The sequence below is a fragment of the Grampus griseus genome, assembly GCF_964374135.1.
Source record: "Grampus griseus genome assembly, chromosome: 11".
Classification (NCBI taxonomy): Eukaryota; Metazoa; Chordata; class Mammalia; order Artiodactyla; family Delphinidae; genus Grampus; species Grampus griseus.
The window spans coordinates 44,384,982-44,520,497 of record NC_139005.1 but is presented as its reverse complement, the minus strand read 5'-3'; the positions used below and the strand labels follow the sequence as shown (position 1 = coordinate 44,520,497).

General features: G+C 48.9%; 9 protein-coding genes and 1 long non-coding RNA gene across 29 annotated transcripts; 5 read left to right on the top strand and 5 right to left on the bottom strand.

Annotated features, from left to right (window-relative positions):
• Positions 1-837: 837 nt before the first annotated feature.
• Positions 838-29,847, top strand: CS (citrate synthase). Its single transcript, XM_082665621.1, has 11 exons — positions 838-1,055; positions 16,616-16,666; positions 17,279-17,386; positions 18,125-18,190; positions 19,089-19,220; positions 19,611-19,799; positions 26,292-26,491; positions 27,182-27,311; positions 27,436-27,537; positions 27,735-27,944; positions 28,256-29,847. Exons 1-11 carry the CDS (start codon positions 1,014-1,016, stop codon positions 28,424-28,426), a joined length of 1,401 nt encoding a protein of 466 aa, XP_082521747.1. The 5' UTR covers positions 838-1,013; the 3' UTR covers positions 28,427-29,847.
• A 733-nt stretch (positions 29,848-30,580) lies between these two features.
• Positions 30,581-34,102, bottom strand: COQ10A (coenzyme Q10A). Its single transcript, XM_082665622.1, has 5 exons — positions 33,777-34,102; positions 33,083-33,229; positions 32,127-32,319; positions 31,788-31,889; positions 30,581-31,522 (listed from the first exon to the last, which is right to left on the bottom strand). Exons 1-5 carry the CDS (start codon positions 33,896-33,898, stop codon positions 31,355-31,357), a joined length of 732 nt encoding a protein of 243 aa, XP_082521748.1. The 5' UTR covers positions 33,899-34,102; the 3' UTR covers positions 30,581-31,354.
• A 3,063-nt stretch (positions 34,103-37,165) lies between these two features.
• Positions 37,166-38,753, top strand: LOC309829611. Its single transcript, XR_014297420.1, has 3 exons — positions 37,166-38,007; positions 38,115-38,189; positions 38,677-38,753. It is a non-coding gene; the product is annotated as an uncharacterized lncRNA (long non-coding RNA).
• Positions 38,754-39,209: 456 nt separating this feature from the next.
• On the top strand, positions 39,210-56,252 carry ANKRD52 (ankyrin repeat domain 52). Of its 2 annotated transcripts, XM_082666316.1 has the most exons (29): positions 39,210-39,322; positions 39,631-39,714; positions 40,176-40,254; positions 40,454-40,524; positions 41,558-41,758; positions 42,285-42,372; positions 42,487-42,629; positions 42,933-43,145; positions 43,412-43,490; positions 43,802-43,916; positions 44,043-44,125; positions 44,235-44,352; positions 44,574-44,642; positions 44,829-44,969; positions 45,049-45,129; positions 46,488-46,599; positions 46,808-46,879; positions 47,130-47,331; positions 47,589-47,676; positions 47,753-47,870; positions 48,418-48,637; positions 48,838-48,925; positions 49,033-49,116; positions 49,226-49,371; positions 49,588-49,670; positions 49,861-49,943; positions 50,137-50,228; positions 50,680-50,834; positions 56,129-56,252. In XM_082666316.1, the coding sequence occupies exons 1-29, from the start codon at positions 39,296-39,298 to the stop codon at positions 56,237-56,239; spliced, it is 3,246 nt and encodes a 1,081-aa protein (XP_082522442.1). In that variant the 5' UTR covers positions 39,210-39,295; the 3' UTR covers positions 56,240-56,252. The 2 variants fall into 2 exon arrangements, with proteins under 2 accessions (XP_082522442.1, XP_082522443.1); XM_082666317.1 differs by lacking the exon at positions 56,129-56,252 and having other exon boundaries at positions 50,680-50,935.
• An 18-nt stretch (positions 56,253-56,270) lies between these two features.
• Positions 56,271-61,819, bottom strand: SLC39A5 (solute carrier family 39 member 5). The gene is made up of 12 exons (XM_082666318.1): positions 61,774-61,819; positions 61,011-61,080; positions 60,355-60,709; positions 59,966-60,149; positions 58,776-58,938; positions 58,448-58,617; positions 58,079-58,219; positions 57,603-57,699; positions 57,345-57,515; positions 57,062-57,142; positions 56,734-56,924; positions 56,271-56,507 (listed from the first exon to the last, which is right to left on the bottom strand). Exons 3-12 carry the CDS (start codon positions 60,636-60,638, stop codon positions 56,364-56,366), a joined length of 1,626 nt encoding a protein of 541 aa, XP_082522444.1. The 5' UTR covers positions 60,639-60,709; positions 61,011-61,080; positions 61,774-61,819; the 3' UTR covers positions 56,271-56,363.
• Positions 61,820-62,030: 211 nt separating this feature from the next.
• Positions 62,031-68,028, bottom strand: NABP2 (nucleic acid binding protein 2). 7 transcript variants are annotated; one of them, XM_082664986.1, is made up of 7 exons: positions 67,992-68,028; positions 65,853-65,954; positions 65,309-65,447; positions 65,131-65,202; positions 64,873-64,954; positions 64,715-64,778; positions 62,031-62,564 (listed from the first exon to the last, which is right to left on the bottom strand). In XM_082664986.1, the coding sequence occupies exons 2-7, from the start codon at positions 65,929-65,931 to the stop codon at positions 62,365-62,367; spliced, it is 636 nt and encodes a 211-aa protein (XP_082521112.1). In that variant the 5' UTR covers positions 65,932-65,954; positions 67,992-68,028; the 3' UTR covers positions 62,031-62,364. The 7 variants fall into 7 exon arrangements, with proteins under 7 accessions (XP_082521112.1, XP_082521109.1, XP_082521113.1 ...); XM_082664983.1 differs by lacking the exon at positions 67,992-68,028 and adding an exon at positions 67,711-67,963; XM_082664987.1 differs by lacking the exon at positions 67,992-68,028 and adding an exon at positions 67,363-67,512.
• A 67-nt stretch (positions 68,029-68,095) lies between these two features.
• On the top strand, positions 68,096-94,993 carry RNF41 (ring finger protein 41). Of its 4 annotated transcripts, none has more exons than XM_082666940.1 (7): positions 68,096-68,265; positions 70,701-70,884; positions 85,469-85,581; positions 89,311-89,582; positions 90,281-90,416; positions 90,840-90,943; positions 91,745-94,993. In XM_082666940.1, the coding sequence occupies exons 3-7, from the start codon at positions 85,492-85,494 to the stop codon at positions 92,094-92,096; spliced, it is 954 nt and encodes a 317-aa protein (XP_082523066.1). In that variant the 5' UTR covers positions 68,096-68,265; positions 70,701-70,884; positions 85,469-85,491; the 3' UTR covers positions 92,097-94,993. The 4 variants fall into 4 exon arrangements, with proteins under 4 accessions (XP_082523066.1, XP_082523067.1, XP_082523068.1 ...); XM_082666941.1 differs by having other exon boundaries at positions 68,112-68,235; XM_082666942.1 differs by lacking the exons at positions 68,096-68,265; positions 70,701-70,884 and adding an exon at positions 83,984-84,032.
• An 8,404-nt stretch (positions 94,994-103,397) lies between these two features.
• Positions 103,398-122,488, top strand: SMARCC2 (SWI/SNF related BAF chromatin remodeling complex subunit C2). 5 transcript variants are annotated; one of them, XM_082664960.1, is made up of 29 exons: positions 103,398-103,540; positions 105,613-105,732; positions 106,353-106,438; positions 106,891-106,972; positions 107,068-107,160; positions 107,758-107,827; positions 108,058-108,127; positions 108,808-108,883; positions 109,053-109,184; positions 109,287-109,402; positions 110,075-110,199; positions 111,204-111,263; positions 111,420-111,457; positions 111,726-111,856; positions 112,141-112,212; positions 113,957-114,070; positions 114,509-114,662; positions 115,344-115,436; positions 115,670-115,789; positions 115,881-115,943; positions 116,276-116,534; positions 116,773-116,934; positions 117,207-117,271; positions 117,463-117,598; positions 117,675-117,841; positions 118,240-118,374; positions 119,374-119,755; positions 120,082-120,165; positions 121,062-122,488. In XM_082664960.1, the coding sequence occupies exons 1-29, from the start codon at positions 103,430-103,432 to the stop codon at positions 121,136-121,138; spliced, it is 3,393 nt and encodes a 1,130-aa protein (XP_082521086.1). In that variant the 5' UTR covers positions 103,398-103,429; the 3' UTR covers positions 121,139-122,488. The 5 variants fall into 5 exon arrangements, with proteins under 5 accessions (XP_082521086.1, XP_082521084.1, XP_082521088.1 ...); XM_082664958.1 differs by having other exon boundaries at positions 120,082-120,504; XM_082664962.1 differs by lacking the exon at positions 115,344-115,436.
• Positions 122,489-123,214: 726 nt separating this feature from the next.
• Positions 123,215-126,419, bottom strand: MYL6 (myosin light chain 6). Of its 4 annotated transcripts, XM_082666314.1 has the most exons (7): positions 126,315-126,419; positions 126,017-126,044; positions 125,019-125,162; positions 124,640-124,813; positions 124,465-124,542; positions 124,110-124,154; positions 123,215-123,406 (listed from the first exon to the last, which is right to left on the bottom strand). In XM_082666314.1, the coding sequence occupies exons 1-6, from the start codon at positions 126,315-126,317 to the stop codon at positions 124,126-124,128; spliced, it is 456 nt and encodes a 151-aa protein (XP_082522440.1). In that variant the 5' UTR covers positions 126,318-126,419; the 3' UTR covers positions 123,215-123,406; positions 124,110-124,125. The 4 variants fall into 4 exon arrangements, with proteins under 4 accessions (XP_082522440.1, XP_082522439.1, XP_082522438.1 ...); XM_082666313.1 differs by lacking the exon at positions 124,110-124,154 and having other exon boundaries at positions 126,315-126,418; XM_082666312.1 differs by lacking the exons at positions 124,110-124,154; positions 126,315-126,419 and having other exon boundaries at positions 126,017-126,089.
• Positions 126,420-126,690: 271 nt separating this feature from the next.
• On the bottom strand, positions 126,691-129,469 carry MYL6B (myosin light chain 6B). Of its 3 annotated transcripts, XM_082666309.1 has the most exons (7): positions 129,234-129,468; positions 128,492-128,519; positions 128,136-128,279; positions 127,733-127,906; positions 127,126-127,203; positions 126,934-126,971; positions 126,691-126,796 (listed from the first exon to the last, which is right to left on the bottom strand). In XM_082666309.1, exons 1-6 carry the CDS (start codon positions 129,420-129,422, stop codon positions 126,943-126,945), a joined length of 642 nt encoding a protein of 213 aa, XP_082522435.1. In that variant the 5' UTR covers positions 129,423-129,468; the 3' UTR covers positions 126,691-126,796; positions 126,934-126,942. The 3 variants fall into 3 exon arrangements, with proteins under 3 accessions (XP_082522435.1, XP_082522436.1, XP_082522437.1); XM_082666310.1 differs by lacking the exon at positions 126,934-126,971 and having other exon boundaries at positions 129,234-129,469; XM_082666311.1 differs by lacking the exons at positions 126,934-126,971; positions 127,733-127,906.
• Positions 129,470-135,516: the final 6,047 nt, after the last annotated feature.

Genomic DNA, 135,516 nt, shown 5'->3' with positions numbered 1-135,516 from the left:
ATATAGCCAAGCAGGTATAAAGGTCCAGAGGCCCTATGGGAGTGACAGGAGTGATGTGACAAAAAGGGAGGTGATTTTGGATGAGGGGTTGGTCTGCAGCTCCTGATATTTTGGCTAGATGTGGGGTGGACCGTTTGTGTGGGGCTATGTGACTGGAGTGGCAGTGAGACTAATACCCAGGACCCAGAGGCTCTGGACTGCACTGGAAAGCTTCATATTAAGGGGGCGTTTGTGAGACGGGTTTCCTGGCATTAGTCACAGAACTGACAGCTGGCAAAGACCACTGGATATTCAGGCTCCTGCCTTTGCTTTCCTTCTCCACATTCTGGGTCTGTTGGTATCTATAATACCATGGCTTACCTCAAATGATTTCCACCAAGTAGCTAACTCGGGCATCATAGCCTGTGTCCACATGATGTCACCTCTATGGCCATTAAGTCATTGACCAAAGACGTTCAAGAAAGCACACCAAGGGATTAGGATCAGTTGTCGTGATAGTGTATTAAGGGGTTGGCTTCCGAGGACCTTCAAAGGTCGAAGTCCTTGGGGCTTTTTCTCTGATAGCCACCTCACAATTAACCTCAAAGGTGTTAAGGATAAGGGGAAAAGCCTAAGTAAGTTAACTGAGTTCTCAGGCACATACTTAACCACCTACACGCTTCCCCCGCCCATCCACCGTTAATTAGCTTACCCCGGACGGTCCAATCCTCCCAGCCACAACTGCTGTCAACGTCTTAGGGCCCGCCCCCCCATGCACACTGGACCAATGGCTGAGCCCGGGGCGAATCCCTTGAGAGGGGGCGGGAGCGGGTTCCGGGCGGTAGGCGGAGCCTCACTGAGGACCCCGGGCTGGGCGCCGCCGCCGGCTCGTTTACCCTTTCCCTCAGCCGCCTCCTTTCAACCTTTTTCCCCTCGTCGGCGCGGCCTCTGGTGCGGCGGCGGCGGCGGCTCCCGTTCCTACCGCAGTTCTCTTCCCTCCTTCCCTCCCCGTCAGATCCCCGAGTTCGCCCACCATGGCTTTACTCACTGCGGCCGCCCGGCTCTTCGGAGCTAAGGTGAGCAACTAGGAGAGAGCGCGCTGTCCCAGGGTGGGGCTGAGGCGACTGCAGGCCCACTAGCGCCGGGGTCTCCCTCCCCTACCCAGGCGCACCCCAGCGCATCTTAAAGGGGCCTTGCGCTTGGCTGGCCGCCTGCCCTGCGTGGCGCTCACAGGGTCACGTGCTTCACTGCCTCTCGGCCCCTGGGGGTGTTGAGCTCTGCACGCCCCGGCCTGCGTTCTTGGGCCGGTGGGAAGGCCGGACCCAGCTGTCACCCTGCCTGTCTGGGGTGGAAGAGGCGGGGATGCTTGGCCTTGGAAAAAGAAGGAGTGGAGAACACAGGTGTTGTGTTCCGTTGGAGTTAGGGAAAGAGCCTGTTTGGAGGAAGGGGCGGGGTAAGAGAAGTGGCAGGGGTGAGCAGGTGTGCTTACTCTACCCCTGGGCCAGAGCTGGAGCCTTGGCTAATTTCGGCTTCTGCTTTGTAGAGAGGGCCTTGTCAGTTTTTGAACTTCCTGCTTCCATTTCCATTTCTCCAACCCAGTTATTTAAGCCTTTAGTGACCAAGCATAGCAGTTCCTGCTAGAGGAATGCTACTCGGGTCCTCTTTGTCCTTGGGACTGTTGCACTTACTCTTTATATAGGAGGAGCTTGGGTTGGGTGGAGCGCTTGTGTGAAAGCTTCTGCATGATTATCACATATGATTGGAGAAAAAAACAGAAAGGTTTTTCCCCCAAACTGCAGGCTGGCAAGTGAAGATATTGGGCAGGAAATAGTAATTCCAAGGTTACATGACCGGTCCTACTACTTGCTCACTCAGGTTTTGCTGTTGCTCTTAAGTCTGCTCTACCCAGGAAAGATTCCTCTTATTCTTTGGGGCCCCTTACTTGACTTTTGTTGCCGTTGGAATCAGGAATATTGTTGCAGGTAATGGTGCTTTCAATTTCATATTGCCAAAATTACTTTTGTCTCTGGGCAACTTGGCTCTTTAAACAGAGAAACTGGTGTGCTGAGGGAGTCCCAGCCTTCTAATCCAAGCAGGGACAGTCCCACAAGTGACCTTGACTCCTGCAAAGAACTTATACTTTCTCTTCTGCAGACAGATTAAAGTTGCCAGCACCTGAGGGGAGGAAGGGAAACCTTAGAATTGTTTTGGCTTACTGTGTTATCTTGCATGGTTGGTGATAAGGTGAAGCATGTAGGATTTACAGGTTCTTCCAGGTACTCAGCAGCAAGGTGGAGGCTGATCATTTGGGAGATACTTGTCTTACCTGACGGTAGTTTCTTCCACTGCCAGAGACCAGGGTAAGGAAGCCTCTTGGGAAATGAAGCAAGTTCTAGATAGTGTTTTGGCAGAATAGGGGACACTATAATTAGCTCATTCCAGAGCTGCTAACCCAGACCAGATAATCTAACCCTACAGTTTGAAAAAGCCTTTAGAATTTACGTTCGAATTTATTTTGCCTCTTAAACCTCTGAGGAAACTCAGAAAGCTTTTGGGTTGGGCTTCCCTGGTGGCGCAGTGGTTGAGAGTCCGCCTGCCGATGTAGGGGACACGGGTTCGTGCCCCGGTCTGGGAAGATCCCACATGCTGCGGAGCGGCTGCGCCCGTGAGCCATGGCCACAGAGCCTGCAGGCTCCGCAACGGGAGAGGCCACAACAGTGAGAGGCCCGCGTACCGCAAAAAAAAAAAAAGAAAAGAAAAGAAAAGAAAGCTTTTGGGTTGACAGGGCTACCTAACTGTAGTGATCATTACTGTTTTGTTTACTTTCCTGTTAGAGACAGACCTGAGGATCCCAAAAACCTGTATATTGGAAGCCATTAGAAGGCTTTTGACCCTTAAAACTAATAAAGCCTATCAGATTGAGGAGTAGAAACTTTCTGAGATCTAAGCAGTTAACAGCTAGGATACCAAAAAGCCTTTCAGTTTGTCAGCATTGCTAGCACCTGCCTGAGCTTTCCAGATTAGTCTGCAGTACTCAATTTTACTTTTGCTAGTAAGGTAGGCTTTAGAAGGCAAAAATAGTCTTCTAGCCTGCTACTGTGATTCTCAAGGTCAGGTGTAGTTCGCTTTTCTGAGAAATTTTTTTGACCTTGCCAAGAGACACAAATACTAGTCATTGTTCTGTTGTTCCACTGTTGTTCCTTCCCACTGTCAGGTAATTTTTTTTTTTTTAATGATTTTTTTTTTTTAATGTTGAGCCTTCTTTTTAATTTATTTATTTTTATTTTTGGCTGTGTTGGCTTTCTCTGGTTGTGGCAAGCGGGGGCCGCTCTTCATCACGGTGCGCGGGCCTCTCACTGTCGTGGCCTCGCTTGTTGCGGAGCACAGGCTCCAGACGCGCAGGCTCAGTAGTTGTGGCTCACAGGCCTAGTCGCTCCGCGGCATGTGGGATCTTCCCAGACCAGGGCTCGAACCCATGTCCCCTGCATTAGCAGGCAGATTCTCAACCTCTGCGCCACCAGGGAAGCCCCACTGTCAGGTAATTTAATGAACACCTGAGTTGGAGAGACCACCTGTTTCAGAGCCTTGAGATTATTTTGACTTCTTGTTTACCTGAATGAATTTCTACTAAGCAATGGTATTAGCTGTGGGTGCCTTAGCTTTGTGCTGTAAATACTGTCTTTTCATAGGTGATCTGGGTTGGGAATTAGAGTAGGGCCACCAGTTAACTTTTGGATTCATGCCAAAGTGACTTAACCAACCCTAGTTGCTTCTTGTGTCATTGAGAATTGCTCCTCCAAGCTAGGATGTTTGATAACTTTGCGTAAATCAATCCAGAAATGTTTCTAGATTATTCCTAGACTTTCTCAAGACTCTTAATACCTGTGATTCCTCTACAGCAGACGTACACCACTGCACATCTCTTGTATAAATCCTAGTCTGAAATTGGGTTCTACAAAACTGAGTCAGTTTTGTCCTGTGAAATGTTAGTTAGGCTTAAAGCCCCAAACTTCTAAGGGCAAGCACTCAAATCTCTTTGCCTTCATTTTGATTATCAGCCTACCCAAAGTAATGGCAATTCCTTGACGCTTACTAGATGGACCAAAGATGAAAAATGGAGAATAAATCCTCATCATGTGCTAATGGTGGTATGATTGCATTTGTTCTTCCTAGTGGTCTTTAGATTGGTAGCAGGTGAATGCATGGGTGTGGGGAGGCATTGAGGTGAGCCGTGGTGAAGTGGATAATCAGAGAAGGGAAGGCTGGCATTCCTAGTTCTTAGAGTGCAAGTGGGCAGAAGGCAGGAAACCAGACTTGGTGGATCTCCCTAAAGCCACAGAGTAATTCCTTCTGCCCTCTTTTCAGTGCCCTATGTGATAGAGTTGAATAGGATTTGAGTGAAATTAAAAACAGTAGTGAGGCAGCTTTAGCAATGGCTCTTAGGATCTGACTGTCTTTCAGTTCTCCCTCAACTTGCCTAAGTTCCTATATTTCTTTTAACATGTTATCATTTTTTTTAATTAATTTTATTTATTTATTTTTGGCTGCATTGCGTCTTCGTTGCTGCACGTGGGCTTTCTCTAGTTGCAGCAGGAGGGGGCTACTCTTTGTTGTGGTGTGTGGGCTTCTCTTGTTGCAGAGCATGGCCTCTAGGTATGCGGGCTTTAGTAGTTGCAGCACATGGGCTCAGTAGTTGTGGCACACGGGCTGAGTTGCTCTACAACATGTGGGATCTTCCTGGACCAGGGCTCGAACCTGTGTCTCCTGCATTGGCAGGCAGATTCTCAACCACTGCGCCCCAGGGAAGTCCTTAACATGTTATCATTTAAAAAGCTACGGGCTTCCCTGGTGGCACAGTGGTTGAGAGTCTGCCTGCCGATGCAGGGGACACAGGTTCGTGCCCTGGTCCGGGAAGAGCCCACATGCCGCGGAGCGTCTGGGCCCGTGACATGGCCACTGAGGCTGTGCGTCCGGAGCCTGTGCTCCGCAACAGGAGAGGCCGCAGCAGTGAGAGGCCCACGTACCGCAAAAAAAAAAAAAAAAAAAAGCTCCGTAAGTAAGTTCACAGTGGGCGTCATCACCTGAGGTGCTTCTTCACATTGCACATTCATGAATCCTATCTTCAGATTCTGATTCAGCAAAGGTGGGATGGATCTGGAAACTTGTATTTTTTCAAGTGTCTCATTTGACTGCTTGGTGATCCCCTCCAGTTGGGCCAACTGTGTTTAATGTATATATGAAGCTTTGAGTGTTTTGACTTTTTTTTTTTTTTAGTGATTATTTTAAATGACTTCAGAAATAACTATTCTAAGAAATAGTCTGATTTAGACTATTTCTCTGGGTTTGTCTTCCTAGGCCTTTTTTTCAAATGCCTTAGGAAAAGTTTCTTGTAAATCCCTGAAACAAAGCATTGTAAGAACTAGTAGAAGTGAGGGAACAGTTTCTAGTTCCTGAAAAAGTAGTACAGTGACAGATCCTATATACTTTATTCAGTAGTGTATGCTTAGTGTGCACATAATAAGTAGATGTTCAGCAACTATTTGTTAAAGAACAGTAAGAATTTCTCTGAAAGGAAAATTAGGACTCGATTCTTTTCTGAGTCTGAATTGGTGTCCTTTCCCGTCTTCTTCACTGAATAATCAGCGAACCTTTAGCAAAGGGTCTGTTAGACAATGAGAGTTCGGCAGAATTATTAAGGAAACTCTTGTGAGTATGAAGGGCATCACAGTATGAAATCTGAAGATTGCTCAGGCTATTAAGTGGCCTGACCAAGTAGTGCAGGCAGACTTCCAATATCACCATTGTGAAACACAGATGTTAAATGGCTTTAGTTCTCTGACCTGGTTCTGGGGAGAGAGGAGCCTTTGTCCTATGTGTGTTCTTTTTCACTTAATGCAAGTTGTTTCTTCTGCATTGGAAGCCTTTGTAGCACAAGATTTTTCCTACAGTTATTAGTGAATTATATTTGCTTCATCAACTAAGCCAGTTCTGGCTTGGCAAGCTCTGATCTTTTATTGATGAAGGACAAGGCTCTAATAAAATCAGGAGCATCTCTCACAAGTTTTTTTTTTTTGTTTGTTTGTTTTGTTTTGTTTTGGCAGTACGCGGGCCTCTCACTGTTGTGGCCTCTCCCGTTGCGGAGCACAGGCTCCGGACGCCCGGGCTCAGCGGCCATGGCTCACGGGCCCAGCCGCTCCGCGGCATGTGGGATCTTCCCGGACCGGGGCACAAACCCGCGTCCCCTGCATTGGCAGGCGGACTCTCAACCACTGCACCACCAGGGAAGCCCTCACAAGTTTTTTTTTTTAATTTTTAAATTGAGGTATAGTTGATTTACAATATTATATTAGTTTCAGGTATACAACATAGTGATTCAACATTTTTTAGATTATACTCCATTTATAGCTATTATAATGTATTGGCTATATTCCCTGTGCTGTACAATATATCCTTGTAGCCTATTAATTTTATACACAGTAGTTTGTAATCTCACAAGTTTGTTGGAGCTCCTGGATATGTGGCAGGATATGTTCTGAATGTGCCTAGGATAGGGAATCAAAGGAAATGCTTTTCCCATGTAGAGTAAGGGTCCTAGATGTGGATCGATGATGATAATAGGCTAGGAGGAATAAGAGAAATAACCACATTATTGAGTAAGTGCTTATCCAAATGGTATTCTACTGTTCCCAGAATTTGGGGGAGAAGGGAGTAGTTTGTTTTTGTTTTTGTTTTTTTTGGCTGCGCTGGGTCTTCCTTGCAGCGCTTGGGCTTCTCTATGGGCTCCACAGTGCGTAGGCTCAGTAGTTGCGGTGCGTGGGCTTCTCTCTAGTTTGGCTCTCTAGTTGGGGTGCGCAGGCTCCAGAGCACACGGGCTCAGTAGTTGCAGCACAAGGGTTTAGTTGCCCTGTGGCATGTGGGATCTTAGTTCCCCGACCAGGGATTGAACCCGCGTCCCCTGCTTTGGAAGGCAGATTCTTAACTACTGGACCACCAGGGAAGTCCCGAGAAGGGAGTAGTTTTAATTGATTTTTGTTAAGTGATTTCGCCAATACCCTATTCCAGAAATACCCTAAGTATTATAAGCAAGTCTTTGGCAGAATTTCCTGCATGTATTATTTGTCCTTTTCCTCCCTTGGCCCTTTAAGATAGAGGTTCCTTTAATTATATTTTTCCATCCTAGCATAGCACATTTGAGAGCTACAGCCCATTTCTATCAATAATAGCCAGCTCACTAAAAGAGTTATTGCAAGGGGTGGCAGCATATGAGGTTTGAAAATCCTTTTAGTGATTGCGATACCCCCATCCTGTAGAGAATCCTGGCTGTCAGACATTGTGAGCCAGGCCCTTATCTTCGGAAGTAGCGCTCTCCATTTCTCCCCATGAAGGAGCTGACCTATTGAGTGAGGTGACTCCCTGATTCACCTGACAGGTGCTGTTCCAGTAGGATGACTTTACACGTGGCATGCAACCAGAAGCCAAAAGCCCCGCTGCCACACCTCCAGAACTGGGGGAGGAGCTGGGAGGTGAAAGTTCAGGGATGACTCAGAGATTTGTAATCTGCCTGTTGCATCTGTGAGTATAGCTTGGATGTACTATACAAAGCCATTTAGCAGCTTTCCTTGGCAGCCAGGAGTAGATGAAATGAGGTATGTAGCCTAGGGTATGACAGTCCTCTAACATCTCCTGTCTAGATTTGCTTGCTGGTGGGGATTATGGTTAGTTAAATTTGTTTCCTCTCCTTGAGACTCTTCTCTTGGTCAGGAGGCCCTTAGGAAATTGGGGCTTTATTTCCTGTTCTACAGCTAGAGGGAATTATCCATTCACCCCTTCCTCAGGCTTGACTGCCTCTTTCCTGGAATCCAACTCCACGAGAAAATTGTGACATGAGTTGGTAGGTAATAGGCCAACACATTTCTAAGAAACAGATATTTATTGATCTCAGCTATACAGAAGGCACTGTTCCAGATGCCTTCATGCAAATGATTTCATATAGTCTACTTGTCTACCCTGCAGTTGGCTTTGTTGTTACCAGTTTAGAGGTGTGAAAATTGAAACTAGAAGTTAGGTCATACAGCCATGGTAGCACAGCAGGATAGTGGCAGAACCTGGATTTAGGACTTGACCCTTGATAACACCATATCCCAGGCTCTTTATATTCTACCCTTCTGCTTCCTTGCTTAATGCTTTAAACCATGGATGTTTCTTAAACTTTATTGTTCATAGGAATCACTTAGTGAGTTTGTTAAACTGGAGATTTGGATTCAGTAGGTCTGAGGTGAGGCCCAAGATTCTGCATGTCTGACAAGCTCCAAGTAATGCTTGTATTGCAGGCTAGGCATTCATATTTTAAATAGCAAGGCTTTTGAGTACCTTTACATATATGTCCTTGTTGGAGCCTTAGAATCAGACTTTGAGCTAAGTAGCTTGAGTGTTATCCTAAATGTGGAGAGGAAAAGGGAAACAGTAGTTAGTTGTTTGCTTTGGATGTCTCAGTTATTTAGTAATGGAGCTGGGACTAGAACCCAAATTTCCTTTCCTAATTCCAAGGCATGTGCTTTGTGCTCTGTCTTCTACATCATTAGATAAAGTTGTCCTAACTTGAATTTTTCCTATTGTAGCCTTTTGGGTGGTCATATCAATGAATTGCTGCTTTTAAAATCCTTCATATTTCTTTAGTTTTTTCCCTAGGTTGCAGGGTGAGCTAAAATATGACTAAATTTGACATTGAAGGATGCTAGAAAGTGGCCATACTATTTAATTTTCTACATTTATTATATAATAAATACAGAGCACTTGCTGTGTGTCAGGCATGGTTTTAAGTAAATATTGATCTAATTAATTCTCATAGCAGGTACTCATAGCAGGTACTATTACTGTTCCCATTTTACAAATATTTTCTCAGGTCCTTTCTCCCCCCCTCTCCCCCTCTCCCCCTCTCCCCCTCTCCCCCTCTCCCCCTCTCCCCCTCTCTCTCTCTCTCCCTCTCTCCTTCTCCTTCTCCTTCTCCTTCTGGGACCCATATAATGCGAATGTTGGTGCGTTTAATGTTGTCCCAGAGGTCTCTGAGACTGTCCTCATTTCTTTTCATTCTTTTTTCTTTATTCTGTTCTGCGGCAGTGATTTCCACCATTTTGTCTTCCAGCTTGCTTATCCGTTCTTCTGTCTCACTTATTCTGCTACTGATTCCTTCTAGTGCATTTTTTATTTCAGTTATTGTATTGTTTATTTGTTCTTTAGTTTTTCTAGGTCTTTGTTAAACATTTCTTGTGTCTTCTTGATCTGTGCCTCTATTCTTTTTCCAAGATCTTGGATCATCTTTACTATCATTACTCTGAATTCTTTTGGGGTAGATTGTTCTCATTTTACAGATAAGGAAATTGAAGCACAGAAAGATTAAATGACTTGGCTAGGGTCACACAGCCAGAAATGTAGTAGGAACACAATATACTAGCTTTATTCTATAGCTACATAGCCACGCTCTCCACAAACTAGCATTGCTTTGCAAATTGGAGATCTGGCAAAGAAGTGTTGCTGATGGAGGTTAGGGACAGTTGAGATCAGCTCTCCTTAAATTACTTTTGAGGTGCCTCATTAAATGGCAAAGACACTCTCTACAAAGGAAATTAAGACTTTGCTGGTGGTGGAAGTGGGGTGATAGTTTAGTTGCAAGTTCCTCTTCCCCAACCATTCCTTTAAAGTAGCATTCATATAAAAAGATCTGAGAATTGACTATAACTAAGCAGCAGTCATGACCTATCTGACACCTTTAAATGATGTTTCATTCTTACAGCCTTGTTAGGTGACCTTCCACCCTTTTCTTTCTGATTTCTTTTTTTCTTTTTTTTACCTTAAATGAAGTAAAAGGAGAAGGAAGCTCGTTGATTCTAGTAGTTCTCTCTCACAAGGGGAAAAAACTGTTTTTGTCTGGCTCTCATTCTGTCTGCTGAGCTTGGATAGATTTTTTTTCTTTTGCCTAAGATTTAACTTTAAACTATTCTTCTTATAATCCTTCCTTTTGCCAATGAAGCAGCCAGCCATTACAGAAACTTCAGCATGGTTTAGAAGTGGAAAAATTATCATTATGGAGAGATTTCAACTTCTTTTTTCTCTATGATGGTATGTTTCCCTATAGCCTCTTTAAAAACAAAACAGAACCACAACAACAAACTACCCACAATTAAAAGGTCTGTTGAGTGCTGATGTGGTCTCTGGGAGATAGGGCCTCTATTATAGGGAATCTGTGGGACCATGGAGCATGGAATAGCTTGAACATGGTTAGCACTGTAGAACAATAGTTTGAACTTATTCACAGGTTTTCCCTTGTTCACTTTTTGGTGACTAGTAAGAAAAAGCAAAGTTCTTTTTTTTTTTTAAATTAATTTATTTGGCTGCCTTGGATCTTCGTTGCAGCACGCAGGATCTTCGTTGAGGCATGCGGGATCTTTAGTTGTGGCATGCAGACTCTTTTAGTTGCGGCATATGGGATCTAGTTCCCTGACCAGCGATTGAACCCAAGCCCCCGACATTGGGAGCGCGGAGTCTTAGCCACTGGACCACCAGGGAAGTCCCCAGGAACGTTATTTCTTAAGTGCTGCGTCTGGTTCCCACGCGCCCTGTGTAAGATGAACAGGCTAAAGGGCTGTTTGTGCTGCGTGCTTTCTGCCCAAATGGTCCTCAGTGAGCTAGAGGAGATGGTTTAGGAAGTTAATGAAAGGAGTTGCAGGCAGCCCTGGTAAACAAGTTGAGGTGTTCCCCCTTTGTTTTAGGGCCATATTCGCTTGTTTTCTGCTCTCTGAATTTAGCTTTGGATTGATTCTTTTTAAAATAACATTTTCTGAAGCGTCTCTTCCCTTTTCATTTCTCCCTCCTGCCCCAACAGAAAGAGGGGTACTAACTTCTAAAAAGCCTCAGGCCCTACTAACTCTCACCTTAGGCATGTAGTGTTTTGGAATTTATACAGTAACACTAGTTCAAATGATTTTCAGCACGACCAGACAGCAATGCAATACAGTCGGCTCTTTGTGGGTTCTGCATCTGTGGGTTCTGCATCCACAGGTTCTGCGTCTGTGGGTACAACCAACTGTAGATCAAAAATATTTTAAAAAAAAATTCCAGAGAGGTTTCCCTGGTGGCGCAGTGGTTAAGAATCCACCTGCCAATGCAGGTGACACGGGTTTGAGCCCTGGTCCGGGAAGATCCCACATGCCATGGAGCAACTAAGCCCGTGCACCACAGCTACTGAGCCTGCGCTCTAGAGCCCACGTGTCACAACTACTGAAGCCCACATTCCTAGAGCCCATGCTCCACAACAAGAGAAGCCACTGCAATGAGAAGCCCGCGCACTGCAACAAAGAGTAGCCCCTGCTCGCCACAACTAGGGAAAGCCTGCGTGCAGCAACAAAGACCCAATGAAGTCAAAAATAAATAAATTAAATAAATTAAAAATTCCAGAAAGTTCCAAAAAGTAAAACTTGAATTTGCCACATGCGTGCTGACAACGATTTGCATAACATTTACTTTGTATTTACAACTATATAGCATTTATAGTGCATTAGGTATTGTAAGTAATTTAGAGGTGATTTTAAAGTATATGGAAGAGGGGCTTCCCTGGTGGCTCACTGGTTAAGAATCCGCCTGCCAATTCAGGGGACACGGGTTCAAGCCCTGGTCTGGAAAGATCCCACATGCTGCGGAGCAAAGAAGCCCGTGTGCCACAACTACTGAGCTTGCCCTCTAGAGCCCGTGAGCCACAGCTACTGAAGCCCGCGTGCCTAGAGCCCGTGCTCTACAACAAGAGAAGCCACCGCAATGAGAAGCCCATGCACCGCAACAACAAGTAGCCCCTGCTTGCTGCAAATAGAGAAAGCACGCACGCAGCAAGGAAGACCCAACACAGCCAAAAATTAAATAAATAAATAAATTTAAAAAAAAAAAGTATATGGAAGGGGACTTCCCTGGTGGTACAGTGGTTGAGAATCTGCCTGTCAATGCAGTGGACACGGGTTTGAGCCCTGGTCTGGGAAGATCCCACATGCTGCAGAGCAACTGGGCCCGTGAGCCACAATTACTGAGCCTGCGCGTCTGGAGCCTGTGCTCCTCAACAAGAGAGGCCGCGATAGTGAGAGGCCCACACACCGTGATGAAGAGTGGCCCTCGCTTGCCACAACTAGAGAAAGCCCTCGCACAGAAACGAAGACCCAACACAGCCATAAATTAATTAATTAATTTTAAAATAATAATAAAATAAATAAATTTTTTAAAAAAGAAAAAGTATATGGAAGGCGACTTCCCTGGTGGTGCAGTGGTTAAGAATCCGCCTGCCACAAGAATATACCATGGAGAAAAGACAGCCTCTTCAATAAGTGGTGCTGGGAAAACTGGATAGCTACATGTAAAAGAATGAAATTAGAACACTCCCTAACACCGTACACACACAAAAAAAACTCAAAATGGATTAAAGACCTACATGTAAGGCCAGACACTATAAAACTCTTAGAGGAAAACAGGCAGAACACTCTGACATAAATCACAGCAAGATCCTTTTTGACCCACCTTCTAGAGAAATGGAAATAATAACAAAAATAAACAAATGGGACCTGATGAAACTTAAAAGCTTTTGCGCAGCAAAGGAAACCATAAACAAGATGAAAAGACAAACCTCAGAATGGGAGAAAATATTTGCAAATGAAGCAACTGACCAAGGATTAATCTCCAAAATTTACAAGCAGCTCATGCAGTTCAATATCAAAACAACAGACAACCCAATCCAAAAATGGGCAGAAGACCTAAATAGTCATTTCTCCAAAGAAGATATACAGATTGCCAACAAACACACGAAAGGATGCTCAACATCACTAATCATTAGAGAAATGCAAATCAAAACTACAATGAGGTATCACCTCACGCCAGTCAGAATGGTCATCATCAAAAAATCTACAAACAACAAATGGTGGAGAGGGTGTGGAAAAAAGGGAACCCTCTTGCACTGTTAGTGGGAATGTAAATTGATACAGCCACTATGGAGAACAGCATGGAGGTTCCTTAAAAAATTAAAAATGGAACTACCATATGACCCAGCAATCCCACTACTGGGCATATACCCTGAGAAAACCATAATTCAAAAAGAGTCATGTACTACAAGGTTCGTTGCAGCTCCATTTACAATAGCCAGGACATGGGAGCAACCTGGTTCATTGCAGCTCCATTTACAATAGCCAGGACATGGGAGCAACTTAAGTGTCCATCGACAGATAAATGGATAAAGAAGATGAGGCATATGTATACAATGGAATATTACTCGGCCATAAAAAGAAACGAAATTGAGTTATTTGTAGTGAGGTGGATGGACCTAGAGTCTGTCATACAGAGTGGGGTAAGTCAGAAAGAGAAAAACAAATCCTGTATGCTAACACATATATATGGAATCTTAAAAAAAAAAAAATGGTTCTGAAGAACCTAGGGGCAGGACAGGAATAAAGACGCAGATGTAGAGAATGGACTTGAGGACACGGGGAGGGGGAGGGGTAAGCTGGGACGAAGTGAGAGAGTGGCATGGACTTATATATACTGCCAAATGTAAAATAGCTAGTGGTAAGCAGCCACAGGGAGATCAGCTCAGTGCTTTGTGACCACCTAGAGGGGTGGGATAAGGAGGGTGGGAAGGAGACGCAAGAGGGAAGAGATATGGGGATATATGTATATGTATAGCTGACTCACTTTGTTATAAAGCAGAAACTAACATGCCATTGTAAAGCAATTATACTCCAATAAAGATGTTTAAAAAAAAAAAAAAAAGAATCCGCCTGCCAGTGTGGGGGACACAGGTTCAAGCCCTGCTCCGGAAGGATCCCACATGCTGCGGAGCAACTAAGCCCATGTGCCACAACTACTGAGCCTGCGCTCTAGAGCCCACGTGCCACAACTACTGAGCCTGCGTGCCACAACTACTGAAGCCCATGCGCCTAGAGCCCTGCTGTGCAACAAGAGAAGCCATCACAATTAGAAACCTGCGCACCGCAACGAAGAGTAGCCCCCACTCACCCGCCACTAGAGAAAGCCCGTGCGCAGCAACAAAGTATATGGAAGGATGTGCTTATTAGGTTATATGCAAATACTACAACATTTTATATAAAGAACTTGAGCTTCCTCGGATTTTGGCTATCTGTTGGGGGTAGGGGGTCCTGGAACCAATCCCCCCTTGAATACTGAGGGATGACTGTAGTTACTAGAAAAGGTGTCTCTGACCTTTTGGTGAAAGGAGGAGAAATGTAGACTTTCTCCACAGTTTGTGTGTGTGTGTGTGTAATCTTTAGTTTGCATGGTGCTTCCACATCCATTGTAATTTAATCGTCACAAGGCAACCCTGTGAGATGTGTGGTAGTTATCAGCACCATTTTATAGATGAGGACACTGGGGCTTATTTTGACAATATCATTTTATCTTCAAAATAATCTTGTGGGGACTTCCCTGGTGGTCCAGTGCTTAAGACTCCATGCTCTAATGCAGGGGGCACAGGTTCGATCCCTGGTCCAGGAACTAAGATCCCACGTGCTGCGCACAGCCAAAAAATAAAAAAGAGAGAAAAAAATCTTGTGAAGAAAAGTCAACCTCCTTGCCTCAGTCCTTACAACTTGGTAGTAGTATAACTGGTTGTCTTTCTTTTTTTTTAAACACTACAAGTTAGGTATTATTTTTATTTTTGTTTATTTATTTGGCAGTGCTCGGTCTTCATTACGGTGTGCAGGCTTCTCTAGTTGCGGTACATGGGCTCAGTAGTTGTGGTGTGCAGGCTCTCTAGTTGTGGCCTGAGGTCTTAGTTGCCCTGCAGCATGTGGGATCTTAGTTCCCCAACCAGGGATCGAACCTGTGTCCCCTGCATTGGAAGGTGGATTCTGGACCACCAGGGAAGTCCCTGGTTGTCTTTTTCAAAGGCAGTGTTGAACTTTCTGTTGCAACTCAGCAATCTTCATAGAAAGTTGTTTTTCTTGGGGGGAGAAATCTATCTCTAAACATAGCCTAGCTACACTATTTATATTTACAATTGCCAAGATATGGAAGCCACTTAAGTGTCCATCAAGAGATGAATGGATAAAGAAGCAGTGTTATATATATACAATGGAATACTACTCAACCATAAAAAAGAGTGAAATTTTGCCATTTGCAGCAATATGGATGGAGTTGGAGTATATTATGTGAGTGAAATAAGTCAGAGAAAGACAGATACTGATCACTTATATGTGGAATCTAAAAAAGAAAACTAGTGACTATAACAAAAAAGAAAAAGACACTGATATAGAGAATAAACTATAGTGGTACAGTGTGGGGAGGGGAAAGATGGGGTAGGGGGTTAAGAGATCCAAACTAAGTATAAAATAAACTATAAGGATATATTGTACAGCACAGGGAATATAGCCAGTATTGTATAATAACTATAAATGGAATATAACCTTTAAAAATTAATCAAAAAAAAAATTGTGAATCAGGGCACTTCCCTGGTGGTCAGTGGTAAAGAATCCACCTCCAATGCAGGGGACGTGGGTTCGATCCCTGGTCAGGGAACTAAGATCCCACATGCTGTGGGGCAACTATGCCCGCGTGCCACAACTACTGAGCTCCTGTGCCACAACTACTGAGCTCGCACGCCTCAACTAGAGCCCATGTGCCTCAAACTACAGAGCCCACGCACCTCAAACTGCAGAGCCCACGCACCCTGGAGTCTATGTGCCACAACTAGAGAAGAGAAAACCCGCAGGCCACAGCTAGAGAGAAGCCCGCGCACCACAACGAAGAGCTCTCACGCTACAACGGAAGATCCTGGGTGCCGCCTCTAAGACCCAGTGCAGCCAAAAATAAATAATAAATCTTTTTTAAAAAAAACTGTGAATCACTATGTTGTATACCTGAAACTTATATAATACAGTACGTCAACTATACCTCAATTTAAAAGAAAAAATTCCTTTGGTACAGGTGTGTAGGTGATAAACTCTCAGGTTTTGTTTACCTGAAATGTCTTTATTTCACCCCCTTTAAGATTTCTTCCTCACCTGGGTACACAACTCTAGCTTAGTAATTATTTTCTCTCAATATTTTAAAGATAATTTACCATTTTTCTAGTTTCCATTGCAGTTGAGCAGTCTGTTGGTTGTTGCTTTGTAGATATTCTGTTTTCTCTGTGCTTTTTCCAGGAGCATATCAGGTAGTGTTGTAAAAGGCTGCTTCCACCTGTGGGCTCTCTCCTAGACTGGAGAGGTTGAAGTGTTGCCAAAAGGCTAGGTGCTGAAGAAACCTTACCAGCTGGGTTAAGTAATTGATCAGTTTTCTCATTTGCTTTTCTCAGAGCTACTGTCGACTAGAGTGGGATGGACTGGGTACTTTAACAACTGCCTCTCTGACATTTCTTCTGTGCCTAGCAAACCCAGCCGTAGAACCCAGGTGATGGGAGAGTCTCTTCAGGGAATGCTAATGAAGCTGTTGCTTCCAGACTGGTAACTCTTTCCAGGTTGCTCGAGGCCTTTTATAGCTTTCTTATGTCAGACTGTCCTTAGAGGCTAAAATGAAGAGAGGTTGAGTCACTGTAACTCCTTTTTAATACATAGGAGGGAGGACAATTGCATAAGGTTTTGTGTTTTCTTTGCAGAATGCATCCTGTCTTGTTCTTGCTGCCCGGCATGCCAGTGCTTCTTCCACGGTAAGGTTTGGAAAAGAGGACTGAGAATCATTGAGGCAGCTTGACCCTGGGATGGGGAGGGGTGGTGGGCTACTACTCAGCCTCTCATTATTATCCTGAGTATCTCCTGGAGGTTTCCAGTTGTTATTATTGTTACAAGTATTATCACTACTACTACTTTAAGATAGCTGAAGCACTGTGGACATGATATGGACTGTGGGGTTTTGGCTGGGAAAAGTAGCTCTGTAATGTACTTCAACAAAAGTACCATTCTCTTCAGTGACTATCTGTCCCATACAAGGAAATGTTGGCGCTTATGCTATTGGTTAGAAATTAGACTATTCTTAAGTTTATAATTTAATGGCAGTAAGTAATTCACATTTTTGGGCAACCATCATCACTATTCATGGCCAAAACTTTTTCATCTTCCCGAATTGAAACTGTACCCATTAAACAACTCCCCATTCCCTTCTTGCTGTGCCTAATTTTACCCTCATCTGTATAGAGAAGTTGACCAGACTTCCCTGGCAGGTAGAGAAAGTCAAATTCTAAAAAGCAGTCTTAACATACCTACTTTGCAGAAATCTAATCAATATTTTGATCATCACTTAGCCTCTCTACTTCTCGTTTTAGAATTTGAAAGACATATTGGCTGATCTGATACCTAAGGAGCAGGCCAGAATTAAGACCTTCAAGCAGCAACATGGCAAGACGGTGGTGGGCCAAATTACTGTGGACATGGTAAGGGTTGTAGCGTTTTGCCTGCAAAAAGTAGCTCTGTAATATGCTTCAACAAAAGTACCATCCTCTTCACTGATTGTTCAAAGCAGTCTGTCCCACATAAGGAAATGTTGAAGCTTATGGCGTTTGTTAGAAATTAGCCTATTCTTTTCTATAAATTTAATAGTTGAGGCTAACCTAATTCATGTATAGGAGGGATAAATGAAGTTTTTATTCCTCTTCCCAACCCCTTAGCTTTTGGGCCCAAGGCTCTCTGTCTTTGAGTTGATGCTGTGCTGATCATCCAGTTAAACCACAGCTCTAGCAGGCCTTCTAGAACAGCTTTAGGATCGTTTCTTCTTCAGTCCTAAGAGTCTAAGCAGCTCAGATGATAATTTCACAACAGTGTTTAGCCATTGGTCTCCATCTCCTTTCCCTACAGTCAATCCCATTCTTTTTACTTCGGTCGGTGGGAATGAGGGGATAAAAGTGGGCAGGAGAAAAAACAATAAGAAAAGGGAGCAGAGGCAAAAATACTAACTAAAGGTAGTGATTTCTCAACTTAAAAAAATCATTTCCAGCGTTAGCAGTCTTCCTTTTAAAGTTCCATTCTATAGTAAGTTAACTCCTCAGAAATCTTCCCCCAAATGAAGTCTTGCAAGTCAGAGAATAAATTTCCTCTCCCAGGTCCCATGAAGCACTAACAAGCTCTAGCCTGAATTATTCAGACAACTGGTTACATCCTCTTCTTTTCTTTAGATGTATGGTGGCATGAGAGGCATGAAGGGATTGGTATATGAAACATCAGTTCTTGATCCTGATGAGGTAAGAGATCCTCATATCAATCACTAATAACCACTGATTTTACTGACCATTGTGCACACCATGGATTAGACCAGCAGTCCCCAACCTTTTTTTGCACCAGGGACCAGTTTTTTGGAAGACAGTTTTTCTGTGGATGGGTCAGGGGTGATGGTTTCTGGATGATTCAAGGGCATTACATTTATTGTGCACTTTAATTCTATTAGTATTACATTGTAATATATAATGAAATAATTATTCAACTCACCATAATGCTGACAGGAGGCGGAGCTCAGGCAGTAATGCCAGTGATGGGGAGTGGCTGTAAATACAGGTGAAGCTTCACTCGCTCGCCTGCCGCTCACCCCCTGCTGTGCAGCCTGGTTCCTAACAGGCCGTGGACCAGCACCAGGGTTCTGGGGACCTCTGGCTTAGACCACTAAGGGTGCGGAGAACAAAATAAAGCACCTACCTGTATATCTTGGAAGGTGAAAATAGGTATATATGGAATAACTGAAGAGCGAGTTTACCTTTCTAATATATCAACTAGTAAAACTAAAAGTACAAAGCAGGAGTAAGTTACCTAAAGATTTGCTCTTTAAAAGTTCTAACTTGGGCTTCCCTGATGGCGCAGTAGTTGAGAGTCCGCCTGCCGATGCAGGGGACACGGGTTCGTGCCCCGGTCCAGGGGGACCCCACATGCCGCGGAGCGGCTGGGCCTGTGAGCCATGGCCGCTGAGCCTGCGCGTCCAGAGCCTGTGCTTCGCAACGGGAGAGGCCACAACAGTGAGAGGCCCGCGTACCGCAAAAAAAAAAAAAAGTTCTAACTTGTTGACAGGTCTGATGAAAGTGGGATCAGTCAATTATGTGACTTTGAAGCTAACAAACTTAAGATTTGTAATCCTTACTCTTCTCCCTCAAGGGCATCCGTTTTCGAGGCTACAGTATCCCTGAATGCCAGAAAGTGCTGCCCAAGGCTAAGGGTGGGGAAGAACCCCTGCCAGAGGGATTATTTTGGCTGCTGGTAACTGGACAAATCCCAACAGAGGAACAGGTAAGCAGAAGGACACTAGCGCTTCTCATTCACCTCCTTCTTTGCCTTTCTCTAATCTCAGACACTGAATCCTGATCTGGTTATGGGTGGTAGTTTATAGAGGGGAAGGAATCAGAGTAGAGTTCTGCTGTATAAGTGGACTGTATTGAATTCTCTTGGATTTTCTTTACTTAGAGGTCACTGTCTTTTTATTTTATTTTTTTATTTTTAATTTTGGCTGCACAGCACAGCTTGCAAGATCTTATTTCCCCGGAATTGAACCTGGGCCCCCAGCAGTGAGAGTGCCGAGTCGTAACCACTAGACCGCCAGGGAATTCCCATTGTTTTTTAATTTCTCTTCTTTTTCTTTTTTCCTTGCTTAGTGTTTTGAACAATGTCTCCCTTTCACAGGTATCTTGGCTCTCAGAAGAGTGGGCAAAGAGGGCAGCTCTGCCTTCCCATGTGGTCACCATGCTGGACAACTTTCCCACTAATCTACACCCCATGTCTCAGCTCAGTGCAGCCATTACAGCTCTCAACAGTGAAAGCAACTTTGCCCGAGCATATGCAGAGGGTATCAACCGAACCAAGTACTGGGAGGTAGGAAACTTTACTGTGATGATTGATGTTTGATGGAGATCCAAAGGACTTGAGTGTGAAGGAAGAAAAAGGAATGTAGAATCCTTCGGAAAATTACTACCCTGAGTTATGCCAGAAACTCATTTAAAAGAATTTTACTGTAGGCTTGCTTTTTATCCGTCTTTGGAATTACAAAGATAAATGAAGCATGCTTTCTATCACCAAGGTTATTGATTTAATTAGGGTGATATACACATAAAAAAGAAACTATGGGCTTCCCTGGTGGCACAGCGGTTGAGAATCCGCCTGCCAATGCAAGGGACATGGGTTCGAGCCCTGGTCCAGGAGGATCTCACATGCCACGGAGCAACTGGGCCTGTGTGCCACAACTACTGAGTTGCGCACCACAGCTGCTGAGCCTGCATGTCACAACTACCGAGGCCCATGTGCCTAGAGCCCGTGCTCCACAACGAGAGAGGCTGCCGCAGAGAAGCCTGCACACCACAATGAAGAGTAGCCCCCGCTCGCCGCAGCTAGAGAGAGCCCGCGCACAGCAGTGAAGACCCAGTGCAGCCAAAAATAAATATAAATAAAATAAATCAATTTATTAAAAAAAAAAAAAGAAACTACAATTCAGTAATCTTGCTGGAATAGAGGTGTGTACACTGTGCTGTTGGAACATTGAAAAAGATGTGACTTAACTGCAGAGCCCCCGAGGAAGGTTTTGCAGAGTAGTCTCACTCTGGCCCCAAAGGGTCCCTTCTCCTTCTCTTCAAATAAGGAGAACCATTCATTCATTCATTCATTCATTCATTTCTGCGTTGGGTCTTTGTTGCTGTGCACGGGGTTTCTCTAGTTGCAGTGAGCAGGGGCTACTCTTTGTTGTGGTGCACAGGCTTCTCATTGTGATGGCTTCTTGTTGCGGAGCATGGGCTCTAGGCGCTCGGGCTTCAGTACTTGTGGCACGCAGGCTCAGCAGTTGTGGCACGTGGGCTTAGTTGCTCCACAGCATGTGGGATCTTCCCAGACCAGGGCTCACACCCGTGTCCCCTGCATTGGCAGGTGGATTCTTAACCACTGTGCCACCAGGGAAGTCCCCAGATAAGGAGAACCCTGAGAATTTGGAAGAATGGCAGCTAAGGCAACTCTGGAGGCTAGGAGGACTAATGCCAGTCAGCCACAGTTTGGACTAACCCACTCAAGATACCTGTCAGGAGTGGAAGGGTGGTTAGTATCCTGGAAGTAGGATCCAAAAAGCAAATGAACTTTATTCTCTGAAAATGAAATGTGATCTTAATAGTTCGAACTCTGTGGTTAGAGTATGAGAAGATTGTTGGGCCTTGTCCTAGTGCATAGGACATAATTCCTTCCATCCTCTTTCCAATACCCCACATACTCACAAACACTGGGTAAAGTACAATTTATCTGGCTAAGTTTACAGAAGGACATCTCATTTTCTTTTGTTTCTTATTTAGAGACAGGTAGTATAGGAAGAGAAAAGTTCCTTTCTGCAAAGCAGATACACTAAAGGATTTTTAACCAGGAGAAGGTCCCCAAAGAGTTCACTATGAGGCAAGGCACAGAGTAGCATGGCCCACTGGTCTGATGAAATCTCCTTGGGGTTTTGGCAAATCCCACTTCATTGGATTGATCAGTATTTATTCAGTGCCAACTGTGTATAGAGAATTGTGTTTGCTGTTGGGGGAAAGAGGAAAAGTTTGCAATTGATACTAGTCTGGTTGGCTTTGAGGAGGAAGGTATAGGAATGATGCAAACTAAACCTATTCACAAGCATTTATAAAGTCACACATCAGCAGGTTCAGAAGGTTGTATAAACTGAATATGTTGCTTTTCATTTTCTTTTTAAAATACTGTTCAAGTAATTGTTATCTGTGTGGGTCACCATAACAGAAAAGGTTAAATCAAGGCCAACAGTTCTTCTATTTTAAAACTTGTCTTTTAGAAATTGACCACTGAGAAGTGCCTGTTACTTCTTACAGTGCTGTTGTGTTGCCTGTTGTAGAGTTCTTCATACTTTGCAATAAATACCTATAAGATATTTCCCAGGTATCCAAACATGCTGCATTGCTTCACACTGTCCTTTATTGAGTCAGGAAAATGAATCTTGTTCTTCTCTGCTTGCTATTGCCTCCATTTCAGTGTACAGCCATTGATTGGTTGTCCTGCCACCTCTTTGTGAGATATCATCTGAGGGTGGCTGTCTTGAGGTGAACATTGTATTTCAGGACTTTGCCAACCTGGAGAGTGTTTCTAAGCAATACTGATATATCTGTCAGCCTCAGGATGTGCATCTAATAAGTTCACACTGAACAAAAATTAGCACCATGAACTGCTTTAGTGGAGCTTGGTGCTCTTTTGCGGCCATATCCTATCTCTCTCAAAGATCAGACATGCTATTTGAGTTTAGTTCTCTGTCTTGGTTAATTTAACCATGCTACTTTAGTAGAATTACATGACAGCATTCAGCTGGTTATTTCTGTTTAAAAATTTATGTTAAGGAGTATATGTGATCTAATTCTCTACTAGAATCATCAGTTCATGCTGTTTTTCACATACACCTCAAGAGGATGATCTTCCTACAACTTTCCTTCCATAACAGTTTACATGACTTCAGATAAATAGGGTAATCTATTGAGGTGAAAAAGTTACATCTATTACTAATTTACTAATTGACTTAACTTCACTCGTGACTAGGAGATTACTCTGATGCACCAGCTGTTTAATTATGAAGTAGCCTTAAGATATTGTTGAATTGGGTAAAATCTGCAAAGTAGCTGACAGATGAGGTTTTTCTAGTAAGGCATATGAACAGTATATGTAGGTTTTGAAGCTGTTTAGTCTATAATAAAATCATCATCCCAACACCTAACAACTCTTGAAAGCATGCCAAATATTAGCTTAAATGTTTTATATTCATTATCTGATTTAATCATCGGAACAGCCCCATGAGGTAGATGTCACTGATGTCATTTTACTGAATGGGAAAGCTGAAGATTAGAGAAAATAAGTAGCTTGCCTAGGGTCATGCAGCTAGTAACTGGTAGACAGCAGATTGAGACTTGAGTTTGCTTCACTCTAGGGTCTCTTCACCATTAATACTGGATCTCCTCTTTTTCTGTGTCTTCTTTATAATGACTGATAGCTAACACAACATTGTAAGTCAACTATACTCCAATAAAGTTTTTTTTTAAATGACTGATAGCTAAATACTTGGTCAGAATTTCTCTAGCACCGGAGATGCTGGCTCACAATGATGATTATGGTCAGTTTTGTTACCTTTATTCCAGGCAGTTGTGATGGTGGCGTGATTTGTCTTTTTTTCTGAGGGTTTAAAGATGAAGAATGAGTTAGTACCAGTAGCTAAATAGCACCTCAGTCTTAGTTTATTAAAGAAGAAATAAGGGGGCTTCCCTGGTGGCGCAGTGGTTGAGAGTCCGCCTGCCGATGCAGGGGACACGGGTTCATGCCCTGATCCCGGAAGATCCCACATGCCGCGGAGCGGCTGGGCCCGTGAGCCGTGGCCACTGAGCCTGTGCGTCCGGAGCCTGTGCTCCGCGACGGGAGAGGCCACAACAGTGAGAGGCCCGGATACCGCAAAAAAAAAAAAAAAAAAAAGAAGAAGAAGAAATAAGGAGGCGTTCTCTGTCAGTGGGTTTGTTTCTTTATTTAACCACTTGACTGTACAGCTTTACCACTACAAAAAGCAGGGTAAAGATTCCACACTGTCATACCTGGTCTGATACTTGCTGCTTTATAAACTTCATCCTCAGTGGTAGAAGTTGAAACAGTCCTCTTTTTGTAGTTTCTTTATGTTGTGGTCATTCATACTCTACAAATGATTTTAAAAGTTAGTACATACTCCACAGATAACAGTTTGCCTAGCCCAGGATCTTGTTCTTGGCATTCTGCTAATGAATCCAGGTCCCTTAGAACTGCATATCCTTGATGCAGGCTTCTGGAAATAACCTACTTCCTTGGGGGATGTGAATCTGCAAGAAGGTATGGTTAATAGTATGATTATCATGTAAATAATCTCCTGAGAACTTGCAAGTGTTAGCTAAGTACTTCTTGCTTCAAGTAGCTTTTTAATTTTGGCAGTATTCTCATTGAATCTTGGTGGCATTGACAAAATTCGCTGAGTGCTTGAGTAATAGATGACTTCACAGAGATTATCTCATTTAGGCTAGTTATTATAGATTTTGTTCTTTGTTCCAACAAAACTACCAAAACCTGATGACTTCTTACAGGAACATTTAGCCAGTTAGCTTGATAGGACAGCACAATGTAATGTCATTCAGCAAGTATTTTCTCCACGCTTTCAATGTACTGTGACTGAAAGTAGAAATTTTTATTGTTTCGTTTTGTGTTTTTTTTTTTGGCCGCATCTCATGGCTTGCAGGATCTTTCCCAACCAGGAATTGAACCCAGGCCCTGGCAGTGAAAGCACCGAGTCCTAACCACTGGACCGCCAGGGAATTCCTGAATTTTTTGTTATTAAAAGAAAAAACTTGGGGGCTTCCCTGGTGGCGCAGTGGTTGAGAGTCCACCTGCCGATGCAGGGGACACAGGTTCGTGCTCTGGTCTGGGAAGATCACACATGCCGCGGAGCGGCTAGGCCCGTGAGCCATGGCCGCTGAGCCTGTGCGTCCGGAACCTGTGCTCCACAGCGGGAGAGGCCACAACAGTGAGAGGCCCGGATACCGCAAAAAAAAAAAAAAGAAGAAGAAAAAGAAAAAACTTGGGAATTCCATGGCGGTCCACTGGTTAGCACTCCATGCTTCCCTTCCACTGCAGGGGGCATGAGTTCGATCCCTGGTCTGGGAACTAAGATCGCACAAGCCTCACAGCGTGGCCAAGAAAACCCAAAAACTACTCAAACCCTGTCGCCCTCCCTAAAAGAAAATCCCTATGAGAAGATAAAATTGAGACGTAAAAGTTGAGCACGCTATTAACATCACAAAAAGACAACCAGATATTATATGTTTCTCTTAATAAATGAACACAGCACTATTCATCAAAAAGTCTTGCTGGGCTTCCCTGGTTGGCGCAGTGGTTGAGAGTCCGCCTGCCGATGCAGGGGACACGGGTTCGTGCCCCAGTCCGGGAAGATCCCACATGCCGCGGAGGGGCTAGGCCCGTGAGCCATGGCCGCTGAGCCTGCGCGTCCAGAGTCTGTGCTCCGCAACGGGAGAGGCCACAACAGTGAGAGGCCCGCGTACCGCAAAAAAAAAAAAAAAAAAGTCTTGCTAAAGAAATTGAACATGAATCTACTCAAACCTCTAGCTCTATCAGTCTGTCGGAAATACAGTGGATAGAGGGACATGTTAAATGACATCACAGGTATATAACTAGCAAAATCTAAACTGTGGGAAATTCTACAGGACAAATGATCTGATTTTCCACAAATAAACTGCAGAGTAAAAAAAGGACAGCATAAGAGGGAACTTAAATTAATTAAAAAGACTTCAAAAAAAATAAAAAAAAATAAAAAAAATAAAAAAAGACTTCAGAGACATGTCATACAATTGCAATGTGGGCTATTTTCAGTGAAACAGACAAATGAGGGGGAGCTTTATAATAAATGAATGAGGTGGGGGGGAGACTTGAATACTGAGCAGATAGTTAATGATATTGAAGAATTGTTAAATTCTTTTCAGTAGGATAATGGTTTTGTGATTTCGATTATGAAGGACCTTTATCTTTTAGAGATACATGCTTAAATACTTACATGTTATATATGATATCTGGGGTTCACTCAAAATAATTTGGGAGATGAGAGGGGAAAGTAAGGGTATGGATGAAACAAGCATGGCCATGAGTTAATAATTATTTAAGCTAGATGATGCTTATTAGCCGAGTGGGTAACCTTGTGCCCCAGTTTTTACAAATGAAGGCTATGTTACCTTACAGGACTATTGTAAGAAAAGAAAAAAATGAAAATAATATATCTAGCACAGTACCTGTTATATAGTAAGTGCTTAAAAAATGGAAGCCTTTGTTCATAACTAACAATTGAATGCCACTGTTTGACCCTTGGCATATATGGTGAATTTTCCTTGAAAGATGGAACATAGAATTATTAAAAACCTAGTGTCATAGCACATTCTTTGAATGCAATGTCATGTAGTGGAAAAGATCATGGTTAAACATATAAGGGTTCAAAATCTGACTTTGGCATTTAACTGAATGCTCTGAGCCTCAGTTCACCTTTTAAAATGGAGGTCATTATATACTTTGTAGAATGGGAAAAAATTGGGAATAATGTTTTAATACACATGAGATAGTTTGTATAAATCCCTTAATGCGGTGCCTGGGTCATAACAGTTATTCAGTTAAATGGCCATTGTTGTTATACTCCATTTATAATCACCCAGCATAGAATCATCAATCCAAATAGCCCAGTCCATAGAGAACAAACACCATCCCTGCCTAATTCTTCCTTGTTGATAATTCCTCTTCTTTTTTTCTCCATTTTCCTCTTCTCCCCATCAGTTGATTTATGAAGACTGTATGGATCTGATTGCAAAGCTACCTTGTGTTGCAGCAAAGATCTACCGGAATCTCTATCGAGAGGGCAGCAGTATTGGGGCCATTGATTCTAAGCTGGACTGGTCCCACAATTTCACCAACATGTTAGGCTATACTGACGCTCAGTTCACGGAGCTCATGCGCTTGTACCTCACCATCCACAGGTGAGGGAGACCCAGCAACCATAGCCACCAGGTGCCTGGATTGGTGGTGAATATTAAGGAAAACTCCTTGGGACTTCCCTGGCAGTAGTAGCTAAGTAGTTAAGACTCTGCGCTTCCACTGCAGGGGGGCGTGGGTTCCATCCCTGGTCGGGGAATTAAGATCCTGTATGTCATGCAGCATGCCAAAAAAACCCAAACTCCTTAACAGGTGGTAGGCAGCAAGGAGATGGAAACACAGCGTATGGGATGGTACAAGGCAAGATCGGGGTCTGGTAAAGAAGGTCAGGAGGTCTAGAAAAATTACCATAACCACGCTAAGGGTAAGATAGTGCTTCTGGCTAGGAAAAGGTACTAGCTGCTCACATTAGACAGGTCCTTTGGCTTTCCAGGAGCTCCCTCTTCTGGCCATTGCTGTTAAAGCTGCAGTGAGAGTCAGGGAGCTTGGCACGCAGGCCAGGCATCATCAAGCAGTAACCTCTCCAGCCCTGTGGATTAGTGAACAAAGGCTGATGATAAGATTGGGACATCTCTTACAAGAGCTTATGTATAAGTGACTAGCTATAGGCTGGTGTGAATCCATAGCTAGGCTAGTATGTGACAATAAGAGAACAGCAAGGACTGTGTTTCAATAATCTGCCCCTTTTTTCTCCTTTCTCTTGGCCTTGATTCTCCTTTCTTACTTCCCCACAGTGACCATGAGGGTGGCAATGTAAGTGCCCATACCAGCCACTTGGTGGGCAGTGCCCTTTCAGACCCCTACTTGTCCTTCGCAGCAGCCATGAATGGGCTGGCAGGGCCCCTGCATGGACTGGCAAATCAGGTAAGACTGTTCTTTTTCTTCTCCTGCTCCGTGTTTTTCTTACTCCCATGCTTTGTTTCTGATCCTGGCGTTCTCTCCTGGCATATGCATTGACACTCTTTTATTCTCCAAACCTTACCCACAGGAAGTACTTGTCTGGCTGACACAACTACAGAAGGAAGTTGGCAAAGATGTGTCAGATGAGAAGTTACGAGACTATATCTGGAACACACTCAACTCAGGACGGGTAAGCAGAGATGCTTAGCAACTAGGAAAGAAGCCAAGACTCAAGTTCTATAATTTGGAAGAATGAAGGAGAAAAGAATGAGATAACTCCCTAAATTAGAGGAGATTTTTTTTCCATTTGTCTACCCTAAAGAATGCAGAAAAGACAAAAATTTCTACCTGAGAATACAACTGGTTTTCCCCCCCTATCCTTTGCAGGTTGTCCCAGGCTATGGCCATGCAGTACTAAGGAAGACTGATCCACGATATACCTGTCAACGAGAGTTTGCTCTGAAACACCTGCCTCAGGACCCCATGTTTAAGCTGGTTGCTCAGCTGTACAAGATTGTGCCCAATGTCCTCCTAGAGCAGGGCAAGGCCAAGAATCCTTGGCCCAATGTAGATGCTCATAGTGGGGTACTGCTCCAGGTGAGTCCTCCTTTCCCTGCTTTCCTCTAATTTATACCAAACCTTACTATTCTCTGCCATGCACAAAATCAACTCCCTAGTCAGAGCAAGGACTCTCACACCTCTTTCCTTACGCTTTTGTTAAAGTTGCCTATGGTGGGGGAGGTGTGGGCTGGAGGAAAGGGGTGCTTTCCTTTCAGAATCCAGTTGCTATACTTTTCCCAGTCATTTCTATTTAAGGCTAACTGGGTTAAGGCTTTTAATCAATCTGGACTTGTACATGCCACTACCTGTGGGCCTTTAACAAAACTTTTTTCTCTTTTACCTTACAGTACTATGGCATGACGGAGATGAATTACTACACAGTCCTGTTTGGGGTATCACGGGCACTGGGTGTATTAGCACAGCTCATCTGGAGCCGAGCCCTAGGCTTCCCTCTAGAGAGGCCCAAGTCCATGAGCACAGACGGTCTGATGAAGTTTGTGGACTCTAAGTCAGGGTGAAACTGAAGACTGGGAGGAAACTAGCTACCAGAAAGTGAGGGATATTAAAGAAAAAAAAAAGTATAATTTTGTTTCAGGGGGCTTCTAAAGACTTAAGATTAAATTGTATCTGAGGCACTGATGATAAGTTTGAGGTTAAGATATTAACTAAGATTTTAAAAGATGAAAAGTAACCCCTTTTTCCCTAACCAGCTCTTTTCCCCGGCCTGGTATGAGTTGCCCATCAACTATAGGATGACCAGGACTAATGCATGTGGTACGGGTTAGGTTTACCCGTGCCCCCACCCAATCTCCAGAGTAAGATCTTTCCCTAGGTCAAAGCTGGTTGCAGAGAATCTGCAGTCACTTCAGCAGAGCTTTTGGTTCTACTCTGCCCACCCCTTAATAGGCCAGCAAACCAGGACCCTGCCCCTTCTGTTTCCATAGGAATCATGTTGGATTGTCACCTGTACCAAGCCCCTTTAACCTCTCCCATGCACACAGACACTTCCTAGCAAGACCGATTGGTTATGCTTTGGCTTTTTTTGTTTGTTTTTAATGATACCAGGTGATCATAAAGGCCATGGTATTTGTTGTGACTGGCACCCAGTGTTTGATTTTTATTTCTCTTTTTTAAATTATCCCATTGAAATTAAGATCTGGGAGTGTTCTATTCCCTGTTACTTGAATACTCACCTCTTTCCAGATTTTCTATACCTGCTGCACCTCAAGCCAAGGTTGCTCTGGACCTTCCTCTCTTGGTCCCTACTAGAGACCTCTTTCAGCAGGTTGTATACAGCACTGTATGATATTGTGGTCTTTCCCATTATTTGGCTTTATCAGGGCTTAATATCAACCAAGCTTTTTACTTCCCTGGAACACAAGCCACTACCCTCTGACCTTTTTTCTTTCCCCTTTAATATGCTGTGGGCTGTAGAACAGGGACTTGGGAATTACCAGCATGATATCTTCATGGCCTGATCCCAGGGGTACTAGCACCTCTTTCTGAACAGGGAAATGAGATTGGACATGGTCTCCTTTGAATATGAGGTACTGGGGCTGAGGGCATTAAAAATAGTAAACCTCCCTCCTCATCCCCTGCCACAAGCAAATATCCTTTTATTTATCAGGGTTCTTATCCTGCCCCTTCCCCAAGAGCTCACAGTACAGTGTTTGTTTTAGAAGCCCCATATGCACAGGTTTCCAGTGACTCAGAATGCTCTACTGCCTTTTCTTTTCAAGAAAGGATTAAAAATACACTCCTGCTGTGCCCCCTTCCTCCCTCGCAACTCCTGCCTGTGTTTGTGTGGATCCCAAATCCCCAGAACCACGCTGTTGAGATGGATAATACTGTCTGTAAACCCCTGGGTAACTGTCAAGTCATGACGCAGACTTCAGGTTGTTCTGTATAAAATGCAAAATAAATGTTTTTATTAACAATGCTTGAGCCTAGTAAATAAGGCCTGGGACAATCTCTATTATGAGGTAAGGATTCTGGCTAGCAAGATCCTGGACTTGGTGGGTTATGTTATCCTGTGCATCTTTTTTATCTTGAGGTAGGTTTGGCATTCATTTACGCTAATCAGAAGACAGGTTCCCTATGAGATTTCCAAAGGAGATTGCTGTCTGTCTTCATGGTTAGAAGTCCTTGATCTTTAGCCCCTATCCTTCCTAAATTTGTCGTAAGGTAGAACACTCAAGGACTGTAGCTGAGACGTCACAACTGCTTATGTGACTAATCCAAGGAAGCTGGTCCAGCCCATTGGGTGAAAGGAACAAACTATACCAAGGGCAGTTAAGGTAGAACTACTGACTCAGGATCTGAGCCTCTAGAGGACTCTGGTACTTCGTGAAATGCCAGTTCTTTGCAGCTTCCCTTAAGGATCCCCCAGAATAAGAGGTGGTCTGGAGGGCATCAGTTATATGGGAGGTCTGAGACCAGATTACTCTGTCCTGAGACTCCTGCTGCAACTGACCTTCTGAAAAAGTCTATAAATAGGCAAGGGAGTGGGTACTAGGTCCTGGCTTGTAGAATGTGCTACTATAGTTAGCAGGGACACTGTGTCCAAGAGGACTTCTTGCACCTTCACTCCCCTAGGGAAGGAAGCCATGACTTTCTACTACTCTACTATAGCTACATTATTCCCGAGAAGCAATATATAAAAGTCAAATTCATACTGTCACAATTAATTTATTGAAATTTTATAAAAACTCAGGAGTGGAAGAATAAGGTACAACCCAAGAGTATAACTGTTCAGTGCTCTTTTGCTCCTTTCCCCCTGTGGCAATGATGGGGAGAAAGCCCCTTGCTCTCCACTAGCCAGGCAGCATGGAACTATTCTTAAAGTGAGGTCATACAGATTTCAAGCTGGGGCCAGATCTCAGGCATCTCCTGAGGGGCTGAGGGCATTAAAAATAGTAAACCTCCCTCCTCATCCCCTGCCACAAGCAAATATCCCTTTATTTATCAGGGTTCTTATCCTGCCCCTTCACCAAGAGCAGGCAAAGTTACTGACTACCCAGTAGCTCTGTGTCAGAGAAAGGAATTCAGTTTATTCAGTCCTAAGAAAAGTTGCTGTCTTCCCCTGGTCAGACACTAAGGCACCTTGACAAGAGCTCAGAGACAACCATACAGTCCTGATTATAATTCAGTGTGAGAAGGTTGCAGGCATCAGGCATATGGGCTCTCAAGATGAGCCTGACCCTTTCCTAAGCATACTTTCCTTTCCATACTTCCATACTACTTTCCATACTAAGCATTCCTTTCCATACTTCCCTGCCTTTTCTTTCCCCCAGCATTTCCAGCCAGCTTAGAGCCCAGTTTGAGTGGAAGAACAGTATTATGAACATAGACTCTTCTCTCAGATTGGAGCAGGAGCTAAATGAAATAAATAAGAGAATTGGGTGAGGAGGGAGAGGAGAGGTGAGGCTAGGGAACAATCCTTTGCCTCAAGTTTGGTGCACCTCATGGAACATCAGTTCACGGGGGATGGCTGTTTCTGGACCAAACTTGGTTGCTGCCCGGCGCTCAAAGGCAGTGACATTCCGTTTGACAACCTCATCAAAAAACATGGTGGCCAGCTGGGAGTGCAGCAGAGAACGAAATTCAAAGGAAATCTGGGAATGGGTAAGAAACAGAAACTCTTCAAGACCATGTTGGATAGTCCCTGGCCAAATGCAAGGATACTATTCAGTGCCTTTTCCTCCCGCTCCAGTTCATTAGATCCCCTCAAAGGCCCTGGGACTGAGTATAAAGTACAAGTTTGATACAAGCTCAGACCTGTGAAGAGTGTCATTGACTTGTGAAATAACTGTCACAGTACCTCAGCTCAGCCCCCCACAACCCAGTTGTAGCCCTGTGCTATACAGCCTCCTGACTCACCCAGAAGTCCACAGTGCAAGTTCGGGGATAGGCAGGAATACCAGGACTGAACCGCCAAATGGTCTCTAAGTGGTTGAAGAGCTTGCCGTCGGTGCAAACAGCCTAGAATAGGACCATCAGGTAGTTAAACAATATTATGATGGAATTAAACCTGTATCAGGTATAGGAGGCTATAAGAAGGAATTGAAAGCCATTTTCCTCTCCTAATATTTTATTAGGGAAATATTTGGCACGTGGAGATAAAAATTCATTACAAGGAAAGCCACAATAGCCTTTAAACGTAAAAATGCCAGAGAACACAAAAAACTTCCTGATCAATCCCTCCCAGACAGGCCTCACCTTGACCATGTGAGGTTTGACCATGGAAACAGCAGAAGTATAACGTTCCATAACAGGTGGAAAGCCAACCTCCAACTGGGCCTTCAGGTGACCTTTGCGGCTGGATACCACCAAAGACTTCTTACACCAGGGCACAAACTCACGATACTCCTGGACATTGGCTACCACCTCGTACATCTCCTGCATTGAGTACCTAGGGGAAGGAATCAGAGAGAGGCCAAGGAACTGCCAGATGGGTGACGTTCCTCCTTGCTCTAGGCACCCTCCCCCCCATGCCCACTAATCATGCACCTTCAGGAACTAGAGATGCCAAATAAGCCTGGATAAATGACTTTGCAAAAGCAAATGTGCAAATCTCCATGACATTAGTGTTACCTTAAGTTTTGCAGTTTACAGAGTGCTTTTGCATTTACTATTTTGATGCTAAGACCATCTAGGGAGAACAGAGGTCGATTTTACTGATGATTCACAAAAGGACTCAAATCCCAGCTCTATGACAGTGTGGCCCTAAGTAAATTATTACTGTCTCCGTATCTCCTCTGTGAATCATAGGTAATAGTAATTGATTCGTAAGTTTGTTGAAAGGATCAAATGAGAAAATCTATGGTAAAACACCTAAGCAGCCTGCTAGCAGTAGTAAGTGCTCAGTAAAGTGTTAACTCATATTGTGCTCAGAGTACCTAAAGTCAGGTCAGCAGAGAAATAATATCCTGTTGTCTTATGTTATTGTCCAATTGTAGTCATGTTTCACAATGCACAGGCACAGCAACCAGGAAGGGGGGAATTAAGGTTGGAAGGCTGGCAGAGGAGGATAAAGGATCAGTAATATAGCTGGGAAGCATGGGACGGCCAGGGATCTTGCCCACTATGGCTACTCTTACGTTCCAGCCTGTACATGCTTTTTGTTTGGCGAGAAAGTGAATGTGGAGGGCTGCTGGACAGGAGAGGATGCTCACCCCATGATCCTACGCTCGGAGTAAGTCTTTCGCTTGTTGGTGAAGGGGGCAGCAAAGCCCATGAAGGAACGGCTGGGAGGTAAGCCAGCCTCAGCCGCCAAGACCTGGGCAGCCCGGGGCAAGAAGAGGCTGCAGGAGATCAGAAATCTAAGGCCAAAAGGAAAGGAGAGACACGTTACGATTCTTTCCTTGTGTTCCTCAACCATTCCCAGGTGAAGGGGAAGAGGGGCGCATCCCAGAGGAAGGTCGTCCAAACAAGCTTTTCGCCTAGCACCTGCTGCAGCCCGCCAGGCTCCCTTGGCCAAGCAGTCACGAGTGCGAAAGGTCGAGGGCGGCGGAGGACAGTGCCGGGGGAGGAGTTGGGGAAAAGCGGGATGCATGTGATGTGCCAGGTGCCTTTGACTGGAGGCTACCCTACTGCTGAAAGCGAGGATTCTCAGGAAGCATCACAGTCCCCGGGACTTCGCCAAGCCCGCTGTTGCCAGGGCACCCGCGAGGGGCAAGAAGTGGTTGGGCACCCACCTCGAAGACTTTGCCTCGCGAATAACTTGCAAAAGCATTCCCTAAAGCTCTACATTAGACCCCAAGGTATGACCGTAGCCGCCCTCCCGCCGTGCCTGCACCCAGAGCTGCAACTTCGGGGTCCTGGGCGACCCCTTTAGCTCCAGCCCCGACGTCCGCATCTCTCTCTCACCTCATTGGGACCGGCGGTCGCGGAGGGACCGGGGGCGGGGCCGGGCGCAGGGAGAGGCCGCTGCAGCCCCTGGCCGCCGCGCGCGTCCCGGCCGGGAGTCGCCGCGCGCCTGCCGAGGCCATGCGCGCTGCCCTCCCTTGCCCTCTCGGCTCTGATACCAGCTGCGCACTCCTCAGTCCAGAGGAAGAACGGAGGTTAGCGGCAGCCGGGCGGGTTCAGGGCCCCCGAGCGCAGGGGCGGCGTTGGGCGGTAGCTCCTCTCTCTCTGTTCCTGCCCGGGCGGCCGGGTAGCCTAGAACTGAAGCCGCTACCGCTGCTCCCGCAGCTCCCAGTAACCCCACGTCACGCCGTTGCCATGGCTCGGAACCTGGAGAGGGGGGAAGGAAGGGGACCACGCGGCCTGTCGGGAGATGTAGTTTCGCCCCTCTGGCGAGAAAGGGCGCTGGAGGGGGTGTTTGAGAAGCTGCAGAGATGGCTCCGTGGAGCGAGCTCACCAGGCAAGCTACTTGCCGAGTCTGTGGTCACGGACCTGGTACATAAGCACAGAAGCGACTTCTTGGTCATGTCAACAGCATATGCCGTTGGTCTTCTGAACGTCTGTCTTAGAGACTTTACTATATTCTGCCTTGTTTATAGTTAGAAGTTCCATTCATCTTTGTAGCACATAGTACCTAGTGCTGTGCTTTGCATCTTTGAGAAAGGAAATTAATGTTCCAAGATCTGGGCTAACACTTTGCATAGTTTTCTCTTTTAATATTTATAGAAAGAAGTCGGGGTGAGAAGAACCAGACTTACTTTTATGGGAGAGAACCGTCTTTGCCTGGAAAAGTGTGCACTTGATAGAGGTGAGACCTCATGGGCAGGAACCTGAACCCAGGCAAGGAAATGTCACTACACTGCTTTCAATCATGATACAAGGAGAAAAAAAGGGCCCTTGATAAAAGTGGGGAGAACAGAAGAGAGAGAGAGAAGAGAGAGAAATCAGCAATCAGAGACTGGATCTAGGTGGGTACAAGAGCTCTTGAAATTCTGCCACAGTGGAGTAAAGGAAGGACATTTTAAGAATGGTGGTGTCTGCTGTTGCATTTAAAGATGTTTTTGTTATTACAGTGCAAGCCCCTCCTCTGCTTTAGTCTTTAGAGCATAAGTCTTCAGTCATGCTCTCCACATTCAGGAAAGTTTTATCTGAGTAGTGTTGTGGGGGTTAGGGTGGGAGGATGAAATAATTAGACTGTTGCCTTTAGGGTCTAATTGGTAGGGAAGAGAGAGATCTTGTCCAGAAACAGGGGCCTGAAAACAGATGTAAACCTTCCAACTCTTCCCACTCCTTGAGACTGGCATTCATTTGCAGAATTCCACTGGATATGGATTGAATTTTAAAGCTTGAGCCCATTTTGGGACTTCCCTGGTGGTCCAGTGGGTAAGACTCAGCTGTGCTTCTAATGCAGGGGGCCCGGGTTCAATCCCTGGTCGGGGAACTAGGTCCCGCGTGCATGCTGCTGCTAAGGGTCCACATGTTGCAACTAAGAAGTCTGCATGCTGCAGCTAAGACCCGGCGCAGCCAAAATAAACAAATTAATAAATAAAGTGTGAGCCCATTTTATCTGGATTTCAAGGAGCAAAACCCTCCCTTGAACTCTGGTTTACATTTGCCATTTTGTAAGGAAGGCATTTCAATCCTTATGTTAAATTATTTATACATGAAGTCCCAAATTGGGGAATGATCTCACTTCTTTTTCTCTTTTAACATTTCTTCTTTTTCCCTCAGAACCCTCCCCCCAACAAGATACAGTATCTCCTTCCAGTTCGAAGATGATAATTGGGAGCCACTCTCAGAAGGGCATATGATCTTGAGGGACAGATTTACTCTTTCCAACCCCACTCTCTTGTCCAGCCTCTCTGACCAAGTGCTTACATATGTGAGATAGCTGCTTAGAGTGAGGAGTAAGGATCTGACCGGATAAAAGACAGAAATTAACTGGGATACATAACTAAACTGTGACCTCATTAACACTATGCCTTAACCGAGTTAACTGCTGCAGAATCTCCAAGGTACAATAGGCCTGCCAAGCCAGTTTGCTTGTTGTCCCCCCCTACTAATTAGATTAGGTAATTATTGCCATTTAAGCTTTTCCTAGTTCATTCCCTGTACTTGAAACAACCAATTTCCTGCCATTTCCATATCATTCTACATCGATAACTTCCTTCAAGTACTGACTCAAAACACACCTCCTCCAGGAAGACCCTCTTGACTGAACCCATCTCTAGACATTATTCTGAACACATAATGCCACATAAAGTAGCATGAATCCTATATTCTCTAGTTGTTTCATGTGCATGTGTATGTTCTTCTAGGTTAGAAACTCCACAAAAACAGACACTATTACTTTTTTTTTTTTTTTGCGGTACGCGGGCCTCTGACTGTTGTGGCCTCTCCCGTTGCGGAGCACAGACTCCGGATGCGCAGGCTCAGCGGCCATGGCTCACGGGCCCAGCCGCTCTGCGGCATGTGGGATCTTCCCGGACCGGGGCACAAACCCGTGTCCCCTGCATCGGCAGGCGGACTCTCAACCACTGCACCACCAGGGAAGCCCCTATTACTTTTTCTTAACCTACCATTATATATGTATGTATATATATATATATATATATATTTTTTTTTTTCTTTTTCTTTTTTTGGCTGCACCTCGTGGCTTGTGGGCTCTTAGTTCCCGCCCTTGGCAGTGAAAGCACAGAGTCCCAACCACTGGACCACCAGGGAATTCCCGACACCATTACTTCTAAGTTTCTACCTCCAAACCAGTTAGTATAGGGCTGAATACAATGGTGAATTCTCAGTAGACATTTGTTAGAAGAATGAAAACTGAGGCTTAAAGACAGGCAGGCATCTGCCTAGAGTTATCCAAATATGAATTCAGTAGTGGAATACAGAAGGACTATTTGCATAAGAGGGCTTTGCCACCACTTCCGGCCTCCTCCTCCCCCACACTGTGCATCTCCCTGAGCCCTGGAAGTAACTGTGTTACCTATATCATATTCCTTTTTTCCCTCCTGGGAAACCCTCTTTCTGTGCTCTGAATAATATTAAAAATAACTCTTCTAGCCCTTCTTCCTTCTTCCAGCTGCCCAGAGAACCTGGCTGGCAAACTTCCTTGTTCACCTCCACTCAGGAGCCAGAATCAGGCACGTGACCCCAGCTCAACCCCTGACTCCAATTCCGCAGGTTACCAAAAGCTATTTTGGGCATTGGAGGCCATGTAGTCCCCTTTTCCCCATCCTCTGGACCATATACTAGCTTAGCCCTTCCTGGAACGTCCATCATACCCACTAGCCAAGTCAGCATATCCCAACACCCATATCCATCAGATCCCCAGCTACCTTCAGTTTCTACTTCTTCAGCCTCATCTTCATCATCATCATCAAATATTGTGTCTGTTCCCATGTGCTGCTCTGCTTGAGCATCCTTTTTTTTTCCCATAGAAAACAAAACCAATAGGGGGCTTCCCTGGTGTTGCAGTTGTTAAGAATCTGCCTGTCAATGCAGGGGACACGGACAGGTTCGAGCCCTGGTACTGGAAGATCCTACATGCCGCGGAGCAACTAAGCCCGTGGGCCACAACTACTGAGCCTGCACTCTAGAGCCTGCGAGCCACAACTACTGAAGCCTACGCACCTAGAGCCCGTGCTCCGCAACAAGAGAAGCCACCAAGATGAGAAGCCTGCGCACCGCAACGAAGAGTAGACCCCGCTCTCCACAACTGGAGAAAAGCCCACACTCAGCAATGAAGACCCAATGCAGCCAAAAATAAATAAATAAATTTATAAAAAACACAAAAATCAAAAAACCAATATACAGTCCTGTGTTGGAGGACTCTGGCTAACAAGGAGTTTAAAATCCCTTCTGGAACATTGGACTCCTGTATGTCAAAGATGTAAGGTGAAATGAACAACAAAGATGAGCAATTTAAACCTGATTGTGACTACAACACAGAGAATATAGCCAGTATTTTATAATAACTATAAATGAAGTATAACCTTTAAAAATGTGAATCACTGTTGTACATCTGTAACATATAATGTTGTACATCAACTATATCTCAATTAAAAAAAAGTTAAAAAACAAAACCCAAAAAGAGCAACCTGACTGTGATAGTGTAAACTAAGTATGGAAGTGATAAGGAGACCTAACAAAAGGGAAAGAACTGTTAACCAGGGAAGACTTCCTGGAAGAGGTAAGTTTTCAGTAAAACTGTGAATTTTATTTTCAAAATGGTAAAAATTCAAAAAATTTACAGGTTTATAGTGATAGGTAATTTTTCCTCTCATTCCTTATTCCCAGTTCCCCAGTTTCTCTCTCCAGGAAAAACCACTGACACTTGTCTTGTGTATCTTTCCAGGGATCAAGATCCTGAAGGTAATGAGGGGCATAGATTGTTGAGAGCAAAGAAGGGGGCTTTTATACCTCTGCCTTGACAGGGGGCCATCCTGCTATGCTCTTTCCTAAATGTGTTCCTTTCTTGGAACGCATATATTGAGTTGCTGAGCTCTGAACAGGACCCTGAATCACCCTGTATAAACTGTACCAATTTTTCAATATCCACTTTTCTTCTCTCTTTTTCCCTTTTTGGGATGGGATGAACTCCATCCAGATCTTACCTGACTGGCCGCTCTCTGGCCTCTCCAATGGAGGAGGGGAAGCACCCCGACCATTTTCGGGGGAGAAACCCGATTGAGCCTTTTGAAGTGTAGCCACCTTAACCTGGCAGTGCAGTAATTAGGGAATCGAAAAGCCCGCTTCTGTTGGCCTTGGAGCCCTCCTTCAACTGCCAGCTAGCCTGTCCTCTCTGTGGGGTTTTTCTGCAGCTAAGAGTCCTTGTTTTTTTGTGTTTTTTTCTCCGCAGCTTGGCACTTTTGCTCTTTCCTTTCTACCCAACTCTTGTCACTGCCAGTGGAGATACGCGCCTTCCCTTCCCTGGGGCTATTGCCATATATAACCCCCAGATCTCCACGCCCTGCTTCCCCAAGTCTTTGGGGATTCTGAGGTGTGTAATCGTGGACGGGAGGCGTTAGCTCGGAGGAGGCATTTTGGGCTGGGTGAGATCGGGCCAGCCATTTGGTCCTCAGGTTGCAAGGCACCGCAGCAGGGCCGCGGCCTGAGTTGCCGCTAGGGTTTTGTGGAGAATCCCCCGGGTCGCCAGACTGGCGCGGAGAGCACGGCGCCGCTGGCCTGGGGAGCCGGGTAACCAGCGGCCGAGGTTGGGGTCACCCGAGCCTATGGGACCGCCAGAGCGGGGCGGAGGGCGCCGCGGCCTGGGGCAGCCTGCGCGGCAAGCGCCCTGCGGCCGGGCCCAGAAGGGCCGCCAGGGAGCGCTGCGGGCTCCCGCTCCCGCCCCCTGGTAGGCGGGGCTGCGCTCTCCCCGCAGCCGCCGCCGCAGCCGCCGCCTGGGCCGCCCCGTGTCCCCGGTGGAGCCGCTGCCGCCGCCGCCGGGAGCTCGATGCGGACGGAGCCCGGGCCGGGCCATGGGGATCCTCAGCATCACGGACCAGGTCAGCCCTCCTGCCCTTGCTCGCTTCCTCCTTCCAGGGCCCGACGCCGCCGCCACGCGAGCCCAGGGATGTGCGGCCTAGGCTGGGCCCGAGCCCGGGGCTCCCGCCCCGCCCCACGCCGCGCTCCCCTCAACCAAGCCGGTGTCCTTGGGGGCCTGGTGACCGGCGGGGACACCGCGGAAGCCTCCTGCGGCCAGGACCCCAGAGCAGAGTCCCTCCAGCGTCGCCCCCCGCCCAAACCCGGTGTCCCCCACCCCACTCCCCGGTTCCGCTCCGGCCCGCTCCCTGAAAACCGGTTCTCCCTGCAGCCGCCCCTGGTCCAGGCCATCTTTAGCCGAGATGTGGAGGAAGTGCGTTCCCTCCTCTCGCAGAAGGAGAACATCAATGTGCTGGTGAGTTGAGATCAGGGAGGATGGCGAGCCGGTAATCTGGGCCCTGGTGTGCAGGACCCCTCCCCACCAATGGGGCGGCTCCGTGTTTCCTCGGCTCGGGTGAGGCCGCAGCTCTTTCCACCCTGGGATGGGCAACTGCTCTACATTTGGGGATGGAGAGCAGGTCAGGCTTAGAGCAGAGACCAGTAGGGCTGAGGATGCCCAGAAACGGTGTTCTCTTCTGAACCATCCGTGTCTGCAGCGCCTCCACCCCTCCTGGCAGAAGGAGACTGCTTCGCGGGCCGTGGCGCCCACCCCCTGACTCCACCCTCCCTCGGTGCTTGCTTTGACCTAGGACTGGGGTTTAGGAGGCTGCAGAACCTGTGGGAAGAGGTTGTGGGGAAAGGCCTGGAGCACGAAGACTTGGGCTTGGGTCCTGGATCGTTCACCCCTACAGCTGCTCCTCTTCTCTGCCTTCCTAGGACCAAGAGAGGCGAACCCCACTTCATGCTGCTGCCTACGTAGGCGATGTCCCCATCCTCCAGTTGCTACTGATGTCAGGTGAAAGTAGGGAGCTAGAAGGTGTGGCAGCTAGGGAGGGGACCTGAGGGAGGAGCCTTTTTGTCGTATCCAAGGATTGTCCTCTGGTGCTTGGTCCAGGCAAGCTTCCGTCTCCATCCAGATTCTCTGGCCTGATTACTGGCTTTCTTCCCCACCTGCTCTCCACCTCCCACCAAAAGAGCATATTATATCCCCACAGGTGCTAACGTCAATGCTAAGGACACACTGTGGCTGACCCCTCTTCATCGTGCTGCTGCCTCCCGAAATGAGGTACTGGCCTCCCACCTCTTTTCTCCCTTCCAAAGAGGATGACTTGGTTAAAGGTTGGAAGATAAGGGTTGGAGAGCCTTAGTCCTCTGCCCTACAAGTTGGTCTATCCCCAGGTCCAGAGGAGACCAGACCTTGGCCCCTCCCTCCTACCCCTAGAACTGGCTGGTAAGGGGGGGCTGAGTGTTGCTAGCTGATGTGACGTCAGGGGAGAGCTTAACACTGGGCTGGCAGACTGCAGGGGGCCCTGCTGCCAGGCCTTAGTGACTCATCCCTCCCTGGGGGGCCACCATGGAGTCTGATCCCCCTCTGGGCACTGAGATTTCTTTCCTTGTGATGGAGGGATGGGGGTGGTGATTTGTTGCATCCCTGCCCCTCAAGCAGCATGAAAGTTGACACCACGAGGCTCAAACATGCCCCATCAGTTGGGTCCCTCAACCCTGAAGAGTGGGAAGAGATGACCTTCTTGGCTTGGTAGTCACTTCCCTGGCTCCAGCCACCAGGGGGAGGGACTGAGGCCAATGGGAATGGGGTGGGTGGTGAATAGGAGGGGTATTTTAGCCTGGGTTTTGGAGAGGAGCTAGTATCTGTTTGCTTACCTAGGTAATGGAAATGATTCTGATGCATATGGAAGGGCTGAAGGGGGGTATCTGGGGATTAATGTAGCGGGAACATTTATCTTTCCTAAAAGTGGTAGGGGATTGGGATCCTCTACATGTGTGGATTTGCTTGGTAGTGGCTGTATATATGGGTGAAGATTTTCAGGGTTTGGGTTATGAACAATATCAGGTGGCTTGAGGAGGAGATCCACGTTTTCCTCAGCAAGGGAGGGAAGATTTTAAGCTCTAAGAAGTTCCAGAAGATGGAAAGTAGGTATTGAAAGGCTAGGTATGTTGGAAAAAATGAGGAGAGACTCTCTGCCGGGGGAGTGGGGAGATGGGGTCACATGTGCTGTGCTGACCTGTTCGCCCCTCCTCCTGTTGGTTCACCTCCTGCTCCCCCTCTATCTTCTCTCCTATCGCCTGCCCCTCAACAGAAGGTGCTGGGATTGCTGCTGGCACATTCAGCAGATGTGAACGCCCGGGACAAGCTGTGGCAGACACCATTGCATGTGGCCGCTGCCAACCGGGCCACCAAGTGTGCTGAGGCTCTGGCACCATTATTGAGCAGCCTCAACGTGGCTGACAGGAGCGGGCGCAGTGCCCTGCACCACGCAGTGCATAGTGGGCATCTGGAGGTGAGGACCGCTCCCGTCCACGCCCAGCCTCGTGCCTTCTTCCTTCCCTTCCGGCTCACCTTCCCCTGCCTCCGGGCCATTAGGCCTGGGGAGCAGCAGCCCAGATGATTATATAAACACTTGGGCTCAAGCACCAAATGAATGGTTGGGTTGGATGGAAATTCTTGACTTGGACCTCAGGAGGGTGGTAAAGTCTCTGAAGTTGCATGGAGAATGTTTGCATACGTGGTTTTTTCTGAAGTGAGAGTCCGTGTCTTTCAGCACATTTAGAAGACTTCAAAAGAGTTTAAAAACCACCGAATTACCTGAAGAGACTCCCTTAAGTTTACCTCAGACTTCCAAATCTACCTGGGATCTCCTTAGTGCCTGCTTTCTCTGTTCCCTCTAGTTCTCCAGATTGTTCTGCCCAAAAACAGAGACATTAGGCTGCCTCAGCCTTTTCAGGTGCTAAGGGCTCTGCCCCTAATTAGGTATGTTGAAGGCATGAACCTGGCTCTAAACAGGTGTCTTTCATGTCCTGAAACAGACGGTGAACCTGCTCCTCAGTAAGGGAGCCAGCCTGAATGTCTGTGACAAAAAGGAGCGGCAGCCTCTGCACTGGGCGGCTTTTCTAGGTGAGAAGAGAATCACGGGGAGAGCAGGATTTGGGATTCCTAGGGCAGGGACGGAGTGCTCAGGGCCCTAGAGTTCACCTTCCACCTCCTTGAGAGCGTACTGTCTTTTCCCAGGGCATTTGGAGGTCCTGAAACTGCTGGTGGCACGGGGAGCAGACCTTGGCTGCAAGGACCGCAAGGGCTATGGGCTGCTCCATACAGCTGCTGCCAGTGGCCAGATTGAAGTGGTGAAGTACTTGCTACGGATGGGGGCTGAGGTCAGGGTGCTGAGCACGGGGTGGGGCTGGGGGTAAGGGCAGGGAGCTGGAGGTCGGAGTCTGTTAGGGAGATAGGAAGGCGCTGGGATTGCTGGTGTGGTTTGGGGAGGTCGGGAAGATGTGGTGAGAGGATCTGAGCAATGCTTGTCTTAAGCAGTAGTGCCCCCAGTCTTAGGGTCTGGAACCTGAGGGGTCTGAGGCAGTCGTTGGATTTCTGGGATTCTCTAGGCTATCTGTGCTGGCTTCCACTTTGTTTAAACTGATATCTCCCTTATCCCCTTACCCTCACCCCTGGAAATCCAGATTGATGAGCCCAACGCTTTTGGAAACACAGCTTTGCACATCGCCTGCTACCTGGGCCAGGATGCTGTGGCTATCGAGCTGGTGAACGCAGGAGCCAATGTCAACCAGCCAAATGACAAGGGCTTTACACCACTGCATGTGGCTGCGGTCTCCACCAATGGCGCGCTCTGCTTGGAGCTGTTGGTCAATAACGGGGCTGATGTCAACTACCAGGTGCCTGAAGGGATGAGTCTGAGACCAGTGGGGAGAGGGGCCTGGCTCTGGGGGTGCTGACCATATCTTTTGTTCTGGATAACTCTATGGGGAATGGTCCGCTTGCGTCCTGGGTTGATCAGTCCTTCCCAGGGGCCCAGGAAAATGTGGGCTGAGAAGATGTCCATATGATCACCCCGTCCTCAGAGACGTGTCCTTTGGAAGGGGGAACAGGGCACTCTCCATGCTTTGCACTAGGAAAAAAAAAAAATGCCATGTTTCCACAGAGCAAAGAAGGGAAAAGTCCTCTGCACATGGCAGCCATCCATGGCCGTTTCACCCGCTCCCAGATCCTCATCCAGAATGGTATGGACCTGGAAGACTTTGTGATCTCTTTTCCCCCCTCAGAGAACTCATCCCTAGAAACACCTTTTCTTCCTCATTCCACCCCCCACCCCATCTTCCAGTCAGGATGGGCACCTGAAGCTCTGAGCAAGACACCTGTGGAAATGGCCCTGCTCTGCCTGCCCAGCCCCCTCAGGCTGACAAACGAGATAACATGTGTAGAAGGCTTAGCCTGGCCCCTGGCACGTAACAAGCACTCAGACAGTAGCTAACTAGTGTGAGTGGTCTGAAGCCAAAGGTCTGAGTGTGTGGGTGTGCGTCCCCCCTTTCAGGCAGTGAGATTGATTGTGCCGACAAATTTGGGAACACGCCACTGCACGTGGCCGCTCGCTATGGACACGAGCTGCTCATCAGCACCCTCATGACCAACGGCGCGGATACCGCCCGGTGAGTCCGGACCACTGACCCCACTTCCAGGCTGCCTCAGATCTAGGCTGGTGGTAGGCCACAGAAAAGAGGTCTGCATCTGGTCCCTCCTTGACCCAAGGACTGAGTCCCTCCCCTTCTCCCCAGGCGTGGCATCCACGACATGTTCCCCTTGCACTTAGCTGTTCTCTTTGGATTCTCTGACTGTTGTCGTAAGCTTCTTTCCTCAGGTATGAGCTAACTGGTTCGGGGGTTGGGCAGGTGGGCAGGAGAGCAGAGGCCCTTCCCGGCTCTGCTCAGAGCCCTCAGATGGGATCTGTGGCTGTTCTGCCCCTTCAGGTCAGCTGTACAGCATTGTATCCTCACTCAGCAATGAGCACGTTCTTTCAGCTGGGTTTGACATCAATACACCTGACAACCTTGGCCGTACCTGTCTTCATGCTGCTGCTTCTGGAGGGTGAGTTTTCTTCCCTCTGTCTCAGGCCTTGAGAAGGAGGCTGGGCAGGGGTCTGGGCCCCTTCTTCTTTCCTGCCCAGAGCTCCCCCCATCACAGTGAGAGCAGTGGCAGCAGAAAGGGCTGTCCAGTTCCATCCTCCTTCAGCCCCTCCCTGGGGAGAATCCTGTGGCTTCTCCTTGAGCCCTCTTTCTCCCCTTAACCTGCATCCTCCTTCCTTTTAGGAATGTTGAATGTCTTAATTTGCTGTTGAGCAGTGGAGCTGACTTGAGGAGGAGAGACAAATTTGGAAGGTGTGTTAACGTGCAGGAGTATATATACATAAGGAACATCCGATCAGAGAGACAAGTGATGGAGGGCAGGGTGGGGAGTTGGAGACTAAGTGAGGAGAATATTACGAAGCAGCTTTGGGCTGCACATCTGGTTGCATTTGGATCTGCCCCCGATTCTTTTACCCACCCTCCTTCACTTCTCCCCAGGACCCCACTGCACTATGCAGCCGCCAATGGCAGCTACCAGTGCGCCGTCACACTGGTGACCGCCGGGGCAGGCGTCAATGAGGCTGACTGTAAAGGTTGCTCTCCGCTCCATTACGCTGCCGCCTCCGACACCTACAGGAGGTGAGGCGCCCGCTTTGCTCTTCTCAGCCCCACTCTCCTCCCTGAGCGCCCCCCAGACTTCTTCACTCTCCTCCCCCAGGGCGGAGCCCCACTCATCTTCCAGCCACGATGCTGAAGAGGACGAGCCACTGAAGGAGTCCCGCAGGAAGGAGGCCTTCTTGTGAGTAGCCGAGGAGACCCCCAGGGTGTGCTTTCCCAGCAGTGTCGACTCTGGCCCTGTTATTCTCCCACCACCACCCTGCTGCTGCTTTGCACCCTGAGTTTAGTCCTGGACCAAGCACTGTGGGTACAGACAGAAGTAGGAGACATAGTTCCTTCCTTCAAGGAATGGATGGTCTTCTTGAGGGAATCAGAAAAGCTAAACACAAATTCATTTGCTTATTCCACGAGCATTACTTGAGTATTTACTTAATAGGTACCAAGTAATGTGCTGGGTGGTAAGGTTAGAAGATGAATTACCCCAAATTTCTGTACTGTATACATTCTAGTGTAAGATGTTAATAATAGGGGAAACTGGGTGAGGAATTTATGGAAACTGTATTATCCTCACAATTTTTCTGTAAGTCTAAGACTGTTATAAATAAAGGGTTTATTTATTTTTTTAATTTATTATTTATTTTTTTGTGGTACGCGGGCCTCTCACTGCTGTGGCCTCTCCCCTTGCGGAGCACAGGCTCCGGACGTGCAGGCTCAGCGGCCATGGCTCACGGGCCCAGCCGCTCCGCGGCATGTAGGATCTTCCCGGACCGGGGCACGAACCCGTGTCCCCTGCATCGGCAGGCGGGCTCTCAACCACTGCGCCACCAGGGAAGCCCAAGGGTTTATTTATTTTTTTAAAAAGATATTTAAAATCCAAGAGGCTCAACTGTGTGATCTTTGGCAAGTAACTTAACCTCTCTGTGCCTCAGTTTCCTCAACCATAGTAGAGATAAGAATGATAGCTATCTCAAAGGATCAGTATGAAGATTAAGTGATTTAATACACGTGAAGTGCTTAGAACAGTGTTTGACACATTGTAAGTGTTAAATGCTGTATCAATATTTCTACTAGTACAACTACTACTGAGCTATAAGAGTGGTGCCGGGGAATAGAGGGGAGGAGGCACCTAACTGGGAAGTTTGGGGAAGGCCTCCCAGAGAAGAGGATTCTGGGAGCGAGTATGAGATGAGTAGGCCTTTTCAGGCGGGCTGGGAGGAGAAGGCAGGGGTCAGTATGCCTGGAGGTGGGGGGAGAGTGTGTCGATCACAGGTTGGTGACTGATAACTGTGCTCCAGGTTCTCTAGGAGAGCATTCAAAGGATAGAGGAGGGCATTGAAGCAAGAGTGGTTCAGGGCAGACCTGGAAGTGGTAGGTCTGGGTCTGGGCTTGAATGGGCAGGAGTTAGCCTACCAAGAGTGGGGGATGGGTGTTGGCCAGCTAGGCCTGGAGGGGCTCCCTTGCCCTCTCCTCTGCTCCTCTCAAACTGTGCCCTCCCTGGCTGGGCCTGTCCCCTCCTCACAGTCTACTCCTGTCCCCCAGCTGTTTGGAATTCTTACTGGATAACGGTGCAGACCCCTCCCTGCGGGACAGGCAGGGCTACACAGCCGTGCACTATGCAGCCGCCTATGGCAATAGACAGAACCTCGAACTGGTACGTGTGGGACCTGGCCTGGGGGAGAGGAGCAGGGCAGGGCACAGCACACAGTCTACTTTGGTATCTGTGGATTCTCAAACCAAGGGGTGGTTGAATCAAATGTGGTCTCTAGATCCAGGGGCTTTGGGGGTTGCTGTGGGTGGGGTCAAGGGGTAATATCTTGGGAATACCAGAACCTCAGCACCTACTATTCTGTCCATTGCAGCTCTTAGAAATGTCCTTTAACTGCCTGGAGGATGTAGAGAGCACCATTCCAGTCAGCCCTTTGCACTTAGCTGTGAGTCCCAGGTCTTTTCCTCTTGCCTTCCTTGTCCCTACCTGCCCCAGGCTGGCACACAGGTATAAGCACGTGTGAATCTGTCCTTGCTTCTGCCTTCTTGTGGGGATGTCGCAAGCAGGCAGTGGTCTGGAGAGGGGCCCAGGGAGCTCACGGGGAGGCCTGTTGCCTGGAGTCTCCCTGTGGGCCCCAAGAGCAGAGTGGGGACAGTGTCCCGAGCTGTATCCATTGGTTGCCTGCACCCCTCCAGGCCTACAACGGTCACTGTGAAGCCCTGAAGACACTGGCCGAGACGCTGGTGAATCTGGATGTAAGGGACCACAAGGGCCGGACCGCGCTCTTCCTGGCCACTGAGCGAGGCTCCACTGAGTGTGTGGAGGTGCTAACGGCCCATGGCGCCTCTGCCCTCATCAAGGAGCGCAAGCGCAAGTGGACACCCCTGCACGCTGCTGGTGAGTGCGCCCTTTGGGCTGCTCCCTCCCCTTGTCACTCCAGGCCTCCTCCAAGACTGGTCCCCAGATCCCTCCTGAACCCTGAGGGGACTGGGGTTGGGATGGAGTAGGGCGAGGAAGATGGAAACTGCAAGTTCTGATTCGTAGCCTCCTATCCCCCAAGATTTCTCCCTGCCCCAGGTCTTCCCATAACCTCCACCCTTCACCTGGCCTTCTTGCCTCGACCATGCCCTGACACAGACCCCCTCTTCTCCTAGCTGCCTCTGGCCACACTGATTCCCTGCACTTGCTGATCGACAGTGGGGAAAGAGCTGACATCACAGATGTCATGGATGCCTATGGACAGTGAGTGTCGGCCAGGGGTGGGGTGCAGGGTTCCCATCCCTGCCAGGCCCTCACCCTTTTCTTGCCCCCTCTGTAGAACCCCACTGATGCTGGCCATCATGAATGGTCACGTGGACTGTGTACATCTGCTGCTAGAGAAAGGATCCACAGCTGATGCTGCTGACCTCCGGGGCCGCACTGCCCTCCACCGTGGGGTGAGTGAGCTCCCGGGTAGGGTCCCTCACAGAAGGGCCTGGACGCGGGAGCACGACAGTAGGACATTAGATTGTGTAGCACGTGGGCCAGGATCTTGTGCCTGGGCTCTCAGTGGGCCTTACTGTATTTGCTCCAGGATGAGTAGCTGACATCGGCAGCTGATCTCCCTGATTACCTTGCTCTGTAATCACATACAGCCACCTGCTCACCACCCAGACTCTGCCCCAGGGTACCCAGCTGGCCCTGTCCTGTTGGATAATGATGCCACGGCCTGGTCCTTCACCATCGCCTGTCCTAAAGCTGCCTCCTCCTCATCCCACGGGATTCTCTGACTCAGTCTCCCACTACAGAAGGCCAGGATTAACTCTCACCACCCTGATTGTCAGTTGGCATAGAGTCAGGGAAGGAGATGCTCATCCCTAACACTTAGAATCATTGCTGCAAAGACGAGGATTGGAGCCCTGGAGTTGGTTCCTGCTCCTGGGCCAGCCCCAGTGACTGGCCGTTGGAAAGGGAGTTCCAGCCACACCCCCATGTCCCCCACAGGCAGTGACTGGCTGTGAGGACTGCCTGGCCGCCCTGCTGGACCACGATGCATTCGTGCTGTGCCGAGACTTCAAGGGCCGCACGCCCATTCATCTGGCCTCAGCCTGTGGCCACACTGCAGTACTGCGGACCCTGCTGCAGGCTGCCCTTTCCACAGACCCCCTGGATACCGGGGTGGATTACAGCGGATACTCGCCCATGCACTGGGCCTCCTACACTGGTGTGGCTCTGGGGCCTTTGTAGGCACAGCTGTGTGTGTGGGGTGTAGGGGAGGGCAGACAGGGACTAGTGGGTTGAGGGAGGGACCTGGGTTGCTCTGGATCTGGAAGTAGAATGGAGTGTTGAGAGATGGCACAGGACAGATGGAGGGGACCTCGTTGTCATTTCTCTCCATCACCACTCTTCCTTCCTCATACCCAGGACATGAAGATTGTCTGGAGTTGTTACTTGAACACAGCCCGTTTTCATACCTGGAAGGAAACCCCTTCACTCCTTTGCACTGTGCAGTGTAAGTCCCTTCCTATACCGCAGCCCCACTCAGGGGTCTGTGACCTGGGCTTAGGACAGGCGGTCCATTTCCCCTGCCCCTCTTGCTGACCCTTCCTCTTCCCCCAGAATTAATAACCAGGACAGCACCACAGAGATGCTGCTGGGAGCTCTGGGTGCCAAGATTGTGAACAGCCGAGATGCCAAAGGACGGTGAGTGGTGGGAGGCTTGGGGAGAAACCTCCGTTGCCTCTGGCTTCCTCTTGCCGCTCAGGAGAGAGGGTCTTCCCTGTTTCACTCTGCCCTGACCCCCTCCCCACAGGACCCCTCTTCACGCCGCTGCCTTCGCGGACAACGTCTCTGGGCTCCGGATGCTGCTGCAGCATCAAGCCGAGGTGAACGCCACTGACCACACTGGCCGCACCGCGCTCATGACGGCGGCTGAGAATGGGCAGACCGCTGCTGTGGGTGTGTAGGGGCCGCGTGTGGAAGGGAGGTGCGCCCCTGGGTTTTCGCCAGACGGGTCAGCCCTGCCTGTGGGGTTTAGGAGGCAGGAGGCATGTCTTTGGATGTTTCACCCTCTGCAGATGGGGTGCAAAGGGTATGCAGACAGGAGGGTGCAGAGCCAGGCCGGCATGGCTCTGGAAGGGAGCGTCAGCCCCCTCTGCCTCCTTTCTCTTGTAGAATTTCTGCTGTATCGAGGGAAGGCAGACCTTACTGTGCTGGATGAGAACAAGAACACTGCCCTCCACTTGGCCTGTAGCAAGGTACCACCGGCAGTGCAGGTGGGGCTGTGTAAGGGGCTGGGCCTGGTGACTGGAGAGAGGGCCCGGCGGAAGGCAGGATTGTCCAGACTGTCTGACTGGTGGGATAGTTTTCTGTCCTCTTGCTGCCCCCTCAGCTCCTATTGTCATCCTTCCACTTCACAAGTCTTCGCTCTCTGTCCCTCTCCCTCAGGGCCACGAGAAATGTGCCCTCATGATCCTGGCAGAAACCCAAGACCTTGGCCTTATCAATGCTACCAACAGTGCGCTGCAGATGTGAGTGCCCTGGGGAGGGGGCTCTTGGCTAGGGGGCGGGGGGCAGGAGAGGTGGGTGAGGAAGTTGCGGCCCATGTTCCAGGGGCCCTCTGGAACTCACAGTGTTCGCTCAGCAGCGTTGCGACTCTGGCTGAGGGCGGAAGGGCAGCTTGCCATCGCCCCGACTTCATGCTCCTTCTTCCTTTCTTCCAAGGCCCCTACACATTGCCGCCCGGAACGGTCTAGCTTCTGTGGTGCAGGCCCTGCTGAGTCGTGGGGCCACAGTGCTGGCTGTGGATGAAGAAGGTGGGTGGGGTCTGGAGCTCCCTGCCCCTCCGGGCTTTGGGGTCAGGGACATTCGTTCTTCAGGAGGTGACTTCTTAAGCTTGCTGGTTAATAAACTGGATTTTCTTCCCAAGGGAACTCTTCAGAGCAGGGACCCAACACCGATACGCTAGAGTCTCTGAGGGGAGTCTGACGGAACTAGGTGGAGCCAGCAGGTTCCTCAGGAAGACCTCCCGCACACCTCAGCCTCCCAGCCTCCTGTCCCCCAGGCTGGCTCTGTTCTTTACCCCACGCTGGGACAGTCTGCCTGTCAGCCTCCCTGGGCCCTTATAGCCCTTGAGTTCTGACCATGCTGGGTGCTTGCCTGACTTGGCTCCCCTCCACAGATAAGAGAGCTCAGGGCCCAGGGGCGGGTGGATGGGGAGCCAGGGGTACAGGACCCTGGGGCTCAGTTCTCCCCTTTGCTCTGCAGGTCACACCCCGGCATTGGCCTGCGCCCCCAACAAAGATGTGGCAGACTGCCTGGCCTTGATCCTTTCCACCATGAAGCCTTTCCCACCCAAGGACGCCGTCAGTCCTTTCAGCTTCAGCCTGCTCAAGAACTGTGGCATCGCAGCAGCCAAGACGGTGGGTGGCTGCGGTGCCCTGCCCCACGGGGCCTCCTGCCCCTACAGCCAGGAGCGGCATGGCGCCATTGGGTTAGATGGCTGCTACTCCGAGTAGCCCCCTCCCGTGCCCCTCCCCCTGCCGGTGGCTTGATATCTTATTCTATTTATTTAGAAAAAGTCTATACATTTAGGGCACTTTAAAGGAGAACACGACTGGGTTGGGGGGCGGAGGGGGGAAAAAGCACTGGGGAGCAGCTGCTCACCCCTTTGCCACACTATCCTGGCCTGGCAGGGGTCTGGGACCAACAGGGAGCACCCCAGGCCCTTGGTACCCCCAGGGCAACCCCTTCTGCCAAGTGTCCCAAAATGATCGCTCGATGCCTGGCTCCCCCTCTCTTTTATCCCCTCTCCGGTCTCCCTTTCTGCTGCCAGCTGCCCCCACTCTTCCCGTTGACTCTCCTCTCTGTCCCCTTCTCCATGCTCCTGCCAGGCAGATCCCCACCTCTTCTTCCATACCCATCACTGCCTCCCTGCTTGGCCGGCCCCTCCATCCCCCCTCCATCCCCGCAGCAGTGAGAAGCCTTAATTTCTGGTACTGTGTGAGCACTCTGGGGGTGTCCCCCTCCCCCTTCAGGGGCAGCTAGCGGACGAGGGGGGAGGGTATTTAGCACTGGGGCCTGGAGCTTTTCCCCCACTTCTGTATCCCATCACCCCCAAAGTTCAAATGCAAAACACTTGAAGCAGCAACTACTGTACCTGGGCCCCAGTCCTGCACGCTCCCTGGCTCCTCATATGCAAATCAAGGGCTGGTCCTGCCCCCACAGCCTGCCCCGCCCTGCTTCCCTCCCCCTCCTGGCCTGGCCCCCTGACCACGCACTTTAACCTTGCTTCTTTCTTTTAACTTCTTTCCGGAGGGCAGAGCCTGTGGCCATTCCCTCTCTGGCTCTCCTCTCCCTTAACTTTGAGGCTTGTCATGAATTTTTAAGTAAGCATTTTATCCTTTAGGGGAAGAAACAAATTAATTTCCTGCCCATTTCAAAACCACAGCCCTAGTATGTCTTCTGTGTTTCAGGCATGTGTTTGCATGTGTGTGGAGGGAGGGACTGTGTTCTTCCTCCTGTGCCCCCCAATCCCACAGTTCCTCTGTGCCCCCCGTCTGCTGCCACCTTCTGTTATGTCCAAGAGTACCCACTGCCCCCAGTCACTCCTGATCTGAAGCCAAAGAGGGAGGGGCAGGGCGACTAGGGACCGTGGCTACTCGGGGACCCAGGCTTCCCCTCCGGTGTGAGGATGAAGTTCTGATCTAGGGAGCGACAAGTAGATACTGAGGCTTGGTTCCTGCCTTCCCAGCAGCGGGGAGAGAAGGGATTGAGCTAAGGGCTGCACTGAGAAGATTCCTGGAAGTCGTACCCCAAAAGCCAAACTGGGCTGGAGTGAGGAGGGGGCAGTTTTCTCTCTAAATGTAGCATTGAATTTGGCCCTGGTCCCTTCAGACGCCCTGTCCATCCATCTCCTAGCTAAGCCTCCTGGACAGTTGGACCCGCTCCCTCAGCCCAGTGTTCCCTTCCTCACACTCAATACCTCAGCCAGGGGCCAAGACACAGAACTTGAATAGAGGTCATGCTCCCTCTACCCCCCCACCCCCCAGTGCATCCTCGCCCAGTTTGGCTGCCATCAGTATTGTCCCCTGAGAACTGGACAGGCTTCGTTTACACAGTACAGGGCCTCCCCCTTGGGGGTCCCTCGGTCTCCTTCCCCCACCCGTGCTTGCTTTATTCATGATCTTACCCCCTTTTCAGTTGTGTCCGCTGCACGTCTTGCCACCCTTGCCAAGGGTGGGCTGAGGGGAGAGGGGCATCCCAGGGACTCCTCCCTCCCTAACAGATACCCTTAACCATACCTCATGCTGGTTTCATGAAGCCTGGGGTGTTTGTCCAAGTCCTCATTCTTTTTGTCATGGTCCCTTTTTTATCCCCTCTCTCTCTGTGTCTTGCTCCTCCCAACGCTCAGTTCCTAAACCATTTCAAAGCTTCCAGATGACCATTATTGATGAGAAGGATTGTGCAGCTTTTAGTTTTTATTTTTGTTTTCAAAGCCAAAGGGCCTTGCAACGCCCCTCTCGCCCACCTCCCTTCGCACCCTGCCCTCCCCTGTACGACAATCAATGTGACCTCTCTTAAGGGCTGCAGCCCCCCACCTCCAGTCCTGCTGGTTCTGCAAAGCTTGCCCTTAACTTCAGTTCTCTCTCATAAAATCTTCCTGTTCCACCCCCTCCCTCTCATTTTGGTGCTGGGAATTAGGTGGCGGGGGGCAGGGGGAGCAGAGAGACGTGTCCTCCAGAGAAAACTCCTGGGGTTTCAGTCGTGTTCTCCTTTATCAATGTTCGGTGATGACAGGAAGAATCTGAGTTATTTGTCAGGAGCCCCATCGTTTTGCTAGATGAGATTTCTGGTGGCTGCCCATTCCCTCCTGCGCCTTCAGCACACCGTCAGCAGTGCTGGGGAAGGTCGCGGGGAGTCCTCTGTCCCTCCTCATGTGGCTGTGAGGAGGCCAGCAGGACGAGCAGCCTCCTCTCCTTATGCCAAAGGAAATCCCACACCCCACCCTGGGCTCCCCAGCCCCTAGTGTTTTTTTTGAAGCATTTTGACCATTCTCATGGCCACTGCATATTTATTTTAATGTTAAGTTGTTGTTGTTGTTGTTTTTAAAAAGACCTCTTTGACTTAAACGGGTGTGGAGAAGTAAAGCAGGCAGAATGCCCCCCAATCTTAAGGGGGTAGGGTGGGGAGGAATCATCTCCTTCCCTTCGCCCTCCCTCTCCCCCTCCCCCTCTCCCCACTGCAGCTCTAAAGCACTTGCTTCAAGTAATAAGCACTTTTGAGAAAAGGCCTATTTTAAGTGAGGACCCTGGGAGCAGCCCCAGGTCCCAGCAAAGGAGACAGAGCGAGGGCTACATAGGAGACAGGGAAACAGATGTGTGAATCAGAGGGTGAGATGAAAAAGAGCCAGTTTTTAGTTTCTGATTTTGGGGGAGATGTTTCTGGTTGGCCGGTGGCTTTGGTAGGGTTGTGTACTATCCTTCAGAAAGACAAATGGCACAAACTGTGGGTCCCAGCACGGACCAACAGGCCCGGGTCACTGCCACTGTCCAGCGGAGACTGACGGGCCACCTCCCCACCCCGCGGCCCCCTGAGCCATAGGACTGCTGAGAACCACTGAATGTACAGCCCAGGTTGGGGTAGGGAGCAGCCCCTGGGGGAGGGGGCTTCTCCTTTTGTTTGGTGCTGTGGGGGTGGGAGAGGTGAGACTGAGGGACTGCCACCCACCTAGACATGTGTTCCTTGGGGTGGAGGGGCTGAGGAGGGCCTACCTCCCTCTCCATTCCCAGCCGTGGCCCCTCTTCCTTCCTCATCCCTATCTGTTTTGACTGTAAGTCCAGCTCACCTTTGCCTTCAATATGTAACCAAAGGAAAACTCAATACTGTTTCCACCTGTCTGCCCACCCGAGCACCTTCCGACTCCCTGGACCTAGAAGGGGAGAGGAGGCGGGGCTGGGCCGGGGGTCGTGGGGCCAGAGCGAACGGTTCTGCAGCTGTGTGCCCCCAAAACCTCCTCTGGGGTCTTGGAGGGCGTCCTGGGAGGGGGCGTGGGGGCCAGGCAGGAGGGGCTGGGAGCAGGCGTGCTCGGGACCTTGTGCACGTGAGTGTGACTTCGTCCGAGTGACGCCCTGACTGCCCCAGGGGGAGGCCCCTTCCTCCTTCCCTCCGCCATTTCTCACCTCTCCCCACACCAAGCGTTCATCCCCCACCTCCCCTTCCTGCCGCAAAGGAAAATAGCCTTACAGACCCTAGCCCAGAACCCCTCCTCCTGGGGCACTCCAGTATGGGGCCCCAGCCCACCTAGTCTGAACCCCACCTTTTAAGAGGGAGGGATGAGGAGCAAAGCAGCCCCTTCCCCTCTGACCGTGGCGGCTCCAGCCCTCCTCGGCCTTGACCCAGATTGGGCCGAGGTGCGGAATCTTTGAGGACCAAGCCCAGTGGTCTGGGAAGAGGGAGGTAGAGAGGGAAGGGTCTGACTTGGGGACCCCCTCCTCCCGACCCAACCCCTAGAGAAGCGACCAAATCCCAGAGATGGGAGGAAGCTGGGGTGGGGAGGGTCTGCTCCATGAATTACTTGAAGGTACTGACTCCGAGGCTGCTGTTGCCCACTTAGGTGTGAGGGGGACACTGTCACTGCGTTTGGGAGGGCAGAGGGTGGCGGTGACGAGAGGGTCCACCTTTGGCCCTCGCTCACTCCTGCTAGGCCCTTTCCCTGGGGAGCCTAGCCTGGCCCTCCTGCCTCCATCCCTCACTCTGGGCACCCTCTCCAATTGCACTAAAGTAGCTGTGTGCCAGTCTTACCCCACGCCAGGGTGGGGTCTCTGCTTCCAGTCCTTTCTCCCCACTGCCTCTGCTCCCATCCCGGACAATCTCCTTGTTCCCCTGTATTCCTGGATAGCTCAGCTTTGTGTGTGTGTGTTTGGGGGGTGGGGGTGGGTTCTGGCTGGAGTGGGTTTGGTAGGGGTTTGGGAAGGGCTGGGGGAAAGATGGCGGATGAAAGTCTCCTACCCCCTTCCTCCACTCCAAGCCACAGAAGCCTGGGAGGGAGGGTGCCTACTCTCGCTGCCGTGTGTCTTGCAGATGTGCCAAAACGGGGGTGGGTGGGAGGGGAGGGTGCCTGGCAGAGCAACCCCCAGGGTGGCTCTCTCAAAGCAATACAGTTCCTCCTGCCTGGGGGACGGCAAGACAGGGGAGAGGGTTGGGTTGGGGACCTGGGGGTTCCCTGTGTACAGCTGTGTATATTCAGGGGTGTTCTCTGTCTGGTACCCGCTGTGGGCGTCTACGTGTGTGTGAACCTCCCCTTCCCCGTGCCCTGCATGACCTGTGATGCTGCAGACACCACCATTCCTGTGTGCAAGGGTGCGTTGGGGGCACTGAGGGGCATGTCCCCTGTCCTGTTGCTCCCTCCATCCTGTGACCCATGTACTCGGTTGTAGGAAGTAAAGAGAACTGAGCACAATTCACTGGATTCTAGTTGAATCTTTCTCTAAGCAATGTTCCCCTTCCTGCCCTTCTCCCTGCCCTGGACTCACCTGTGGTGCTAGCGTTGGGGTCGGGGTGTGTTTCATGCTGGTGGGCAGCAATAAAGGGCAGACCTGCCCAGATGCCTGTATCCCCAGGGTGCTGAGGGCAGCAGGAAAAAGTGGGGACCTTGGTGCATTTGCCTCACCCCTCCCCTTCCTCTCTGGGCTAAAGCACAATGCTCTCCCCGCAGATGGATGCATCCTGCACCCTCCAGGCCCCTCCTCCCCATACCTGCTTTGAGCCCTCCTCCTGCCACATCCTGGTTTTCTATGCTGTTTTGGTGCAAGTACAACTGTCGTAGTCATGGCTTTGGGATGGGTTCTGTTTATTAAAATCCTGTTGCTCCTACTGGCCCTGTGTCCCGCCTCCATTCCTGTGGTTGGGGGGAAGGAAGGGCAACCTGGACGCCTTTCCACTGGCCCCCATCAGCCATCAGAGACCAGAGGCCACAGCTGCTCCTCCAGCAGGGCTATGGTGAGCATGAGGCCACCCCCCAGCAGCAGCCCCAGCCCCTGCAGTAGCACATGGAGCGTAGGGAGGGGCCCAGGTGGACGAAGCAGGGCTGGTAGCTGAAAGAAAATAACAACATCAGGATCCTGGCCTTGTCTCTGCTCCTAAAACAGGAGAGGGAGATGTCAGCAGCTCTCCCCCACCCAAGCTCTTCCACACCCCGGTTTCTCATGTAGTCCAGCCACCCTTCTGGGGGGCCAAGGGGGAAGCAGTGGGACTGATACTTCCCTCTCCTCTACACCCACCCCGCTTCCCTTGGTTTCTCCGCACTACCCCACACCTCACCATGTCCACAAGGGCCACGTAGAGGAAGACCCCGGCAGTGACCCCAAACACCCAGGGCGTGAGGGGGACAGGGCCCAAACTGAGCCCCACCCCCAGGGCTGCACCCCCCAGTCCCAGGACTCCAGACACCAGGCTCAGCAGCAGCAGCCGCCGGAAGGGCAGCCCTGCCTGGAGCAGCATCGCGAAGTCACCTGTGGGGAGAGAGAACAGGGTAGGAGGGAGTACGCCAGGGCTGCCCCTCACCCACGTCACCGCCAGCCTCCAAGTTCCACCCCTTGGAAGTCTCTCCTTTCTGGAGTCGACCCCACTCCGCTCCTGCCATTCCTACCCAGTTCATGGGGCAGCTCGTGGCAGAAGACTGCTATGGTAGTGCTGAGGCCACTGGAGAAGCCATCAGAGAAGGCAGCGCCTGGGTGGGCAGGATGGGAGGTGGTCAGTCTGGAAGGAAGCTCTCCCCGGAGGAGGCTGGGGCCTGCATTCCCTCTGTGGTCCTCCCATTCCCCGCCCGCCCCCCACATGGTAGCTCTCTCCCTGCCCCATCCAGTAACTAGGAGGCCTACCCTCTCCCTCCCTCCCCCGTCCTTCCCCTCCCTCCCTCCCCCGCCTCACACCTATGGCCAGCCCATCAGTGAAGTTGTGCAGACCATCCCCCAGGAGGACCATCCACGTGATATTGGTGCCACCGCTACCCTGACATCCATGACTGTGGCCTTGGCGCCCAGGAGGGGCCAGGACTGCTGGGGGCTGGCTGTCCTGCTCCCTCTGGCCCTGAGCCCCTGGCTCTGTGGGAAGGAGGAAAAGAGCCGTGTTGGTGGCTGCGAGTGAGAGCTGGGAGCCAGGGCCCGCTCTTCATGTCCTCCACCGGTCACCTGGAACTGCCTGCAGGGGCCGAAGCACCATCCCACTGCCATCCTCTGGGTCCAGGTTTGGAGTTCTGAGATCCTTTCTTTTTCGCTGGCAGCACCTCTGAAATGGGAGGGTGTCCCTCCTGAGGGAGGAGGCAGCAGAGCTGGGGGCTAAGGAGCGGTCAGGCTGCCAGCAGGGAAGGTGAACACCTGGTCCCATCTCTGCCACTTGGGGATGTTCTCTGGCCTCTGCTCTCTTCCCAGGCTGGCACCTCTCTGTTTCTTGTTGACTTGAACTCAGGAGAGGAGGCCGTTTGGCCGGAAGTCCCGGGTCTATGCTGAGGAGCCCCAACCCACTCCCTGTTAGCTGTCAGGTCCTGCACAGTCAAGCAAACGTCAGAGCCAGGAGCGCACTTGGCCCCTCACCTCCTGGCTTGAGTGGCCAGTTCTTGGCTAGGACTCTGGTCTCGGCAGGAAGAAGACAAAAGGGTGTCACTCACTGGCTTGAGCCCTCGTCGCCGCAAAAGCCCTAGCATGTTCTCCAGGACGAAGAGAAGAAAGAGACCACCAAGCACCGACAGTCCTGGTCCCAGGTCCTCCTCTGGCTGCCCGCCAGGTCCAGCATGCTGCCCTCCTTGCGCCTGACAGAGAGGCGGTCAGGGCAGACTCTGGAAGCACCTGCACCCGACAGCATCCCCCTCCTGAGACGGTGGAGAGAGGTGGTGAGCCTTCACTCATACGCTCTACTAGAAGGCAGCTGTGGGCTGAAGCTGGGGTGGGAGAGAGGATGTCCTATGACTGGGAACACACTGGCTCCATGGAGGCTGTCCACCCCTAGGGCAGTGGGACAGGAAAGGGGCTTCACGTACATGTGGCAGCAGGTGTAGCAGGGCGTCCCCACAAAGAGTGCCCACGGCCAGGGCCCCCAGGAAGCCCAGCAGGGGCTGCAACAGATGAGGTCCCAGGAGCCGCAGCAGCAGCAAGGAGAGGGGAGCAGGCAGGCTGAGCAGCAGGACCGCCAGGGCACTATGAACCAGGGCTGGGGAGAATCAGGGGCTGAAGTTAGGCACGGCTGAAAGGGAGGCCTTAAAGGGAATGCTGCAAGGGGAGGCGGGACCCCAACGAACCCCCTTTCTTGGCTTGAGCCCCACTCCCGACAGGATTCAGGTGCCCCACCACTTGCTCTCCCCTACTGACCAGATAGCAGATCCCCTGGGGGTGTTGGAGCTGGGGCCCGGATGCAGACACGGCTGTCAATCTGATAAAGCAGGGCTGGACACAGCAGAGCAAACTGACGAGGGGTCAGAGGAGCAGCAGGGCTCAAGCCAAAATTGACCAGCAGCTGGGAGCCATTCAGACACTAGGGAAGTGGAGTTGGAGGTCACACATTGGGGAATTGCTGAGAACTGTGACTCAGATCTTTAATGTCTGCCCTTCCATTGCATGGGCTCCTGGGTCTCTCCCAGGGTCCCCTTTGCTCACACTGGCAGGTGCATCAGGGACTCGGGACAGTTAGGTATAATCAGTGTGTGTTAATTATTCGTGAATATTCAAACCAACGCAAACATTCAGTTCGGTACAGATTGGGTGCTAGTGAACATCGCCATCATCTCCCTCCCTCCCAAGCCCCTGATGTCTCATGAATTTGGTGATAGAATTGGTTGGACAACTAGAGCCCTCCATTGCAGAATCTTAGAAGGGAAAAGAACCTAAAATGCCATGCTGCCGTCCTCTCAGCAGCCCTGTCACACGTTCAACCAGCCTTGGCTGGAATGCTTCCTGGGATGGAGTGCTCACCTCACCAGGCCTGTTTCAGGTTGGCTTTGGCTGCCCTCTGGTGTACATGGAACAAGTTCACCGACTTTCTGGATGAAGACAGCCATCTGCCGCCTGCAGGCCGCGTTCTCCAGATAACCAGCCCCAGAGGCTACCCTGGGCTGCTTCTCTGAATTCTCTGCTTTGCCAAGTGTGGCCCCTAAACCAAGTCTTGGAGCTTGGGGTATGGGTTTATCTACTCTGAGCCCAGAGGAGACATATTTCACTACTGGAATAACATACCCTAAGATCACACCTGGATTTTTTTTTAAGTAACCATTTAAAATGACTTTTTTTGGTGTGGTACGCGGGCCTCTCACTGTCGTGGCCTCTCCCGTTGTGGAGCACAGGCTCCAGACGCGCAGGCCCAGCGGCCATGGCTCATGGGCCCAGCCGCTCCGCGGCATGTGGGATCTTCCCGGAACAGGTCACGAACCCGCATCCCCTGCATCAGCAGGCAGACTCTCAACCACTGTGCCACCAGGGAATCCCCAAATGACTGACTTTTTAAACATTTCAGGCCATCTAAATGCCATGGCTCCTTTTCCCTCGCTACAGATCATCAGACTCACATCCTCATTCAGATGGTCAGCCAGTGAATGGTCCAGCAGCAGAAGCCTGTGAAAGAGGCCCAGGCCCGATGGGGCTGGCCCATGGGGTGGTGCTGGGGCCTCGGTCTCCTCCAGGTCACCCCATCCAGGGGGGTGCAGGGGCAGCCCTGCCCAGATGTCCACACTCAGCTCGGGGTCCTGGGGCCTAGAGTGGATGGATAACAAAGTCAGACTTACTCATGTTCTCTCAGAAAGGGGCTGTGAAAGGATGTAACGAATCAGGTTCTGAAAAATCTGTAATTCCAGGAATCTGATTTTAGGAAGCCAGAGCTAGGCAACCGGAGGAGACTGATCCAAGTACTGAGAAGAGCTGGGGTGTGACATTTTGGGGTGGGGAGAGGGGTTAGTACCTGTGCGTGGAATTGTCTCCAGCTGGGGGTGTAGCCTGACCAGCTGGAGGCCCGTGGTGTCCCAGGTGGAGGGCCTGAACTCGGCCTAGCCCCAGGCTGTGGAGAAGCCTCGCTAGGCCCCCTGCAGTCAGCGTCCCATTCTCCCCATACAGGCCAAACAGCTGGGCCAGGTAATGGTTCTGCTCCTGCTCAGCAGGGCCCAGGTAGGGGGCTGAGCCCCCTACCCAGCCCAAGGCCACCCACACACACAGGCCAGCCAGCAGATGACTCACTGGGGGCCCCATTATCGGGGGGACAGGGTTAGAGGCTCTGGTTCCGGCTTCTACTCCTCCAGGAACATTCTGAGGACCGTGCCCTGGAAGAACAAGGAGGAGGGGCTGGGGCTCCTGCCCTGCTGTCCAGCCCAGGGCCCGGGGAGCCTGCACTCCTCACACCGCCCCCTCCTCGAACGCTGCAGCGGCAGCCTCCTTCCTTCCTCCCCCTTGCCTCCTTCTGAGCAGCCTCTTGCTTCCCAGTTCCTAGAACACCTTCCCTGAACCAGAACACTCCCCTCACCTGATCCAGAGCTGACCTGTCCCTGTCCCTCCCCTACCCCCAGACCCCACCCCTCAACCTCACCCCACCTCTCTATCCCCCCTCAATCCCCAGGGCCTCACCCCCAACTGGCAGTGTGAGAGCCGTCACCTCAGGTCCCCATGAGGCCTCGCTGTGGACACTTAGAGGTTCCTGGGTTGTGGAGGGGAGCCAGGCTCAGCCTCCAGCTGCCCAGGTAGATCGGAGGCCATGTCAGATAGAGGGCTGGGATGGACAAGCCCCCACTCCTAGCCCACCTGCCTGGGGGCGGGGCCAGGGAGGTGCCAGTGTGGGAAGGCTTACATCAGAGGAGAGTTAATGGTTCACTGGTCTCTGGGGTGGGGGTCAAAGGTCAGTCTTGGCTGGGCCCCTGAGTAGGGAGGGGCCACCCTCTGCCCCTGAAAAAGCCACATGGCCAAGGAGAACCAGGGCCTGGGCTTTTCTTCTAAATAATTTACACCCCAACCCAGGTGGTACCGTCTTAGCCTCTCCCTGCCTACACTCCCACCTCACCTACCTTACATATGGCATCGGGTTTCATTCATCTCCAACCCCCATCCCCACATTCCCTGGGAAGGTTGGACCCAGGTGTCCCTAAGCTGGAGAGGAGGGTAAAGAGGCAGATAAGTGGCAACCCCAGATGCGTGGGGAAGAAATTGTTTTTAGCACTTCCTCATCCCAGAAGAGTAAGAGCCAGACCTCTGGGAATCTATGACCACGAGAGGGGACGCTCTGGTGGGAAGAGGAAAGGAGTATCTGTGCCTTCTCAGATGTCTGACCTGGCTTAAGGTTGGGGAGCACAGTCTGACTGGGGTGACCGGCCCAGGGGGTCGAGGTCGGCATTACCTGACAGCAGGAAACAGGAAGGACGCCCAGAGGAAGGGGGACACAGTCTTCTTGGTTCCAGCTGTGGGGGGTAGGCAGGCAGGCGGACAAGGGTCACCGGCAGGGAGGGGGCAGGGGAGGGGCACTACCTTAAAGGGGCAGGCCTCCTTTGCCCGGGCCTTGCCTGTAACCTATCTCCCCTCCACCTCCTAGGGACACCCCACTCTCCCAAATGCCCAGCTGCCGACCTCTTCATTTTCCCACAAAGAGCAAAGAAGTCCAGTACAGAGTGGTAACATTTATTAGGAAGGAGGAATTCAATTAAACTTCCACATCACAGACCCAAGGATCAGACTGTAACCGTCATTTCTAAAGAGGAAGGCGGGGAGGCAGAGGGCCCGGACTCCCAGGGGACAGGCCGCTTCAGCTGACAAGGAGGGGACTATGGGCTGAGGGCGGATAAGGCCACTGCTCACCACCCCTCCAGTGAAGTTTAGTGGCTAAAATACTCCTACACACCCCCTGCCCCCAAAAGCCAGCAGCCCAGTAGAAAGCTGTGTTCTCTAGCAGACACCTGGGTTATGGCTGGTGGCAGGGAGGAATAATGTCTTGCTATCTCTTGCTGCTCCTCCGGGTTTCTTTGCCATTACTGACAGGGCTGCTGGAGGGGCCAGGAGGGCCGGCAGGCGTGTGGTTGGGCTGGCTTCGGGTAATTCGGGGGGTGGGGGGGTGGGGGGGAGTGTGAGGGGGGTGTGGGCCACCACCAGGACCTGGTGGGGTGCTCAGTCCATTCCCGTTCTGGCTCTCAGAGGCTAGTTGTGGGAGAAGGGGAAGAAAAACCGGAATTAGAGAACTAAGGTAGGCAGGCATCCATCCCCAAGGCCTGCCTCCAGCCCCAGCAGGCAGCACAGTCTCCACCGAGCACAGCTGCACACTGATGCTGTGGGACCAAGTGCAAAGGATGTGAGTTGTAGGAATGGGGCCCCAAAAGATGCAATCATCATTTTGGCAGTTGCTGCATGAACTGTCGTATGATATTTTTTCTTCCTTTTTTGTTTTTAATTGTGTTTTTTTTTTTTTTGGCTGCGCCACGCAGCTTGTGGAATCTTAGTTCCCCAAACCAGAGATTGAACCTGGGCCCTCAGCCGCGAAAGCGCGGAGTCCTGACCACTGGACTGTGGGGAATTCCCGATATATTTTTTTTCTCTTTTATCCATCTCTGTATCATTAGGAGTCAGATCTAGAAATAGCTGTTTAGTTCTAGGCTCAAGGACCACCGACAAAAGAACCCTTGACCAAAAGTGACTGTAAGACTGGAGAAGCATTGGGAAAGGAAGGGCCTGAAGTTTCTATCTTAAAATGTAAGAAGGATCTTAAAAAAAAGAAAGAAAGAAAAAAGTGTGGTGGTGTGTATCACAATGATACATGTTCACTTGGGAAAACAGAAATAAGAATAAGTACAAAAACTATTATACATACTCTCACAGAGTAAGCAAAAAAACTATTATACATACTCTCACACCCCCAAAATAACAGACAACATTTTTGTGTATATTTTCAGTGTTCGATGGTTTCCTTGAACTACCTTAGCTGTGCAAATCATTATCACCACACTTACCACAGTGTGTTACAACTGTTGTCTGTGGGACTATTCCTTTCATGGACTGCAAGCTCCTCAAGGCAAGTGCTATGTTTTTTCCTTGGCATTCCTCATCTATAAATGCTTGTTAAATGAAGGCAGAGGCCTGCCTCTCACATACATAGGGCGTCATGAACCCTACCCATATCCCTGCTGAATCCTTCTGCTCCATCAGACTAAGATATCTGCAGCCAAAAATGGAAGAATAAAGCCCCTTCCTTAATTCACAGAAGAAGTGAGGAGTATGTAGGAAGTCATCATTTTTATGCCACACATGTTTTTTTAAAACCTTCTGTACCTGTTAGCAGATGACAAAGTGAATAAACATCTGGCAAATGAATATTAGGGACAAACAAGCTTAAGTGTACCTTATTTAAAATAATTTTATAAATTATAGAGTTATGGAGACCTGAGAATACGTAATAGTCATATTTTCAGTTGAAAACATGGATGCTACTCTTTTGTGGTGGAATTAAATGTTGTTATTTCACGGTGTTCCTAAAAAACACCGTGACCCTGAGTGGTTCTGACACAGAAAATTTTGGAAACCATGGTAACTGGGGATGCAGACACAGACTGAGGAAGGGTAGAGGAAGCCTGAAGCCTAGTGTCACAGGGAGAAACATAAGGCATGGATCAGAGGCAAGAGAGAGACAAACACCCAGGAGTGGTAGGGTCAGCTGCGAGATGACCCAGAAGGAGAAAAGAGCAATAAAAACCAGGTTCCTAAGGAGAAGCCAGGAGACGAAGGAAATGATGTTGGTGAGTGATTCTAATCAAAAGCTGATGATCTGCAGTAAGCCAAATTCCTCAAGAGACCAAAAGCAGGGGCTTCTGAGTTGGAAGAACCATAATCCTGAGGGCCAAGGCCTAGAAGCAGGGCCTTTAGTTTTCAAGAAAGTGGCAAACCTAAAGGGGAACTATTTAGTGCTTAAAGTTGTGCAGTGTGGACTCCATGCTGAGTCCTGTAAGTAACAGTGTATCAGAACTGATAATGAATCAAAATAGGCAAGGGGAACAAAGGCAAGGTTCTGCCAGAGAAGAAGCAGAGAGGAACAAGCTAGAATGAAAGAGGGCAGTCTTTGTGGAGAAACTGCTCTCATTTTTGCCTTTGAGTGGCAGTGGCAAAAGGGAGCTCTATCAGTGATAGAAACATGGCCCCAAATCTTTTCACCCCAGGGACTTGCAAAAGAACTGGGAGAATTGGGTGCAAGAGGATATATTGAGAGAAGAGAGATCTGGAAAAGGGATGAGGGCAATGCATCTTTCCAGGCTGGGGAGATTAGAACTAGGAGGGCCAGTGGATGGAAGGAACAGGTTTACCTGGAGAAGTGGCGGGGGGTCCGGTGGTAGGCTGGGGAGCCGTAGGGCTGCTATCGTTCTGCACCTGAAGGCACAAATGACACATTCAGACCTTACTCCCTACCATGCTTCTTGGCCTGACCTGCCCTCCTTCCACACATCACAGCCATGGGACTCACCGTCTTGTTGGGTGCCTGCTGGGTACTGTATTCTGGATTTGGCTCACTGAAGTTAGGAACCTCAGAATAAACCATACAGAATCTGCAAGGGGAGAAAGTGGCAAAGCCTCAGGCCCAACCTCTGGGCTACTCTGGAAACCTCAGAAAGGTCCAGGTACAGGACAGGGAATGCACACCCTTATGCTGTCTCCTTGCAAACCTCAAACTTCTCTCCTTGGCCTGGTGCTTCTACATCCCCAGCTCCAAGACAGCACTTACTCTCCAATCTTTTGAAGATCACCCCCACGGCCAGTGTACAATGTCAGACAACCTTTGAACACTGAAGCGTACCTGTGGGGTCACAAAAAGCAGGATTCGAGTTACAGGGACTGTTAATCCCCCCGCCCCCCCACCCCGTTACTGCCCTTGAATAGCCAGAAGTCACCTGATGGCTTACCCTTTGGTGAGCCGGATAATATCCCCAGGCTGGATCAGGTTGCCCACGTCGTCCCAGACGGAGATATTGATGCTGCCAGTTTTGTCTGCCACTTTGCAGGTCCGAACCTCGTGCCCGTCCTTTGTCTTGGTCACTCGGCCTGGAGGGAACAGAACAATGGGGTTAGGGGGTGGATGGTCAAATAAATGGGGGTGGTGGTGATCAGAGGGATGAGGTCTAGATATTGGTGGAGTGAGGAAAAAGGTGTACAAACAGGGCAAAGTCAAATCCCTGGGGCAGGTGAGGGAGGGGCCAGCACCATGGAGAGGGCCCACACGTGTGGGAAGAGGCCCAAGAGGCACTGGAGGCTTGGATCTGACAAGCGTTCCATCCATCTACCCTACACTGGAACTCTCCGGGTGGGGGCGAGGAGACTGGGCGTGAGCAGTCCTGTGGTGCGCCCTGCTGTGCCGGGTGCAAGTTAAGAACAGAGGTGATGCTCCCCCCCTCCTGGCCCCCAACCCCGAGAATGCGCGCAGGGGGCCCACCGCGCCAGCAGAACCACCTGTCTCCAGCACAATGAAGATGAGGTTCAGGTTCTTGAGCCCGGGCTTGATATCCTTCACGAAGGTCTCCGTCGTCATGCTGCCCGAGCCTCAGCACCCCACTAGAAGGGGGAAAAGGGGACGAAGGTTCAACGCTTGGAGCCTTCGCCCCCATGTCCACTTCGCAAGGCCTACCTATCACACTAGGCTGGGGTCAGGCAGCCTCAAACCCTCTAACTCTTCTAAAAGGGTAGAAACGAACTTCCCCAGGGGCTTCCAACTTCAAGATCAGAATTCGGGGGTGTCTCTGGATAGACTGCTTCTGGGCTGGAAGCCCCCTCCCGGGATGCTCTTTCAGTATCAAGCCCCGAAGTAGAGAAGCCGACGCACACGGGGGCAGGAAACCTGGTGCGGAGCCAAGGAATGGAATCTCACTCGTCAAACCCTCCCGAACCCTCATCTGGACAACCGGGGACTCGGTGCAACCTCTCCCCGACCCGCAGCCCACTACCCACCCAGCCTGCCCGCCGTACACTGCACCCCACTGAGCCGCCCGCAGGGGGAGCCAAAGGCCCCGCCGCCGCCGGATGCGGACCAATGGAACGCTGGAGTGCGAACATTCCCGGAAGGTTCCCCCGGCGGGCCTCCTCCAGCCAATCAGCACCGCCCCCCCCGCGTCCCGCCTCCAGTCCCCACCCGGCCAATCGCGATCCGAGATTCACGCGCCGCGAAGCGGGTGGGATTTTAGGTATTAAAGGAGCCCGGGAGAGGGTTGGCTGCGCAAGAAAACACGTGGACCACCAGGGGGCGTCTCAGGTACCAATTTTCCTCCACTTGACTAGGAGAATGCACTAAGATTTGTTTCTCCTAGACGTGACCCAGTGGAAAAAGAACCAAAGGTTTTTGGAATCCGGCGGACAAAAGTATGAAACCCGGCTCATCACTTCTTTTCTCGACAGTTCTTCAATATGTGATTTCATTTTGCAGACGAGAAAAAGAAGTTATATAAGAAGCTGTGTCTAGCACACAGCAGGAAGTTTCCTCCTCTTCTCCAACTGCTTTAACTCTCATCTTTATTCCTGATTTGGGGTCCTCAACTTTAATGCACTATCCAGCTTGGTCAAGATCTCTGGAAAAAGCAGCATTCACAGCAGAGACAGACAACAGGCAGACTCACCCCCTCCCCCTTTGGAAGTAATGGAATCTGGGGCACCGAAAGCAACATTTGCATTAGACTCTCACAGTTTGAAAGGCACCTGTTCCTAATGCACTTATCTCACTAGATCTCAGGGTCCCCTCAGAGACTGAAAAGAGGCCCGAAACTTTAGTTCCCTTTGAGACTTGTTACATAGTCAACAAAAGGCAGCTAGCTCTGTAATGTTGTCTATAGACCAATTATATATAAACAATATACGTACATGTGCATTACCATTTGCTTGGCGAATATCCATATCAAATACTGCTTACTATCAGATTAGCCTAAGAGGCCATGTAATTGCAATGCCTTGGTTTGCTTAATCAATCCCTTACCTTCTCCTAGAGGGCTTTAGGGTCCACCTTGACTTTCCTCGGAGCTCAAGTTCTCTCCCGCCCACACCCCCAGCCATGGTGCTGTACCCTAAGGAAATCAAACCACAACCCGGGAAGAGGGACATTTTATCTCCCTCCTCTCCCGTTAGGTGTTTCAGGGAACTGTACAAGTGTTTGGATGGCCGACGTAAAGACGTCAGGAGTGCGACTGGGAGAGAGGCGGGCAACCCTAGATCAAAGTTGTCCGGTCAGACACTCCCCCATTCCCCACCCCGTGGTCGCCTTGTTGACTACATATCCACTCCCATGACCATGAGTCATAAGATCGGGAGGCTCCGGGATGCTGACCACAGCTCTGGAAACGGGAGAGGGACCGAGGAGACGGCAGGTCACTGCAGGCCAGCCTCCTAGAGACGATCTCGCAGCAAGCCGCATCAGCTTTAGGGCACGAACACGTGCACCCCTCCAAAGCGAAGTCTCGCGCTCCGGGAGAGTCGGCCTCCAGCTCTGCCGCTGACGCTCACGCTGGGAAGAACATAGAGCTCTCCCTCCCAAATGGCTATCTAGTTCTCGCTGGGACCATAAAGACTTCCGTTCTAGAGCGGAGGCCTGGCTAGCCTTCCACTCACCTCGTTGGCCGCTTGTGGCTTCTAGTTCGGGGCTGAGTTAAACAAAGAGGCGGAGTTTGGTGACGAGCTTCCGCTAGGTTGCGTAGCAGCGGTGGGCGGGGCAAGGGATCTGTCCCACACCGCGAAGAGTGGTCGGAACCATCTCTCGTCTTCTTCCCCTTCCCCTTCCCCTCCCAGGAAAAGCTGGGACCCGGCACCCTGGCTATCCCTTGGCCGCTGCGGCCTCAGCTCCAGCCAGGCCTGGGTACGGAGAGTCCAGACCGCTTCCAGGGCGGTGCGTACGGCGCCTGCGCGAGCTCCCACCTAAAAGAGGGTGTGGGAGGGGAGGGGGCAAGGTCCCAGGGGGGTTGGGACGGGGGTTCGAGCTATTGGAGGTCAGGAGGAGGGATGGGAGTAAAGATGAAAAATGGAGGAAGGGAGCAGTAATAGGGAGGAGTCTAGAGGTGATAAAGGGGCGCTGATGGGTGGGTTGTTGGGGAGGTCCATTGGAGTGGGGGAGCCTTAGGAAGTGCGGGAGGGGGCCTGGGCTGGCTGGAGGACAGGGAGGGGGGCGAATTGGGGGAACCACGTGGTGTTTAAATGGGCAATGATTGACGGGCCGGAAGGGGAGGCAGGGAACATACTGGGGGTCAGTGTGGGCAGGGGCGTCGGAACCTGAACCCCCGCCCTCGAAGCGCCATAGCTTGGCTCCTCTCCCATGCCTTGTCTGTGACAGCCTTGTCTTCCTCCTCCATTCCTTCCCCCGTCTCCCTCCCACCCCTCCATGAAGGAATCTCACATTCCTTACATCCCTGCCCTGGATTGCCAGTCCCTCTTCACACACTTCACACACCGGAAAGCCTTCTCCAAACCAGAACGCAGAGGAAATTGAGGATTGGGAAGGAGGGGGCCGGAGAAGGAGCAGAAAGCTGAGAGGGGTGAGGGTGTTTTGCCTGAGGGACTGACAGACATCTCCATTCAGAAACTGACTTCATTCTACCTAGTAGCAAATGTGGCTGTTAGAGACCACTGAATCACTGTTCTTGGGGACTGGGCTGTGGTAGTGATAGTCTAATCCCTTCCTGTACAGGTGGTTTTAGTCTGACAATAGAGCAAGAAGCTGATAATGTTGCAGGCTGATAGTTATCCCCAGATAGGAATGGTAGGGAATCTGAGTGATGCAATAATGTTACTGCCCTGTGTGTCCAGCTGGCTTTGTGGCTGTGTCTGGTTCCCAGTAATGGGAAAGAAAGAACAGGCTTCTTTCAAGCATTTCCTCATGGGCCCTCAGTACTCTAAATTTATTTTGCAGTCTGTTACTACAAATACCTTACCTATGAATAGCGGTATTCAGTATGCTTTCACATTTATTATGTCATTTGCTTTTCCTGGACAATATGTAAGGTCGATAAGGCAGTTATCATTTTCCCTACTTGACAGGTGAAGAAATTGAAAATTACAGAAGGGATACATGGCTTGTTAAAAGCCATACAGTGGGTAGAGCTGGGACCAGAACCCAAGTCTCCTGACTCCTGGTCCTCCTCTCAGTTGAAAAATCCTGTTTTGTTCTGGTCAAGGGAGCAGTGAAGGACGATTGGTTTTCCCAGGCTAGATAACTGTTTGCTTTCTGAGTCTGAAACTTGTCACTGGAAGACTGAACATAGCCAACAGCACTGGCTCCTGGAAGCATTTCTTGACGTGCAGGTGCTTGTGCCAGGCTGTTGCTGTGGTCAAATGGAAGAAGCATTATACCCTCCTCTGTATTATGGATGGGAGAGACAGATCAACTTCCCCCCACCTCCAACTACAGGGAAGAGAAAGTGGATCTGGCCTTGCACTTTTATCCTCTGATTAGTTTTAAAATACCACACTAATGTGTTATGGCTGATGAACATAGTAAACTAATGAGCACGTATACCAGACTCAGGATGAAATGGTCTCTGTTTTATGACTAAAAATCGTGATCCTTTCTAAGATAGCCGTTAACGTTGATAGATGTGAAGGTAAGGAAAGGAATTTGAATAGTTTCTATTCTGCGTCTGAAGCCTTGTCTCCTTCTACTTAGTTTCATCCTTTTAGTAATGAGAGTCTGGTCAGCTTAATCATACTGCTACCTGTAGTCTTTCCAGTTTCCTACCCTAGAATAATTTCCTGATTCACTGCCTCTTCATTTTTTTCTTTTAAAGCCTGATCCCCTCAGGAATATTTCTGGACTTGGAAGTAGAATTGCACCTGTACCAACATTCTTGAGCATCTTCTTATGAAACAGTATTTTTCAAGTGGAGAGTAGGACAGAATTCTTTTTATATGAAATAATTTATGTGAAAGCACTCTGGAAACATTAAAGCATCATACTGTGCATGTAAGCTTTCATTGCTCTCTGCATTGTATAGCCACAGATTTAGACTCATTGACATTACTTTTAGTTGTATGCACTGAATAAAAGAACCTTTTTCTATCTCAAACAGCTCCTCTTCCCTACCTTTCTTCTTGTCCCTTTCTCTCCCCCTCTCAGCTATGTTTGAATCACCTGGTCTGTGCGTGTGATTCCTTAGCTGATGATCTCACTCCTTAGAGGGTAGCCTGGATGCCTAGCCTTGAAACCTATAGTTCTTAGTGGAGTTGTCTCGTCCTCCTCAACCAACCACCAGATCCCAGTCTGTCTAGTTTCACTGCCAAGTGCAGGTAGTTCTCCTGACTCACCTTTTTCTTCCTTGTTCCTATTAATAGAGTGCTCCTGATTGTGACATCACATCCATCCCCTTGGCAATGGAGCTTGTCCCTAGGAAGGAAGACTCAGTCGGAGAATAGCCAACAAGATGGGTTACTGGGAACGTCTCCTGAGTGGCACTGAGTGGAAGCATCAGGGGGTTGGAGCCTTGTGAACAGGGAACCTGCCCCCAACACTTGGAAGGTAAAGAGCCTTGATTCAGAATCCCATTCCTGGCTAGAACCCTCTTCTCTGCCAATCCGGGTTCCTTCTGCTCTTGAAAACCTGATTCTCAAAACTCTTTTTTGCATAAAACTTTCTGTGATTAACCCACATCAATCTGTTCTTCTTTGCATACTTATGTCTTACGTGAACTATTAACTTTTATTTGTTGGTAAATTGCTTAGTAAATTTTACTCTTTTTATGTGTTTTATATCCTGTGTACTCAGCCATTGGGCTGAAGCCTGCACTTAGTTTGAGGACAAGGATTGTGTTTTCCGTTTCTTTTACATGTCTATACTGGCAAGGGGGCTGTGTATATAGGATGAAGATGAGGTTTGGGGTAACCACACAAATAGTGCTTGGTGCTGGTGATCCAGTGGGAGGTCCTTGCTGGTCTTTGAGGCCTGGTAAGCCTCACTTTAGGTGTTAGAGTTGTTAGTTGGGAGTTCTGGAAGAATTGTGTGCCCTCTGGATTCTTTTTTAAATTGAACCAATTAAAACGTGCTGAAGAAGCCTAACTTTAAAAATCTCCTGTGCTAAATCTAGTCTGGATCACAGCATTCTGGAATTAAATGGGACTTTAGAGGCAATGAGGAACCTGAGTTCCTAAGAGCTCAGTTCTCTAAGAGGGGGAGTAACTTCACTATAAGGATTCTACTGCTTAAATGAAAAAGACCACTTTTTTCACTTAGAAAGTGAAGAGAGTTGCCAAAAGAGAGCAAGGCCAGACTTTGCTCTCATAAAGCCAGGGCACCTTTTATCATATAATTATCCCCTAATTTAGCCTATTCTTGTACTTATGTAGAATTTATGTAGTTTCAGATGTTTCATTTCATGTGGAGTAAAGAGAACTGAGGCCCAGAGAAGTTAAGTAACTTGCCCAAGGCTACACATTGGTCGGTAATATAGCTAGAACTAGGACTCAGGTTTCTAGATTCTCAACTCAGTTTTCTTTTTTTCCAGATCTATTTCTTTATTGGGAGACAGAGAGATAAGATGAAATGTTTTAGGGACACCTGTGAGACACCCTCCACCACCTACTTTCTTCACTAGGGTGAAATTCCTAGGAGTCACCTGTTTCATTACACTGGGGCAGGTTATGGGGCCCTTTTCCTATGTGTCTGGTGATTTGTAGTAATTGGGCTGAATCCTCAGCCCTCTGCACCTTTGCTGTATTTAGGGCATGGAGGAGAGAGAATTAGAAGGAGACTACAGCACATATACTTGGCTTTTACCTGTATGCTTTTGCCACGAATTGGTGACAGCATGCCCAGTTACTCTAAATGGGTTGGAGTGGTTGCTGTAACGTTTCGTGTGTGTGCGCCTATGTATGTGTGTGTGTGTGTGTGTGTGAATGTGCATGGTTTGTACACCTGTACGTGGGTTCAAGAAACCCTGAATAAGGGAGGATAAATGTTCAGGCTCTGTTAGAAACAATCTGTTTTTTTAAATTTATTTATTTTTCGCTGCATTGGGTCTTTGTTGCTGCACGTGGGCTTTCTCTAGCTGCAGCGAGTGGGGGCTACTCTTCTTTGCAGTGCACGGGCTTCTCATTGCAGTGGCTTCTCTTGTTGCGGAGCGCGGGCTCTAGGCACACGGGCTTCAGTAGTTGTGCCATGTGGGCTCAATAGTTGTGGCTTGTGGGCTTTAGAGCGCAGGCTTAGTAGTTGTGGCTCACGGGCTTAGTTGCTCTGTGGCATGTGGGATCTTCCCGGACTAGGGCTGGAACCTGTGTCCCCTGCATTGGCAGGTGTATTCTTAACCACTGTACCACCAGGGAAGCCCAGAAACAATCTGTTTTGAATTCCTAGCTCTCTCTAGGGGTAGAACAGTGAAAACAACTGCAACAGTAAGTTAAAAGGGTATAGGAAGGGGTCTAATAAAGTTCTCACATTTTTATAATAATGCTGACCAGGAATATAGAGAGACATCCCAGTGTAACAGTGAGGAAGTATAGCAACATAATTACCTGGTTTGGTTCTGGCCTGTTGGGAATGCAGTTTTGGGTTTGGGTTCAGGATGTTCAAATCAGGGAATTTGGCAGAACTCCTATAAGTCTAAAGGGACACCTCAGTGCTACTTTAGTTCAGCTCCCCAACTTGAGTAAAACCTTCCAAGGCCTTTTCCTATTCCGTAACTCAAGGAGGAGATCTAGGAAACTGTGCTTCCAGTGGATGTGGTCACTGGCTGTGACTCTTGAGGTCCCCGTGGTTTTGGTTTTATTAAGGCTTCTGTCCCTAGGGCAGTGAGTGGTTGAGTTCTTGTACTGCATCCCCCTTGAAATGATAACCCACCCCAGTGACAGCCCTACAGCAGTGTTGAGAGTCCCCGAGGGTAGAAGGAATAGTCAAGGAGCCTAGCCTGTCAGCTTGACTGTCTACTTAGGGGCAGGGCAAGACGAGGCAAGGAGCTAGATTCCAAGATTGTGTATAACCACTTCAACATTTGTTTCCCATAGATGACAAATAGGAAATGCCCTAATCAGAATCGAAATCTAAATTTCCCCTTAATTCTCGAGGCCACACCTCTGAAAGGATATAGTTATAGGAGGGTAGATAAAACAGGAGCATCTCCAAGCAGATAAAGTGGAGGTTTCTATTTAGAAAGAACAATGCCCAGCATCTTTGCAGAGTTTTGTAAACCTTGACTTTATAGTAGGAACTTTGCAACTCCTAAGCCTGGCTGGTGGCTTCCCACACCCTCTGGCCATCTCTGCACCAACTGAGGCTGTTTCTTTGGGGAAGTTCTCTGCTGTTTCTTTTGGCGATGTAGGATCCCCTGAGACCCCATTATGATAACTTTTCAGAATTTGTATTCCCCCTTAAGATAACATTGTTAGCACTGTTTTAAAATGAAAGCACAGTGAAGCTATACAATACAGGCTCTCAGCCTGCTTTCTGCATTGCCCCATAGCAACAAGGGAGAAAAGGGTACTGTTTTAATTTTTGCCCCTTGCTGATTTTTAAAAATAATTAAATCTTGCAGAAATATATAACATAGATCAAAAGTATAATCTCAGCATCTAGATTTTTAAAATGTATACGCTACATATACCACTTTAAAAAAACAGTTTTTATAAAAATGGGACCATACTGTACAAAATGGAACCATACTATTTTTGCAACTTCCATTTTTCAGTTTGAGAGGCAGTTTAGCACTGCAGTTAAAGGCTTGAGCTCTGGGGCCAGTCTGCCTGGGTTGGAATCTGTCTCCACCACCTGTTAGCTATATGATTTTGAAGAAGCTTTCTAACCTTTCTGCATCTGTTTTTCATCTGTAAAATGTGGATCATGGTAATGCCGACCTCACACAGAGTAACTCATAGAGTTATTTTAATAATTAGTTGAGTTAATACACGAGAAATGCTTAGAATTGTGGCTAGCATATAGAAATAATAAATATTGATTTAATTATTATTTAATTATATAAGTAAAACATGATCACTGTTTAAAAAAAAATAAAAGAGGAGGAAAAACTAAGAGCAAAACTGTGAGGGATTTCTCTGGTGGCAAAGTGGTTAAAAACCTGCCTGCCAGTGCAGTGGACACGGGTTCAAGCCCCGGTGCGGGAAGATCCCACATGCAGCAGAGCAGCTAAGCCCGTGCGCCACAGCTACTGAAGCCTGAGTGCCTAGAGCCCGTGCCGGTGCTCTGCAACAAAGAATAGCCCCCGCTCGCCACACCTAGAGAAAGCCTGCGCACAGCAATGAAGACCCAACGCAGTCAAAAATAAATAAATAAAATTAAAAAGAACAAAAAACAAACTGTGAGTGAAATTAAAAGTACTGATAGGGCTTCCCTGGTGGCGCAGTGGTTGAGAGTCCGCCTGCCGATGCAGGGGACGTGGGTTTGTGCCCTGGTCCGGGAAGATCCCACATGCTGCGGAGCGGCTAGGCCCGTGAGCCTTGGCCGCTGAACCTGCGCGTCCAGAGCCTGTGCTCCGCAACGGGAGAGGCCACAACAGTGAGAAGCCCGCGTACCGCAAAAAATAAATAAAATAAAAGTACTAAAATTCTACACTTAGAGACAGCTTCTCTAATATATATCCTTCTAGATGCTCTCCAATATAAGTGTGTACACACATAAAATTTTTTAACAAACATGGCACTATAGTATATATAATATGTATGTGTTATTTTACTTATATATAAGTAATGAATAAATTGAAAAAATCTAAATAAATAAATATTAATAAAAACAAATATATCTAAGTTATATTAATGCTACATTGTATCCCATTTTATGGATGTAAGGAATTATACTGGATATTTGTGTCATTTCTGATTTTTTTTTGCTATTATAAACAATGTTTAGATAAACAACTTAGTATATTGTTTTGTACACTTGTGTAATTATTTCCCTAGGCTAAGTTACTGGAATTAGGATTGCTAGGTAAAAGGTAAAAAAATATACTTTTTTTAGGGGCTTCCCTGGTGGTGCAGTGGTTGAGAGTCCGCCTGCCGATGCAGGGGACACGGGTTCGTGCCCCAGTCCGGAAAGATCCCACATGCCACGGAGTGGCTGGGCCCGATATATATATATATATATATATATATATATATATATATATATATATATATATATATATGCTTTTTTAGGACATTGGTTTTTTGTTATGATTCACCTTGATTAACTTTTTCTTGCAAGAGTACATTTTTTCCAGACCTTGCTATAGTATATTACATGTTATATGTATATGTTGTATATGTTATATGACATAAATGACATACATAGTATATGTGACCTTGAGTATTTGGACATATTTTTTGATTTAATCTTAATATTGATACTTTCACAATTTAGGATAATTATAAATTTATTTCTTTATTTGAATATTGAGTGAACACACAGAGAAAATCTTTTTCAAAGGTACAAAGGGATAACTGAGGAAATTAAAATTTTCCCCCTGTTCCTGTCCCTTAATGACCCTTCCTCAGCAGCAACCACTGTTGGCAGTTTCTTATGTATCCTTGTGGAGAGTTCCATGCATATGAAAGCATAGTCACATACATATTATTTTTGGCACATTTATGTGGCACATCATGGTGGCACATTTACATGTACTATTATATACTGTAGTTTTTTTCTCTTAGTGTATCTTGGAAGACTTCATACCTGGTTCATTTTAAGGCAGCAATAATTTTTTTCCTCTGATTGATTTAATAGCTATTGTAGAGAAACCAGATTACAATTTGTTTATTTGAGGTAGATATTATAAAGTTAGCAGTTCAACAGGTGAATTATGGATATTTGGTGATATTTTTGCTATCATGTAGAGGCTGTCTCAGGTAGCACCTATTCTTGACTCTTTCTCTTGTGCCTTCCTTTCATCCCAACTCTGTGTGTTTGTCTTGACTATGAGAATGGCGGTAGCTATCATCCAGAACAGCACTAACCAGTGTCAGTTTGCATTAATTGAAGTAGAGAGGAAAGGTGCTAATAGTCCCATTGTGTTCATATTGGTCAGTCCACAGGTGAAGCTCCGGGTACCCTGTTTTAGAGGGACATAGGCATTCTAGAATGCTATGGGAGATTTGAGTTTAGGCTAGATATTTCTCATCTGTGCTCCTGCTGCACCCTATCTTGGCCTTTCCCTGGACTGTCAAAGCACAGGGTGAGTGACTGTTGGGTACTGTGGAGAGGATTCCAGCCCTGGGATGTTAAACTAGATGGTCTCTTATGGTCCATTCTAACTCTCAATGCAAAAATAAGACTGTCTGAATTAAGTCAATAGGGAAAACTTCTGGGTGAGATCAAATTCTGTCACCTTTTATTCCTGAACTTCAAAAGTAAAAACATTCCTATACTTTTTACTCTTAAGTAATTTCTAAATTGAAAAAAATTTTTTTCCATATTTGTGGAAGACTGTTTAAAGCTGAATTATGACAAAAAAATGTATGCTCAATAAAATGTTTGATAGTTAAAAATAGAAGAAAAACATTATTCTTAGTCCTACACCTAAATAAAACAATTGTTATTTTGATAATTCTTTCTGGTCTCTTTGTACATGGATTATTTATAAATATATACGTTTTTGTTTTGCTTTGTTTTTGCGGTACATGGGCCTCTCACTGCTGCGGCCTCTCCCGCTGCGGAGCACAGGCTCCAGACGCGCAGGCTCAGCGGCCATGGCTCACGCGCCCAGCCGCTCCACGGCATGTGGGATCTTCCCGGACCGGGGCACGAACCCGTCTCCCCTGCATCGGCAGGCGGACTCTCAACCACTGCGCCACCAGGGAAGCCCAATATATACGTTTTTAAACAGATCTGTATTCAAATTTGTGTACTACTTTTTTCATCTATTATTGTATCATGTTACTGTATATTCCTCATAAGCATCATTTAAAAATAGATATGCTGGGCTTCCCTGGTGGCGCAGTGGTTGAGAGTCCGCCTGCCGATGCAGGGGAGACGGGTTCGTGCCCCGGTCCGGGAAGATCCCACATGCCGCGGAGCGGCTGGGCGCGTGAGCCATGGCCGCTGACCCTGCGCGTCCGGAGCCTGTGCTCTGCAACGGGAGAGGCCGCAGCAGTGAGAGGCCCGCGTACCGCAAAAATAAATAAATAAATAAATAAATAAAAATAGATATGCTATTCCATCAGATGGGCTTACATCACCATAATTAAGCATAACTATACCTTCACTGTTCACTTAAATGAATAAGTGATTATCTGAATTTTAAAAGTTTACGGGTGTGATTTTTGAAAAACTATCTGGGCCTCTTTTGGTACCATCTTTTCTTTTTTCCTGCTTTAAGTGTGTCCCTCTTCCTGTTTAACATAATTCCAGAACTCCTTCCTACCTTTTCCCCAGTGACCAGATTCTCTCCCATCTTTACTTTTCCTTCTTCACTAGTGCTTTCCTCTCAGTTCATAAACATCCTCAAGCCTTTCTCATCATAAGGAAAAACACCCCTACACAACCCACTTCCTCAGCCTCCAGTGCTCCTCTAGCTGGTTCTCTCTCTTTTCCTTCCTTGGAAATCAAGCTTTCGACAGGGTTGTCTTCAGTCCCCATCTCTCTGTCTCACCTGTTCACTGTGAGCCACTGCAGTCTGTCTTCCACTACCAGTGCCTCACTGAAACTGCTCGCCACAGTGCCACCCAACTCCATGGAACCGCCTTCTGCTGTGGTGTCCACAGTCCCACATCCTGGCAGTTTTTGCTTTTTTTAATTTGACTTGTGTTTGCAGTTTTTGACACTTCTTTTCCCTCTAAGCATTCTACTTCCTTAGCTTTTGTGTGTGTGTGTGTGGGGGAAACACATAACATAAAATTTACCACCTTAACCATTTTTGAGAGTATATAGTTCAGTAATGTTAAGTATATTCACATTGTTGTGAAACAGATCTCTGGAACTTTTTCATCTTGCAAAGCTGAAACTCTGCTCATGAAACAAGCATTCCCCTTTCCCTCCCCGCTCCCTACACCCCCAACTCCCTTAACTTTTGTGACCATCTTCTCTCCAGGATTTTCTCTTATCTCTGGCCAATCTTTCTCAGTCTTCTTTTGCAGGCTCCTTTTTGTCCCCCTTTTAAAATGTCACTGATAAAGTATTTTCATGCACTGTTGTTGGTGGTGTAAATTGAAAAGGCCTTTCCAGAGTATCCTATGGAAGTGTCTAGGAAAGCAAATAGCAGGCACACCATTCAGTGCCGCAGTTCCACCTCTCAGTGGAATCTGTCCTAGGAGAGAGATTTGTTCTTGTGCTCCAAAAAATCTTGTTACAAGGGGTGTTAACTGCAACGTGATTTGTTTCAGGGGAACACTTGGCAGTCAGGCAAACTTCAGTCATGAGAGGATAATGGCAGAATACGTTGTAATCAAGGCTTAGACTGGTGGATTGGAAATTCTTACCACTAGAATATAAACTACATGAGAGAAAGAACCTTATCTGTCTTACTCATACGTGAATCTGTGCAACTTCCCTGGAGGTCCAGTGGTTAAGACTCCGTGCTTCCACTGCAGGGGGCGCGGGTTCGATCCCTGGGGAACTAAGATCCCCCATGTAGTGCAGCACAGCCGAAAGAAGAATCTGTATAGCAAAGAAGGGCAGTTGAAAGAATGAATGTTCACCAGTCAATGGATGGGGAGAGGAAGGTGGGAAGAGAGGCTATATTCTTTTTTTTTTTTAATATAGATTTATTTATTTATTTTTGGCTGCCTTGGGTCTTCGTTGCTGCTCGTGGGCTTTCTCTAGTTGTGGTGAGCGGGGGCTACTCTTGGTTGTGGTGTGCGGGCTTCTCATTGCGGTGGCTTCTCTTGTTGCAGAGCACGGGCTCTAGGTGTGCGGGCTTCAGCAGTTGTGACTCGCGGGCTCTAGAGCCCAGGCTTAGTAGTTGTGGCGCACGGGCTTAGTTGCTCCGCAGCATGTGGTATCTTCCTAGACCAGGGCTCGAACGCGTGTTCCCTGCATTGGCAGGCGGATTCTTAACCACTGCGCCACCAGGGAAGTCCCGAGAGGCTGTATTTTTTTAAAATGAAAATATAGTCATATATACTTGTGAAAAAAGAAAAACTAAAAAAATAAGCAAAGAGTCAGTGCTCCCCAGGGTTCTATAGTCTTCAGACCAACCCTTATTTTCCGTTTTCATTCTGTATACTTTCCCTGTGTGGCCTCTGAAAACCCATCAGCTACTACCTTCATGATTTCTACTTGGAATCTCAAACTGTACATGTCTAAAACTAGGATCATTGTTTTTTTACCCCATCCAGATCTTTTTTTTTTTTTAATTCTTATATTGGTAAATAAGAATTCACCACTACTTAGCCAACGCAGAAACAAAAGAGTCATCTTTTTATTACTTCCTGAACTAATATAGATTCAGATTCCTTCTTTTTAAATTTTTATTTGTTTATGTTATTTTTTTTTTGGCCACGCTACCCAGCTTGTGGGATCCTAGTTCCCCAACCAGGGATCGAACCCGGGCCCCCCCGCAGTAGAAGCGCAGAGTCCCAACCACTGGACTGCTTGATTCCTGATTCCTTCTCTGAAATGTCTTGGTTTGAGCCTTTATACTTTTTCTTAATCTGAATTTTAAATAAACTCCTACAAAGGTCTCACTTTCTCTAATCTTCCCTACCCCCTATATTTTCTGTACAGTTACCAGAATCTGCCAGCCTAAAACAGAAAGCTGATCATGTCAATTTCTTAAAAATCCTTCAGGTGTACACACACTTAAAGAATCTCCCCTACAACATTTATACTAATTACAAAGGAAAAAATAATAACTCTTAGAGTAGAGAAACCTGACAGACAGCACTTAACCAAAGGGTCAGAGTTAGTATCACCAGGAACAGTACAAATCAACATTATGTGCTCCTGATATGATGCATTGAGAACACGATGCCACTTCCTTGCTATTTTTGCCCAAAATGAAACCTGAATTTAATCATGAGGAAACATCAGACAAATCCAAATTGAGAGACATTCTCATATACCTGGTGTGTATTCTTAAAAATGTCAAATTTATGAAAGACAAAAAAGATTTAGTAACTTTTTCAGTTAAATGATTAAAGAAGCTTGACAATTCAGTGCATAACATAATTCAGCATAATCTTGAATGTTCTTTTGCTAAAGGAGATTATTGGGACAGTTGGAAAAATTGGAAAAAAGGTTTGTAAATATAGTATTACATCAATGTTAATTTCCTGATTTTCATAATCTTACTATCAATATATAAAATAATATTCTTTTTAGGAAATACAGTACACAGTAAAGTTATTTAGGGTTAAAAGCATCAAGTCTACAGTTTACTCTTAAGCAGTTCAGAAAATTTTTATCCATCTATCAGTGTATATATATAGCAATGATAAAATAAATGTGGTTAAATGTTAACATTTAGGGAGTCTGTATGAAGGATATATGGGATCTTTGTAAGTCTGAAATTGTCAAGATAAAAAATTAAACCCTGTAAATTTATGTCAACAAAAATCCTTCAGGTGCTCCCATAGCTTTCAGATTAATTCTAATCCTAGTGTCCTAGCGCCTTCATTAGTCCTAATTTAAACTATCCCTCTCCAAACTTCTAATGCTGTATGCTGTCTCTTTGTTGTTGTTTGAGCCAGGATTCTTTTGGCTGTAAGATACAGAAGTGCAGGGACTTCCCCCCTGGTCCAGTGGTTAAGGCTCCGTGCTCCCAATACAGGGGGCCTGGGTTCGATCCCCGGTCAAGGAACTAGATCCTGCATGCCGCAACTAAGAGTCCACACGCTGCAACTAAAAGATCCTGCATGCCGCAACTAAAGATACTGCACACGGCAACGAAGATCCCGCTTGCCACAACTAAGACCCGGTGCAGCCAAATAAATAAATAAATAAAATTTTAAAAGGTACAGAAGCCCAACTCAAAGCTTAAGCAAAAAGAGGATACACAGGGCTTCCCTGGTGGCGCAGTGGATGAGAGTCCGCCTGCCAATGCAGGGGACACAGGTTCGTGCCCCAGTCCGCGAAGATCCCACATGCCGCGGTGCGGCTGGCCCCGTGAGCCATGGCCACTGAGCGTGCGCGTCCGGAGCCTGCTCCGCAATGGGAGAGGCCACAACAATGAGAGGCCCGCGTACCGAGAAAAAACAAACAAAAAAAAGAGGTGTCTTGCAGAAGCCAAAGATAGGAAGGCAACTGGGTCTTGGGAACAAACCAGTCACTCTGAAGCCTCAGGACTTTCCAGCTCTCATCCAGGCCTTTCTCACTGTGTCTGTTTCAGTCTTTTCTTTCCTTCTGTAGATTTGTCTTCCTCAGTCCACATGACAGGCAAAGAAAGACCAACTCATCTTTCTTGGTATCAAGCTCAAATTCTCAGAGATAGGATCCATTGGCCCTGCTTGGGTTGCATGCTCACCCTTGTCCCAGTCAGCTGCTGCCTAGGTTAAAGTCTCACAGTACTAGTGAGGCAGCTTCTCCTGGAGCCATGTGGATGAAAGAGAAAGGGAGTAGAATTCCTAAAGTGAACAATGCCATGGTCTGCACTACAGCTCTCAATAGTGGAGGTCCACAGGACAGTGACACTGGACTGCTCTTGGCTGTCTTACCACTGTCCTCATTGTTCAGTTCAGTGAGTTGCAACAAGGAGAATCACAAGGGGCCTTAGTTCTGGGTTTCACATTTCACTTTATGATGTCTTTAATATTACCCTTCATGTACTCACTCTAATCCATTACTGTTGATGGATTATTCAAGGGAATGTTGGCATAGGAACAGAAGGTCAAAGGTCTGAGGAGAGACAAATAGATGGGTATCCCTATTTTAGAGGAAGATAGCCAGACCAAGGTGGTTTAGAGTGACAATTTCAGGGGGATTGTTAGTAAGCCCAAGGCCCTGAACTTAGGCCCTAGAGATGGAGGAACAAGAATACAGAGAAGTGGTGGTGATGGAGGTCAGTGTAATTGTAGCAGTGTCATTGGGTATCGTTGTTCCTATACAAAATGGGTAAAGAAAAATAAGTGGTTCCAAAGTGAGCCTTGTGATTTCTTGTCTCCATTAGCCTACATTAATCAGGATTTTTGTCAGTTTAAAGAGATAAAAACCCAGCTCAAACCAGCCTAAACATAATAGGGAATTTACTGACTCATGTAACTTATGTTCAGAAAATGATTGTGGCGTCAGGCATGGCTGAATCCAGGCCCTCAAATGATTTCACCTGAATTTGATTTCTCAGCTCTGCTTTCTTCATTATGGCATCATTTTTTTTTTTTTTGGCCATGCTGTGTGACATGTGGGATTTTAGTTCCCCGACCAGAGATTGAACCCATGCCCCCTGCAGTGGAAGTGCAGAGCCCTAACCACTGGACCACCAGGGAATTCCCAATTATGGCGTCATTCTGTAAGTAGGCTGTCCTCATTAATGGCAGAGATGGCCACTGACCACTCTGAATTGTACATCCTACCGCTATGCAAACACCATGAGAGTTCCAGTAGAAGTCCCAGGCATCTCTCTCACTGTCCTAGGTTGGGTCACATGTCCACTAGGAAACAGGTTCTGATTCCTGAAGGAAAATTGTGATGCTGTTTACAGAAAATGGGATGTTAGGTAGGCAAAATACATGTCCACTGTACTCTGCTGGGAAACTTCCAGTTAAAGCAACATTTAATCACACCAAACATTTTACTGTTTTGTAAAGAACTGTGCTTGGTGCTAAATTGGATGTAGCACTTGAGTTCCTACTCTTAAGGAATTTTTAATCAAGTAGTAGAAATTAGATATGTACATAAATAGGGAATTCCCTGGCAGTCCAGTGGTTAGGACTCCGCACTTCCACTGCAGGTGGCACGGGTTGGATTCCTGGCTGGGGAACAAAGATGCCGTGTGGCTTGGACAAAAAAAAAAAAAAAAAATGTATACCTAAATAATGGTTACTCTTGTGTATTGAGTGCCTAGTATGTGCCAGCAGGCATTGTGCTAAATGTTTTATATGTATTGTTTCTTTGAGGGCAACTCTGTGAGAGTCACTTCTGTTGTTACTTATACCAATGTTATCTGTTTAAAAAGCCGTGCAGGGCTTCCCTGGTGGCGCAGTGGTTGAGAGTCCGCCTGCCAATGCAGGGGACACGGGTTCGTGCCCCGGTCCAGGAGGATCCCACATGCTGCGGAGCGGCTGGGCCCGTAAGCCATGGCCGCTGAGCCTGCACGTCTGGAGCCTGTGCTCCACAACGGGAGAGGCCACAACAGTGAGAGGCCCACGTACTGCAAAAAAAAAGAAAAAAGCCATGCAGGCTTAGGAAGTATACGTAAGCCTGCCCAAGGTCACACAGCTAATGAGTAGTAGAACCGGGCATCTAAATCCAGTCAGTCTTGACTCAGTCCAGTGCTGTACTTTAGCTTGCACTTGACCTATCAAGGCCTCTCTGCATCCATCCCATTCCCCACCCTTTTATTTATTTATTTATTTTTAAATTTTATTTATTTATTTTTAATTTTTGGCATGCCACGAAGCTTGTGGGATCTTGGTTCCCTGACCAAGGATCAAACCTGGGCCGTGGCACTGGACCACCAGGGAAATCCCTCACTCCCCACCCTTTTAAATTGAACAGCCTGATTCTGAATTCCTGAGAACTACATGATTGACTCAACTCATTTTTTTCAGGACATCACAGCTGATGGCTGGTCTGCAGATTGTCTGCCCTTATATCAGGTACCCATCCTTGCTCCAATTAGCCCACTGGCTGGATGTCCACAGGGGAATTTCACTTACTGTTCAGTGATGTCTTGTTTGGGTTTGACCCTTAGGAGCCCAAAGAAGGGGCATGGCAGCCTCGCTGCTCTTTGAGTCTTTGTTCTCCTGAACTTCCCTCCCATCACCACCACCTAAATTCAGACTCTCACTACTTCTCTCCTGCCTAGATGTTCTTCCTGTCTCTAATCTCACCCCTGTTTACAGAGTGATTCTAAAAAAGAACTTTTATCACATCATTCCTTTTAAGTGTTTCAGTGGCTCCCCATAGCCTTCAGGGTAAAGTCCAAACTCCTTACATAAGACTTCTCATGGCCTGGCCCTTACTTGCCTTTCCAGCCTTGTATTTTGACACTCCCTCTCTTGCACCCCTCAGATCGAACTTTTTCTGAACCACTTACAGTTGCCTGAACTCATCATATCCCCTCTTACCTTTTTTTTAAAAATATTTATTTTAATTAATTTATTTATTTTTGGCTACGTCGAGTCTTAGTTGCAGCACATGGACTCTTTAGTTGTGGCACGCAGGCCCCTCCTTGCGGCATGCAGGCTTCTCTCTAGTTGTGGCGCGTGGGCTTCAGAGCATGTGGGCTCTCTAGTTGTGGCACGTGGGCTCAGTAGTTGCGGCACGGGGTTAGTTGCCCCAGGGCACATGGGATCTTAGTTCCCGGACCAGGGATCGAACCTGCGTTCCCTGCATTGAAAGGCGGATTCCTAAGCACTGGACCGCCAGGGAAGTTCCCTTCTGGGCTCTTAATATGCTCTTTCATGTGCCTAAAACCCTAATGCCCCACCCTGCCCTGGCTCCCCCCCGCCCCCCACACACAACCTAGCTAACTTCTTGCTCGTCCCACTGGTGTCCTGGAAAACTTCTCAGCCTCCCTCTCCTTTCGGCCTGGGTCAGGTATCCACATCTCTTGGCCTCATAGTGCCCTGTGCTCACCCTAAAAGCATTTATCACTTCTTTTTTTTTTTTTTTTTTTTTTTTCCGGTACGTGGACCTCTCACTGCCGTGGCCTCTCCCGTTGCGGAGCACAGGCTCCGGACGCACAGGCCCAGCGGCTGTGGTCCACAGGCCCAGCCCCTCCGCGGCATGTGGGATCCTCCCGGACCGGGGCACGAACCCGCGTCACCTGCATCGGCAGGCAGACTCTCAACCACTGCGCCACCAGGGAAGCCTATCACTTCATATTTTAAGTGTATATTTATATAAAATCTTTTCTCATTAGAATTAAATTTCTTGAGTCAGCTCCCCCCCCCACCCAAATGACTGTCACATAGTAAGCTCTCAGCAAATATTTATCGGACAAATGAACGAATCTTGGCAATGAGATCAAGTTGGCACATACCTGTAATCTTCTGAACTGGCCTCTTTTTTCCTCTGTTGTTCATTCCAGGACCTGGGTTTCAGTGATGAGACATGGGGTATGATGTAACCCGTTTCCAGGGGGATGTTGACGAAGACCTTATCTGTCCTATTTGCAGTGGAGTCTTGGAGGAGCCAGTCCAGGTGAGTCGGTCTGATGGCAGGTTTGGTGGGGCAGTAGATGGCAGTGGAGCTAGTACAAAATATTCAGGGACTTCCCTGGTGGTGCAGTGGTTAAGAATCCGCCTGCCAATGCAGGGGACACGGGTTTGATCCCTGGTCTGGCAAGATCCCACATGCTGCAGAGCATCTAAGCCTGTGCGCCACAACTACTGAGCCTGCGTTCTACAGCCCGCGAGCCACAACTACTGAGCCCACATGCTGCAACTACTGAAGCCCACGTGCCTAGAGCCTGTGCTCCACAACAAGAGAAGCCACCACAATGAGAAGCCCATGCACACAACCAAGAGTAGCCCCTGCTCTCTGCAACTAGAGAAAGCCTGTGCACAGCAATGAAGACCCAACGCAGCCAAAAATAGATAAATAAATGAATTTATATATATGAAAAGAAAAACATAATTGGAACATTTGGAAATTTAAAAAATATATATTCATAGGAAATGGGGCCACTGTGTTCAGGTCCCCCTTCCTCCACTCCCCGCACTCCTGACACACACAGAATAGAGGTTTGGTGCAAAGGAGCAGTGGCCGCTACGAGAGGAATAGGGCCTTCCAGAGTCTGTCGAGAGGTGGACACCACAGAAGTACAGTGGTTCAGATTTTCTTCAGAGGTCACTGTGAGACTTGTGTGCTGTAAAATGGTCAACTGTTTCTGTCCTCTTGACAGTAGTTTGGTAGCTTCTTTTTCTCTTCAGGGGCTCTGACTAGGTTCCATCTTCCTACCCATGACTGAACTCCTGGACTCTTCTAATAAGTTCTCTCTCCATTTTCATGATACAGTGTTTCAGGTAATCAGCCGGTCTTCCTGCGGGCCTGCGTACTGTTTAACAAATCGCAGGTGGGGAACTGTGTGAACTGACCTAGTTTCTTCCTGGGATTTACTGAAAAAAAAAAAAGTTTTTGATGCAGCCATGTACTCTGCATTTTGATATGAAAGCTGCCACCTTCACTAGGTCATTTCTCTACCGGCTTTGCCAGACCAGAGATAATTGTATCTTCCTGGGGCAGGTATGAGGAGAAGCTCATGATTACCAGGCAAGTATAATGAGTGAGATGAATTCTTAACCGTTGTATTCATGGGACACCATTCTGCACGGTCCTTATTGCCTATACTCTGTAAATACCAATTAATCCTCTGCCGCTCCTGGCTAGCTGGAGATAATCCCATTTTCCAAACCAGGACACCAGTTAGTGAGGTCGCATGACCCTTCCCCCACTCACTGCTAATACCACTCCCTGGGGCTCCCCTTGATTCTTGGAGTTTATTCTTACTCTCCAGTTTTCAACTACCCAAAGGAGAACAGATGCCTGAGCTGAATGAAAATCAGACTGCATTCCAGTGGCAGCTAGCCCTGGACCATTAGAAGCAGATTGGCTGGGTGTGGAGCAAGCTCTCCTGGTGGTGTCAAGAGGTCATGGGGTATGTCAGTTCCCTCCCCACCCTGGCAGGGCCTTGTCTGTTTTCTAGCACTATCATTTGAGGTGAGTCACATGTGGAGAAGTCAGTGGCAGTTGGTGACTAAGGCAGAACCTCCCCCCTCCCGCCCGGACTCAGGCTTTACCTTCTGAGGAGCAGGCCAGGTTCCAGACACATTTCCAAGGGTAGAAAGCCTCTGCTAGGGATGCTGATTTCCCTACATCATATTTATTTATTTTTTGAATAGATAATAAATTCATATGGTTCAGAAGTCAAAACAGTATAAAAAGATATATGGTGAAAAAAAAAAAAAGAGATATGGTGAACAGTCTTGCATCCATCTTTGTCCCAGTCCACCTAATCCCCCCATAGATAACCATTTTTACTAGTTTATTTGGTATCCTTCCAGTGTGTGTGTGGGCAGATACAAGCAAGTATGAATGTATATGTATATTTGCCTACCTTTCTTACACAAAAGGTACTGCATTCTATATACTTCTGCAGAGGTGGCAGGTTTAGATAGGAAGGTCACCAAAGAGGTTCAGTTGAGCTGAGATCTGAATGATAAGGGGCCATTCTGGCAAAGGGGAGCAGCAAAAGCAAGAGACAGGAATGAGCAGGGTGTGGACAGGGAACAGAGAGAAAGCCAGAATGGCTGAAGTCAGTGCTGGGAGCATGATGTGAGGTGAGGAGAGGCCAGAGGCACAGGGCCAGATCAAACAATTTTATAAGTCCTGAGCAGGAGTTTGGATTTATTTTAAGTGTAATCGGAAACCATTGTAAAATTTTAAGCATGATCTAGTTTGCCTTTTTAAACAATCACAGCTGCTGAATGTAGGATGGATTATAAAGAGGCAAGGTAGAAGTAGGAAAACCAGTTAGAAGACATAATAATATAGATGAGAGATGATCGTTTGAACTGGATTATCGGCAGTACAGACGGGGAAAAGTAGACAAACAGGATTTTTTTTTGGAGAGAGGGCCTATAAGATTTTGAAAAGAATCAAATATGTCTTTAAGTGAAAAATAAAAATGTACTGACAGTTGGATTAATGATATTGAGAATGACTTCTTTCCTTATGAAGCCTTTCTGTGTTACAGTCTTTGGTGTCTGTGAGCATCTTGAAGGCAGAAACTGTCTGTTTTTTTTTATCTTAAGCATGTAGCAAAATGTTTGGGACATAATAAGTGCTCGAGTCATTCATCCATGCATCAACATCTAGGGAGTGCCTACTGTGTTTGTCCCATGCTGGAGGCCAGATTGTATCTCCACAGAGGCCAGAGAGTCCTCTCTCTTTGCATTATCGAGGAAGTAGGCTGAAATATGATCTTTGTGAAACTGAAAAGAATGTGATTCTACAAAAATCTAGTCCTGTTTTGGAGGGTAGCCCTGGTCATTGGGACTCAGGGCAACGCCTCAGGTTGGGCCTCATAAAATAAGAACTTGGGGGAGTTCCCTGGTGGTCTAGTGGTTAAGGAATCAGCACTTTCACTGCTGTGGCTCACGTTCAATCCCTGGTCGGGGAACTGATATCCCGCAAGCCACTTGGTGTGGCCAAAAAAAAATTTTTTTTGAACTTTTGCCAGTAAATCTCTGCCCCCGCCTCCTCTCTACTTATCCCTCAAGACCCATATCAGATTCTGTCCTGTCCATAAATACCTGCCCTGATTGACCTAGACTGGAAAGATCTCACCCTCCTCTGGATTTCTTTGGCAATTATTGAGTATGTAATCCAGTTGGCAATTAATGTTGACTACTGGGCCTCCCTGGTGGCGCACTGGTTGAGAGTCCGCCTGCCAATGCAGGGGACACGGGTTCGTGCCCCGGTCTGGGAAGATCCCACATGTCACGGAGCGGCTGGGCCTGTGAGCCATGGCTGCTGAGCCTGCGTGTCCGGAGCCTGTGCTCCGCAACGCAAGAGGCCACGGCAGTGAGAGGCCCGCGTACCGCAAAAAAAAAAAAAAAAAAAATTGACTACCTTATGTCCTCTCTCTCATTGTCCTGGAATATTATTTATATCTCTTACTGTTATATAACTTTTTACTTGTTTGTCTTATGTCACAATCCATTTGGACTATTGGGCACAGGAAACATATCTGAAGCCTGTCCGCCACAATGCCTTGCCCATAGTAGATCTATATTTTGCTGTGACCCCAGGGACCTCTGGTCCTAGAAGCTGCGCAGAGGCTTGATTGGCTTTGCGGAGTTAATCGTACCCAGGCTCTTAGCTCCTGCTAATTCTCTTGTGCCCCTTTTGCGCTGCTCTCCCGTCTAGGCGCCTCACTGCGAGCATGCTTTCTGCAACGCCTGCATCACCCAGTGGTTCTCTCAGCAGCAGACGTGTCCGGTGGACCGGAGTGTTGTGACGGTCGCCCACCTGCGCCCAGTACCTCGGATCATGCGGAACATGTTGTCAAAGCTGCAGATCGCCTGCGACAACGCTGTGTTTGGCTGCAGTGCTATTGTCCGGCTTGACAACCTCATGTCTCACCTCAGTGACTGTGAGCACAACCCAAAACGGCCTGTGACCTGTGAACAGGGCTGTGGGTAAGATTCCTGCCCTTCTTCCGCCCACACAGATAAGGGCCTTCCCGTTTATACCCCTGTCTCTGGATCCCCTGCTCGCTAGCTGAAGAGGTCCCCTGCAGGCAAGGAGTGTTCCTGGCCCCCCTGGCTCCCTGCTCCAAGATCTCACCCGTGCTGCTTTCCGAGCTACGATCTTTTTGCTCTTGCTTTAATGAAAGAAGGGAGACAGCAATTCAGCAATCTCTGTGATACCACTAAAGACTGATATACTTTATTCCTCCCTTTCATCCAGTACTACTTTTCTCTTTGTCAGATTGACTGCTCTAATATCCAGGCTTCTCATATTCCTTGTTGTCCTATTTTTTCTTTCTTTGGGGTGTGAAATATTTGATTAAATACTGATAGCTAGGGCTGTGAATCTAGGGATTCTCAGAAGGAATGAGTGCACAGGCAGAATCTGTAGGAGGAGAGGAGAGCCACGTGGGAGATGAAACACTGTCTTAGACAGGGAAAGAGGCCCAGAGGAAGTAGACAGCAAAGGGACGAGGGAGAGCTGGGGAGAAGGAAATGAAGGCAATAAGCAAGAGGGCGCCTGAATGTTGGAAATGAATGAATGTTAGTCATTTCAGGTAGGAAAAAGCCCTCTCAGCAGTTATCTGCCTTTGCTTACATGTCCCATTAATGCTCCTATCCTGTTCTTTTCCCACCCTGGGTGGCAGCCTGGAGATGCCCAAAGATGAGCTGCCAAACCACAACTGCATTAAGCACCTGCGCTCAGTGGTACAGCAGCAGCAGACACGAATTGCAGAGCTGGAAAAGACCTCAGCAGAACACAAACACCAGCTGGCAGAGCAGGTAGGGCGCAGAGAACACAGGGCAGCACACGTCTTTCACATGCAGATAACCTCGCGCCCGTGGCCTGTGGGTGGCAGGCGTGGATGTGAGTGGCAGATCTGTGCGTGCGCTTGAGAGCCTGGTCAGTGGATACTCTGCCTGTGCATAGCAGTGAATCAGGCTGGAGCTCTTCTTGCTTCCCTTCATCCCATCAGTGGCATTCATTTACTTAACATTTATCAAATGCCTTCCCTTGAAGGCACTATGCTAAGCACTGGGGATACAGCTGGGAATGATACAGTCGTATCCCTGTCTTCATGAAGCTTCCACTCTGGTTGTTCCTCAGATCTCTCCATTTCCCTCATTCTCAGACAAACTTTTGTCTCTCATCTACTGTCTGTCTTAGCCATTATCCCTTGTTCTCCTCCCCCCCCCCGCCCACAGAAACGAGACATCCAGCTTCTCAAGGCGTACATGCGTGCAATTCGCAGTGTCAACCCCAACCTTCAGAGCCTGGAGGAGACGATTGAGTACAACGAGATCCTAGAGTGAGTGTCACTCAGGACGTGGAGTCATTCATCCCACGTCCTGGCACTGAGCCCTGGGGGGAGGGTAAGAAGAGGCCTGGGCTGGGGCCACTGCTTCTCAGGTGTTGGGATGAAGAACAGGGCCAGAGGAGGAGGCGATAACCTTCAACCCTAGCAGAGGATCTCATATTCTTTTGGGTGGTTGGAAGGGAAAGCTTACCCAAGAGTTAGATGGGTACCCACATGTACAAAGCCCTGTATTAAAGGCTGTGGGAGTGCTAGGAAGACCAAAAAGAGAAGATATTGTCCCTGACTTCAGGGAGCTTACAGTTCAGAGAAGAAGAGAGTACAAATCCAGGAAAGTGATCTAAAATACAGCAAAAACAAGTGAAGTAAACAAGCGAAGTCTAAGATCCCTTTCAGTTCTGGAGTTCTGCATAGTTCATAGACTAAACTGTGAGTCAGTCTGTATAGTGCAAATAGTGCTGCGAGGGACACAGTATAGAGGAATAATTGCTTCATTCAGTACACATTTGTTGAGCACTTACTACATGCCAGGCACCATGTGCTAAGTATTGGGATTTTTAAGAAAAATAACAGGAACCCTACTCTCGTGGAGTTTAATCTGGTGAGTAACATGTGGTGACACTCGGATGGGACCAACTAGGGAAAGATCTGGAGTTTCTGAACTAATGATGGAAGGAAAGAAGGAGGAATCGAGTTAGGTTGAGTGCAGAGCAGGCAGTCGTTCCTATTAGGAGAAAAGCCAATGCAGAGAAAGGGGACGAGCTGGACTGACCACCTCCAACTCCCTCCACACAGGTGGGTGAACTCCCTGCAGCCGGCACGAGTGACCCGCTGGGGAGGGATGATCTCCACCCCAGATGCTGTACTCCAGGCTGTAATCAAGCGCTCCCTGGTGGAGAGTGGCTGTCCTGCGTCTATTGTCAACGAGCTGATCGAAAATGCCCATGAGCGTAGCTGGCCCCAGGGTCTGGCCACACTAGAGACAAGACAGATGAACCGGCGTTACTATGAGAACTACGTGGCCAAGCGCATCCCTGGCAAGCAGGCTGTTGTCGTGATGGCCTGTGAGAACCAGCACATGGGTGATGACATGGTGCAGGAGCCAGGGCTTGTCATGATATTTGCGCATGGCGTGGAAGAGATATAGGAGATCTCGACGGGCTATCTGGAAGAGATGAAAATCAGAAAATCCTGTCACTCCAGCAGCGGGGCCCTGAGTCCTCCCCACTTTCCTTAATTCCGTGGCTAACGCTAGAGCCACACATCTCCCTGCTCTTCTGCCACTGAAGAGGGCCCCAGGGCACTCTGCTCAGGCTTTCAGGTGGGAAACCCAGATTCCCTCCATTTGCCTAATTTCTTCCCCTAAAATGTCTGTATATTTTCCATCTGGTTGGGAAAGTCCCCACCTCTATTTCTGTTTTCCTGCCTAGGGTCCTGGTTCCAGATGTTTTCAGAAAGCACAAAGATACTCATTTTCTCTAGAGGATCAGGATGGAGTGAGGCATCTCTAACTGTTCCCCTCCTCCAAAACCAGGGAATCCAGAGCAGGCAGGCCTTTGACTCTCTAAACAGCATTTAGGGGGCAGCTCTGGGGAGCAGACATCCTAAAGAAATGGTAAGGATGGAAAAAAACCCTAGAAATAATGAGGCCAGTAGGCCATCGCTGGTGGCCCTTAGGGGAAGACTGGACCTCTGTGCCAAGCAATACCCTGTTCAGCCCACCTTAAAGGTGTGGGCTCCCGCCGGGTCTGCAGGTGTGCAGGTGGGGATGCCGAAAATTTCCAGATGAGCTCTTCTTTCCTACACTTTCTCACGATTAGGGAATGACAGGGTTAGGGTGAGGGGTTAGTCCATTGGGGTGAATATGCTCAGCAGGAAGCAGCTCTCTGGCTTTTGCTGAAATTGGGTAGGCACTGCCTCTGGCACAGGCCATAATAGTTCATAGACTCCTCTCTCTCAGCCCTGTGATTGTAACTAGTTATTTTGATAATTTTCTTTGGCCATTGTTTGTTTATATTTCACTCCCTCCCTCACAGTTTTTCTTTTTTAAGAATGGCCTGATTATGGCTACCCCACTTTTCCAGCCCAGCCACATTGTTGGCAATTTAATTTATTTACTTTTTTTTTTTTAAGAAAGGAAAAAGAAAAAAAAATTTACAAAACTTAAAACTTTTCTTTTGCTGTTCCTATTGTGGGGATCTTTGGATAGGGTGGGACGGGGATGGGGTCTGTCTTATGTTTTTCCTTTTCAGCACAACCTTTGGCTTTAATATAGGAAAGGCTAAGGGAGCCCTTGGCTGAACTGAAGTCTGCCCCAGTCCTCCATAGCCCATCTGAGATGAGGAGCTTCCTCTATTCCAGTGATGGATGTGACAGTCCCGCATCAATGGCTGTGCCCTCTGGAGAACTTTGCTCCCAGCCCATCTAGGGTCTCACTGTAAAACTCTGGACTTCGAGTATTAATTTTGAAGAAATCCTGCCCGCCACTCCCCCCAACACCCGGTTTCCTTGGAGATATATATATAGCTGGGTTCTAAGCTTCATCAGGCAAGATGGGATAGAAATTATGTCTGAGTACAGGCTGTGCTGTCTCACCCGTATCCCCTTAGGACTTCAGCTGCATTTCGGGATGCCCAGGGCATTCCTTAATCCCTGGGGTGACTAGCAGAGTAAGAGAAGGGGAGGAATAGTGGGTATGATTATCGTGATATGCAGGTGGAAGTGGGGCTGGAGAGAGAGGCCATAAAGCTTCTCTTTTTGGAGCTTTTTCCAGGCCAGCTTGTGGTAGGTCTGGGTAGCTGGGTCATGGCTCCACTGGAACTGTGGGGAGGAGGGAATACAGCTTGAAGGGGGTGAGGAACAGTCATATGTTCCAGCTCCAGGACATTGTGCTCAGGAATTTGAAAACGCTGCTATACTTAGTCTGGTTACTACATTTCTTCCACTCCCCTCTGCCCCTGCCTGCCTTACCCAGGCCCATACCCTCCTGTTGTCACCCTAAGATGGAGCCAGGAAGCTCAGTTAAGGCTTCCCTACCCTTTGCACTAGTGTCTCTGCAGGTTGCTAGTTGTGTTATATATGTGCTGTTCCATGGTGTTGACTGCACTAATAATAAATCTTTTACTCAACTCTCTCAATTCTTAATTCACATCACTCCCCTCATGAAGGTTCTCCTCTGCTTTCGCCTTTCTCTCACCTTAATTCCCCTGACTTCTTCCTTGCTTTGTAACCTACTCTTGTCTTAGAACTAACCTCTGTTTTAGGAGGAGTTCTATCTGGGAGGAGTGTGCACCTCATATCTTCTTTGCCTTGTGTACCCTCCTACATCCTTCTCTCCTGACTCCTGTTCTGCACAGCTGAAGCACTCTCACCTGTCATCTGAATTGTGCTCTTTTCAGGGTTTACCTTTGCTCCAAATCCATGTCTTCCCTATGTGTTCTGGGATTTGCGGACATTTTCTATAGACGATATGCAAGTACCTTTCCCCCTTGTCCCACAAACACCTTTGCTTTGGAATCTGGGATTCCATTGAAGGCAGGGAAGCCTCCATCCCCAGTGTCTCCTAACCAAGAAAGTACACAGGAGGAAAGGAACCTGGAATGACTGCACCTGCTGTGGTTGTCAAATCTTGATAAACCCTTTTGTAGGCATTTGCTGCCACCTCCCTATCATGAGAAAAAAACTCTTTTACCACAGTGTACCATATTATAAATTTGTTGAGCATTTATCGTGCACCTAACACAAATCTAATAGCACTCTAGATACTTTAGTGGCGCCAAAAAGAAAAGCATAAGGACATTCCTGTGCCCACTGAATTTACTACACTTTCATACATACGAGGTCTGATTAGAAGATACTGATGAACGTATCACAGTATAGAGCACAAGTGGCAATATATGTACTCTAATGAGACCGGTAGTGCTTTTTTTTTTTTTTTAAGCTTCAAAATTACTTTTAGAACCTGCTGCTCATTCTTTTGAATGTCATGAATGATGCCAAATCTTCCTTTTAAGGTAGATTTGGTTTTTTGGAAACAGTATTCATTGAATATCTATTCGCCAAGAACTCACTAGGGTGGGGCTGGGGGGGGGGTGGTTCATGTAGCCAAATGGCACCTACCTTCAAAGAACTTACTCCCTAATTGAGATGAGTGTATAAGAAGACATCATAAATGTGGGAAGTGGATCTTACCACAAGCAATATGTGAGCAGAGGGAAGATAAAGCCACTGATTCTGATAGGTTCCAGGAAAGCCTTCTCCAAGAGGTGTATTTGTTTTAGATCAGAGGTTGGCAAACTACAGGTTGCATGCTGCTGCCTGATTTTGTGGGAAGAGTTTTACTGGAACACAGCCATGCCCATTTGTGTTATGTGTATTGTCTATGGCTGCTTTTAGATTACAGCAGTAGAGCTGAGTAGTTGCCATAGAACTACGGACCACAAAGCCTAAAATGTGCTATTTGGTCCTTTACACAAAATGTGCCAACCTGTTCTAGACTTTTAAGGTCAGGACAGTGGGCAGGGAAGTAGAGAGGGTTTGTTGTTTTTTTACTTTAGTATATACATTTGAAAATTCAGAACATCTTTCTACGTTGCCAAAATAACAAATGCTTAAAGTTAACAACGTATCCTTAATCTAATACAAATCTATGTTCACCCTTCCCCAGGTGGTCTAAGAAAAGTGCTTTTAGAGCTGATTTTTGTCCAACCCTGGATCCAATCCAGGAACCATGCCATTACAAAAGGTTATGTGTTTTAACTCTCTCAGTCTGGATTCCTGGAACAACCTTTTTTTGGTAACACTTATTTGTTGAAGAGAATTGGGCCAGTTGTTTAGAGTGGTCTCGGATTTGACTGATTGCTTCTTCATAGCGTCCTTTAACTTATTCCTCTAACCCCTATTTTTCCTAAACAGGATTAGATCTAGAGTCAGAGAGATTATGATTATTATTATTATTTTTTTGGCCACACTGCGTGGCTTGTGGGATCTTAGTTCCCGGACCAGGGATTGAATCTGGGCCCTCAGCAGTGAAAGCACAGAGTCCGAAACACTGGACCACCAGGGAATCCCCTAGAGTCAGAGAGATTCAAATTAACCAGTTCTGGGGATAAAAGACATCACAGGAGAGATGTTCTTTATGTTGTGTAACATCAGGACATAGGTCCAGTTGTCCCACCATTAGCCTAATCTCTTCACTGTACGCTTGTATTTGTTGAGAGAGATTTTTGAAACTGGCTAGGCGACAAATATGTGCCCTGAGCGAATGGGCAGCAGGCAGTGCAGCTCTGATTGGTCACTGCTATACAAGAACAGGGGCCCAACATTGCCCCTATTATTTTTTCAAGAACTTTTGGACATCCTAATGTTTATGCTAAATGTCACAACTTTTAAATGTTGGCTCAATATATTTTTTTTTAATGTGGGCCAAAAAAAGAATAAAACAAAACAAAAACATAGAATCCACCAGAGTTTTTTTTTTTTTTTTTTTTTTTACTTACTCATCAGTTTATTCAACCCATACTTACGGAGCTCCAGGCACTGTCCTGTGTGCTGGAGATACATACAGCTGTGACAAAACAACCAAAGCCCCTGCCCTCCTGGCTGTAAAACTCTGGTTGAGGAGACAGACAAGAAACAAGATAATAAGAAAAACATGTTATGTTTGGTAGCATGAGTCCTAGGAGAAAAATAAATTGGGAAAAGGGGAGATGTAATTACAAACTGTAATTAATGTAATTACAAACTGGGGTAAGGGTCAGGACAGACACAAAGCAGGGTTTCTGCCCTAGATCTGGTGGTCAGGGAAGATCCATTTCTAGAGCAGAGGTCATTAATTCTATACTTCATCAGAATCACCTGGGAGTGGGGCTTAGTGGGCCCGATACTCAGAGACTGGCATTTTTCACATGATGCTTCTGGTCCCTGTGGGCCATATTTGGAGATGTTTTGGTCTGGAGATGTGAAGGCAAGATAGTGGAGTGGCTAGGAGCCCAGACTTCAAGGACAACAGCCCTGTGATGTGTAACCTTGGGTAAGGTACTGATCTCTCTGGGAGTAGACCAGAGTTTGCAATCTCTATTTTAAGCTGAGATAATACCATGAATAAAAACAAGTGAAGGTGAAGGACATGTTGAAGAGGGAACAGACTAGTGTAATCTGAAGCATAGAGTTTGTTGAAGGAAGTAATGGAAGATAAAACTAAAGATAATTTAGGGACAATTCTTGGTAGGCCTTGAATACATGGCAGGGAATTTGGACTTTAGTTTTACAGGTAGGTTTTTGAGAAGAGGAGTGACTTCCAATTCATGATTCTGATGACGACGGGAAAACAATGAAAATTTGGTGACAATATTAGTAAGCTTTGCAGTAATTCATGTGAGAGGATTAGAACTTGAAATAGACCAGGAAAGAGGACAGAGACATGAGGGGAGAAAAATCAACAGGCCTTAGTAACTGACCAGATTCACTCAGCCAACATTTACAGCATGCCAGTCAAGTGCCAGACGTGGTTCTAGGCATTTGAGATACACAAATAATTGTATATTCCTTGAAAGGAATTTAAAGCTTAGGTGACGTACACTTGAACAAATAACGGGAAATACAGAATAGCATATTGCTAATAGGTAGGAATTAAGTACAATGGGACAACAGGAGGAAAGGGGTCAACTGTCTACCTGGTGGGATGCAGGAGGGAAGTTTTCTCAGGAATCATTGGAGCTGAGTTCCAAATAGGATCAGATATTGGCAATGAGGAAAGGGGCTAACAGCCAGGTTGAGCACGTACCGTTAGTCACGAACTAAATATTAAACATCTAGTCATCCCAGCAGCTTTATAAAAAAAGACTATTATCATGTCCATTTTCTATGTGGGGAAACCGAGACAAAGGACAAAATTCACGTAGCTAATAGTAAGAACTGGGATTTGAACCCAGAAAGTCATTCCAGAGCCTGGGCTCCCAACCAGTGCACATAACAAGGGGCATGTAACTAAAGATGAGTCACAGATAAAGACAGAGGTTTCTAATCTGTGAATCAGAGGAAAGTGTCATTAACCTGAATAGGGAGAAGAGGATGAGCAGGTTTCCGGGGTGAAGTAATGAGCTCATTTGGGGAACAATCGGTTGGAAGTGCTTCCCCATAAGAGGGGGTTAGCCAGAAAAAGGAAATGTGGGTCTACAGCTTAAGAGAAAGAAGTTAGGGTTAAAGACGTGGATTCGGGAGTTATCTTCCCAAAGGTGATCAAGAAATTCCAGGAATGAATACAGCCACTAGAGTGAACGCGAAGAATGTGACCTTAGGGACTTCCAGAAGTAATCTGGAACAGAATCTGGAAAACAGATGCATGATAAAGGTGGCTAGTGCTCAGCTTTTTTTTTTAAAGTAATTTTGAAGTAATGAATCATTTAAATGTGGCTCATAAACTAGCTGTGAAGGAGTTCCAGAAATGTTTTGTGCTATGAGAGCATTCCTGAAATAAGTGTAGGTTGAGATCATTTCAGCTCAAGTCCTCTAATGATTTGCTTTACTGGATAAACTTCAGAGATCCAAGCCTCTTAACATTTGGAACAAGTCAACAACTTGCAAGGGGATAAGTTCCTGTGTGTTAGATTTCCCCACACTAGCTTTTTAGTCACATAAAAGCAATTTGGATTAAGATCTAAGAATTTGTAGCTGAAAAAATCAGTATAGGGTGGCATTAGCTAGTCATTGGTTTTAAGGTGAAGAGACAGAAGGAAGGAATTAGGCTGTGATGTGGAGACACCCAGCCTGATTAGATTAGGGTATCTTACTGGAAAGAATTAAGGATTTAAAAAATGGGTGATTTAGGCAAGGCATATTGATAATAGGAGCATGTGTTTGAACAGATAGGGCACTGAAATCCCTAGACGGGATTAATACGATGAAAGCAGTGTTTTAGAGATTTAAGTGTGGTGAAACTGGGGCACCTGGAAGGCCATTGTAACACAAGCATGAAATAGATGATGTGATGGAGGAAGCAATGATTGATGAATGATGGGCATGGCAGAATAGAAAATGTCTGATAATTCTTAAGGTTGGAAATAGATGGAATTGAGAGAATAGTACTAACAAATGGAAGAAGTTGAGAATGTGATTCTGGGAAAGAAAAAGTTTTGTTTGTGTTTTAGGTCGGAGTCCCCAACCCCCAGGCCTCAGACCGGTAAGGGTCTGCACAGCAGGAGGGGAGTGGCGGGGCGAGCCAGCGAAGCTTCATCTGCCGCCCCCCATGGCTCACACTGCCACCTGAACCATCCCCCCCAACCCCTGTCCGTGGAAGAATCATCTTCCATCTTCCGCGAAACCGGTCCCTGGTGCCAAGAAGGTTGGGGACTGCTGTTTTAGGTGACATTAGGTCAGCTGTGCAGACATATAGGCAGCTGGAGATATAGGACGATGGTGTGGCTGAGAGGCCATGCCTGGAATGGTAGCTTGGGGTTTCTCTTTCTCGAGGAGGGAAAAGAATGAAGCTTTAGTAAAACTCCTCAGAAGAAGGGAGAAAATGAGATGGAGAAACAGTGTTCTACGAGAAAAGCAAGGAAGTACAATGTCTCTCAAGCCCAGTAAGAAATCAGTGGTTTCAAACATAGCAAAGTTTTCTACCACAGGCTATTAAAGATAGCATGGAGCTGGAGGCAGAGGGTATACATTTTATTTTATTTTATTTACTTTTTAATTTATTTGGCTGCACCGGGTCTTAGTTGCAGCATGCGGAATCTAGTTCCCTGACCAGGGATCGAACCCAGGCCCCCTGCATTGGAAGCTCAGAGTCTTAACCACTGGACCACCAGGGAAGTCCCAGAGGATACACATTTTATTTAAAAAAAAAAAAAAGAGTAGAAAACAACATGGTGATTTGAAAGTGTCAAGTGAAGGTATAGTATTGTTTGTCCTAAATTAATTAAGGATTGAATGAGTAGAGTAGGAGAATTTTAACTTGTTATGGAAGGATATTCATGGAAGCTTCCTTAGGAGGTTGAAATGAGTGGGACTGCAAGCCAAGGTGCAGAAGGTAACTTCAGCTCAGAAGAGCAAGGCCAAATACTGAACCAGAAAATGAAGAATGCCAGTGGGTAGAATGTAGTAAATACGTAAGAATAGTGAGAAAGGGGGCCTGGTTATGCAACACAAAGAAAAATATAAGGATAGAGACAGAGGATTTGTTGGGATGGAAGGGTGAAGGAATTGTGTGGGTGGTGGGCTATGGGGATGGTTACAATTTGAAATTATCTATTGTACAGGAAGGTTCAAAGTCTTGGCCTCTCACCTCCAGAGTTACAAGTCAAGCATCTGAGAGTGAAAAGTAGTATCTCAAGTACCAAACAACCTCAGCCAGTTTATTCTGGATCCAGATCCTCCATTTTGTAAACCATGGGGGCCTTCTTCTCTTCACAACATAGTTGTCAGTTGCCCTCTGCTGGTCAATTTTGGTCTTGGCTCTTCAGATATTTAAATTTGAGAGTGTGTGCAAAATGGGATTTGGTAGGAAGTCCAGTACAGAACCTATTAGATTCTATTCATTCAGTACATTTTTTTTTTATCACATCTATGTCTAAGGCCTAGTAGAGTCCTTACTCTCAAGAAGCTTACAGTCCAGTCTGAGTGAAGATTAAAGCATGTACACATGACTATGTTAAAAAACACCCATGTACGCAAAAAGGTTTTTTTGGAGTGGCTTATATGTGCCAAGAGTGTATATTCTATGGGGGAAGAAGGATTTCACATAGAAAGATTAGAGAATAGGATATGGTGGGAGACAGGTGGTTAGAGAAGACTTCTCAGGAGAACCAACATTTAAGTGGAGACTGAGAAGAAGGTAAGGATGAGAAAGATTATTTCAGGCAGAGAGCAGCATGAACACAGAAAAATACTATATGCCACCAGGAACTAACAGAATACCAGTGGATGAAATGTAGTGAATATGAAAAAGTGGGGAGAAAAAAAGGGACCAGATCATGAAATACAAAAAGCAACCATGGAAGGGTTTAAGGTCCCCGGCTACCTTAAACCGGGGTAGTGTGGATGCTTTAGTGAAGCTTTATATATACATCAACTCATGTGGTCCTCAAAAGTACCCCTACCTTCAGCAAGTGGTGGGTCCAGCCTGCACTCACCTCTGAGAAAAGTGGACACAGTTGAGACTATTTAGGAGGTAGAATAATGTAACTTGTTTTATTTTATTTTAATTAATTTTTGCAGAAGCGTGTCAAAGGAGATGCCTTGCATTCAACCTAGTGGATGGTGGTGGTAAGTTCTAGCTGTTGTAATCAAGAACCTCAAAGAGGAGGGGTAAAAAGACGGGGAGGATGGAAAATAATAATGGTGTGGGGGCCAGGGGGAAGGAAGTGGTGAGGGAAAAACAGCATGAATGGAAAAAACAGCATAAGCAATGATAGGAAGGTGGGAAACTCCAAAGTGTAAATGTGTAAAAAGCTCTGTGAATTACCTTTGAACCCCCCTGCCCCCTGGGGAACCTTCTTGGAGATGTGGCTGTGCAAGAAATAAAATACAAAGAGAACATCTTCAACAGGTATCCTAGATATTCCCCACAGTGAGCAATTGGGAATAGGAAGAACGAGCTGAGGTGAGTACAGGAGGGTTAGAGGCTAGAGAAGGATTAATACCCTAGCTAGGAACTTGGAACATGGAGAATTTATTTATTTTTTTATTTTTTATTTATTTATTTATTTTTTTTAACATCTTTATTGGGGTATAATTACTTTACAATGGTGTGTTAGTTTCTGCTTTATAACAAAGTGAATCAGTTATACATATACATATGTTCCCATATCTCTTCCCTCTTGCGTCTCCCTCCCTCCCACCCTCCCTATCCCACCCCTCCAGGCTGTCACAAAGCACCGAGCCAATACATGGAGAATTTAGAACACATAATGAGCACTCAATAAAAAGTGAGTTATCTTCGCACACTCTGGCTCCAGCTAGATTGGCAGCGTTCATGATTCAATAGGTTACTCCCCACTAGCCCTGTGATACCTGAGGTGCAGCTCTTCACAGCAATCCCAGTGAGAGAATGCCTTGTTTCCCGGGTCTTCATTGTAATCAGGCCTACAAGATGTGACGTCTGGTCATGAAATCCAGAGGTGCCCTCTTTACCTGGAAACTCCAGTTTTGACTATTATAGCACAACAGTTATTCACATTCCCGAACAAAACTTAACCTTTCTTCAACCAAATCCTTTGCTATGCCCTCCCAAAAGAATGAAACAAGGTATGCCAAAACTCTGCTTGCAAAGCTGAAGTTACAGAACTCTGAAAGTGCTTTGTATCCTAGCAGCCAATACAGTGGTGCATAATTACGCTTCTCATGGTCACCCTCATTCCCGCCCCCTCCCCCCAAATCCAGAGGTGAGACCTTCTGGCTTCTGTTTCTGAGACAAAGGGAAGTGCACGAAAGACACGTGGAAGACAAGGGGCTCCCTTCACACACTCTTGAGGAGAAAAAAAAAAAAGCGGCCGTCACGAACAGGATTCGAACCTGTGCGGGGAAACCCCATTGGATTTCGAGTCCAACGCCTTAACCACTCGGCCACCGTGACTTCCAAAACCACTCTCCGCCGCGCATTTACAGAAGGGGTCCGCATAGCGACCCGGAGGGAGTGCGACACAGGGAAGCCGGGCCAGGCCCAAACACACACACCCTGTGACCTCCTCCCGCCCCGCTCCTTACCTCTTCCTCCACGCCGCTCAGAGGAATAGAGTCTGGTGGACCGGGTGACCCAAGGAAGGAGGGTCTCCCGCCCCACGAAGATGAGGGTCTCAAGGAGCGTAAAGCTATTCAGGAGGTGACGGTGAGGCCTGCAGAGGAAGCAGTTGGAGAGGAGGGGCTGGGCCCCCAGGGTAGCGGCTAGGGGACTCCTCGGGTTACGGAGTGAGAGGCGGACCTGGGACATGGCCTTAGGGGCGAAGGAGGCTCAGAAAGAGCGTAAACGGGGAACTCCTGGGGATGGATGAAAGGAAAGAACTTCTTGCGGAAAGGGGTCCGGGGTTCCTTGGGATTAGGGGTTCCGTGGGGTTAGAAATGGGCAAGGTGAGGACTACCCGGAGCTATGGGCTGGGGGCTTCTCATGCCACGGGCATCCCCTTGGGGTAGGATAGAGAGGTACCCCACTTCCCGGGCTGAAAGACAAGAAGAGAAAAGGCTTCAGGTCGGTAAAGGGCGATCTCAGGGGGGTGTGCGCCCCCTCCAGGAAACAGCCTCCTCCCCGAAGCTCCGGCAGCTCCCACCGCCGCCGCCGCCGCCGGGGAGGCCGCCAGGGTCCGCCCAGCGCCCCGCGCTCCGCCGCCGCCGCGTGCGACCAGCCGGCAGGGGGCGCTGCGCGGGCCGGGGCCAGCCTAGGCGGCGGGAGGCGGCGGCCGCGGCGGCGGCGGGAGGCGGCGGGAGGCGGGCGGAGGAGGAGGCGGGAGCTGAGCGGGGCGGGCGGCGGCGGGGCCCGAGCCCGAGAAGATGGCGGTGCGGAAGAAGGACGGCGGCCCCAACGTGAAGTACTACGAGGCCGCGGACACCGTGACCCAGTTCGACAACGTGCGGCTCTGGCTCGGCAAGAACTACAAAAAGGTACGCGGGCAGGGCCGCGCGGGGCCCGGGGGCGGGACAAAGGGACCGAGGGCCCGCGGCCCCCCCGGCTCCTGCCCACCCTCCCGCGGCCCGCGGCCCGCGGCCCCTCCCCCGCGGCGTCCTGAGCGGCCCCAGCGCGCCCTCCGCCGCCCCGCGCCCCTCCTCCAGCCTCTTTTACCGCCCCCCCCAGCCTCTGATTCCAGCCCCCGCCCCCACTGCTGCGCCCTCTGCCCCTTGTTTTTCTCCGCTGGCCCGGCGGGTCCCGGTGCCAGCTGCCCACCCTCCATAAGCCATCGCTTTGCGGGCTTTTCCGGGAGAGACGGCCGGGGGTGGACGGGGTGCCGAATGCACACCCCCCACACACACACACAGCGTGCCCGGCACGGTGCCCGCCAGAGCTCCCCACGGGGCCAGGTACCAGCAAGGCTGAGGCCTCCCCGGTGCTTTGTGTGTGTTCAGAGAGATGATGAAAGCGGGAGGGTAAACAGCTACAGAGCAGGCCCTCGACTGCTCATCAGCCTGAAAAAGGCCCCCACCCCGGGATCACCTGTCTATCGCTCGTCCCCCATCTCCGTACAAGGGGCAACAGAACCTCTTTGGGAGTCAGGGTATATGAGTTCCTGGGCAGCTACCCCTTATAAAACCATTCCTCAGCTTCACATTGAAGTCACCTCACCACCTGGCCTTGCATTGCCTTGGGTTTGGGGTTCAGAGTCTAGGACACACTTTATGTCCGTAGTCCCCCATCCCATAACAGGAGATATAATGTAGTGAACAAAGGGTTCAAGCCTTACCTGTCTTTTCTACCAGACCTCTTCATGGTGGTGTCTTTGTCTATAGGCCTGGTTGAAAGGAGCATCTCTACATAGGGCTTTTCTCTGGAGATGGTCTGCCCTTCTTCCTTCTCACTACCCCCAGTTAGGGGTTCTCTTTCTGACTTTCCTTCAGCTCCCCAGTTCTTCCTGCCCAGCTTTGCAGCCTGTCGGAAGTGTGATGGGTGGTTTAGGAGAACGCCCCCCTGATCCTGGTCATGAGCCTGGGAGGTCTCTCTAGGTGTCAGGATCTTGACAAACAGCTGCTGGGTCTGTGGCTTGTCTGTACCCCAGCGTGAGGCTCTGGTTCCCAGGCATCTACCTTTGACCTTTTGGAAGGGAGATCAGTCTAGGGGCTTAGTCTGTGGCCCTGGGGGGGTTGACAGCCTGTGACCTGGTTCAGCTTTCAAGCTCTTAGCTCTCTGTCATTTGCCTTTTCTTTCAGGGATCTCTTTACACCTCCCACTGAAAGGTGCACTTTTCTCTGTGATCAGGGTTGAGGAAAAAGGGGTCAAAAGGTAAAGAGAAAGTTAGCCTCTTGGCACAGTTTTTAAATGAGAACAGAAGGCTAGGATGCTAGGTAGCATAATATGGAAATATTTAAGAAGGCCCAGGGTTGCTTGTCTCCGATACAGTTTCCTCAGAAAGGACAGATGTCTTGCTATTTCCCACCAGGCTGGGTAGTAGCTGGTCTTTTTTTTCCATCTAGCAAGGCCTCTGAAGACATTTGTGCCCAGTCCTAGCAGAAGCAGAATGTACAAACTATTCTCTCAGTCCATTTGCCCTACCTTACTTCCTTGCATCTTTTTTATTAGGCTGTATTATCGAGGGAATCTTGACCTTCCACAAAGTTACCCCAAGGAGTAGACTGTTGTCTCGCTTAGAGCCTTGAAGATGTTGCTTCTGTGGCCTGAACTCCGTGAATCTTCAGAATTTTACAACTCTCAGTGCTGTTGTCTAGAGATCAGGGTCCTGCAACTCCATTTTTAGGGTGTTGCTGAGGGAAAGTAGGAGACTGCCTTTACCTCCAACACCAAAGACTGGTAACCTAGGCTGGAGGCAGCAGAATTTCAACTTCTTGGTGAGGGGCATCTAGGGCCTTCCTTCTGCCATTTTCTTTTTAGAGACTAGACACGTGGGGGAAGAAGACACTATTTCTTTCTGCCCCAGATGCTTCCAGAGCTCCTGGGGAAGAAATAAGGGAGATGGTGGATAATTGATCTGGGGTCTATTTTTCTTTCCTTTTCCCTGTTTCCCCAGTATATACAAGCTGAACCACCTACCAACAAGTCCCTGTCTAGCCTGGTTGTACAGTTGCTACAATTTCAGGAAGAAGTTTTTGGCAAACATGTCAGCAATGCACCGCTCACTAAACTGCCGGTGAGTGCAAAAAGCACGGGGGCAAAGCCTCCAAACCCGAGAGGGAGTTGTTTTTTTTGTGTTTTTGTAAATTTCGTAATTTTTGAGATTTGGGTTATTTCCTACCATCCCTTTCCCTGGTTGGGGTGTTACTGGCTTAGCAGAGTCCCCAGTTTACCATTCCCTTTGTCCTAGGAATATTCTGTGCAACAGGTTATCTCACGGTGTCTAAGCTCAGTCATGAAACTCATGGCATGGTTAAAACATATGAGATTTGGATTTGCACAAGCTTGTGTTCAAATCCTGGCTCTGCCACTTGGTGTCTCTGTGATCTTGGACAAGCCATTTATACCTTTTGAGTCTTGGTTTCTTCATCTCTCCATGGGATTAATACACCTACCTTGTAGGGTTTCTGTAATGGTTAACGAGGTAACCCAGTAAAGCACATGGCGGGGCTTTGTGAATATTGGTTTCTTTCTCTCCTCTCTTCCAGGCCTCATGATAGAATGGCACAGGTGTTAAAGAATTCCAGCTTCAAGAGGGAGATCAATTCAGCATAGGATTTTGTGAAAGGATTGTTAAAGTCATAAGAAAATTTAGGATGTAACTCTCACATACTTCTTCCCTTCTCAATTTTGTAGATCAAATGTTTCCTAGATTTCAAAGCAGGAGGCTCCCTGTGCCACATACTTGCAGCTGCCTACAAATTCAAGAGTGACCAGGGATGGTGAGATGCCTTCTCTTCTCTCTGTGCTTCTTACATGTAGTTTAGAGGGAATCCCCCTTTATGATTCCCTGGGGTCTTTGTGGGGTGGGAGAGCCTAGTCATTCTTGCAAGTCTCTTACTTTGCTAGATCAGTAGGCCTGACCTGCTAGGTTGGCTGGGAGTCAGAGCCAAAATAGTCTCCAAGAATGAGTGAGTATGTGTATGTGCATCAGTGTGTGTATTGTAGAGGAAAAGGGATTCTTAGGTTGGCATCTCAAGCTTTTCTTTGTCCTTTCGCACTAAGTACAAAGTGATTCACGGAGTTATGATCAGTGAACCCCAGATCCCAGGTGATTTTGGCAAAGCTGAGGGCACGATTGCCTCCTAATTTCCCATGTTAAAAAAGTCACATACTCTGACCTCATCCCCAGACTTGAGCTATACCACTCACTAGATTATTGCCTCTTTACAAGGCGGCGTTACGATTTCCAGAATCCATCACGCATGGACCGCAACGTGGAAATGTTCATGACCATTGAGAAATCCTTGGTGCAGGTAATAGGAACCTCCTCCATCCATCTCCCTTCCCTTGGTGAGAATCCAAAACCCCTTCCCTGTAATCTCATCCCATTTATTTCTTCTCCCTACAGAATAATTGCCTGTCTCGACCTAACATTTTTCTGTGCCCAGAAATTGAACCCAAACTGCTAGGGAAATTAAAAGACATTATCAAGAGACATCAGGTGAGTGGGTGGGTCAGGAGAGGTTTTAGAAACCCCATGACTCTCTTTCTGAAGTTTTCCGTACAAGCAGCAGCCCTGAGGTAGCTCTACCTACTTGGAAAGGTATTAGAATGAAAGCCTTGAGCCTCTCTTTCGCTGTTCCTCCCATTTCCCAGTCTTGGCAGATTTGGATCACTGTTACTAGAGACCGCATGCGCCTGGGGGAAGAGCATCTACTTCCACTGAGCTAGAGGTTGCCTGGTTTCAGATCAATGAAATCTTTGCTCTTTGGAACTCTATAATAACAAGCAGATGTTGTTGGGACATACAGGGACATAAAATCGACTGTACGTTTCCCATGTGTGACAGATTATCTACTCAGAGGATTATCTGCAATTTAAAATTCTTTGATTTGTCTCCATTATTTGCACAATCCCAGCTGTTTCTCTCTGCCACTTAGCTGATGTGTGCTTAGAGAATGCAAACCAACTTCGATACCATTCTGAGCAAAATATGATGAGGAAGGCAGATCTGTGGTTAAACCTTACTTTGGTTTATTTACATCCATGAGTAATTCGGAGGGGACCATACTTACCTGCTTCTCCTTGTGCCATCCAGGGAACGGTCACTGAGGATAAGAACAATGCCTCCCATGTTGTGTATCCTGTCCCAGGGAACCTGGAGGAAGGTGAGACCAGGGTTTTCTTGGTCACTGCAGTGGACAGCTTGGACTAGGAGGTGGAGGACTGCTTAGCAGCTATGCAGTGCCTGGGCTCCTCTCTCCTTTCAGCCCTGAATCCTCTTACCACCTTTGTTCCTATTTCCAGATCCCCTGCTGCAACAGGAGTTGTGTACAGAGTTATTTTGTGTGTATCTCCCTTTAGCTTATGTTTCTCTCTGCTCTGTCTCTATCCCCAGAGGAATGGGTACGGCCAGTCATGAAGAGGGATAAGCAGGTTCTTCTGCACTGGGGCTACTATCCTGACAGGTGAGGATGGGTTCCTGGGGCAGGTTTAAGTACAAGAGCCAGACTGAGAAGCCCTAGAACATCTAGTAAAGCGAGAAGGCACTCTTCGAGGGTTATTTTTAGGTCTAACGTTAATTTGTTCTCCTCCCACCTATTACGCGAATCCTCTGTCTTGGGGGAAGTTTGGACTTATTGGACAAGGCTTAGTCTAAAAGGATTGGGGCTTTCTGTGTGAAATGGTTAGCGTAGTATAATTTTTGGTAAGTAAACATTAGAAATAATCTCAATATCTAACAGTGGGAAAATGTTTCAGCAAATTTATATATCTAGTCAGTGGGCTATTTTGCAATCTTTAAACTGATAGAGATAACACGTGATTTGTAGATAAATATTGCAAAAAGTAGGACGTACGATAACATCTAGTATCAATGCAATTATATAAAAACAAAATTGTACAGAAAAAGTTACTGGGTCACAAGAACTTGTGTTAGAGTGATTCTTTTCTATTTTTGAAATATTTTATAGTCATTTTTATTACTTTATAGTGAAAAGAATCCCAATATTAATTGGAAAAATAATCATACCAACAAATAACCCAACAACCCATACTTTTTGTAAATGAGAAAGGTAAAAGGTTTGCACTTTATTTTTCCACAACTCTATCCCATTGATTGTGCTTTATGCTCAATTTCCCGTGGCAGTTACGACACGTGGATCCCAGCCAGTGAAATTGAAGCATCTGTGGAAGATGCTCCGACTCCTGAGAAACCTAGGAAGGTGAGCTTTTCTTGTCTGTGCCCCCTCCCCCAAGAAGAATGCCAGGGCCAGGCCACTTTTTGGAGGTGAAGCAGAGGCTCCTGTGCCCTTGGGCTCCTCTGTTAAGGATCCGCAGACAGAACTGGGGCTTCCAGGCCTCTCTCCAGGACAGTCTGCCTTTGTACTTCAGGTTCATGCAAAGTGGATCCTGGACACAGACACCTTCAATGAATGGATGAATGAGGAAGACTATGAAGTAAATGATGACAAAAACCCTGTCTCCCGCCGAAAGAAGATTTCAGCCAAGACACTGACGGATGAGGTGAAAGCTCTTCTTTTCTCCTTGATCCCTTAGCACAAGTCCCAGAACAGGTCTTTGCTGGAGATTGTTGGCTGACATTTGCCCCAATTCTCCAACCTGCAGGTGAACAGCCCAGATTCGGATCGACGGGACAAGAAGGGGGGGAACTATAAGAAGAGGAAGCGCTCCCCATCCCCTTCACCGACCCCAGAAGCTAAGAAGAAGAATGCTAAGAAAGGGTAGGCCAGCCCCTAACCCGCCCCCGCCTTTACTGCTCTGTCCACACCATGGTGAAGGAAGGAAGGACAAATTGCCTCCCGTAACCACTGGGCCCTGACCTGGCTGAGCCTGAGCGGGAGGATGAGGAGGTCTTCAGCTGTCCAGTGGATACTTCTGATCCCGGCCACTAGTAAACTCACAGAGAGCTTAATCTCCAAATGAAAGGCCTTTGCCTCTTCCCATTACTCTGTAGTGATGGGTTTCTCTTTGCTCAGCTCTGCCCTCAGGATTCTCTCTCCCTTTTTTATTTCCTTCCAGTTTTATTGAGGTGTAGTTGACATACAGCCCTGTATAAGTTTAAGGAATACAGTATCATGATCTGGTTTACATACATCATGAAGTGATTATCATGATACATTTGGTGAACATCTATCGTCTCATGTAGATAATAAATTAAAGAAATAGAAAAATAAATAAGTAAAAACATTTTTTTTTCTTGTGCTGAGAACTCCCAGGATTTCCTGTCTTAACAACTTTCATGTGTACCGTACGGCAGTGTTAATTATATTTATCATGTTGTACCTCACCGTCTCTTTGGGAGTCTTTCTTGCTTCCCTTCCATTGGACCTCACCTTCCAGGGATTCCTTGTCCAGGGGTGACTAGATTCTCTTTCACTCTCTTTCCTTCCCAGTCCCTCAACACCTTACACCAAGTCAAAGCGTGGCCACAGAGAAGAGGAGCAAGAAGACCTGACAAAGGACATGGATGAGCCCTCACCGGTCCCCAATGTGGAAGAGGTGACATTGCCCAAGACAGGTATGGGCCAGACCAAGCTCCTGGGCCCCCGCTCCCTGTCCGGCTCTTCCTGTGTCAAACCCCCTGGGTGGGCTGACTTCCCAGGCCCAGCTCCAGGTGTAGAGGATCTTTCCCTTCAGCTTAGCTGGTTACTGAAACCATTTTCATCAGACAAGCCTTGAACTTCATATCCGTATCTGAGTTGTGGACTGTGCTCTGTCTCCAAACTCTTTTTTATTACACACCGTCAGTAAAATATATTTGAGCACAAATTATACACGTGTACTATTTACCACTACTTTAGGAGCGTTATAAAACACATACATTGTCTAAAAATGGGCAAATGTAGAGGATAAGATTAAAAAATATAAAGAGAGGTTCTGATATTCTTTGCCTGTATTTCAGTGGACCCTCTTTTGCGTCCCCATTTTGGAGACCATTGCTCTGCAGTACTGGTTTACAGTCTATATTCCATAGACATCCAGGAGTGGGTTTCTGGAGTAGGATAGGGGAGGCCACTGAGAGAGAGGAGTTCCGGCTTCCACCCCCTCATCAATCAGAGCAGCTCTCCTCTCTATTTATGTTTTCTCCTGAGCTGCTGTGTATGAATTCAGTGGAGGAAAATGTCCTCTGCTTTCAAAAATGTTTAAGATCCAACTACTCCTCTACAGAGTGATTTGGTCAGACTCTGTCTCAGTCCATGAAGAACTTACAGACACATGAATGGAGATAAGGGCCAATCAAAGACAAGAATGATTGATGAATGTTCATAGAGTAGAAGATGCTTCTTTATAAGAAAAAAGTTGAGTTAAATGAATTTTTGGTTGGGGAAGGGGAGAAAGTGGCAGGAAGGGGAGAAAGTTTCAAGCCACAGAATGATTGTGACTGGAGGAAGTTGCTACGTTTTGTGATCAGATGGGGCAAGCTTTTGGAGAAAGTGAGCTCTCTGGAACTGTTAGCAGTGGAGAGGCGAGGGCTTGATTTAGGCAGAACCTGTCTGTGAAAATGACTCTCTCCCCTGGCAGTCAATACTAAGAAGGACTCGGAGTCAGCCCCAGTCAAAGGAGGCACCATGACTGACCTGGGTAAGATGGGGAGCTTGGGGCAGGTGGTCAACGCCTAAAGGAGGGGAGGGGAGGCTGCCACCTGCCCCTAGCCTGCCGGGGCCTTTCCGAAAGCACACTAGTTCTGCGGCCCCTGAGGAGGCTCCAGCCTGCTATCTTGCTGTCTCTCTCTTTCAGATGAACAAGAGGATGAAAGCATGGAGACCACGGGCAAGGTGGAGCCAGTTTAGAGAGGCCCTACCTCTCTATGTGATTCTGACTTGTGATTATAAAGTTCCTTCTACCCAGAACTTTCCACTGCCCAGACTTCTCCCACCCGATTTCTAGCTGTTGCTCAAAACTCTGACGCTTTGAGTCCCGGGGCCCAGAACTGTTCATTCCCATCCCGTCTTTAGTGCCCACATTCCTGGGGTATAGGAGAAGCAGGGGGTTGCTAGGGGCAAGATGGGAATGCTGAGAGTCCAGCAGCCTCCATACTCGCAGGATGAGGATGAGAACAGCATGGGGAACAAGGGGGAGCAGACCAAGAATCCGGACCTGCATGAGGACAACGTGACCGAACAGACCCATCACATCATCATCCCAAGCTATGCTGCCTGGTTTGACTATAATAGGTATCGGTGCTCCACCTTCTCACTAAATCCTCATTTTCCTGCTCCACAGATCAACATGTTGTTCCTCCTCCTGCCTCCAAATGAGTTACCTCTTCCTCAGCCAGGTAGACCGGGGTACAGTTCAGTTTTAGGGAAGCTCCTGGTCTCAGAGTCTTCCAGCCCTGGCGGAGAGTTCTCCCCAAGCGTCTCATTCCTTCCTGCTGCCCCATCTTCCAGGCTTTTCCTCCCTTTGGGGTCTCATCTCTCCTCTAGAGCCTCCGAATGCACCCTTTCTTGTCTTGCAGTGTTCATGCCATAGAGCGGCGGGCTCTCCCTGAGTTCTTCAACGGCAAGAACAAGTCCAAGACTCCAGAAATGTAAGGAAATCTCAGCTCATGATGCTCTGCCTCCTGTGTCCCCATTTGTTCCTCCCAGTCCAGTGTGGCAAACATTTCTTGAGCTCCTTCCATGAGCCAGGCACTGTGCTAGGCTTACAGAGACATGGTCTCTGCCCACAGGCAGCCTCAGCCCAGCACTGTGACCACTGCTCTCTAGGATTTGCCTGGGGGCCATGTTAAGCATATGCCTCTTCTGCTCAAAACAGGTATCTGCTCCGGTGCCTACAGAGCCTCTCCATCCATAATTACTCATGCTGTCTAAAATGCACATGTTTCTAGCATAAGTAGTAGCTTTGACTAAAATATAACTGACTGCTATTGGTCCCTTAGAGTAGGTTTTGATAGGAAAAAATGGGAGGAGGAACTATTAAGACCCAAGTCTGTGAATTTAAGGGATGGAGAGATGTGTTTTGTAAAGTCTGGGCTTGGGGCTCAGAAGTCTTCATCTCCTTCAAGGCTCCTCCTGCCGGGCCAAATCTGCCTGGCTTCAGTTTGGTGTTTTCCATGGTTAGGGATGCTCCAGGATATATATGGTGAGGCAGGTGGGACTTAGTGCTGAGCCCAGGCCCCCTGAGGACTGAACCAGCTGGCTTCCCAGCTGCTCCTCAGCTTCCCCACTCCCTGCTCCGGGGCCACCTTCCCTTCCACCATGTTTCTTTCCCTGAAGCCTGGTATGGTTCTCTCCTCCTCCTCTTCCTGGGGAGAACAGTGTGTGAAAAAGCCTTACTCTCTCCAGAGGAAGTAGTGACAGATGACAGGAGTGCAACTTGATCTGCAGGCAGAGTTGGAACTAGAACTGTTCTACACTTTGCACTCTTGGTGTAAAATAGTAAATGATAATTGCCTACGTGTATTGAGAGCTTACTGTCTCCCAGGCGTTATCCTAAGTGTCCTACATACCTTGAATAATTTAATATTCATGTCAGCTTTAGAAGTAGGTCCTGTTATCTTCAGTTTAGTGATAAGGAAACTGAGGTGTAGAGGTGTTAAGTCACTTGCTTAAGGTCACACAGCTCTTGAGTAGTAAAGCTGGGATCTGAGTCCTTTAGTCTGGCTCATGTTCTCAAATTTTACACTATACCACACAATAGCTACCATTTTGGGGGCTAGTACAGTGTGCCCGGCACTGTTCTAAACCTCTACAGACCTTTCTAATTCTCAATAGACACTTCATTTTACAGATGAGGAAACTGAGGTTCAAAAAGTTGAAGGCCATCACAATAGAACTAGGATTTGAACTTAGACCTTTCCACCTTTGACACACGTTTTCTCAAGACTACGCCATGCTGAGGAGGTGGAGGCACCGATCAGGACTTCCCTTTAACAGCTGCCTTTGGAATTAAGGGCACTTTCTCTTACCTTTTGATTCCTTTTCAAAAGTTGGATTGAGGGAGTTCCCTGGTGGCCTAGTGGTTAGGATTCCAGGCTTTCATTGCGGTGGCCTGGGTTCAATCCCTGGTCAGAGAACTGAGATCCTGCAAGCCGAGTGGCACAGCCAAAAAACGTTGGATGAAACATCCCCAAGTACAGCTAAGGAGATAACTCATTTAACTAAAAACCCCATCAAAGGTTTGAACCCCTCGTGTCTAGCACACAGTGACCCGCAGTGTGTATTGAGTCAGCTGCGGTGTTCTTCTGTCTGTCACACAGGAGGAGTCCTTAGCTCTCTTATCGTTTTACCTACCCTTCAGCCCTCTCATCGTTCATCTCTCTCTTTTCTAAGCTACCTGGCCTATCGAAACTTCATGATCGACACTTACCGGCTGAACCCCCAAGAGTATCTCACGTCCACTGCCTGCCGCAGGAACCTGGCGGGTGATGTCTGTGCCATCATGAGGTGGGTCTGCAGCTGAGGGGCAGCGGGTACCTGAGGATGAATGCCCACAGATGTCTCTTGGCTGATGTAGAGAGGCCGGCAAGGAGCATAGGGGACGAGCAGGAAAGAACATCTCTAGAGAAAGGCGAAGTTCAGGTTCGGGTACGGGTGACTTAGGGAATGGCAGGGGCGCTCTCGGAAGTGCGGAGGAATGGAGGAGGGGCGCGTCCGTAGTGAAGGAGCCTACCCAGCGAGATAATGCAAGGGCAGATGTTTAGTAGCTGGGTGGGTATGGAGAGAGGCTCCCGCTGTGGATGTGGACGTGGGTGTCACTGGCATATAGGTGCTGGGAGGAGGCGGTATTTCCCAGGGAGTGGGAGGAGTGGAGAAGAGGGTGCCCCAGCTCCACCCCAGCCCTCCTCCCCGTGTGTGACCGTGTCTCTGCCTCTCTCCTCACAGAGTCCATGCCTTCCTAGAACAGTGGGGTCTTATTAACTACCAGGTGGATGCCGAGAGTCGACCAACACCAATGGGGCCTCCGCCCACCTCGCACTTCCACGTCTTGGCTGACACACCGTCTGGGCTGGTGCCTCTGCAGCCCAAGACCCCGCAGGTAGGGCGAGGGGCTGTGGGGACAGGGTGGGATTGGGCAAAACGGGGCTTCTTCGCACTTTTCTTTTTCTGGTTTTTTAGGGTAATGGTTCAGGAGTGTTTTGAGGCTTCTTCCTTTCCCAGGGGATGCAAAGGGCCACAGGAATCAGCCCCATGTATTTAGCACCCTCTCTCAGCCTTTGTGCCCAAGACTGTGAGGACTTGCTGAGGCAGAAGAGATGCTTCTTGTCCTTGGGGAGCAGACAGGCTAATTAGGGGACGGAGCGGATAGAGAAAAATGGCTTAAAATTAAGTTGCATGAAATTTTTTAACTTTGTCACGTTTCCAACATTTTTTCATTTTTGCTTCATAATTTTTGTCACTTCCATTTTTTTTCCACTTCCATTTCATACATCACAAAAATTAAGAAGAGAAAAGTTACGTGGCTTGCCCAAGGTCACACGTGTAGGGTTAGAGCCTACTTGTTCAGCTCCTAAATCCTAAGAGAACCTGTAAAGATCCATGTGAATACAAGTGGATATCATGCCAACTACAGATCTAAACAATCATTAAGGGAGTACGGAACAGTGGCATGAGTGCCCCCCAAGCTTGCGAGCTGCCCGGCATTTGCTCTTGAGGCCTCCAGGGCCTCGGCCTGGTCTTTTCCTGCCCAGCCTCCATGACGCCAAGCTCTGTCCCCCAGGGCCGCCAGGTTGATGCTGATACCAAGGCTGGGCGAAAGGGCAAAGAGCTGGATGACTTGGTGCCAGAGACGGCTAAGGGCAAGCCAGAGCTGGTAGGTGGGGTGTAGACCCCGCTGGGCTTCTTATTTGCCCCTTTATTGGGGGGCCCCTGCCCGGGAAGAAGAGCCATGAGAGCAGAGGAGCTACAGCAGTGAGGGAGGAAGTCCCGCCCAGGGGTGTCCCTGGCTGTGGGAAGGAAGCTCCTTCTGTCTGTCCTGTCTCTCTGTCTGCCCCTGGCTCCTGGCAGTCACTCGGACTCACCTCTTTCTTTCCCCTCCACAAATAGCAGACCTCTGCTTCCCAGCAAATGCTCAACTTCCCTGATAAAGGCAAGGAGAAACCGACAGACATGCAGAACTTTGGGCTGCGCACGGACATGTACACAAAGAAGAACGTCCCCTCCAAGGTACGGAGGTGCGGGCTGCCTGGGCGTGGTGCACCTTCGCTCCTTGAGGCTGCGGGCTCCTCCCTCTGACCCACCTGTGTTTCCCCTGCAGAGCAAAGCTGCGGCCAGTGCCACTCGAGAGTGGACAGAACAGGAGACCCTGCTACTCCTGGAGGTAAGTAGGGCAAGGGAAGGGGAGCCCTATGAAAACGGAAGTGGCCAGGGGGCCGGCTGCACTCGTGAGTGGGGAGAGCATGATCTTGCCCCAGCCTCTCTCCTTCCTGGCGCCCACTGCACCTGCCCCAAGGACCAGCTCCAGGCCAGGGACTGGGACCATTTCGTTAACCCCTTGTCCTTTCTTAGTGCTACTTGCAGATCCCCCTTGGATCCAGCAGAGTACACAAATACCACAACCCAGAGAGCTTTGAAGCAGCTCCGTTTAGTGGGATGGGGGTGTTGACCTTCAAGGAAAGTGGCTAAGTGAGGTTGTGTCTCCACCACCACTAGGCACTGGAAATGTACAAAGATGACTGGAACAAAGTATCAGAGCACGTGGGAAGCCGCACACAGGATGAATGCATCTTGCATTTTCTTCGGCTTCCCATTGAAGACCCGTACCTGGAGGACTCAGAGGCCTCCCTGGGCCCCCTGGCCTACCAGCCCATCCCCTTCAGCCAGTCCGGCAACCCTGTGATGAGCACCGTGGCCTTCCTGGCCTCTGTCGTCGACCCTCGCGTGGCCTCCGCTGCTGCGAAGTCAGCCCTAGGTAATGCGGAGGGGTCCTGGCCCTCTCGGTTTGCGTTTGAAGGGCTGGGTACTCAGGCCGTGAAACCCCCTCAAGTTTGGCTGCCTTCCTGGCCTTGTCTGCTGCTGGCATCAGCCCAGGCACCTGTCCAGCCCCATGAAGGTGTAGATGAAGAGCTGGGCTTGTGAGGAAGCTCTCACAGGGAGAGCCAGAACTGCCTACCGCCCGCTCCCAGCCTCACCCTCTCTGGGTCTTACAGAAGAGTTCTCCAAAATGAAGGAAGAGGTACCCACAGCCTTGGTGGAGGCCCACGTTCGGAAAGTGGAGGAAGCGGCCAAAGTGACAGGCAAAGCAGACCCAGCCTTTGGTCTGGAGAGCAGTGGCATTGCAGGAACCGCCTCTGATGAGCCTGAGCGGATTGGTAAGACCTGGCACGTTCCCGGACTCCTCCCTTTTTACCAAGAGCCTGAGCCACCTGGCCTCCCCACACCATCCCTGCGTCCACTTGGCCTCAGAGCACAAGACGAATGGGGAGAATTGGTGGGGCTTTTGTTTTTCCCAGGGCTTTACCTTAGGTACCGTGGCTCCCCACTGGTCCTCCCAGTAAGATCTTGGCTAGGAGAAGGGGCTGTTGGAAGAGCGTTGTAGACAGACTGTGTCAGACATTTCCCGTTTCCTCTCCCCCGGGCCCAGAGGAGAGCGGGACTGACGAGGCGCGGGCGGAGGGCCAGGCCACAGAGGAGAAGAAGGAGCCCAAGGTATAGCGGGACCCACACAGGCTGGGAGGGCAGAGGGGACAGGCGTGGACCGCGGTGGGGGGAGCCGGCTCCGTTCAGCTCAGGCAGGCTGGGCTGGACCTCCCAAGTAAGAGGCGTAAACTCAGTTCCTGGTCTGGGCCCTCTGTGTGCGAACCAGCGCCCTGATGCTCCCCCCTTTCCTGGGACTCCAGGAACCACGAGAAGGAGTTGGGGCTATAGAGGAAGAAGCAAAGGAGAAGACCAGCGAGGCGCCCAAGAAGGATGATGAGAAAGGGAAAGACGGCGACAGCGAGAAGGAGTCAGAGAAGAGTGACGGGGACCCGATAGGTGAGCCTCGAGCATGGTGGTTGGGGTCCAGGAAGGAAGCGAGGCTGTAGGGCTCAAGACCCTTTTCCTGGCCCAGTTGATCCTGAGAAGGAGAAGGAGCCCAAGGAAGGGCAGGAGGAAGTGCTGAAGGAAGTGGTGGAGTCGGAGGGGGAAAGGAAGACGAAGGTGGAGCGTGACATCGGCGAGGGCAACCTCTCCACCGCTGCGGCCGCTGCCCTGGCTGCCGCTGCCGTGAAGGCCAAGGTGAGGACCAGAGACCCAGGGGAGGAGGTGCCCCTTCCCTCATCTCACGTCACCTGGAAGAAATCCTTTCTTGTCATCCTTAAACGACGCTGGCCTGTTTCCTTTCCCTTTTGATCGTGAGAGGGAGACTCGGTCATCTCTTCTCTAAGCTTTTTTAAGCCTTTACCACTGGGCCTGTTTTCACCCTCTAATTATTTGACCTTGTCTTATCCTTTGCCACTCTCTCTCTCTCTTCATGTTCTTTTAAAAATATCGGTCAAGCCTGTGCTGCTTTCTGGGTTGTGACCACAGCAAGTTCTTTCTTGAAACCTGGCAGCCTCCATGCTACCCTTCTCGGTCCCGGAACGTCTTCAGCTGGGTCCTCCCACTGACGGGCCGCCCCACCCCTCCTTCCTTAGCACTTGGCTGCCGTTGAGGAGAGGAAGATCAAATCTCTGGTGGCCCTGCTGGTGGAGACCCAGATGAAAAAGTTGGAAATCAAACTCCGGCACTTTGAGGAGCTAGAGACGATCATGGACCGGGAGCGAGAAGCAGTGAGTTGTGTCCCCTGGGTGTTGGTGGGGTCCCACCTTGACACTGGGCTGGGCCCCAGTTTAGGATGGAGGGAGCAGCAGTGCAGAGCGCCTGAGGCCAACAGGGCAACACAGCAGAGCGGGCTAGCCCAGGCCGGAGCCGGAGTCAGCCCAGGCAGCTGGGGATAAGCAATCCACAGGTGCAGCCTGGAGACCGAGGTCCCACAGAAGGTCAGCTCCAGGGTCACGTTCTAGTCGGTTCTTTGACTGCTGCATCTCCAGGTCCTTGAAGGGTGCTTGGCCCATAGTAGACTCTCAATAGAGATTTGTTGAGTGATTGAACAGGTTTAAGGCGTGATGAGAGGGTAAGGGCTTCAGATCCAGGAGGTGAACTTGGAAAGGGAATGGGATGGACAAGGTGTTGAATCATTTTGATTTTGAGAAGATATAAAAGAACTAGAAGACAGGGACTCTGACCCTGATCTCCCCAATTGAAGATATCAAACATACAATATGGAGACATCAAAACCAGTTAATGCTTCAGGTATCTGACAAATGCAAATTAAGAGGTCTCCAATTAAGTATAAAAGTCCTGAGAGAGAACGAAATAAAGGCTGAAGCTCAGAGGCTAGGGATTTGATCTGGGATGGCTTCCTAAGAGTGGTGAGTTTTTCTCCAGTTTTGAAGGAAGAAAAGAACATGATTTGACAAGAGGAACTGGAGGGGTTTTCCAGATTAAAGTAACGACAGATTCAAAGCTTTGGAGCTGAAATGAGCAAGGGCTGCCACCAGATTAAGTCCACTGCAGTGAGAAGCCAGCGGGCAGCCAGAAGACCTGGTGGGGGGAATTGGAGAGGGGAGGGCGGGGGAGCACGGAGGAAGCCAAGCACAAGGGTGAGATTTGGCGTGGGGAACTGGCAGAACGAGAGTCTGGGTTTGTCAGAAGACAAAGCAGGGGACAAGGCGTTCGCCTCTGGGGTCTCCTGAACCCGAGTAACCGTTCTTCGTTGGCTCTGGCAGCTGGAGTATCAGAGGCAGCAGCTCCTGGCCGACAGACAAGCCTTCCACATGGAGCAGCTGAAGTACGCGGAGATGAGGGCCCGGCAGCAGCACTTCCAGCAAATGCACCAACAGCAGCAGCCGCCCCCGCAAGCCCTGCCCCCGGGCTCCCAGCCTGTCCCACCTGCGGGCGCTGCTGGGCCACCCGCTGTCCACGGCCTGGCTCTGGCTCCAGCCTCCATGGCCCCTGCCTCTGCGGGCAGTGGGGCCCCTCCCGGAAGCTTGGGCCCCTCTGAACAGATTGGGCAGGCAGGGTCAACTGCAGTGCCACAGCAGCAGCAAACAGCTGGAGCCCCCCAGCCTGGGGCAGTCCCACCAGGGGTACCCCCCCCTGGACCCCACGGTGAGTGATGGGTTCTGAAGCTCTCGCTGACTGGAGGGATCCGGGTGACCGTGCCAGTTCCCCTCAGAGGGGATATGGGATAGGACTGGAGATGAGGCTCAGCCTCGATTTCTATAGATTGACCTTGGTTATATCCCTAAGCCAGCAGGGATCCCTCCCCAGTCCCAGACTTTGGGAATTTTGTTCCAAGGCTTTACCACTTATTCTAGTATCAGGAAAAAGGAAGGTGGCACCTAGGAGTGACGAGGTTATCCTCGCTGTGAAAGTGAGTTGGCAAGTGAGATTGTATGCTTCTAATCTTCTCGATCTCTCCTTTTCATTCCCAGGCCCCTCACCGTTCCCCAACCAACAAACTCCTCCCTCAATGATGCCAGGGGCAGTGCCAGGCAGCGGGCACCCAGGCGTGGCGGGTAATGCTCCTTTGGGTTTGCCTTTTGGCATGCCGCCTCCCCCCCCTGCTCCATCCATCATCCCATTTGGTAGCCTAGCCGACTCCATCAGTATTAACCTCCCCCCTCCTCCTAACCTGCATGGGCATCACCACCATCTCCCGTTCGCCCCGGCCACTCTCCCCCCCCCTAACCTGCCTGTGTCCATGGCGAACCCTCTACATCCTAACCTGCCGGCGACCACCACCATGCCATCTTCTTTGCCTCTTGGGCCGGGGCTCGGATCCGCCGCAGCCCAGAGCCCTGCCATTGTGGCAGCTGTTCAGGGCAACCTCCTGCCCAGTGCCAGCCCACTGCCAGGTGAGAAGGGTCCTGGAGGGGAGAAGGGTGAGGGAGAGGGGTCCACGTGGAGGGCTGGAGGGCAGGGGGGGGGTGGGCTCAGGTACTAGAGCTTCCACAATCCCTTTTTGAACGCTCTGGTAAAATTAGAACACAGGAGGGAAGGGCCTCTCTGGCTGTCCTCCACCATTCCCCAGCCTGGCAGCTGCCACCCCTGGGATGACGCTGGGGCCTTTCACTGGTGGGTCATGGAGGAGTCCTGTGGCACAGAGCATCTCCGTTGTAAACTGGAAAAACGGCTACTTGTCTGCATGATGATTGGCGTTCCCTTTGCTTGTTCCCGTCACGTTCAAGTGCCCCATGTAGAGAGTTCCCTTGGGGGCAGAAGGATGATTTGGGGTATCCCAGTTTTCCCAGCGTATGGTGGGAAAGGGTGTCGGGGAAAGGAAGTTGTACACCGTGGGTACTCTTTCACCTCCTGTCCATTGCATGCCATGCCCGGTTGTTTGTCTGGTGGCCTGGGTCTGGAGCCCTCTCTCCTGCTCACCCCAGCTGATGCAGCTCCCTTCTCTCCACAGACCCAGGCACCCCCCTGCCTCCAGACCCCACGGCCCCGAGTCCAGGCACAGTCACCCCTGTGCCACCCACACAGTGAGGAGCCAGCCAGACATCTCTCTCCCTCACCCCCCATGGATATCAAGGTTCCAGGAACAGCCCTCTCCCCACCACTGGGACCCTTCCCCAGCCTGGAGAGTTCATCACTACGTAAGGAAAGCTCCTCCTGCCCCTCCAAAGCCCCCACCATGCCTGTCAGAGGCATGCACTTTTATATTGGATTATTCAAGGACTTCTGTTGAAAAGATGTTTCTAATGTCTGGGAGAGAAGATAGGATGGGGATGCTGCCCTCAAAGGAAGGGCTGGGGGAAGTGTTTATACAAGGCTCTAATTAACCACTTCTAAGGGTACATCCCCTCAAAACTATTGCATTTTTTATGGATTGAAAAAAAGTGAAGCTCTTTAAAAGGAAGTAGAGATTTTAAAAAAGCCACATTGGAGCTCCCTCCACCCAGTGGAAAAAATCCAACTTTTACATATTTTGAGGAGGGAGGTGAGTTTTAGGAAAGGGGAATTTAGGTTCTGGGGAGAGCTCTGGGGATAGAACAGGGTGCAGATACCTGTCTCCTCCGGCCTCTCGTTAGTGACTGAGGCAGCTCCCGAACCCCCTTGGCCACCCCACCCCCAGTTTATTCCCACTAATCTCTCCTGCTGCTTCCTCGGTGTTGCTGTTTTAGGCCACCCCAGCTCAGCCAATGGCCCCTTTCCCTCTGAATGTCAGCTTTGTGTTTTAAAGTCTCCTGCGTAGTTGATGTCAGCGTATGTGTATTTGGTGGGGACACATTTTGGGGGTTCCTGTGGCAGGCAGTAGAGGAAGAAAGGGCGCTCGGGGCTATGCTGCCTCCTGCCTGGGCTCTGTCAGCGAGCGGGCTCCCAGAAGATGTGGAGAGGGGCTCTAAGAGGATGGGAAGTCCTAAAAACGTGAAATTGTCAAAAGCACTTAAGCACCTCCTTCTTAGGGCTGGGTGGGTCACCCCGCTCACCTCTTCCCTCTCCCACCAAGACCATCAGAGCCGTGGCTGGCAGTAGCTAGGGATTCCTTGGGATTTGGGGCAGCAGCCGGGGAGGGGGTGCCCGACCTAGGGTAGGGCCGACCCCCTGCTCGCAGCTCATGGCTCAGCTCTGCTCCCCGGATCCCAGTGCCCCCAGTACCAGCTCCCCGCTCTTCGTCCTTGGTGTGAAGGCGAAAGTGACTCCAGGCTCTCCACCAGTTCTTCCTGGTTCCTCCCACCAGGCCTTGTGTTCCTCGTGTCCCCATATTTCTCTTCCTCTGCGTCTTGGCACCTTTCTTCTGTTCAAAAGTTTTCTGTAAATTTTCTCTTTTTTCTTTCTTCTTCTTTTTCTTTTTTTCTTTTTTTTTTTTTTTATAAATTAATTTGCTTTCAGTTCCATCTGTGGATGCCTTCTGTGTTCTCTTACCTGTGGCTGTTAGGCGGGGCGGGGGGGGGGTGGGGAATCAGGCTGTGGGCAGCACTCCTGGAGTCTTTCGCAGTGGCGATCGGTGGGGCTGCAGAGGCACTGGGCCTCTCTCCCAAACAGGCCAAGGGCAGCACAGCTGTCCAGACTGTACGACTGGTGCAGGGACTGGGCAGAGGCTCTCTCTCACCTGCCCTCAAAATAGCCATTTAAGACTTGGAAGGACATCCTCACATCCCAGAGATTTTGTCTATTTATCCTTTCAGAAGTGGTGGCTTCATATCTTCCCTTATTAGGCAGGGAGAAGGCAGGCATCTCAGCTACTTGTTACTGTTGGCCCCTAGCCCTGCTGAAGTGAGACAGGCTCAGGCAGTGCTAATATGGCCTGGCTTTCGTGCCAATAAACACTCCCCGGGCTCCCCGACAAAAGGCCTTCAGTGCTGGGGAGGGCTAGGAGAGGACTCAGCACCATATGGGATGGCACAAGGGTGGCCAGCGTTGGTGCTACAGGGATTTATGGCTTTCCTAATCCCCAAGGGGTAGCCTTTGTAGCATCAATAACTAAGGCCAGCATTTTTTAAATCAGGCAAAGATGGTTCCTAGAGGCCCTTTGCCGGCCGGCTTTCCCCAGCCTCTGGTCCATTGACCCCAGACTGTCCTCCCCTTCACCCTGCTCAGGAAGGAAAGCAGAACCGCATGTAGGGCAGAGAGCAAGTTTATTTGGTGAATGCTGAAGGCAAACATCATCCAAGAGAGACAATCTGGGAAAATTACTGTGACAAGAGCACCTAGGAGGCCTCCAGGGCTACATACACAGTCTCCCACAGGGAAGGCGTGGTTTCCGTGCACACTGGGAACGTCCTCAGCCATTCAGCACCATGCGGACGAGCTCTGTGGAAAGGAGAGGGGGTGATCCAGGGAGCAGGGCCAAGGGGAGGGGTCCACCAGGGGCCAGGAGACCACAAGACCACAAAGGTAGCCTAAGAAGGAATGTGCCCACAGCAACCAACCTTGGGGTCAGTTTGCAGAGGGGCCACCTTGAGTCTGACCAGTCCTCTCAGCCCCCAGTTCCCCTCCCACCAGCTGTTATTTCCCCACCCCACCCTGAGCAGCAGGAACACAGCAGAGGCAGAAGAGTTCTCAACTACACCTACAGCTACTGTCAGCCATTGGCGGGAGGAGAAGACAGAGTTTTGGGTTAGGGTACCTCCGAGCTGCCCAGCAGAAGGACGGGAAAGAGACTTCAGCTACAGTAGCACAGTGGGACAGGCAACTCACCCCCCGCTGCCAGCTGCCCGTGCTCCCGGGCTAAAGGATGACCATGAAGCAAGACTGGGATAGGCTGGTGTGAGTTCCCAGACACCAGCGCCCTAAGAAGCAAAACCTCAGCCCATTCTAGGAGAGAAGGAGGTACCACACCCCCAGGCTGTCTTCCTCTTTGAGGAACCCCTCCCCTCCCCAGTCAGCTCCATGCAGACACATGCCAGGAGGAAGTCAGATGGTAGTAGGGGAAGGGCAGGGGCTAGAGAGCAAAGGCTGGGAAGAAAAACACTGGGGAGGTCAACTAGAGAAGAGGGGCTGGGAGGAGCCGTACCCGCCCCATGGGCCCGTCACCCCGACAGGATATGCCTCACAAACGCTGCAGGAAGGAAGAGACATTAATGGTGAAGACAAGACACAGACATGGGGTGAAGGGGTCAGGCGGCGAGGGATTAGACATCCATTTATTTTACTTCCCATCCCTTTCCCACCCTTCATGCCACATAAGCCCTTCCTTTCCTGTCATACCCCCCTGGCCTCCCACTCCTGGGCTGGGCTGGGCTGGGCCCTGCCCCTTGCCTGTTGGCACTTTTTGGAGCCTGAATCCAGGGACAGGGAAAGCCCCAAATGCTGCACTTGACCTGCCCTGTATGGCTGCTTCCTCCGTGAGACCCCAGTTAGTCCCTCACCTTCATAGTTGATACAACCATTGCTGTCCTCATGCCCCGCCACCAGCATCTCTACTTCTTCCTCTGTCATCTTCTCACCTGCAGAGGGGAAGAAAGAGTGAGCGTTCTGGAATTGGGTGACACGTGAGGTCTATCAGGTGGCACCTCAGCTCAAGAAGGAAGGGCAGAGCCTTACCCAGTGTGACGAGAACATGCCGGATCTCAGCACCCATGACCGTGCCGTTCCCTTCCTTGTCAAACACCCGAAGGCCTTCAACGTAGTCCTCGTAGGTGCCCTGGTCCTTGTTCTTGGCCACAGTCTGCAGCATGGGCAGGAAGTGCTCAAAGTCCAGCACCTTCACGTTCATCTCTGCCATAAAGGAGGTGGAAGCAAAGTCACATGCATCCTCAGGACTGGGGATTATGTGGTTCCCACTCAAGGCAGGAGAAATCTTATCTGGGATTTGCTAGACAAGAGCTGCTTGAGTTCAGGGCCTAAGAAGACAAAGCGAAGCCATCAGCTAAGGACTGCAGACCCACTACCACACTGCAGAGTTATTCTTAAGGACCCTCACCATCACTCTTGGGGTTCCCCAAGACCTTGAGCACCTCGGCGTTGGTGGGGTTCTGGCCCAGGGCCCTCATCACGTCCCCACACTGGCTGTACAGGATCTTGCCATCCCCTGTTCGGTCAAACAGCTGGAAGGCCTCCTTGAACTCTGAGGATTCAGATAAACATCAGCACTGGGCACGTGGGGGTTGACCCAAACCCTCCCTTACAGCCCCTGCGGCCCATTCCACTTTGATCATGCTGAGGAAACCAGATATTTATACCGCTGTGCACCCAAACCCTCTAAGTGATCCAGCGTCCCTTCCTCCGACTCAGGTGTCCCACATAAATACCCGGCCTTCCTCCCCTTGGCAGAGGTACCAGCCATTTACATACCCTCCGCCTGCAGCAGCCTGCCCAGCCTCCTCACCTCACTACTCAGGGCAGGGATTTGCCACCGCCCTGTCTGGGCCCTGTCCTTATAAGGAAGTGGGAGCAGCAGCCTGGGACTGGGGTCATCCCAGCCTGCCACTTCCCACCCCTCCAGTACAGAGACCTTTCAGAGAGTACAGCTACAAAGAAGTATCCTCAGCAAACTCCCCTGTTCCATTTTCACAAAGTAACAGGTCACTGCTGTCTACAGCCTTCACGATTCCAAGCTGGGGGAGGGGGAAAGTTATCACAGGAGGAGAAAAGAGGCAGAAGTAGCTAACTAAGGAACAGGGGAGCACAGGCAGCTTAATACACAGTCCCCAAGCCCCACACACAACAGGCATTAGTGACCAAGTTGTTTCACATGCCCACACCACCTAAAACTCACCCAGTGCTTGGGGCTCAGATCTAGAGTACAAGGGAAGGGAGGAAGAAAGAGTGAGAAAAGAAAATGGAAGATCCAGAAGGAGGGAGAAGGGAATCCACGAAGTACTCCCCTGGGGGTGCTGAAGAGAAGACAGGTGGCTGGAGGGTGCTAGAGGGAGTGTCCTTCTCCCGAAGCATGACCTCAATAGGGGTCAGATTACCTACCTGCGGTCTGGTCCTCGGTGAAGTCACACTGCTCAGAGAAGAGGGGAGCGGTCAGCATCTTAACTCCAATCCCCCAAGCTTCTATCCCCGTCCCAAGAACTCTGAACCACAAACTCCCGTTCCATGCTGGGGACCCGCTTCCCAGCAGGACAGGATCCCCGACACTCCAACCCCACCTCCAACCTTTAAGGCCCTCAGGTTCCTTTACCCCCTACCTTTTGCCTTCTCCCCGCCCCCTATCCCCGGCTTCCCGCCTCTCGCCCCAAATCCCGCTCATCTTCCCAGCGCTGGGCCCCACCATCTTGACTGCTCAGCTCTGCGGGACCTTTTCCTGCAGTAATGGCTCCGGTTCCGGGCCCAACCCTAGTCTTAGTACGTCCCAATTACGTCACCCCCAGGCGACCCAGCCAATAGGAATCCTGGCCCGGGTTTATGCAGATGACGCTGCTATATTAGTAATGAGGTGGGCGGGACCCACTGCTGTCCATTTCTCCTGAGCAGCCCTAACTGGGGCACAGAAACTGCAGAAGAGGGTGGAGTGGGGCGCGAGGAATCTGCTCCTCCGAGAAGCAAGAAAGTCAGAGGTTGTCGGATTGGGGAGGGGTGGGGGGAGAAGAGAGCCCTCCCTTTCCTTCCTTCCCTCCCCCACCTATAAAGAAAGCAAGAGTCGGAGACCAAGGGAGGAACCGTCTCTTTATTTTGAAACAATAGCCTCCTGGTGGCAGGAACTTGCTTTCGCCTGCGGGGGCGGGAGGGGGGAAGTATCCGACCCCACTGCACCTGTGGAAAAAGATGAAAGTTGCCAAATCCTGGCGCTCTCGCGCAGCAGGACATGCAGACGTACTTCCCTGCTTTTGCACCCTGGCTGAGGGAAGGGAAGGAGGCTTGCCTCTCAAGGCGAAGTGGGAGGGCCCTACCTGTGGAGCTCAGACGCTTAGGATGTGCTTCAGGAAGGCTGCAGAGAGAGGAGGCAAGAGGGGCTGCAGAAGCTGGCCTGATGATAATCCACCTGACTTTAGATAATATGGGTCCCAGGATGCCTCACCCACATACCTCGAACTTCCTGCCTCCCCGCTTCCCCTGTCCCTTCTGCTCCTCTGGCCCCTCACCTTCATAGTTGATGCAGCCGTTGCTGTCCTCATGTCCTGCCAGAACTGCCTCCACCTCCTCTTCAGTCATCTTCTCTCCTGAGCCCCAGACACGGCGTTTTAGCCCCTGCCTTCCCTCCCTCATCAACCTAGGCCTCTTTCTTCTGAGTGGTACCTCCTCTTCTTCCACCCTGGAGACTTGCCCACAGCAACAGTCCCCCAAGAGAATCCTCTCCCTGTAATGAGCATGCCTTGAACGTGTCCCTGAATCTTGCTTTCCGTTTCACCTCAGTTACACCCGGTGAAAGTTTTGACAGATAAGGAAACTGAATTCCAGAGGATTAAGAGACATACCATATCATAGAGTACGACCATCTCTTCCAAAACCGAAACTCAAATCTCCCACCTCATCCCCTTTCCTCTGCCCTTTGGGAGGCATCTGCAGCCCACACACTTTAGCCTCCACAGGAGTAAGACCTTCAGACTGTCCCCAAGGCTCTGACCTTCTCAGTCTCCTGCCCATGATCTGCAGGAAAGTAATCCCTCCCTGGCTCTGCCTACTTAGCCAAGCTTCTCCTTAGTTCACCCCCTTCTCTCAGCCCCACAGGAGTTCTGGTGCCTGCCTCACCCAGGGTGGTGAGGACATGTCTGAGCTCTGCTCCCATGACTTTGCCATTCGCCTCTTTGTCAAACACCCGAAGCCCCTCCAGGTAGTCCTGGTATGTGCCTTGGTCCCGGCTCTTGGCCACTGCCTGGAGCATGGGCAGGAAAGTCTCAAAGTCCACACGCCGGGACTTCAGCTCTGGAGATCAGAGAAGTGAAGGAGAGGTCACTGTAGTGTCACCCAGGACCCAGCTCCCATACCCACCATGAAGGGTTTTATCCCTTCAACATTCACGATGCTTTTCTGCCCCTGCGTCTGACAGTTTCTAAAGTCCTGGGACCCACCTCAGCATTTTTTGTCACCTTACCAACATTCCTCGGTTCCACCACCAAACTGAAAACCCGCATCGTCCCAGAGGTCCCCTCACCATCACTCTTGGGGTTCCCCAGGACCTTGAGCACCTCGGCGTTGGTAGGGTTCTGGCCCAGGGCCCTCATCACATCCCCACACTGGCTGTACTGGATCTTTCCATCCCCTACTCGGTCAAACAGCTCGAAGGCCTCCTTGAACTCTGAAGTATAAGGAGGGGTCAGTGTTGACAAGGGGTCCCATCACCACCAGGAGAAAGGAGATTCAGAAACTATGTGCTTGAGCTGAGCAGAACGGGGAACACAAAGAGTACTAGTGTGGGAGTTTTCAAGGTCAGGAATGGAGTTAGGGGAATAGAAGGAGGATCTGAAGAGGGACTTGGGATGGACAGTGGGCTCAGGGGCTTCGCCTCACCCTCCAGCTGGTCCTTGTTAAACTCGATCTGTGGAAGAAAAGAGCAGGTGAGGAGAGATGACAGGGCTCATTCAATTCCTCTCCAACACTCCTCCCGACCAACTGGCAGCCACTTCTGGGGAGGGGCCCAAAGGGACCAGGCTGGGAGCCCAGCCACCTCAGTCCCATTCCCAGCTCCAGACCTTGGGAGAATCCCAAGAGGAGGAATTATTGGGGGGAGGGTTTCCAGGGAACGGGGTTAATCCCATGCCACCTGTTCCCCTCCCTCTACTGCCCTGAGCCCTGCATCCCTCACATAACTGGGGGCTGAACAAAAGCTAAATTTACCCCTGGCCCCCAGCTGTGATTGTCTAACAAGTCTGTCCTCTTCAGCCTTTCCTCCTGGGGTTCAGAGCTGTGGCCTTTAGTGTTGAATAGTCAGCCAGGCACAGGCAGCAGCTCCCTCCCTTCACCTTGAAACTGTCCTCAGAACCCAGATGTTCCCCATCTTACAGGCCCTGCCTCCAGCAGGAGGGTCGGTGAGAAGGTGGGGGGGTGTGGGTGTGTACATACACACACGTGACAACAAAGACAACAGCAGAGTCATAAGCCTGGATGCTTCCAAATGGGGTACTAAGAGAAAGCGCCACTGTTATCCAGTGCTTACCGATTCCCTACCTTCTAGATACCCCTAGTCCCCTAGGCTGTATCCCACCCTTGTACCACCCCCTCCAAACTCTTTTCTCATTTTCCAGGGACTCACCACCACTTTGGAGAGATCGATGGGGGGCTCCTGGGTTTTCCCAGGGGTTGGAAGGACAGCTGGCACTGGTGCTGGCACTGGCTCAGCCTTGGTCTTGGCTGGAGGGGCCCCTGCTGCTGGCTTGGCAGCAGGCTTGGGGATAGAGGGTCCTGCTGGTTTCTTCACGGGAACATCCTTCTTGGGAGGCATGATGTCCGGTGGCCAAAGGACAGTGTGCTGATGGGGGCACCCATCTCTGTTTAAATAGCCAGGGAGTCTGGGATGTCAAGGGGCGGGGGCAGGGGCAGGGAGCCAGTTGGCTGTGGGGAGGGTGAGATAGAGGAGAGATATGACGGCCTGCCCTCACTCCCCTGGCCTCCTACAGTTCAGGACTCCTGCCCCAAGGTCTTCTCCCTTCTGTCCACCCCGCCCCAAATGCTGACCAGAACAATGGCCGCTTTGGGGGGGAGGGGGGGGAGGAGGAGGCCAGAGACTGCCCCGAATGGGGGAGTTAACCTCCAGGGTGAGGATAGGATGCTTGCCAGTGACAAACACTGAAATAGGGGTGAGGCAAAGAAGGGCATCCAGGCATTTCAGGCCCCCAACCGCCTGACTCAGAATAGCCCTTTTTCCTAGCAGCTTTAGACTCCTGAAGGCTGAGGCAGGGATGGGGGCCTTGTGAACTGGGATTGTTCAAGTGGAATCTGGGAGTAGTGAAAGGAGAAGGAAACAACCAGCCCTTCCATTTCCCTCTTACCATGGATGAGGAGCAGGGTAGTTGGCCCCACAGCCTAATAATCCTTAATACCTCAAGTCCCTAACCCCCTCCCTCCCAGCCCAGAACTGGAACTTTGCACAATATAGAGAAAGAATAGCAACAGAAGAGTGTGACCCCCACCCCCCGCATTGTACCCTGTGTCCAGTGTTGTTTTAGAGGTGGGGATGAAGGCAAGGATCAAGGAACGAACCTTGTCCACAAGCTTATGGTCATTCAAGTCAGACAAAGGTAGGGTGCCTGCTGAACCTGCAGGGACTCCGTGGTGGCACCTGGGGGGAAGGGCAGGCTCTGAGAGGCAAAGGGCCTAATTTCTAAAATCTCTAATCCAAAACGATGCGAGAGGTCCCCTGGGCTCCATGAGTACTCACACCCAACCGGAGGGATAATAAAACCCTGACTCAGTAGCCAGGTTACAAACCTTGCTGGGGGCGCTGGGGAAGGGTGAAAGTCGATGGGGGGAGTACGGAAGAGGGGATGGGTTGCTGGTTACTTTTGTTCTGGGGGTAAAGAAGGAGACGATTTAGATAGCATTCTGAGGAAGATAGTAGTGATACCTCTTAGGCCCTGGGATTCAGAGAGTTGATGCTGGGTCTCCCACTCGCAAATAAAGAATTTGAATGTCATTACTGCAAATTGTCTCATTTTAGGAAAGTCAGAATCATTCCTCCAGCCGGGAGTACATCACACACACCCCTAAGCCTTAAATAAAGGAAAGAGTCCCTCCCCAGCGCCCCAAAACTCACCCTGCGGGGTCCAGGTAAGGGGCGGAGGCGGGGCGCAGGGCATCCGCGGGCCCTGAAGGGTTAATTCCCGTGGCCTCTGAGCATGCCGGGAGTCGTAGTCCTCGCGCGCCCGCGGGCTCACGGGAAACGCCGCCCTACATAGCAGGGCGGACGCCGGCTCAGTGACTTCCGGCCCGCGGCGGCGGTTGGTGACTCACGGTCGTTGGGAAGTGATTCTTGTCCCGGAACCGAAAGGCAGTGAGCACTTTACAATCCTCTTCCCTGACCCTAAAACCGCGCGCGGTCCCTCAGGATATCTCCCTTGCTCAGGCCTGCGTTACGCGTTTAGTGTGGGCGGGGATATTTTCCTGAATCCACTGGTGAGAACGCAGAACGTGGGGAAAGGCTGCAGTGGCAGCCGGCCGGATGGAGGTCAAATAGTAGGAAGCGTTTACTGCCCGGGGCAGAGTGGTGCGGTCTCTAGCTTCCTCTTGCGGTTTGGTAGAAAGAGAACAGAAGCTGTTGAGTAGCCGTGTGACTTGGAACAGTGACTTGGAACAGTGACTTGGAACAGTTTTTGATATGAACTGGTAGTTGAAGTAAGTGTTAAATTTTGGAATTGAGCCGGGTCACCTGCCCCAGTCTCTAAGTTGAGATTTCTCCATTCTGCGCCGCGTATGCGCCAGCCACCTTGTCGGTTCCTCACAGGTCTCCTTGGAGTGGAGGACTGGGTTCTCCAGCCCGTGACTAAGACATCTCTTCCCAGCATTGGACATCTCTTTTCCGGAGATTGTTTGTTTTTTAGATCTGTTTTTTTTTTTAATTGAGGTATAGTTGTACAATATTACAGAAGTTTCAGGTGTACAACAGTGATTCACAATTTTTAAAGGTTATACTCCATTTATAGTTATTATAAATATTGGTGATATTCCCTCTGTTGTACATCCCCCAGATGTTCATCAAAGGTCTCATCTGTGTCGGGAGGGAACCAGCCCAGGCAGGCCCAACTTCACTTGCTGAATCAGTAAATGCCCTGGCGGCATACCTTGCTGGACATTGGGGCTTGCATGGGCCTGCAGGCAGTGGGTCAGAGTAGAAAACCCTCGGGAGGTCAGAAAGGTGAGGCATAAGTTAACTTTATGGGCAGTGCAGAAGTGATGTATGCTGGTTGGGGAAAGCTTGGAAGAACAGAAATGGGTTGTATAATATGATTGGTTACAAGACTGGGTGAGGGCATAACAGATGCCTTTTAGTGTCTTTCATCACTTACACAGAAGTTGATTTCGAAGATGTGTTTTATCTGATCTTTTTACTCCTCCTTTCCTTTATGGCTGCCTTTTGGCAGTTTGCCAAGTAGAAGTAGTTATGGCATCATGACTTCTAGCTTTGTAAAAAATATATTTATTTGTTTATTTTGGCTGCACCACCTCTTAGTTGTGGCATCGTTGTTTGTTTTTTGTTTTTGTTTTTTTTGGCTGCGTTGGGTCTTTGTTACTGCATGCGGGCTTTCTCTAGTTGCAGCGAGCAGGGGTTACTCTTCCTGGCGGTGTGCAGGCTTCTAATTGTGGTGGCTTCTCCTTGTGGAGCATGGGCTCTAGGCTCGTGGGCTTCAGTAGTTGTGGCACGCAGGTTCAGTAGTTGTGGCGCACAGGCTTAGTTGCTCTGCGGCATGTGGGATCTTCCCGGACCAGGGCTCCAACCCATGTCCCCTGCATTGGCAGGCGGATTCTTAACCACTGCACCACCAGGGAAATCCTGTCTTTTTGATAATAGTCATTCTAACAGGTATGAGGTGATACCTCATTGTGGTTTTGATTTGCATTTCCCCGATGATTAGTGATGTTGAGCACCTTTTCATGTACCTATTGGCCATCTGTATGTCTTCTTTGGAAAAATGTCTATTCAGATCTTATGTCCATTTTTTTAAACAGGTTATTTGTGTTTTTTTGCTTTTGAGTTGTTTGAGTTCTTTATATATTTTGGATATCAGTCTCTTATCAGATAAGTGATTTGCAAATATTTTCTCCCATTCAGTAGGTTGTTTTTTTTGCTATACAGAAATTTTTTAGTTTGATGTAGTCCCACTTGTTTATTTTTGCTTTTGTTGCCTTTGTGTTGTGTGTCAGATTGGTTTTTAGTTCTTTAGGGCAGTCTTACCTTTACATTTCAGTAGTACCTTTCTAGTGCAATGCTCCACAAATGTTTTCTGAATTCCTGCCGAAGATTAGAAAATTGACAGGTAGGGGGACTGCTACTGGAGAGAAAGCTTACTAATTTCACCCAGAAATGACAATTGGTAATCTGATAGTGAGGGAAGAGACAGGAAAAATCTGTAAAAGTAGGCAAAATTTTGCCCATCATTTGGCAAAGATTTTTAAAATTGTAATATCCAAAAGAGAATATAGGAAAACATTTTTGTGTAATGCTGGTGGGAGTAGAGAATTCATATAATTTCCTTAGAATGTAGTTTGGAAGACTGTACTAAAAATCGTTAGGGGACTTCTGTGTGCCACAACTACTGAGCCTGCGGTCTAGAGCCCACGAGCCACAACTGCTGAGCCCGCATGCCACAACTGCTGAAGCCCACACACCTAGAGCCTGTGCTCCGCAACAAGGGAAGCCACTGCAATGAGAAGCCTGCCCAGTGCAACTAAGAGTAGCCCCTGCTTGACGCAACTAGAGAAAGCCCGCGCGCAGCAACAAAGACCCAATGCAGCCAAAAATAAAAAAAAATAAAAATTAAAAAAAAATAAAAGTCGTTAGGGAATTCCCTGGTGGTCCAGTGGTTAGGACTCTGCACTTTCAGTGCTGAGGGCCTGGGTTCAGTCCCTGGTTGGGGAACTAAGATCCCACAAGCCACGTGGCGTGGCCAAAAAAAAAAAAAAGTCATTAAAGTACATAAGTTGACCCACCAATTATACTTATCCTAAGGAAATCATTTGAGATGTGTATACTTTTGTGTTCCCACAGTGAATAGCAAAGCAGAACTACCTTCATTTCTGACAATAGAGAATCAGTTAAACTATGGGGCAATCATTCTAAGGAACTGTACACATTGTGACCATTATAAATTATATTTTCAAGGAATATTTAATGAAGTGTAAAAATGCTTATGTGTTAAGTGAAAAAAGCAGGTTATAATATAACTCTAATTTATAAAATATGTATCTCTGTTATCATGTTAGCTTTTCTTCCTTGTGTTAGCGACCTCAGGCCTTAAAGAAAGCTTTGCAGCTCCAGGCGCCACATCTTCCCACTAATGACCCAAGCAGAAAGGAAGGGAGCAGTGAGGGCTCTCTTCTGTTGGCGCTCCATCCCCAGGTGTATTCCTCTTACATCTTATTGACCAGAGCTGGATCATAGAGCCACTCGGAGTTGCAGTGGAGGCTGGGAAAGTGAGTATCCAGCAAAGAGGATTGTGATTAATCCCTTGGGGCTGGCACACTGCCATGCCACTAAGAATGCTCTGGGGTTCTGTAGGTAGGGAAGAGGGGCAAATGGCGGGTAGACAAATGTGTTGCCACACCCAGTTAACTACAGCATGTTGTTTGGGCCAATAAAGCCACATTCCAAGAGGGCAGTATTTGTAAACATCAGTGACAGTGTACCCATATGCCATCATCTCTGCCTTTCTCTGGAAGAGGTGCCAGTGTCAAAGACCAGCTGTTTGAGAAATAACAAATTAGCATTTGTTTAATTCCTGTGATTAATGACCCTTAGTTTACTTCATCTTTGTGTAAGAGCAACAGTGTACTGCATTGTGTCTCATCTTGTATTTAATACGTAGATCAGTACTTCTTCTCTTATGTATCCTGAACTTGAAAAGGTTGGGAAAGAGTAGGGACCCTTCTGGGATGGAAGAATTTGTGCCATGTCCTTTAGTTTTCTGGAATTGTAATTACTTGGAAGTGATGAACTAGGTAAAGAGTGCTTCTTAAAATCACACATTGCAAGATCTCTGAAGCCAGCTAGAACAGCAGGCCTTGGGCTACATGCCCAGTATTGAATAATAAAACGAGAGACCTTAGAAATATAAGTTCCTCTGCCCTGTGTTTTGGGGGTTTTCACCCCTTCAGTTTTTGGGTCTGGGGAAGGGCAACAGAGACTTCTTGCTCACAGCCAAGGCTCTTAAGTTTATGGGGAGGAAGTAGAGATGGCAGAAGAACCAGCAGTGAGTACCAAGGAGTTATTGGGAAAAAAAATTAGGAGCTGAGTTAGTTGATGGCATAGAGTTTATTTTTATTTTTTTAATAAAGTTTCTTTTATTTATTTATATATATATTTGGCTGTGTTGGGTCTTCGTTGCTGCGCATGGGCTTTCTATAGGTGCGGCGAGCTGGGGCTACTCTTTGTTGTGGTGCGGGGGCTTCTCGTTGTAGTGGCTTCTCTTGTCATGGAGCACGGGCTCTGGGCACATGGGCTTCAGTGGTTGTGGCTCACGGGCTCTAGAGCGCAGGCTCAGTAGTTGTGGCGCACTGGCTTACTTGCTCTGCAGCATGTGGGATCTACCTGGACCAGGGATTGAGCCCGTGTCCCCTGCATTGGCAGGTGGATTCTTAACCACTGTGCCAACAGGGAAGTCCCAATGGCATAGAGTTTAAATTCAGCTTTTGCTAATAAGGTGGATTTTGACAACTCCTTGGAAGCTGAGTTTAGTTCTTTCCCTTGAGCCTTTCCTCTCCTCCCAGTGGACAGCATCTTAAATTCCAGAGAAGATGATAAAGCTCCCCTGAGGCAGTTATGGAATCTCCAAGTTCCTATTCCAGTGACTCAGTTTTCAGTAGTTCACTCTTCCTCCATCTCA

Bases quoted from the DNA above. Each gene is read 5' to 3' on its own strand.
- SLC39A5 (XM_082666318.1), bottom strand. From the start codon at position 60,638: ATGGGGCCCCCAGTGAGTCATCTGCTGGCTGGCCTGTGTGTGTGGGTG. The intron at 60,150-60,354 runs GTACTAACCCCT...CATCCACTCTAG, and splicing joins GGAGACAATTCCACGCACAG to GCCCCAGGACCCCGAGCTGA. The intron at 58,939-59,965 runs GTGAGTCTGATG...CCACTTCCCTAG, and splicing joins CTGACCATCTGAATGAGGAT to TGTCTGAATGGCTCCCAGCT.
- RNF41 (XM_082666940.1), top strand. From the start codon at position 85,492: ATGGGGTATGATGTAACCCGTTTCCAGGGGGATGTTGACGAAGACCTT. The intron at 89,583-90,280 runs GTAAGATTCCTG...CCTGGGTGGCAG, and splicing joins ACCTGTGAACAGGGCTGTGG to CCTGGAGATGCCCAAAGATG. The intron at 90,944-91,744 runs GTGAGTGTCACT...CCCTCCACACAG, and splicing joins GAGTACAACGAGATCCTAGA to GTGGGTGAACTCCCTGCAGC.
- MYL6 (XM_082666312.1), bottom strand. From the start codon at position 126,074: ATGCTGACCGCTCCCCTCTTCTCTGAGCAGTGTGACTTCACCGAGGAC. The intron at 125,163-126,016 runs GTAGGTAATCTG...CTGAATCCTCAG, and splicing joins CACCGAGGACCAGACCGCAG to AGTTCAAGGAGGCCTTCCAG. The intron at 124,814-125,018 runs GTGAGGGTCCTT...CCTTTATGGCAG, and splicing joins GGGGAACCCCAAGAGTGATG to AGATGAACGTGAAGGTGCTG.
- CS (XM_082665621.1), top strand. From the start codon at position 1,014: ATGGCTTTACTCACTGCGGCCGCCCGGCTCTTCGGAGCTAAG. The intron at 18,191-19,088 runs GTAAGAGATCCT...TTCTCCCTCAAG, and splicing joins CAGTTCTTGATCCTGATGAG to GGCATCCGTTTTCGAGGCTA. The intron at 27,312-27,435 runs GTAAGACTGTTC...CCTTACCCACAG, and splicing joins TGCATGGACTGGCAAATCAG to GAAGTACTTGTCTGGCTGAC.
- ANKRD52 (XM_082666316.1), top strand. From the start codon at position 39,296: ATGGGGATCCTCAGCATCACGGACCAG. The intron at 44,643-44,828 runs GTGTGTTAACGT...ACTTCTCCCCAG, and splicing joins AGGAGAGACAAATTTGGAAG to GACCCCACTGCACTATGCAG. The intron at 46,600-46,807 runs GTACGTGTGGGA...TGTCCATTGCAG, and splicing joins ATAGACAGAACCTCGAACTG to CTCTTAGAAATGTCCTTTAA.
- MYL6B (XM_082666310.1), bottom strand. From the start codon at position 129,422: ATGCCTCCCAAGAAGGATGTTCCCGTGAAGAAACCAGCAGGACCCTCT. The intron at 128,280-128,491 runs GTGAGGCGAAGC...CTTATACTTCAG, and splicing joins TAACAAGGACCAGCTGGAGG to AGTTCAAGGAGGCCTTCGAG. The intron at 126,797-127,125 runs GTGAGGGGCCAG...CTTTTTCCACAG, and splicing joins CGGCTGCATCAACTATGAAG to GTGCAGTGGGGTCGGATACT.
- COQ10A (XM_082665622.1), bottom strand. From the start codon at position 33,898: ATGGCCTCGGCAGGCGCGCGGCGACTCCCGGCCGGGACGCGCGCGGCG. The intron at 32,320-33,082 runs GTGAGCATCCTC...TCCTTCCCCTAG, and splicing joins TCCGAGCGTAGGATCATGGG to GTACTCAATGCAGGAGATGT. The intron at 31,890-32,126 runs GTGAGGCCTGTC...GTCCTATTCTAG, and splicing joins TCAAACCTCACATGGTCAAG to GCTGTTTGCACCGACGGCAA.
- NABP2 (XM_082664986.1), bottom strand. From the start codon at position 65,931: ATGACGACGGAGACCTTCGTGAAGGATATCAAGCCCGGGCTCAAGAAC. The intron at 65,203-65,308 runs GTAAGCCATCAG...GTGACCCCACAG, and splicing joins ATTATCCGGCTCACCAAAGG to GTACGCTTCAGTGTTCAAAG. The intron at 62,565-64,714 runs GTAAACCTGTTC...TCCCACAACTAG, and splicing joins ACCCCCCGCCACTTCTCCAG to CCTCTGAGAGCCAGAACGGG.
- SMARCC2 (XM_082664958.1), top strand. From the start codon at position 103,430: ATGGCGGTGCGGAAGAAGGACGGCGGCCCCAACGTGAAGTACTACGAG. The intron at 111,857-112,140 runs GTATCGGTGCTC...CTTGTCTTGCAG, and splicing joins GCCTGGTTTGACTATAATAG to TGTTCATGCCATAGAGCGGC. The intron at 115,944-116,275 runs GTAAGTAGGGCA...CACCACCACTAG, and splicing joins AGACCCTGCTACTCCTGGAG to GCACTGGAAATGTACAAAGA.